At 42.9% G+C, this 144179-nt stretch overlaps 1 protein-coding gene across 2 annotated transcripts; it reads right to left on the minus strand.

The window, feature by feature from the left end:
• Positions 1-28986: 28986 nt before the first annotated feature.
• LOC141273564 (ATP-dependent translocase ABCB1-like) lies at positions 28987-80919 on the minus strand. 2 transcript variants are annotated; one of them, XM_073685580.1, is made up of 29 exons: positions 80785-80918; positions 73813-73884; positions 70244-70331; positions 60394-60448; positions 59988-60132; positions 59568-59652; positions 57283-57474; positions 56389-56560; positions 54703-54827; positions 53372-53549; positions 52577-52690; positions 51567-51677; positions 50896-51021; positions 50594-50797; positions 49933-50103; positions 49680-49841; positions 49195-49440; positions 48964-49113; positions 48768-48872; positions 48394-48471; positions 47002-47085; positions 45701-45904; positions 41314-41414; positions 40664-40804; positions 38157-38313; positions 36345-36542; positions 33620-33826; positions 31966-32112; positions 28987-30647 (listed from the first exon to the last, which is right to left on the minus strand). In XM_073685580.1, exons 2-29 carry the CDS (start codon positions 73856-73858, stop codon positions 30450-30452), a joined length of 3990 nt encoding a protein of 1329 aa, XP_073541681.1. In that variant the 5' UTR covers positions 73859-73884; positions 80785-80918; the 3' UTR covers positions 28987-30449. The 2 variants fall into 2 exon arrangements, with proteins under 2 accessions (XP_073541681.1, XP_073541680.1); XM_073685579.1 differs by having other exon boundaries at positions 48964-49440; positions 80785-80919.
• Positions 80920-144179: the final 63260 nt, after the last annotated feature.

Raw genomic sequence — 144179 nt, forward strand, 5'->3', positions numbered from 1 at the left:
GCTTGTGTTTTGTGGGTCGAGTTGATGGTTTATTGGTACAATTTTGGGATACATTTTTGTATTCTGAATTTTAGGAGGCAGAATCAACAAAAAACAGAAATGTAGAAATTGTTTTTTGGAGGTTTTTTATTCTTCGGGTCAGCACGATTACAGAGATACCACATTTATATATTTTTTTATGTTTTGACGCTTTTACACAATAAAAACTATTTTATAGAAAACAGAATTGTTTTATGTATTTGTATATTTTTTGTATATTTTTCTACTTTCTGAGATCTATATCTTTTTTTATTTTTCCGCTAATGGAACTGCATGGTAGCTTGTTTTCTAAGGGACAAGATGACGTTTTCAGCTACACCATTTTTATTTACATTCGACTTTTTGGGGCGTATGATGAAAAAGCATAGATTTTTGCCACTTTTTTTTTTTACGGTGATCATTAAAAGGGTCAAATAGTGTAACAGTTTTTTAGATTGGGTTGTTCCGAATAAAGCAATAAAAAATATGTGTACTTTTATATATATATATATATAAATATTTATTGGTATAATATTTTTTTAAACTTTTTTTAAAACTTTTTTACTTAGTCCCTCTATGGGACTTTGACTTTTATTACTTTGAACACTAGCCACAAGTTGTGTAGTTGAAAATTAGTATGGGAAATCCAAGAATACAATGTTTCTTCCTGCGCAAAATCAATCACTGAATATCATTTTAGATTATTGTAATCTACAAAAATATTTAGGTAATTTTGTAAGCACAATACATAAATTAATCTGATTTACATGTTTTATAGAGCTGCATTCATAACGCTGCTGGTTGTCATTGCGAGCTATTAGCACGTTTGTCAACAGGCACATACAATAATGAAGTGGAATCCTATTTTCCTATATCAAATCACTATACAGCTGGGGTGGGGTTCAGCCGGTTTGTGGACCCTGGGGAGAAAGCGTGCCCTGATGAGGTCTTTGTATTAGGTGGGAGGAGACTGCATAGTATCTATCTTCTTCCTGAATAAGAGTAATGACCCCCTAAGCAAACTACAGAGCTATCAGAGTGACAATGCAGTCAGATGTCATTTCCCCAAAAAATCACAGAAAAAAGGCAGCCATATTTACCAATACCAGGTCACAATATTAATGCACTACAGAATGCACTTGGACCCTTGATAATTGCATAGGTACAAAATGTTGATGAAATAGCTATTCACACACCTACTATTCATGGAGGAGGTGGCTGCTTAGTATTATAAATGCACATAGATTTATAAATGCACACAGAAATAGATTGCCTAGGGCGCCAGTCACACAGATACACATAGTGCATAGTGCCTGGCTTTCTAAACTTAAAAGCAACTCACAAAAAGGTGAGTCATATGACATTGTTTCCCATAGCATGACACCTACTTACAGTGGCACATCACTGCATAATCATCATACTCTGCTTCTCCCCGGCACTTTGCTGGTCCACAGTGTAGTTGCTCTTGTGAAGAATAATGTCACGGAAAAGGAGTGGAGCCTCCCTCTTACAATGCAAAGCTCATAATAAGAAGCTGCAGTGCTAATGTGCACTATGCTGGTAACATAATGTAAATGTAAGGTGCGCAGGGCAGTAGTTGTGGGTGAGAGGCTGCTGTGTACCCACACGCTGTCATCCCACAAGTAAATACTGTCCCATTTCCCTTGTGCTGTGTGTGTACTGTATAACACTCACATTTTGGCCAGAGGCCTCCACTTTATCTACTTGACCCTAGACTTTCCCGATCTGTTACACATAAAATACATTATACATTCATCACATTACATTATATTAACTATGCACATTAGTGCCCATAAGATTCTATGCACAATAAAACACATTTAAGGGTGTGACCATCCCAGTCACACCCTTATGTAAATATAGCTTACCCCCGCACTGAGAGGTTATGTACTGCAGAGTGGGTCTGTATATAGAGGAAACAGAAGAGTGATTTACTGCAGTAGTAGATTGTACTGAATGAGTAGACTATATAATGAGGAGGCTGAGAGGAGTGATATACTGCAGGAGTGGACCGTATAAGAGGGACTGAGAGGAGTGATATACTACAGAATGGGGCTTTATATAAAGTGGACTGAGAGGAGTGATGTCCTGTAAGAGTAGACTGTATACAGAGGCGACTGAGGGGACTGATGTACTGCAGGAGTTTACTGTATATAGAGCGGTGGATTAGGAATGGTGTACTGTAAAATGGGCCTGTATATACAGGAGACTGAAAGGAGTGATGTACTATAAGATTGGTCTGTATATAAAGGAGGCAAAGAGAAGTTATGCATTGTATGACTGGGATATATTTAAAGGATGCTGAAACAATCAATGTTCTGTAGGATTGGACTGTTTGTAAAGGGAGTGATGTACAATACAAAGTTAAATTGTGGTACCGTGTTAGCCAGAAAAATCGATGTAAGTACTTTTATTCCCAAAAATGACAAAAGTTTTTTCGGAGTAATACCTTTATTGGCTAACCAGAAAAAAAAATATATATATATGCAAGCTTTTAGAGCACAGAGGCTCCTTCTTCAGGCGATATTACAAATGAATTGATAAGCCAAAAGGCACAGCATTTAAGAGATGCTACAGAAAGGACATTTGTTCATGAGGTGTAAGGGGTGATGCCTCCTAATGATAAGTCAAAGAGATCAAATTTAGGGTTTTTAGCTGCAAATGGAAAGTCTGTTGGAATGTTTAATCATCTGGAGACCATCTGGTGGAGGTGTGAATTGAATCCATGTAGTGAGTCATAAATCCAGGTGTTCGATTGAGTCCTCTTGTCAAGGAATAGAACATTCTTATAAATTTGAATTCCCAAATTTTTCTCTCTCTGTCATCCTTGAAATGACCTTTTAATATTAAAATTTTTAGATCTAACTCCTCGTACATACACTGACAGATTTAACTCATTTTGGGAGGAGGGACGGAACTGGGAGAAGATGAGGTGGAAAGCAAAAAATGAAAATAACAAAACAGGGGAGGGCTTAATGGAAATCTTATATACATGGTCGGGCAGAAGTGAAGCCCAGGGGAAAGGTTTTCCTAGCAAGCTGGGACGAAATGCCTCAGCTCATGCTAGGACGAATATGTTCTATTGTTTTGTATGTTTGCTGTTCAATTTTGTTACATAATGTTGAGAATTATTTCCATTTTTATATTGCAGTTGAATGCCATCATTGCCACCATTATCTTATAAGTACCTTATCAGCTCTAGTTAACCATAATATTTCTGAATGTGTATATTGTGTCCTGGAACGTTAAAGGTTTGAGATCTCCTCAAAAATGCATGAAAATCCTCAGACATCTAAAACATTTAAAACCTGACATAGCCCTGCTTCAGGAAACACATCTTCCAGAGACAGATTTCCCTCGGATGAAGAAATTATGGGTGGGTGCCGTTTATGGGTCCTCTTCGGTAGGTAGAAAGGTTGGGGTCCTAATCCTTATTAATAAACACCTCTCACGCCAGATTATCAGCCAGTAAACGGATAGTGAAGGTAGATTGGCTCACCTAACAATATCTACGCCCTGCAGGGTTTTATCCATTTATAATGTCTATGCTCCTAGTGTAGGGAATAAATCCTATTTTAAACAGTTGGAAACTAGACTTTTGCTCAACCCCAATTCCAATAAAATTGTAATGGGTGACTTCAATTCAGTAGTGTCGGTACATGAAGACAGAAAAAATATTACAGGCATCATTCAACAACTAGACCAATCAACAACTACACATGACAAGATGCTGGCACCTCTCATGTCCACCTGTCAGTCGACTCATGGAGTCTCAAATCGATTATATGTTTGTCTCCCCCTCCCTGTTTGCAAAATTGATCTCTGTACACATCGACAATATTGCTATTTCGGACCATGCTCCAGTAATTTTGGAATTATCAAAGACTTTCCCCCAAGGCTCAGACTTTCGGTGAAGATTCCCCAACTACTTTTGTAAAGATGACTCTTTCATCTTCTCCCTCAAATTATGGTACCAAGAATTTATGTCTGACAACTCCGCACACCAAAACGACCCTATGTTGCTATGGGAGTAAGCCAAGTCGGTGCTTAGGGGGAAAATTTTGACGTATACATTTTCCCACAAAAAAAAGTTCTAAAAAGGTATGGGGAACTCTCTACTGACTTAAAACAAGCCTACACCAAATTTTAACTTGACCCAACCGCCATAAATAAAAACCACTGGTCGCAAAAACAAGCAGAGTTCAACCAATATGCAGACTTGAGGGAAAAATTTCACCTATCTAAATCGGAAGCTTATTTTTATAGATTCGGTAACAAATCGGGGAGGATGTTGGCTAATGTGGCTAAAGGGATGAGAAAACCACAGGGAATTTTTCAATTAAAATGTACCAACGGGGAAATCCACACCAACCCTAAAACAATAAATGAGATATTAGGTTCCTTTTATAAAGACATTTACAAGAATCTAAAACAAATCCCTCCCTCCTCAGTTACACTTTTAGATTTAGTCAAATTACCCACATTGTCAGAGGAACAAAAATCTATCTTAAACAAACCTATCTCTTTGGAAGAAGTCACAAATAAAATTAAGAATCTAAAACCGAACAAAGCACCTGGCCCAGATGGATACACAAATGAATTTTTCAAATCTCTAAGGGAGGAAATTTCCCCTTTATTGGAATCAATTTTTAACAAAATATTTCAAGACAATCCCTATTTTTCCTTCTGCAAACACAGCGTATATTAAATTACTATTAAAATCAGATGAAGACTCATTATCCCCCAGCTCATACAGACCAATATCTCTCATCAATACCGACATTAAGATCATATCTAAAATAATGGCCGACAGACTGGCCTCCATTTTACCCCATCTCATATCTCCCGCCCAAGCAGGCTTTGTTAAAGGTCACTCTGCCATGCTAAATATCAGAAAAGAACTGCTGGTACTGGATAAAATCCACTCCTCACCTAACTCAATAGGTTTCCCAGCAATTGTTTCATTGGACGCGGAAAAGGCCTTTGATAATATAAATTTGGAGTGGCTGTATAAGGTCTTAACAAATAGGTCACTAGCAGGCCCCTTCTTTAATTATATTCGTAATTTGTATTCGTCTCCAAGGGCTCAGGTATACACCCTGGGTTTTTTGTCAACTCCTTTCCCCCTTGGGAAGGGAACGAGACAAGGTTGTCCGTTGTCCCCCCTCCTCTTCAACTTAACTCTGGAACCCTTAGTCCGCATCTTGTCTGATCCAAGCACTTTCTCAGGTATTCAGTTTACTAGGAAATCAATTCAGGCTGCTTTTTTGTGCAGACGATGTCATATTGTTTGTCTGATCCCATTCAACATTTACCTATAGTGTTGGACCTGCTTAAAAATTTTGGATCTTATTCTGGGTTTAAAATCATTGTTAAAAAGTGTGAAATACTCCAATTAACAGAGAAGGGAATAAAACTCTGCCCAAATGGGTCTTTAAATGGTTTATCCTTAGCACTCTCACATATCACCTACCTGGGAATTAAAATAGGTCGCTCGTCTTCATCTATATACACCTTAAACTACCCTCCTCTTATAAAAAAATCATCAACCAATTAAAGTCATGGACAGATTTGCCTTTATCTTTTATGGGTAGGACACATTTGGTAAAAATGATTAGTACAGCCAGGATTATGTATCCACTACAAACCTTATCATTACTCCTGAAACACGCTGACGTAACTACACTCAATAGAGCCTTCAGTCATTTTATCTGGAAGGGAAAACGTCCTAGGATTAGTATGAGTAAACTTATGTCTTCCAAAGACGAAGGAGACAACTGTTGGTGCAATAGTAAAAAAATGGAAGAAATACAAAATGACTGTCAATCGACATCGATCTGAGCCACCATGCAAAATCTCACCTCGTGGGGTATCCTTGATCATGAGGAAGGTGAGAGATGAGCCTAAAACTACACGGGGGGGGGCTTGTTAATGATCTCAAGGCAGCTGGGACCACAATCACCAAGAAAACCATTGGTAACACATTACGCCTTAAAGGGGTTTTCCCACAAACAAAAGTTAATTTTAATCAATGGCTGTGTCTGACCGTGTACGGAATATGGTCTGATCATACCACAGCTCCTGGGAAGGGGAGGAAGCAAAAGACAATAAAGACATTACAGCACGGGATCACAGATTATTCCTTCTTTGAAGTAAAACATTGTTTAAAAACAGGCAGTGAAATTTTTTACCTCACAAAAAGAATCATCTGCAATCCCCAGCTGTAATATCTGTATATTCTCTTGCTTCCTCCCCTTCCCATGAGCTGTGGTATGATCAGACAATGTTCCGTACATGGTCAGACACAGCCATTGATTAAAATGAACTTTTGTTCATGGGAACACCCCTTTAAAGGTTTAAAATCCTGCAGTACCCGCAAGGTCCTCCTGCTCAAGAAGGCACATGTGCAGGCCCATCTGAAGTTTGCCAATGAACACCTGGATGATTCTGCGAGTTATTGGGAGAAGGTGCTGTGGTCAGATGAGACAAAAATTGAGCTCTTTGGCAGTAACTCAACTCGTCGTGTTTGGAGGAAGAAGAAGGGTGAGTACAACCCTAAGAACATCATCCCAATTGTGAAGCATGGTGGGGGTAACATTATACTTTGGGGGTGCTTTTCTGCAAAGGAGACAGGACTACTGCACTGTACTGAAGGGAAGATGAATGGAACGATGTATCGCGAGATTTTGGCCAACAACCTCCTTCCCTCAGTAAGAGCATTGAAGATGGGTCGTGGCTGGGTCTTCCAGCAAGACAATGACCCAAAACATACTGCCAAGGCAACAAAGGAGTGGCTCAAAAAGAAGCACAGTAAGGTCATGGAGTGGCCTAGCCAGTCTCTAGACCTTAATCCCATAGAAAACTTATGGAGGGAGTTTAAGCTCCGAGTTGCCAAGCGACAGCCTCAAAATGTTAATGATTAAGGCTGCATGCCCACAATGCGTTTTTAAGCGTTTCCGCAGCGGCAATTCCGCCATGGAAACGCTTAAAAAACGCTTGGTAGAAGGTCTGCAATGTTCCCCAATGATAAACCGCATGTGCTGTGCACATGCTGCGGAAATTTCGGCTGCGGATTATCATTGCGGAAAAATCCACAGCACTACCATGAATTTTGCGTAATCGCGGCGTTTTCGCCGCCATTGACTTGCATTGAATCGCATAATATCCACATGACTACATGTGCACATGCGGATATTATGCGATTCAATGTGCGGATGGTACCCGGGTCTGGAGAAGAGGAGACTCTCCTTCAGACCCGGGTACCATAGTACCTGTAAAAAAAAAGAATTTAAAATAAAAAATAAACATTATACTTACCTTCTGATGGCCCGTGGTCTTCTCTCCGGTGCGTCCTGGCTCCCCGGCGGCTCGCGATGGTGTAAAAGGACCTTCCATGACGTCATTTAGTCATGTGACAGGTCACACGACCGCTGACGTCGGCATTTTTATTTTATTCTTTTTTTAACTATTAACTTGGTCACACTATATAAATCCATGCCAGTTGCTTGGATTTATATAGTGTGACCAAGTTGTCAAGCACTTTTCCAAGTGATGCTAAAATTGCTTGGAAAAGCGCTTGGCAAACCGCGCATGTGAAATCGCATGTGCAAAACGCGTGACATACGGTTGTCCTTGGCAGAAACACGCATGTAAAATATGCATGCGTTTTTTCTGCCAGGGAGATGCAGAAACACTCAGGAAAAATCCGGAGCATTTCTGCATCGTGGGCACATAGCCTTTGAGATGATCTGCAAAGAGGAGTGGACCAAAATTCCTCCTGACATGTGCTCAAACCTCATCATCAACTACAAAAAACGTCTCACTGCTGTGCTTGCCAACAAGGGTTTTGCCACCAAGTATTAAGTGTTGTTTGTCAGAGGGATCAAATACTTATTTCTCACTGCAAAATGTAAATAAATTTATCTAATTTATACAATGTAATTTTCTTGGTCTTTTTTGGATATTCTATCTCTCAATGTTAAAATTAACCTACTCTTAAAATTATAGACTGTTCATGTCTTTGTCAGTGGGCAAACTTACAAGAACAGCAGGGGATCAAATACTTATTTCCCCCACTGTAGAAAATTGATGTTTTTTGATGACTCATTGACAATCAACCATGTAAGCCTGCTCTGGCTTGTGCAGAGGTCATAGCACAGGAAGAAGAGATGAGTCTATCATTTATTGTTAACTATTGTCAATGGTGTATTTTTGCTTATATGTCTCCAGCTTTATTATAGAGGTGTTACCTTTATTGTAATCCCAGCCTCTGAGTATAGTGACGTGACTGCTCTAGAGAACTGAAAGCACCAGTCTATTATGAGGCTCAGTAGGAAATGTTAAAACTGTAATATTTCAATTTTTTTTTATACATTTATAGAGACATAAAAAAATTGAAAATGACCTATTGTTTAAATCAAGTGCATGTTACAATTTTTTAAGCATTATATTCTGTTTTTTCCCTGAGGATCTTAGAATACATCATTTTAAATTTGCATAATAGTGAATGCTGCAGTCTGTTATAGGAGGAAGAAGAAAAAAACTAAAAAAAAAAAAACAGATGGGGTAGCTATCTGTAAAGGATCCCTACAATATATTAATTCAATGTAGTTACAAAGTGGGGCCATTATACTTTATGGTACACTATGTGGGGTCATTATACTGTATGGTGCACTATTTGTGGTCCATTGTACTGTATGGAAGCCAATGTGGGGCCCATTGTACTATGTGGAGGACTATATTGGGAATCTATGGGGTTTAATAGGACAAAAATTGCTTTGTAGGGGCTGCAAAGTTATGAGATATGCTATTCCAAGACCCCACCAAATATTTTTTTTTGTTGGGGGGGGATTTAGAACTTCTGCTATGAAGCCCCATGATTTCTATGTATTCCCCTGGTGATACCACCCAGAGCTGTGTATCTAATGCCCATTACATTACACCACTGCTCCCATAGAAGTAGACAGAGCAGGGTCAAACATTTCTAAGGTAGTAGTAGTGCAACGTATGACCCCTCTCTGTCCACTTCTATGGGAGAAATATTGTAATGCGTGCCCCTCCTATGTCCATTTCTATGTAAACAGTGGGGTAATGCGTGACCTCGCTCTGTCCACTTCTATGCGAGCAGTTATGTAAGGTGTGACCCCACTCTGTCCATTTATATGGGAGCAGTGGTGTAATGTATGACCCTGCTCGGTCCACTGCTGTGTAAGCAGTTGTGTAATGTGTATCCCTGCTTGTCCACTTCTCATGGAGCAGCGGTGTAATGTGTGACCCTGCTCGGTTCACGTCTGTGGGAGCAGTGGTGTAATGTGTGACCCCACTCTGTCTACTTCTATGAGAGTATTAATGTAGTGGACAGAGCGGGGTCACACATTAAACCACTACTCGCATAGAAGTGGACAGAGCGGAGTCACACATTACACCACTGCTCGCATAGAAGTGGACAGAGCGGGGTCACACATTACACCACTGCTGTCATAAAAGTGGACGGAGTGGGGCCACACATTACATATATTAGATAATGCATATCTAATCCCATCCTGTGTGATACACTCCGCTGAGCCCTATATCTAATCCCATCATGTGATACACTGCACTGAGCCCTGTATATTATCCCAGCGTGTGTTACTCTAAGCGTATCTAATCGCAGCAAGTGATACACTCCACGTATCTAACCCCAGCTTATGATACAGCCAGCAGCACCAACTAAGAATCGGTGCTGGTGGCCGATTTCCGTGACACTGCCAACTTGTCAGTATCACTTTGCAGTCACCAACAAAATGGCTCCGCACTGTGATCCTAAACTTCATCCTCTCTTATCCATTTGCAAACACCTAGAAGGGGATGAGAGGGGTGACATCACACACGTGAGTGAGCAGATCCAGCCCACATTTACTGCAGTCGTAATGTGAACTAGCGGTACACTAGGTTTTCATGGTAAATTTCAGCAGCTGTTCCTCCTAGTGTTTAAAAGTGGAAAATATCAAAACTTTTTAAATTATTTTTCGTATTCTACTTCATTAAAAACAAATGATAATATGTTTTAAAAAAATAAAACATTAATACTTTCCATTTTTAAAATTGTAGAATTTTTTTTCTGGCACCTTCCTTTTAACTTTTTATAAATAATTCTGTATGTAAAATGGTAATTGAAGGTTTATAATTTTTTTAACAATGGTTGTTGCAATTAGTTGTAAACATTCAAGGCTAAGAGATAGCAGAAAATAAAAACAAAGATGCCACAAATGTAGTACATATAAAATGTTATCCTTCTACTATAAAAACAGCAGAGTACTAGAATGAAAAAAAAATAAAGATAAAAACACATTTTCAATTGAGGCATGTAAATTTTCTGTTAAAAAGTCATGCGGGGTTCCATATTCCTGGCATTGGCTCTCTGAACGAGAGGCTGGGGTAGTGACTTAGATACGCTGGACAATTAGACGCCTCAATACATACATAGGCGGATTATAATGAGGGCAATCTGGGCTACCGCCCGGGGCCCGAGGCCCTAGGGGGGCCCACGGCCAGATTGCCCTCACTATAATGTTTTGTGCGCCATCATTGTTGGTGCAAGTGGTGTCGCGCCTCAGCCCCGGATCTCCTGCGCTGGTCCCCGATCAGCTGTTGAGGGGTCTGCAGTCTTAGCAGCCGCAAGCCGGCACTGTGCTCTTGCGTGCTGCTGTGCCCCGCCGGCGGCATCACTGCATAGCAGTCGCGGCTACGTCATGCACCACGCTATGCGCAGCCGTCAGCCTTCATGACACAGAGCGCGGGAGATCCAAAGAAGGGTCCTGTCTCCGGCGCTGTGGCGGGCGTCGGTGGGACCTGTCTGCGGCGCTGTGTTCAAGGCGGCGGATGGCCCTGTCTGCGGCACTGTGTCCCGGCGGTGGCGGAGGGCCCTATCTGTGGCGCTGTGGCAGGCGGCGGAGGGCCCTGTCTACGGCACTGTGTCCCGGCGGTGGCGGAGGGCCCTGTCTGTGGCGCTGTGGCGGGCGGCGGAGTGCCCTGTCTACGGCGCTGTGTCATGGGCAGCGGAGTGCCCTGTCTGCAGCGCTGTGTCTTGAGCGGCGGCGGAGGGCCCTGTCTGCAGCGCTGTGTCCTGAGCGGCAGAGGAGGGCCCTGTCTGCAGCGCTGTGTCCTGAGCGGCGGCGGAGGGCCCTGTCTGCAGCGCTGTGTCCCGGGTGGCGGAGGGCCCTGTCTGCAGCGCTGTGTCCTGAGCGGTGGCGGAGGGCCCTGTCTGCAGCGCTGTTTCCCGGGTGGCGGAGGGCCTTGTCTGCAGCGCTGTGTCCTGAGCGGCAGAGGAGGGCCCTGTCTGCAGCGCTGTGGCGGGCCTTGCATTAAACTCTACTCACCTGAGTCCTGACCAATCCCAGGGATCCACTAATGCACACCTGGAGCTCTTCATCCTCCTCCATCTCAGGGATCTGGTGAGTGAGTCCCAACATGGAAACTTTTTAAATGTGTATATACAGTTGTTGTATATTCAATATATAGATGATACTGCTTAATATATATTATGTATGTGATATTACAATGGCTGTATATAATCACAGTATCACCTGTATATTGTATGTACAGCAGTCTATATACATTATATTGGTGATACTGTGATTGCTGTATATATATTACGTAGTTGATACTATATATATGTTACATAGCTGATACTGTGATTCCTGTGAATAATTGCAATATCACGTATATAATGTATTCACAGCAGTAGCACTATCACATACATAATGTATATACAGCAGTCTGTATACAATATATAGGTGATATTGTGACTGCTGTGTATACATTATATACGTGATACTGCTGTATATATGTCACAAAGGTGATGCTGCAATTATACACAGCAAACACAGTATCACTTATATATTATATAGGTGATAGTGAGACTGCAGTATATACAGTGTATACACAGCAGTCACAGTGTCACCTATATAATGTATATACAACCGTATATACATTATATTGGTGATACTTCGACTGCTATATATACACACAATATATAAGTGATACTGCAACTGTGTATAGCTGCAGTATCACCTATATAATATATATGCAGCAGTCTCTGTGATATATATTTAGCAGTCGTGGTGTCTCCTACGTGATGTATAGTATATAGTATAATGCGGTCTTAATTATAACGTAGAGTTGTGTGTGTGTATATATATATATATATATATATATAGTGTAGAGAAGTTTATATAGTATGATGCTGTGTATATACTATAGTATATAGTGTGGAATCCCCACTATATATACTGGCACATCTCTACACTATATACGATGTAGTATACACACAGCTCCACTCTATATTCTTTGGTACAGCATATATTTATATGTATATAACTGATTGTAGTATATACTGTGGAGCTGTGTATACTTCTCCTGTCCTGTATACTTGGGGTAATTCTTAGTATCTGCTCTTATATTTGTAGATATATAAGCACTCCGATTAATTGTCAAAAAAGTGGAGGACTCCTTATTAGCCCATGTGATAATGTTTCGGATCCACACCAGAACATTTCTCTGTTATGGAACTGAAATGTCGTCACATGGGCTAACTAATAGAGTCCACTGCTGAAGATTTGGTTCTGCTCCGAGTACCACTTCTCCTGTCCTGTATATATACACTGCACAGTACCACTTCTCCTGTCCTGTATATATACACTGCACAGTACCACTTCTCCTGTCCTGTATATATACACTGCACAGTACCACTTCTCCTGTACATGTTTTGTTCAAACCAAGTCTAAGAGTGCAGGTAGCGCTCAAACATGTCTGGTGATGAGACCCCCAAGTTCCCCCCTCACATCTTAGATTGTTGGTATGCATTTCTTCATCTTTTTGTAAAATATTTCTAACTTTTTGCCAATATACTTGGATAGGAAGCCGGATCCTTCCAACCTCTCATGAATATTAATATTGAGCAGAATTAATTTCGGCCTATTGGTTCGGCCACCACAACAGTCACGGTCTCATGTGGCCCCTTGGGAAAATTAATCTATTCCCCACTCTATTATGTATAGTGCTATACACAAGGTGTACAAGATCACCTGTGTATTACTCACATGACCTACAGTGCATTGTGAAAGTATTTGGCCCCCTTGAACTTTTCTACCTTTTGCCACATTTCTGGCTTCAAACATAAAGATATAAAATTCTTATTTTTTTTTGGGAAGAATCAACAACCAGTGGGACACAATCTTGAAGTGGAACGAAATTTATTGGATATTTTAAACTTTTTAACAAATTAAAAACTGAAAAGTGGGGCGTGCAATATTATTCGGCCCCCTTGAGTTAATACTTTGTAGCGCCACCTTTTGCTGCGATTACAGCTGCAAGTCGCTTGGGGTATGTCTCTATCAGTTTTGCACATTGAGAGGCTGAAATTCTTGCCCATTCTTCCTTGCAAAACAGCTCGAGCTCATTGAGGTCGGATGGAGGGCATTTGTGAACAGCAGTTTTCAGCTCTTTCCACAGATTCTCGATTGGATTCAGGTCTGGACTTGGCCATTCTAACACCTGGATACGTTTATTTTTGAGCCATTCCATTGTAGATTTTGCTTTATGTTTGGGATCATTGTGTTGTTGGAAGATAAATCTCCGTCCCAGTCTCAGGTCTTTTGCAGACTCCAACAGGTTTTCTTCCAGAATGGTCCTGTATTTGGCTCCATCCATCTTCTTATCAATTTTAACCATCTTCCCTGTCCCTGCTGAAGAAAAGCAGGCCCAAACCATGATGCTACCACTAAGTTTGACAGTGGGGATGGTGTTTTGAGGGTGATGAGCTGTGTTGCTTTTACGCCAAACATATCGTTTTGCATTGCGGCCAAAACGTTTGATTTTGGTTTCATCTGATCAGAGCACCTTATTCCACATGTTTGGTGTGTCTCCCAGGTGGCTTGTGGCAAATTCAAACAAGACTTTTTATGGATATCTTGAGTGATCATGGGCTTTTTGGCTGCATCTCTGATCAGTCTTCTCCTTGTTCGAGATGAAAGTTTAGAGGGACGGCCGGGTCTTGGTAGATTTGCAGTCGTCTGATACTCCTTCCATTCAATATGATCGCTTCCACAGTGCTCCTTGACATGTTTAAAACTTGGGAAATCTCTTTGTATCCAAATCCGGCTTTAAACTTTGCCACAACAGTATCTCGGACCTGCCTGGTGTGTTCCTTGGTCTTCATGATGCTCTCTGCACTTGAAACAGAACCCTGAGGCTATCACAGAGCAGGTGCATTTATATGGAGACTTGATTACACACAGGTGGATCCTATTTATCATTACCAGTCATTTAGGAGAACATTGGATCATTCAGAGATCCTCCCTGAACTTCTGGAGTGAAAGTAAAGGGGCTGAATAATATTGCACGCCCCACTTTTCAGTTTTTAATCTGTTAAAAAAGTTTAAAATATCCCAAAAATTTCGTTCCACTTCACGATTGTGTCCCACTTGTTGATTCTTCCCAAACAAATTAGAATTTTATATCTTTATGTTTGAAGACAGAAATGTGGTAAAATGTAGAAAAGTAGAAAAGTTCAAGGGGGCCAAATACTTTCAAACTGCACTGTATTAAAGGGGATCGCGTGACAGGTCACATGATACATTGGGTACCTGGGGGGGGGGGGCGCGCCTTCTAAACTGCCTGGGGCCCTGGCTACTCTTAATCCACCCCTGAATACATATCATACTACATTTAGGAAGGCGACATCGGGCAACACAAATTTACATGCTAAAAGTCATCACCCAGCACATACCATAAGGGCCTTACGAGTGGGGGAACATATTCGAACGAGGCGCAATTGTAGTACAGAGTTATCTTATGGGAAAAAAATTGCTAGTGTACAAATTAGATTAAAGGAAAGAGGTTAAAAAAATTGGATGCTTAACAAAGCAGAAAGAATTGCTCGGAACAAACCCAAGTTCAAACAGTCGTATTCTAAAAGCGAAAAAAAAATGTCATTCTGAACCCGCAACTTTGGTTTTACAATACAGTAACCAATTTTCTGCAATAAAAAATATTTTAAAAAACTTTCTATTTTGAGGACAGATGAGCGTACAGCCAAAATCATAGACAGAGGATGTTGTGGGGTTTAGAGAAAATCTCCTTCTTTAGGACAAACATTATGATTTTTAAATTGGATACTAGGATACCTATTGGCCTCAACCTAAGAAGGGATATAATGTTGCACTAGTAAGTTGATGACACCAATATTTGATAGAGCAAATTTTTTACGACCTATTGAACTCCTCTATAAAGTCGCAGGAAAATCTTTAGTCCATAGTAAGTTGATGACACCAATATTTGATAGAGCAAATTTTTTACGACCTATTGAACTCCTCTATAAAGTCGCAGGAAAATCTTTAGTCCATAGATACTGTGTCTCAGCTTTATCTTTTGTAATTAATATGTGCACATATTTACTCTTGGTCTTTAATGTGCCTTTAAATTATAATATATTTAGTCATTTTTTATGTATTGTTTTACTTTTATTTCCTTCCACTTGTATAGGTAAATCCAATTTATTGTGGTCTTCAGTTTATTTTACTAACTTCAAAGCTGTAGGAAAATTCCCATTATTTGTGTATTGTGTCCTAACTATTGAGCTGTGTCATTAAGTTACCACCAATGTGTTGAATACTTATGATTTTATTTAGCGGACTAAGTGAGCAACAGCAGTGAAGATCAGATCTGAAGGGATATAACTAGTGTTGAGCATTCCGATACTGAAATATCGGGTATCGGCCGATATTCGCGGTATCGGAATTCCGATACTTAATTCCGATACTTTTACAATATCGAATACCGGAATCGGAAGTTCCCATAATGCCTGCGCTCTGCAGTGTCTCTGAAGTATGACAAGCTGGATGGCAGCGCTCAGCTGAGATCCAGCCTGTCATCAGAATGCCATCCCAGCGTGGGAGAATTCTCCTGATTGTTCAAAAGCCGGCGGGCGGTAAAAAGCCGCCGGCTTTTAAACAATCACACAGCCCCATACTGCTTCCCCGCAGCCTCCCACCCCGATCCTCCGCTCCCCTCGCCACCTCCCATCCCGATCGTAAGTTAGGACCGGGCGGGGAGCGCAGCACCAAGGAGCGAGGAGCGAAGGACCCGGGTGGGGAAGCCAGCAGTGAAAAGACTTCACCGCCGGCTTTCCCGTTCTGTGCTGTGCTTTCCTGCTGGTTATTTCAAATGAACAGCTGAGGTATCAGGTGATGCTGATCAGCTGTTCATTTGAAGTAGCCGCGGTGCCCTCAGAGGGTTCACGTGAGTTCATGCTTGACTGCATGAACTCACATCAACTTTCCCACGGCCGCACAGGTCAGCCTCACCTCCCAGACGATCAGCCCGTCATGATTGGTGTGTGTGGGTGTGTGAGGGGTGTCTGTGCGATGTCTGCGGGTGTGTGCGATGTCTGCGGGTGTGTGCGGTGTCTGTGCGATGTCTTCGGTGTCTGTGCGATGTCTGCGAGTGTGTGCGGTGTCTGTGCGATGTCTGCGAGTGTGTGCGGTGTCTGTGCGATGTCTGCGGGTGTGTGCCTGCAGGCTGACATAGGCCGATGTGACACTACTACTCCCATCGGCCTATGTCTGTCCCCCGTCCACTTGTGCCAGCAGGATCAGCTCGATGGGAGCAGTAGTTCCCATCAGCCTGATCCTGCTATTTAAATTGCCCTACTGTGTCCCCAATAAATTTTAAATACATGTCATTGGTGGCCAGTGGTTACCTACAATAAATTAGTTCATACATTACCTGTCCCCGCCGATCGCCACCTAAAATAAAGTAAAAAATAAAAAACTACACCTATACTCACCTAGACACCTAATTCCCCGAAGCCATCGATCTCCTGTAATAAAATATAAAATAATAAACCACAACCTTATCCTTACCCCTCCGTAGTAGTCCACGAGTGTCCCACGATGATCTCCAGTTTAGAGCAGCCACATAGAATGTGACCGCTCTGAACCGCTGCCGCCGCTAGAATGCCGGGGCCGTAAAGCAGCCCCGTCATTGCATAAGCGGGTTCGCTGGAGTTCAGGCAGCGCTGCTCCGGTTAGCTCCTTTACGGCCCTGCTGTATCGTGAGAAATTCACACGGTACAGCAGTGCCGTAAAGGAGGTCTCCGGAGCTGCGCTGCCTGAATGCACTCAGGTGACCTCAGTCAGTGGTTCCCGCTGCCGGGAGCGGACGTGTTCCCGGCAGTGTGAGCTTACAGCAGCCATGCACAGCTGTCACATCTCCAGATGTGACAGCTGTGCATGGGAGATCAGTGCAGGAACGTGGACAGGTAACTATTTTTTTTTAGTAAACTAAGAATTAAATAAAATTGTGTGTTTTATTTCAAATAAATATTTTTTTTCTGGATGTAGTGTGTTTTTTCTTTTTAACACTTTGTAGGTTAGTAATGGGGGTGTCTTATAGACGCCCATCATTACTAACCTGGGCTTCATGGCAGCTGGCGCTGACATGAACCCCAACCCTATTACCCCACTGCCACCGCACCAGGGCAGCGTGGAAGAGCGAGGCTAAGTGCCAGAGTTGGCGCATCCTATGGATGCGCCATTTCTGGGGCGGCTGACGGCTGGTGTTTCTAGCCTGGGAGGGGGCCAATATTCATGGCACCCTTCCTGGGCTATTAATATCAGCCCCCAGCTGTCTGCCTAGCCTTTGCTAGCTATTAAATAGGGGGTACCCCACGTCATTTTTGGGGGGGTCCCCCATTTTAATAGCTAGTAAAGGCTAGGTATTCAGCTGGGGGCTGATATTAGTAGCCTGGGAAGCACCGTGGGTATTACCCACTTCCCAGGCTTCAAACATCTGCCCCAGCCGTCTGCTTAACCTCCGCTAGAGCCTAAAATTATGGGGGATCCCACGCCAATTTTTTTTTAAATAAATCCTTTATTTTAACACTAAATGACATTTGAGGAGTTAATAAAGATGCAGTCCCTAAATTATTATTTATTTTTTAATTAATTTTTCCCAAAAATTTTGACGTGGGCTTTGCCATATTTTTGTATGCCAGCCAGGTACAGCATCCAGCTTCTATGAACGTGCCATTTTCCGGGGTGGCTGCGGACTGCAATTTGCACCGGGGGGGGGGGGGGGGGCAGAAAGCTTGGGCCTCCCTGCGCTGCAGATTCCATCCCCCAGCTGCCTAGTTGTACCTGGCTGGACACACAAATAGGTAGAAGCCCCACGTATTTTTTTTTTTAATTATTTCATGAAATTCATGAAATAATAAAGAAAAAAAGGGCTTCCCTATATTGTTGTGTCCGGCCAGGTACAAATAGGCAGCTGGTGGTTGGGCGCAGCCCGTTCCTGCCTGCTGTACCTGGCTGGACACAAATAGAGTGCGAAGCCCCACGTCAATTTTTTTTTAATTATTTCAGGAAATTCATGAAATAATTAAAAAAAAATTGATGTGGGGCTTCGCCCTATATTTGTGTCCAGCTAGGTACAGCAGGCAGGAACGGGCTGCGCCCAACCACCAGCTGCCTATTTGTACCTGGCCGGACACAACAATATAGGGAAGCCCTTTTTTAAAAAAATTATTTCATGAAATAATTAAAAAAAAATTGACGTGGGGCTTAGCACTATATTTGTGTCCAGCCAGGTACAGCAGGCAGGAACGGGCTGCCCCCAACCACCAGCTGTCTATTTGTACCTGGCCGGACACAACAATATAGGGAAGCCCTTTTTTAAAAAAATTATTTCATGAATTTCATGAAATAATTAAAAAAAAAATACGTGAGGCTTCGCCCTATTTTTGTGTCCAGCCAGGTACAACTAGGCAGCTGGGGGCTGGAATCCGCAGCGCAGGGAGGCCCAAGCTTTCTGGGCCCCACCCGCTGCAAATTGCAGTCCGCAGCCACCCCGGAAAATGGCGCATTCATAGAAGCGCCATCTTCTAGCGCTGTGCCCAACTCATCCAGGGCCCTGGTGCGGTGGCTCACTGGGTAATAAAGGGGTTAAGGCCAGCTTGGCATTATCAGCTGGCTCTAAGCCCGAAATTCATGGGGTCATGCCAATATTAGACATGACCACCATGAATTTCTAGTAAAGTATTTAAAAAAAACACAACAACACCCAGAAAAAAGTCCTTTAATTGAAATAAACACACAATTCTTTATTGTTCTAAATTAAACTCTACTTACCATCACGCCCATTCCAGCTGAAGCCAACGATCTCCTGCAATAAAAGAAAAATAATAAAGCAACCTCATCCTTACCTTTCCATGGTTCCCAGGACAGCTTCAGCTCTGCTACATCGAGATGACAGGCTGGACCGCAGCAGAACGCTGCCATCCAGCCTGTCATCCCGCACACACTGAGAAGCGCAGGCTTGCTTGCGCTCCTCAGTGTCTCGCTGTGACGACATCCAGATGAGCCGAGGTCATGTCCAATGAACTCGGCTCACCTCATGCACGTCACTGACAGCGTGGGAAAATTCTCCTGCACTCAGCGCTTCAGCGTGAGAATTTTCCCACGCTGTCAGTGACGTGAATGAGGTGAGGTCATGTCCAATGAACTCAGCTCACCTCATGCACGTCACTGACCGCGTGGGAAAATTCTCACGCTGAAGCGCTGAGTGCAGGAGAATTCTCCCACGCTGTCAGTGACGTGCATGAGGTGAGCTGAGTTCATTGGACATGACCTCACCTCATTCACGTCACTGACAGCGTGGGAGAATTCTCCTGCACTCAGCGCTTCAGCGTGAGAATTTTCCCACGCTGTCAGTGACGTGAATGAGGTGAGGTCATGTCCAATGAACTCAGCTCACCTCATGCACGTCACTGACAGCGTGGGAAAATTCTCACGCTGAAGCGCTGAGTGCAGGAGAATTCTCCCACGCTGTCAGTGACGTGCATGAGGTGAGCCGAGTTCATTGGACATGAACTCGGCTCATCTGGATGCCGTCACAGAGAGACACTGAGGAGCGCAAGCATGCCTGCGCTTCTCAGTGTGTGCGGGATGACAGGCTGGATGGCAGCGTTCTGCTGCGGTCCAGCCTGTCATCTCGATGTAGCAGAGCTGAAGCTGTCCTGGGAACCATGGAAAGGTAAGGATGAGGTTGCTTTATTATTTTTCTTTAATTGCAGGAGATCGTTGGCTTCAGCTGGAATGGGCGTGATGGTAAGTATGGTTTAATTTAGAACAATAAAGAATTGTGTGTTTATTTCAATTAAAGGACTTTATTCTGGGTGTTTGTGTTTTTTTTTTTAACTTTGACTATGGGGTTAGTAATGGGGGTGTCTTATAGACGCCTCTCCATTACTAACCTGGGCTTGATGTCAGCTGGCATTATAAGCTGACATTAACCGCAACCCTATTACCCCACTGCCACCGCTACAGGGCAGTGGGAAGAGCGAGGCTAAGTGCCAGAATTGGCGCATCCTATGGATGCGCCATTTCTGGGGCGGCTGACGGCTGGTGTTTCTAGCCTGGGAGGGGGCCAATATTCATGGCACCCTTCCTGGGCTATTAATATCAGCCCCCAGCTGTCTGCCTAGCATTTGCTAGCTATTAAATTAGGGGGGACCCCACGTCGTTTTTTTGAGGGGGTCCCCCATTTTAATAGCTAGTAAAGGCTAGGTATTCAGCTGGGGGCTCATATTAGTAGCCTGGGAAGCTCCGTGGGTATTACCCCCTTCCCAGGCTTCAAAACATCTGCCCCAGCTGTCTGCTTAACCTCCGCTAGAGACTAAAATTAAGGGGAACCCCACGCCAATTTTTTTTAAATTAAATCCTTTATTTTAACACTAAATGACAAGTACAGTAATCAACACTGTCACTGTACTTCATATATATGTGACTGACATGTTTCTATCTATCTAATCTATGTGTGAAGCTCTATTCTGTCTGTTATAAATTGTCGGGTACCGCTGCTGAATTGCCGGCCGGCTTTTTTAAAGAGACAGTGCATGAAAACACAATTATTTTTTTAAATAAATCCTTTACACTAAATGACAAGTACAGTAAGCAACACTGTCACTGTACTTCATATATATGTGACTGACATGTTTCTATCTATCTAATCTATGTGTGAAGCTCTGTTGTAAATTGTCGGGTACCGGTGTATGCCGGCTTTTCGCTTAATACATTCTACATTATTCTTAGTTGTTTTACTTCATGTAGAATTAACCTACAAGGAAAGAAAGGGTTTATTTTCATTCCGATATTTGTGTCCCATTGACTTGCATTGGTTTCCGGTATCGAAATCGGCGATATCCGATACTTTTTGGGTATCGGTCCGATCCAATCCGATACGATATTTCCTGATATCGGAAGGTATCGCTCAACACTAGATATAACCTCACCTACATTTGGTGAAACGGCTTTTTTTTACAATCTATTGGACTAATCTATAACATTGCAGGAAAATCCTTAGTCCATTAGTACTGTGTATCAATTTTACTTTTGGGTCATTAATATGTGCACAGATTTCTTCTTCTTGTGCTGTAATGTGTCTTCAAATTAAACTTTTACTTAGTAATTTTTTATATACGCTGCTCAAAAAAATAAACACTTAAATACAACATCCTAGATATCACTGAATTAAATATTCCAGTTGCAAATCTTTATTCATTACATAGTGGAATTTTGAGAACAATAAAACATAAAAGTGATCAATGTAAATCAAAATTAATATCCCATGGAGGTCTGGAGTTGGAATGATACTCAAAATCATAGTGGAAAATCAAATTTCAGGCTGATCCAACTTCATTGGAAATGCCTCGAGATAAGGAAATGATGCTCAGTAGTTGTATGGCCTCCACGTGCCTGTATGACATCCCTACAATGCCTGAGCTTGCTCCTGATGAGGCGGCAGATGTTCTCCTGAAGTTTCAGCTCTCAGACCTGGATTAAAGCATCAGTCAACTCCTGGACAGTCTGTGGTGCAACATGACATTGGTGGATGGAACAAGAAATGATGTTCCAGATGTTCTCCATTGCATTCAGGTCTGGGGAATGGGAAGCCCAGTCCAAAGCATCAATGCCTTCATCATGAAGGAACTGTTGACACACTTCAGCTACATGAGTCCTAGCATTGTCATGTATCAGAAGGAACCCAGGGCCCACTGCACCTGCATATGGTCTCACAATGGGTCTGAGGATCTGATCCCGGTACCCAATGGCAGTTGAGGTACATCCTTCTAGCACAATGAGGGCTGTGCGGCCCTCCAAAGAAATGCCTACCCACAGTATTACTGACCCACTGCCAAACCAGTCATGATGGAGGATGTTACAGGCAGCAGAACATTCTCCACGGTGTCTCCAGACTCTGTCATGTCTGTCACAAGTGCTCAGTGTGGACCTGCTCTCATCCGTGAAGAGCACAGGGCGCTAATATGGAATCTGCCAATCTTGGTGTTCTCTGGCAAATGCCAATCGCCCTTGCACAGTGTTGGGCTGTAAGCACAACACCCACTTGTGGACGTCGCGCCCTCATACCACCCTCATGGAGTCTGTTTCTGACAGTTTGAGCTGACACATGAATGTTGGTGGCCCGCTGGAGGTCATTTTGCAGGGCTCTGGCATCGCTCCTCCTGTTCCTCTTTGCACAAAGGAGGATGTAGCAGTCCTGCTGCTGGGTTGTTGCCCTTCTACAGCCCCCTCCATGTCTCCTGGTATCTGCTCCATGCTCTGGACACTGTGCTGACAGACACAGCTACCCTTCTTGCCACAGCTATCATTGATGTGCCATCCTGGATGAGCTGCACTACCTGAGCAACTTCTGTGGGTTGTAGACACCGCCTCATGCTACTGTACCTCTAGGGCTGAGAGCAATGAAAAAATGCAAAAGTGAGGAAAACAGCAGACAAAAACTTTGAGAACAGAGAAATGGTCTGTAGTCACCACCTGCAGAACCACTCCTTTATAGAAGGTGTCTTGCTAATTGCCTATCATTTCTACCTGTTGTCTGTTCCATTTGCACAACAGCATGTGAAATTGATTGTCAGTCAGTGTTGCTTCATAACTGGACAGGCTGATTCCACTGAAGTGTGATTGACTTTGAGTTATATTGTGTTTTAGGCTATGTGCCCACGATGCAGAAATGAAGCAGAAAATTTCTGCAGCATTTCGGCATCTCCCTGGCAGAAAAAACGCATGCAGATTGTGCATGCGTTTTTCCTGCAGAATACATGCGGATTCACATGCGTTTCCGCATGCAGATTGACAAGCGCTTTCCATGCGATAGCATCACTTGGAAAGTGCTTGACAACTAGGTCACACTGTATAAATCCATGCAAACAGCATGGATTTATATAGTGTGAACCGTAAAAATGAAAACAAATAAAGCTATACTCACCCCCGAGGCCCCGGCGTGGCTGCAGCGCTCGTTCCTGTCTGGTTCCTGGATGCCGGCATATCGAGAGACAGAGCGGTGAAGGGCCTGCGGTCACATGACTGTGACGTCACCGCAGGTCCTCAAGCGATGCCGGCATTCAGAGAGAAGCCGCCGGACAGGTAAACTTTATTTGTTATTTTATTCTTTTTTTACAGGTACAATGGTACCCAGGTCTGGATGAGAGTCTCCTCTCCTCCAGAACTGGGTACCATCCGCACATAGAGACGCATAGAAGCCGCTTGTAAAAATGTACAGTCGCGGTTTCTATGCGTCTCACTGCAAGTCAATGGCGGGAGTTCCGCTGCGCTTCCGCAAAATTAAATGACATGCTGCGGATTTTTGCACGCAGCATAAACGCTGCGGAAAAATCCGCAGCATGTGCATAGGACATGCGGAATCCCCTTGGGGACCATGGGGTGCGGATTACCTAGCGTTTAACAAGCGTTTATGCTGCGGAAATTCCGCAGCATAAACGCTTGAAAACGCTACGTGGGCACTCAGCCTAAGTGTTCCCTTTATTTTTTTGAGCAGTGTATATTGATATACAGTACAGACCAAAAGTTTGGACACACCTTCTCATTTAAAGATTTTTCTGTATTTTCATGACTATGAAAATTGTACATTCACACTGAAGGCATCAAAACTATGAATTAACACATGTGGAAATATACTTAACAAAAAAGTGTGAAACAACTGAAAATATGTCTTATATTCTAGGTTCTTCAAAGTAGCCACCTTTTGCTTTGATGACTGTTTTGCACACTCTTGGCATTCTCTTGATGAGCTTCAAGAGGTAGTCACCGGAAATGGTCTTCCAACCATCTTGAAGGAGTTCCCAGAAATGCTTAGCACTTGTTGGCCCTTTTGCCTTCACTCTGCGGTCCAGCTCACCCCAAACCATCTCGATCAGGTCTGGTGACTGTGGAGGCCAAGTCATCTGGCGTAGCACCTCATCACTCTCCTTTTTGGTCAAATAGCCCTTACACAGCCTGGAGATGTGTTTGGGGTCATTGTCCTGTTGAAAAAAAAATGATGGTACAACTAAATGCAAACCGGATGGAATAGCATGCCGCTGCAAGATGCTGTGGTAGTCATGCTGGTTCAACATGCCTTCAATTTTGAATAAATCCCAACAGTGTCACCAGCAAAGCACCCCCACACCATCACACCTCCTCCTCCATGCTTCACGGTGGGAGCCAGGCATGTAGAGTCCATCCGTTCACCTTTTCTGTGTCGCAGAAAGACACGGTGGTTGGAACCAAAGATCTCAAATTTGGACTCATCAGACCAAAGCATAGATTTCCACTGGTCTAATGTCCACTCCTTGTGTTCTTTAGCCGAAACAAGTCTCTTCTGCTTGTTGCCTGTCCTTAGCAGTGGTTTCCTAGCAGCTATTTTACCATGAAGGCCTGCTGCACAAAGTCTCCTCTCAACAGTTGTTGAAAAGATGTCTGCTGCTAGAACTCTGTGTGGCATTGACATGGTCTCTAATCTGAGCTGCTGTTAACCTGTGATTTCTGAGGCTGGTGACTCGGATAAACTTATCCTCCGAAGCAGAGGTGACTCTTGGTCTTCCTTTCCTGGGGCGGTGCTCATGTGAGCCAGTTTCTTTGTAGCGCTTGATGGTTTTTGCAACTGCACTTGGGGACACTTTAAAAGTTTTCCCAATTTTTCGCACTGACTGACCTTCATTTCTTAAAGTAATGATGACCACTTGTTTTTCTTTACTTAGCTGCTTTTTTCTTGCCATAATACAAATTCTAATAGTCTATTCAGTAGGACAATCAGCTGTTTATCCACCAGACTTCTGCACAACACAACTGATGGTCCCAACCCCATTTATAAGGCGAGAAATCCCACTTATTAAACCTGACAGGGCACACCTGTGAAGTGAAAACCATTTCCGGTGACTACATCTTGAAGCTCATCAAGAGAATGCCAAGAGTGTGCAAAGTAGTCATCAAAGCAAAAGGTGGCTACTTTGAAGAACCTAGAATATAAGACATATTTTCAGTTGTTTCACACTTTTTTGCTAAGTATATAATTCCACATGTGTTAATTCATAGTTTTGATGACTTCAGTGTGAATGTACAATTTTCATAGTCATGAAAATGCAGACAAATCTTTAAATGAGAAGGTGTGTCCAAACTTTTGGTCTGTACTGTATGTTTACTTTCTTCCATTTGCATAGGCATATTCCATTTATTGTGGTCTTGAATTTATTTATCTAACTTCCAAGCATTAGCAAAATTCCCATTCTGTGTGTATTGTATCCTAACTGATTAGCTTGCCCATTAAGTTACCACTAATGTGTTAACCATTGGTGTGTCTGTTTAGCAGATTAAGTAAGCAGCAACTGTGAAGACCAAATTAGAACACTATTTCTAAGCCGTAGGAGAATTCCCACCCTGTGTGCACTGTGTTTTGACTTCTGACCTTTGTTATTAGATTACCACCAACGTGTTAACCATTTGCTTCTTTGTTTCGTGATTTAAACTACTTGGACAACCCCTTTTTATCTAAATGTTAAAATGTTTACACTCACCTCCCATGATGGAACCGTTCCAACAGTGTCAGCACTCGCTTTCTCAGGGCTCCCGTGCTGTTGCTGTGACACCGGTGCCCAATCAGTGCTGGTGTCACTGTCCCCACGTTCAGACAAATCGAACATGAAGAGAAAGTCTGGGCTGTAGCTACTTTCTCACTTCCTCTTCATGTTCAATTCGACAAGAGGCGGAGACCGTAACGCCAGCGCTGATTGGGCGTCGGGGTCACGTGTCACAACAACAGCACGGGAGCCCCGGCGAGAGCTAGTGGCATCACTGCAGGAACGGTGCCAGTACGGGAGGAGAGTATAAGCTCTTATTTTATTGGCCAAGCATGGGGGGTGACAATAAGTTGTTCTCTTAGTGGACAACTTCTTTAATTAAGCAGCAACTGTGAAGACCGGATGTGAATGCTACTTAAACACGCGAGCTACGATCATTCATTGTCATGACTAAGAGTGTCTAACACTCGAAACGCAAAGATCTATTATGTCTGTGTATTGATTGTTTCTTCTATGGATTTTATCTACACATGGATGTTTGTATTTTAGCTTTTTTCACTTGAATGGCATTATGAAAGGACATTTGAGTTTGTGAAGTTGGATCATCATTTTCATTTAGTTTACCACGTCCTGGCTAAGACGTTTCACTGTTCCGAACCTGATGGAAAGATGAAAATTGAATAAGGGTGAGCTACACTTATCCTTTCTTATTATTGTTCCATTTTCCAAGCTAGTAAAACAGGTAAACTGATGTGTCTGCACGTGATGGACAGTAGGATACAGATTCTTATGGCGACATTCCAGAATTCAGTCTGAAATATATTCAGAAATATTACCTTTAACTCTACAAATACTCTTTTTCAAATCAATCTTCTGGTATTATGTAGTAAGCTGTATAATATATGCTATCAGTACCTTCCCGTACTAAACATCCCTATTCTTATAGCACATTGTCTTCTAATTAAAGAGGAATGAAGTGGGCTCTTTCTGTTCATAAAAGAATGTGCAATGGAGAACTGCTGCATAGAATATAAATGCTTTTCCATCATAAAAAAATAAGAAAAGATTCCCGCAGTGCTTTATCTAAGCAAGAAACTCTTCAGGCACTGTGTTTACACACTGGCTCATTCCCTAATCTCTCTGATGTGGCTGTGATTTTCTATTGTATGGCTCTGGTTACTATTAAATGATTGAGATCCTCTCAATAACTGCTGTAACCATATATGCTTATTTCATTTTGTATTCATAGTCCGATTTATTAATTTGTTGTGCTGTGTAGATTGAAATCACAATAAAGAGCGACAACCCAAAAAAAACAAACATTTACAGTTTCAGGCCAGGAAATAGTCATAGACACACATGGATTATCAATACAATCCTTTAGTCATCACAGTAGTATTTTTACTGACTAAAATGATTAGACAGTCCCAATGACAAAGGGACTATCAGCACAGAATGACTGTTCAAACCAAGTGTAGGCTTCAAGGCGGAGCCAATCATTTAAATACACCTTCCCACCTGCTTGCTTTCCCTTAATCGCCAATCCTCTCATCTTTGATTGACAGCTCTGGCTTTATAGAGCCAGAGAAGGGCAGAGATAGATGAAGAACAAGCAGGTGGGAAGGTGCAGTTCAATTTTTTGGCCACAACATGGAGCACCTTAAAAAGGACTGCCAGCACAGAATGACTGTTCAGACCAAGTACAGGCGCTCAATGCTTCACTTCTGGACCAAACATTTAAATACACCCTTCGACCTGCTTGGTTTCCATCTATCCCTGCCCTTCTCTGACCTTATGAAGCCAAAGCTGTCAATCAAAGACGAGGGGGTTGGAGACTGAGGGAAAACAAGCAGTTGGGTATATAAAGGATTGGCCGCCGTGAAGCACCAAGCAGCAGGACTTTGTTTGAACAGTCATTCTGTGCTGATAGAGTCCGTTCAAGTTCAAAGTGACCCTTGACAGACTATGGGCTAGTTTACATCACCCAACTTGCAGTGTTAAACAACTACCGGTCAGCTACTTGTTTTCTGATTGTCAGTCCTTTAAAAGACTGTTAAGACAAGCAGACTACATTTGGTATGCAAACAGAATGATCATTAATAGATTGTTGTTAGTCCTGATTACACAGGAAGATGTGCAGCTAAGAATGATTTTCACCTGATGAACTGACGGCTTGTTCACAATGATCAGTAAGTGTAAATTCAGCTTTAGAGAACTGAATACAAACCGTGACCAATGCTGTATTTCCATGAAGTTTTGGAAAAGGAATTAGCTTATGTAGCAAAATTGGAAATCAAGTTCATCATCTTCTAGGTTAAATTTTCCTTTGGTAGAAGGTAGAGATGAACGGATCGATTTTCGGGACTCCATTTCAGCATCCAGATCGGAAGTACCTGATCACTAGACAGATAGCCTGAAAATCTCTTTACCTTCCAGCACGGCTTTTGATTAGCTGGTGCCATATTTAACAGCAAAGCATTGGACTGTTCTGAAGTGGCTTCCATGAGTCCTGATCTAAATCCTATTGAACATCTGTGCAAGGAGCTGAGACCTGCAGTCTGGAGAAGACGTCTTCACACCTGAGACCGCTGGAGCAGTTTGCTTATGATCAGCGCCCAAAATACTGTGCCTGTGCAGAAGACTCATTGAGAGATACAGAATTCATTAGTTTGCAGTGATTCCCTCAAAAGGGTGAGCAACAAAATATTACGTCAAAGTACCCTTTATTTTTGTCCAGGCCATTTTAGTTTTTGTTTTGTTTTTTAAAATGTTTATGTTGAACGAAAATTTTAATGCAAGGTCTGATTTTTATTATTTGTCAGATTTGAACGTTATTTCAGTGACCATTGTGTGTTTTACTTATTTTACCAGAAGGATACTAACAATTTTCTACACGTTTTTATGTATAATATATTTTACCCTTATGGCTACTGGGTATATGTGAGGTGGTGATGGTGGTGGTGTCATTTGACATCCATTTAATTTTTTTAGAAGTTAAGAAATGATTTTCAGAATCAAACCTATTTGAACAAAAAGGCACCACTGTGAGAAAACCTTTATTTAATAAAAATAAGTTTACTTTTTAAAGGCATTTACAAAAAGTAATATTTCATCAACATTTACAATCCTCAAACTCAGTTGTAACATTAAAAACAAAACAAACAAGATATGACAAACAATTATATTGCAGTGTATATTACAATGACAGCAAGGTTTAGATTATTGTCCAAGATGATAAAAGGTATTATATGCTTTGGCATGTCAGACGGCTGAATGCTTAGGTCCATGTCCAATGGTAGTTTATCTCCATCTTCTATCCTACATGGCTACTATTTTCATGTTTATGTGAAGACCTCATAAAAAGCACTGAAAATTGGAAGATGTTTGTGTGCCTCGTTCTCCATTAAGAACAGAAAAGTGTTGGTAACAAATAAGGCAAATAACTATTTTGCTACACTGAACAATTTATGGCCCTTCTATGTCTACAGGGCCATAAAATAGAATTGTAAGGACTTGCCATACTGGCCACTCTGTCCTCGTCATGAGGGAGTCTTCTTAATATAGCATGCCACCATTTTTACTCAAATTCTATAGGACTTTATGGAAAAAAAAAACCTAGTGAGCCTCTGTATGAAATTGGAGGTATGCAAGGTAAAATATTGGCCCATAGACCAAGGACAGCTTATAGACCCATACAACAAATATTCATACCTTCAGATATATAATACATGTGAGTGTATATGAGGCCTCAGTTTAAACGAATACCCGACTGTGTATAGCTATCTGGGGTATTGCTTTGATTCTTAAAACAGTTCTGTAGTCACTCTATGACATAAGAAAAACATGTGAAACTCATTGTAAGTCTCTTAGATTTGGTTTTGAAATGATTGATTATGTAACTGGAAACCAAATGATATATTTAACATTTTATACAAAAAAAGTAAAGTGCACATTTCCACTCATTTTCTGTATAAAGCTATCCCTTTGCTATAAATACATTAAATATAATAGAAATACCATATTACAAACGGCTATGTCTTATGCTTTGGCAACTACAAAAATAAAAAATTGATTGTGTTAATGTGTATTGTAGGGGTATATTACCAAAAAGTAAAAAATATTCCCCATTTGTGGGCTGATACCCATCAATATGACATACACTGTATGATCATATAAAATAAACAGATATATATATATATTATATATATATATATATATATATATATATATATATATATATATATATATATATATATATATATATATATATATATATATATATATATATATATATATATATATATACACACACAATAAAGGCAGTTTCTGGACCAAACTAGTCTTCATGTGATGGAAAACGTCTGGTCCTGCCACAATGCCAAGAGTAGCTAATCTTTAGGCAGTAAGACGTTCCTTGCTCTGCAGCCACAGAGACCAGCCTTGAGCAGGGTTTCTTCATTTTAGAACCAAATGTAGACTTTTCTTTATAAATAACTCCAACTCAGTGAGTGACTTGAGAATTTACTAGAGCATAGTAAGCGCCTTGTTTGGCCAACAGCTGTGGATGAGTTCCTTGCTCAATCACCCGTCCGTTCTGAATTACCGCTATGATGTCAGCATTTTGTACTGTGGTGAGCCTGTGAGCAATCACTACACATGTCCTTCCTCGTCTAGCATCATCCAAAGCTTTCTGGACAACCTAGAAAAATTAAAAGAGGATTAGATTTTTTCTAACTGCTTTTTTGACACCAGAGCCTAAAAATGAGCAGAGGAGAGCCAACTAGACAACTGATCACACGTCCTAAACATTTAGGTCCTTAACTATACTGATGACGTGTCATGGCTGTAGAGATCATAAGTCAAACCTGATGATCTGAAATGTCCTACTGGTGGTCTGGGTGGATTCTTATTAAACTGAACAAAAATGTCAAATTTTACCAGACATCCTGAGAGCTGGAATCCACATTGAATCATCCACCAATCATCTGATTAGGTCATTGAGCATGCAGAAAACTGATAAAGGCCACTTTCACAAGTCAGTGTAACTTACATCAGTATTACTAATCCAAAACCAAGAGTGTGGGCAAAACACCAAAAGGTACGGGAATCTTTTTATTATTATTTTTTCTTGGGGTTCCATTCATGATTTTGTTCAGTATTTTGGATTAACATTTAAAAATATCAATGAGTGAAGTGTGCAAGTAACCCAAAGGGTAGTTTATAGGGTTTAGCAAAAAGATTTACAGGACCCTGGTTGAAAGGCCAGGTTGGTAGTCCTTTGCCATCAGACCAAAGCACTAAGAACTTCCTACTAACTGCAGCATTTCCAGCACCACTTCTGATTAGTAGGCCCAGCATTGTGTTGCAGCATGACACACACATGATGTTGCAAGGGTTTACTAAACAGAAGAGGCACCAGGAATGCCAAAGGTGGTATTCACTGACCATCAGACCAGATCACTGCGAACCTCCTACTAATGTTGCCACTGGACCAGGATTCTGCAACGTTTTTAACAACTCGAATGGGTTCAGGTAATAAAGAAATTGAATTCTCACTAGAATTTTTTTTTAAAATGGGAAATATTGACCTTTGAATAGTACGATGTACAGAACTATTATGGTCATAAAAAGATACAGAAGCTTAGATTCAGTCATAAGTCCATGATGCCACAAGTGGCCTTTGGTTTCATTGTATGCTAGATCATGAATTACATAATGGCCTCTGTTATATATGGATGGCATAGTGCTTGAACGAAGAGAATAGCCATGCAGCTTACCTGAAATATCAAGTGAGCTTTATTTGTTTCATCATAAATTAATCTCAGTCTTTGGAAATTTCATTTGAATGCATTAGGAGTACACCAATGAACAAGTGTCATCAGCAAGTGACGAGGCACAAAATATTGATGCTGGATATAAAGTGCTGCTATCAATCCATATTATATAACCAAATTAGAACAATTTATGTTTATGTCAGTCAGGTAATTGTGACAAGAAAGCAGAGAGCAGAAATTTACCTTTTCGCTTTCTGTGTCAAGCGCAGATGTTGCTTCATCCAGTAGTAAAACTTTAGGTTTTCTAATTAATGCCCGAGCGATGGCAATTCTCTGCTTCTGTCCTCCGGAAAGCTGAGCTCCTTTATCCCCAACCCGTGTCATATATTTCTAAAAGAAGGTGATATTAATGACACAATTATTACGTTTACAGTTTAGATTACGATCTTGGATTTATATAATTTTGCACTGTAGGCACCATGCTGTGGCGCTACAGGAGTCTTGTATAAAAGTAAGAACAGGCAATTTTTTCTCATTTCTGGCTTCTATTCTGGGAATAACCCTTCAATAATAATCACATTTTGCAATGTACTTAACTAAAAATCTTATCGTTTATGGCACGTTGTCCATATTACAGGTCACTACTGCTGTCTAGCGGAGGTGGCTGAACATGCACAGTGCTTACAAGTTCTTTCCAATACAGTTTGCAAGCAATGGAGCGTATGCTTAGTGCCTGAGCCTAGCCAGCGTCAGTGTCATTCTTTTTCGCTCCGCAGCTTACAATTCAGTCTGGCTATGCAACAATGCCGCTGGCCCAATCTGTCATTAAAGTAGGAGAGCACTGTGCCCCAGCGTCCAGGAAGCCGGGAGGCTGGGGAGTGGTGCATGCCTTTAAAAAGTCATGGGACAAATGTTTAAAAGGGGAGTATTTACAGCAATTTATAGCCATATACCCACATATATATGTACATGGCCAAACACAAAGGCACTAGCAAACAAATCAGTGTGTGCAAGTGCCATATTAACAGATGTATTAAACAGCATTTTAACAGCAGTGAGCAAAGGCAGATTGCATCAGGCCCAATGGCTTCTTCTTGTGGTGCAGAAGTGAAAGAAGTATGCAAATTTTTTTTCTTTAACAAAAAGGGTATTGCCAGGGGTCTAAAGATTGAGGTTGCAGACAGTGGGGCCACCAACACCAAAGTCACCTAGGTGTGCATTCTCGGGTTCCATATTAAGGCGAAATGTATTGCAGTGGAGAGATCCACCGGGTCCCTGCTCTGCAATACACGCTACCAGTCAGAGGCTGGCAGCAAGTGTCTGCTTGCCAGTGAGGTGCGGATCATGGCAGTGAAGTCATGCGCTGCCCGTACTAGCACACCACAGTTAGCTTCCGGCTCCTGCACCGGCTATAGAAGAGGACTCCACGCGGAGTGGGAGCAGGGGAAGACGAGTAGATTGTTTGTTTCTGTTTAATATGAGCTGGAGAAGAGCAGAAGGGCCCAAATGGTGGTATTATACCAGAATGGGGAACATTATACCAGGAAGCAGGATGGGGGTTATAGCATGGGGCCCAGGATGGGGGAGATTACTACAAGAAGGAGCCATGACAGGGGACATTATCAAACCGGGGGGCGAACACATGTCTTTATAGGATCTGGAATGCTACAAAGGCCCATACATCTGGCCAACTTGCAGGTGTGGGCCCAAGTCCAAATTTTAAACTGGGACCCATTGGACTCTAGTTACGCAACTGGGTATTGTTGATTCTCTTCTCTGACATTGCAAGGTCTACCATCAGATGTATGACATTTCATACATTTCATGTTACTTCAACAAATATTTACAGCTTTTGGTTTGAACATTCCATTGGTTGACCATTAGTTTTTGTACTTACATCAGGCAGGTTGTCTATGAACGTGTGAATATTTGCAGCTTTTGCAGCTTCGACAATTTCTTCATGAGTCACTTGTCTGTCAAGAACTCCATACTGAATATTTTCTTCTATGCTGCAGTCAAACAACATAGGCTCCTGAGATACAATTCCCATTTGGGACCTCAACCATTTCAGATTCAGCTTCATTGTGTCTTTTCCATCTGCAAACTATAATTGGAGGACCAGAATGAATATTAGAAAAATAAACTAGTCCTTATACATGGCGCAAATTTAAAGTTTAGTTTTACATAATGTACATAATCTCTAAGTCTCTGATGTTCTCATGCAGAGTAATTTCACAAATGTTTTTTTCACTGCTATCTAGTACTGATCATGCAGAATGAAAATTAATATGCCTGCTCAGAGAAGAATAGAACTGGAACTGCATTTTGGCTACTACAGATTAGGCAAAATTCGAATTCACCTGTTTACGAATCGCATTTCCTGAGGAAATTTGTAGAGTTATTCTCCTCAAATTTAATGTCCATTATTATGCTCTGGGGTCCATTAAGACCCCAGAGCATAATAAACATAAGATTTAAAGAATAAAAATTCTTATACTCACCTCTCTAGTCCCTCCGCTCCTCGCCGCACCTTCAGATCATTCTGAAATTCCCTGGCCCTCTCACGCTGGATCAAGACTTCTAGCTTTGAAGAGACCTGTGAGGGTTCTGTGCACTTGAATGGACTTCAGCACAAGCGGTGGCAATCTGAAGGTGCAGTGAGGACCGGAAGGGTGATAGTGAGGAGTCGGATAGGTGAGTGGTAAAATGAGTATATGAATTTTTTTGCATTTTTAACATTTTGATTGCCAGTTAAGGTTAAAAAAAATGGTGGCAAGTGGGCGCCATTTTGCTGAATCCACATAGAAGCAAATCTGCATTTTTGTAAAATTCTATTCCACTCAAATTGATTTGCTCATCTCTAATTGCTACATCCAGTAAGTCAATATCCACCTTTTAATGAGCCCAGCAACATGACTGACCAGAGGAGCAATGCATGGCCTACAAGTCTCCTTAGACTTACACCAACTTGGCTCTTTCCACAAACATTACCCCTTAGACATCATCAGAGGCTTCTCACCCAGCCAAATCAGACCTCCTGCTTTACACTGATGAGGGGAAGAAGTCCTGAAACACGCGTCAGCAAATCGGCTTTTTAGTTTGGCTTCTTATACAAAGTCATGTGACAAGGATTGTTAATGGGCTGATACTGACTTTTAGGATTGCTACATCCAATAGGTGGAATTAGAGTCAATATCTTCTTCCTCTCTGAATAGGCTATTTCCATATTTAAATTTGCAGAGCAGCACTGCACGGTCTATAAATCTCTTTACTATGACTTGCCACTCTCCAAAGAGGAGAAATGTTACCTCTTAAACCCCCAATTAATATTCCTTCAATTCAGCTAAATCCAAATAAAATCCTGGGGAGGTCAAAACCACAAATACCTCCAGCAGCTCTCCATATTTAATAGAGGGCACCATATGCCATAAGTCATAATAACGGAGTAGTGGCTTCCACTTTGGTAAACCCAGCTGACGTATGCATTTATAATACTACATTCCCCTGCAGCAAAGAAAAAGGAGTTATAGGATATTATTTTACTACATTGCATCATCTCTGGCAGAAATTACCTGCACAGTGCCTAATTGATGTATGCTAATATCCAGGACTAGGGCTCGTTCTTACCAACTGCATTAGGTTGATGCCAACGTAATAAAAGCATAAACCATTGTAAATACACTAAGCAGATTAACAAAGCAATAAATATAGAAAGGAGACTATATAAAATGAATGAGCCAATAAGAATTTTTATAGAGCATATTACAATTTACTGATAAATACAAATGTCTGATTAATGTGCAAATCCACACAACTAGGAAAGGGCGATTAGACTAATTTTGTAAATTTTCAGAGCCCATTTTAAAATGTGATGAGACTATTCAAGCAGTAATAAAAAAAACATGTCGAAATAGCATTTTTTCTATCACTGTAATTAGGGATTTGTACATTAACCCACCTATCAGTAAATTAGGCATCAGCATGTTAAATAGTGTCGTTTATGGGATAAGCTTATGGTGCCTTGTAATCAGAATTTAAAGGTTTGCAGATTTAGCATCTATGACAACATGGCAGCCATTTACACCTGAGCTCTCGACTCGTTTAGGTAAGCAGACATCATTATGACTAGAAGATCCACAATTTATATTTTTGGACACAAATTGAATCCTATTAGAAAGGAGCCTGCCAAATACAATACTGAATACCAACCACATATAGTAGGATTTGCATATAAAAATTAATCAGAACTGGCTTAAATAGTGGATTTAGTCCTTAATTTTTTGCAATGATGGAGGGGGATAGTGGGGGGGGGGGACTCGATATCTTGCTCAATGTAATTACAGGGTAATTATAAACTGGGTTTGATTGGCCAAAATATAGCTACATACTTATTAAAAGCATATTTCAGACTTTTTCTGACTTCAGAACATTGTGTGGGCGAGAAACACATCAGACACTGAAAATAACATGCAGTTTTCAAAAAAAAAATGCCTGCAGGGCACTCCTAAAGCAATACTAAAATGGTAACTCTTCCAGAGGAAACAATATCTGAGCACTACATATGTTGGCGTTAATAAAAAGTTACGGTAACAAGGCACTTAAGAGATTTTTGCATATCTTACCACTGTGCCTGACACTGGATCATAAAACCTCTCTAATAACTGAACAGAGGTACTTTTTCCACACCCACTGCTGCCAACAAGGGCGAGCGTTTGCCCTTTGGAAACTTTTATATTGAGGCCCTGAAGAACTTGCACTTTTGGTCTTGTTGGATACACAAACTTGATATCTTGGAATTCAAGGTTTCCTTCAAATTCATTCTGCAACAAAAAGAAAATAAATATTCACAACATAGAAACTATTTGTATAAATAAAAGAATACAAATATTTAAAAGGGAACCTATCAGATTCAGTCAGGCACATCCCCGGTCGGATTTTACCTGCCCTGATCAAGTTGACCGAAGGGTCTCTCCCTCTGTGTGCACAGAAAAAGTCTGTGAAAGGGATTGGGGCCGCCAGGACAAGCCTCGGACTAGTAAGGCGAGACTGAAAAGCCAGCCGGTGACTAAAACTGTGCTGCATTTCAATAAACAAAATGTCTGATTCCTGCAGTCAGGATGATGTCTGGGACAGATTACGATCCTCCATCCTCAGGATAGTCATCAATATCAGATCTGTGAGCATCAGGCACCCAGCACCCTCACCATTAGGGCTCATTCACACGTCCGAATTTTCTATGTCTGAGAAAAATGGACAGATTATTCTGCTCAGATTGTAGTCCAAGTGTCATCCATTTTTCTCATACATAGAGAAGGTTAAAAAAATAAAAAAAATTCTCCACCTTCTCCATTCTGATAGTTTGTGAAAATCGGACCACACTTGGACCCATTGACTTGCATTGCCAAGTTTGATCTGACCCTCAAATTAAAATCGGACATGTCTCCACATGGCCATGTGAATGACTCCATAGCACTCATACTTGTGATAGCCTGTCGTCAAAAAGACGGATGGCACTCATACTTAAAAATTTGACGTCTGAATGGGGCCTTAACTGAATACACCCCAGCTCCAGCCACTGTATATAGGCCATTCTCAGGAACTGCAACTGAAATCTCATTGAAGTGAGAAATAAATTCAATAGTGTAACATAGGCACCATTTTTCAATATCTACTGTACAATGGAAAAAAAAATCCTAGAACTAACCCTCAACTGGTAGAAAAATTAGTCATTACCCCAAATATTATAGGACTTAATGTACTCAATTGGCCACAGCAATCATAGAAAAATTGTGTCAACACAACATAGAAAATTTTCACCATTTACTGTAACTGTGGACACTGAAAATCAATAACTAGGTCCACTCATGAGATCTGCAGTTTCCAGCAGCAGACATTAAGCAGGGTGAGGGAGCAGTAGTGTTCTGCTCCGTTCATCTGCATCCAGCTTCAGCCAGCACTGCAGACTGCTGTTCGGTGGGGTGCTTGTATCTTCCTATCCAGAGGATAGGTCAAAGATATCAAAGCAGTAGAAAACCACTTTAACAAATTGATTTAAATTGCCTTGTTGCATGTAGCATTTACTAACAAGATTTTAGAACCTACAGAAGTAAAAATTAAGACTATGATATGGACACCTTTAATTTTTGTTAAGCTTAGAACAATATGTATATATTTTGTGCTAAAAATTATTTTTGTAGCTGAGTTTTAGTACAACTTTTGCACCATTTGGCTTTTACAGGCTCCGTGTTTCCCTACACATCGCCGGCTACAGAATGAGTTAACTGAGAATCAGTAAGAGAGTTTCTTCTGATGGAGAGTTTTTACCGCCTTTATCTGTTTTTTGTGCTCCTTTCAACAGATTTATATCAATATCAAAAGTTCATTTCAACTATTACATTACAACACAATTGTATCCTCTTTAATAATAATCATACCGGTTTTTCACCATCTTCACAATAACTATCAATTGCTGGTTTCCTTTCCAGGAGCTTCAGAATGCGCTGGCCTGAAACCCTAGCTTTTCCAAAGTCCGGAGCAAGAGATGTGGACTGACCAACATTCATAGCAGCAAAAATAATTGCAGAGAATACACTGAAAAATAGACAATATAAAAATAAGGTCTCTAATGCAAAAATGGTTACCAAGTAATTATCTTGTAAGAGAAAGGCAACGAGTTCTGCACAAGTACAGTAAGATAAAGCATACGAGTCTAGACTACAAACACCCTGTCAGTGGTTGTGTATTCAGACAGTAAGTGACTTCTGAGCTAATACTGCATTGTGCTCACTTCATTGGGAAGACTGCAACAAAATAAACCAATTAAGTTAAATTAGGCAGAAGTACCCTGAAGAATATGAAGATGAATAGCATTAATGGAGCGTTCTTCTATTAGATCAAATGAGATGAAATGTTCAAAGAGATGCAAACCGTGTATTATGTCCTATGTGGTCTTGCCACTATGTGTCTGTGTGTTGGTGCATGTGTACAAGTAGGTATCTAATCTGTATAAATTGCACATAAATAGTCACATCCAGGGCAACACTGTCAGCAGAATACATTGTTAGGTCTAAAAATGTGTTATAAAAAAAAAGATGACAAAACAAAACCCTTTCCCCCCAGAAAAGCGCCACTTAATTCCATGGACCGTGTTTATTAAAGCTCACCACCTTCCGAAAATTAGTATCTGCTGCAATGCCATACACAACCTATAGTCAGTGACACGGATTCTCAGGGGGGTAAAAGAAAACAGATCCTTATTCTTAACCTATATAATGCTATTTTTAAAAGGAGTTATCGGTGCCATGCGGCGGCACCCACTTCTACTTATGAAGTGAGCTGTGGTAATGAGGTTACAACCCCCACACTAGAGGAGCAGATCAGGCAAAAATGTGAATTTGCCTATTGTCTGCTAATCGAATTTCCCTGCAAAATCAGCATACCGTTATTCGCTCTGCATTTAAGGTCTTTCATTATGCTCTAGGGCAGTGCTGGTGAACCTATGGCACTCGTGCCAGAGGTGGCACGCTGAGCCCTCCCTAAGGGCACGTGCCCTATCACCGCAGAGCCCACTGAGTGCAGACACCAGCTACTTCAGCTAGATGTGTGTTCTCTAACACACTTCTAGCTAAAGTGTATTGCAGCGCACTAAATGCCAGGCCCGTGCGCCGCAATACACGCTGCTGGCCAATCAGAGGCCAGCAGCTGAGGTCAGCGTACATGCGACTGGGCGCATAACAGTGTCGTTATGCGCCCCCATCGCTAGGATGCTGAAATCAGCTGCCGACTACAGGAGAGGACGCGGCACGGGAGAGGAAGGAAGGTGAGTAAGAGGTTTTTTTTCTATATGCGATGAACAGCGGTGCCGGCAGGGGGTGGGGTGGGGGGGGGGCAGCATATATACAAGGATTCAGGGAGGGCAGCATACATACAAGGATTGGGGGCAGGCATACATACAGGGATTGGGGACAAGCATACCTACAAGGATTGGGGGCAACATACATACAAGGATTGGGGACATATACCAAGATGGGGGGGACACATAATTTATTTCTGCAGTTTCATACCTCTGCTCCTTTCTGTGGCTGGTGGCTGCTCAGTGCCCCCCACCCCCCGCTCTCTGTAGGAGTTGTTTGTTTCTAAACTAAAACCTCAGTATTCAGGTTAATTTGCCGTGTTGGCACTTGGCAATAAATAAGTGGGTTTTTGGTTGCAGTTTGGGCACTCGGATCTGTAAAAGGTTCCCAATCACTGCTCTAGGGTCTCCCCAGACCATAATAAAACTAAGGTATACAAAATACTTCTAGTCACCTCACTGCTCATCTTTCCAGCCACTCCCTGCCCGATGTCCGGTCCCCTGCACCTCCATTGTGTCTCCAGCCTGGTGCTCACTCTAGGCCAGGACTTCTCTCTAGGTCCAGGGACCTACTTGCAGATGGAACACCTTGCTCGAAATGCGGCATGATGGAGGACTGGACAGCGGGCAGGATCAGCCAGAAAGAAAAGTATGGTCCCCCCCCCCCCCCCCTTTTTCTTATTTTTAACCTATTGCTGACCCACTACTATTCAGCAAGATGGTAGCCGCAATTTTGCTGAACTGCCTGAAGCGATTTACAAAAAAATAATCATCTGTACTCTCCAAAATGCATATTTTCGTAAGATTTGAGTAGAATTTAATTCCACCTCAATAAATGCGTGCATCTATACCACACACCGGCTGAGACGCATGCACACAAATTGGGCATATATATGGTACATAGCGATCGTTCTTGCATTTCAGCAGGTGTATGAGCTTGTAGTGTCATCGTCACAAATTTTGAAGTAAGCGGCGCTACACAACTTCTTTAGCAATTTCAAGTAACATCTTTTAACATTTTTTTTCCTCTCTGCATCACGGAGAAATATTAGAAAAGAGTTCTTATAGCCACTGAAGAGCTGTACTTACATGAACACATTTTCAAATTGTGTGTAGCAGTGTGCAATCAGCCAGGCTCCGAAACGAAAGACAGCGGCATTCACAAAGTAGTTTATTGACTGGGAAACAGCATAAGTGAAGCCATAAAGTGGAGCTTTAGCCAATGAGTCCCTAATGAAAAATACCAAGGGGAAAACTTGTCAGTGGTCAGATCAGCAGTCCTGATGTTATAGGATTATATGTTGTAAACTCATATAATCAGATTTCATTCATAGGCACATTAACATTCAATAGTGCATTGACGCTGGAGGATGAAATCCAGCCATTTAAGTCATTCCTAACATAATGCACATTAGAAATAAGTGTTACTGCAAAGTACTGAAATACTGTAAAAAATACTAAATAAAAAGGAAAGGATTTAAGGATTTACATATATCACAAGGATAACTTTAGTGCACGGATTAACAAATATGATCTTGGTAACCAATGGATCTAGAAAAGATAGAGTAGAATCTTCTAGGAAGGACAAGTCCTTCCAAAGAGGAGTCTTACAAATGTAGAAGGGACAATTCCCCCTCAAAAAAGAGGGGCCTTCTAAAGTAGTCTTGGAAATTTTACCGTATTTGAAGCAATGGCAAAGTGCTATAGGTGCATCATGGCCGACCAATTCTATAACTTACTTGTAAGGACCGCTTAAACTTTCATTATAGATATCATAAAATGCCTGTTCTCTCGTCAGGGAAACAACAGTTCTTATATTTTCAACTGCCTCAGTGGAAATCTGCAAGAGAAATGCTTACATATGAATTTTTAAAAATTAAGGGGTTTTAAAAACATAAGGAAAGTATGATTTTTCTTTTATTATTTCCATGAAGTTCCACATCTGCCCAGGCAGTTATGCAACTGCTGCAACCAGTCATATGTCTGAATGGTTAGAACATGGCGTTCATAAACTGGCAGGGGTCCTGGGCAGGATTAGAAGAGGAGCAATGGGGAAGTGGTAAGGTCAGTATTATTATTATTATTATTATAATACACAGCCTATTGCATTTTGTATTTATTTATTGTGAAAAAACATATATATCTTAAAGAAAATTTTAGACGGAATCTTTTTTTTATACAGCCTGGATACTTTACAATGACACCCTACATCTCTTCACAAATGATAACTTTTAGCCAATTAAGTTGTGGAGAGTCAATGCTTGATGCAAGTACTTATTAGCCACCATATTCTGTTCAGGAGTGATGTTGCTGTGTGAGGGTTGGTTCAGTAGGCCATGTTTAAAAATCCAATTTGAGCCATATATCTGAATGCATACTAGAGTATTAAAGCACCACTCCAGTGGTTTTTTTTTATTTTACTGCTGGAGTGGTGTCAGTGTAAGCTCCCTGCCCCTAGCAATGTATTCACCAGCCGCTGTCTTCATCTGTTCTCATAGCCGCTCTAGCTGTTTAATGCAGGCTGTGACCTGCCGGATTGCTCCAGTGTTTGCTGAGCAAGTCGAAAATCACTTCTCAATGTAAGTCTATGAGAGCCAGAATGAGAATCTCATAGACTGACATTGGGAGCTTGTGACCGTTACCTCTGACTGCTGGTCGGTTACAAGATGGTGGATTGGGAGCGGTGAGGTGCTGGGAGGAGCTCAAGACTGCAGTTGGTAAGTAGATTTATTACTAGGAGCAGGAAACTTAAAAAAAATAATAAGATAATATTGCTGGAGGGGTGCTTTAAAGAGGAATACTCGTCTCATTCATTCATGGCTAAAATGAGAATACCTGAGCCTAAAATTTCAGAAACAGCTGGCTCACGCTGTGACAACTCCTATAGAAGTGAATAAGTTCAGTAATTAGCTCAACCCAGGCCACCTCAACCAGACAGGTATTCCTACTCCAGCCATGGATGAATAAGATGTGATGTTAATTGGTATCCCCATCACATTCACATATGTGATTATTTAAATTGGGCCTATTTCTGGCATCAGGAGGAATAGTGTGAACCAACTACATTTAATTATCTGGGTGTAGAGGTCTATTTCTGATCTGAAACCAATACACTAAATGATGTGTGATAGTTGGTACCCTTTTACAGATTTTGCTTTTGAGTATTGCCAAGGGGATTTCAGTAACTCCTATCAATTTGTATTTCTATGCACAATAACAATGTAGCGCGAATACAGTACAGTATTTAAGAAGTTTATGCAGAACCATGCCTCCATTATATCCAGACGTAGAAAGCACTTTTTACAGCAGTGGCTTTTACCTAATTGCTATTGACACGGCTCAGTTATAATGCATTTTAGAAGAAATCGTATAAGTTTGTGCAGACAGATCTTCTATTGTACAAAGAAAACATTTATTTCTGAAGAAAAGTCTGTAAGAATGAAACAGAATGTTTTACCCAGAGGACATAGTGAGTGACCACACTGTTTAATGAATGCTTGTACTTTTTGGAGAATGGCAATTACTTATTGTTATGATTATGGATTATCCAATCCATCATTTCTGACAACACAGTTGCTCCAAATTGGATCAGCAGGTTTAGATCTTATGGGAGTGAAAATATCTCGTGTGCGGAGAATATTTAGTAAGTATCAGACGTAATTGGACTGTTGTATAAAAGGTACACTAAACACGATCTTAAAGGAAATCTGTCAACAGGATTTCACACCCCAAACTATTTATATGCGACTGTAGCTATTTTAAAGACAAGTCTAGCAATACCTTTACATGGCCAGTCCATTCCTTTGTAACTGAGAAATTAGCATTTGAATTGATATGCAAATAGCTATGGTAGATCTGAAGCTTTGGTCACTCCAGCACTATTGCCCTCCCAGTGCAGCCTCCTCCTGCTTGACTGACAGCCTATATGTTGTGTCTTCAGGGAAAGGGTTGTCAGTCAAGCAGGAGGCAGCAGAGCTGGACCTGGAATAGAGCTGGTGTGACAGAGACTTCAGATCTACACATAGCTCTTCAGCCTCATTTGCATATCAATTCAAATGCCAATTTCTCAGTAGTGGAGGAACAGACTGGCTAGTTAAAGATATTGCTGGACTTGTCTTTGAAAGAACTACATGTGCATATAAATAGTTTGAGGTTGAAATGCTGTTTAAAAAAACAAAACGTGCAGGCCGGTTTTGCCTTTTTGGTTATCTTCAGTTCAAAGAGCCATTCCCCTAACATACTTTTTCTCCACAATTCTTTTGAACTAATAGTCAGAGCGACAGTGTGAAATTACAATTTTTTGAAGCTACCCTTCTGGTACAAGACCCAGATCACAGGTACTATACATGCTTGCTGCATTCTGAGGGACTGCAGCAATGTGATGATAGCCTCAACAGAAACCCTTAGCCTCCATTCACAAAATTCCATCAGCATGAGAATAAGGGTGTGTTAACAGCAAAATATTATCATGAACAAGTGTTGATAATGCTCTTTGAATAATAATGTTTCAGTACAAACAGGCTGCCGATTACATGATAAACGAGCAAAATGCTTGTTCATTGGATGAAATGATCTTTTGTGCTGCACAAAAGATCATTATTCTTGGCAGCACATCATCCTGTGTAAACATGACCTGTGTTTCATGAGAACAAGGAATGCAAGTACACATCACTTAGCATGCATTGTTTACCGCAGTTAGACTGTATACAGTCTATTAAACGACTGCCAATCAGGGGTTGGTTAGGTCCTCATTTGGTCCATGTAAACCGACCTTAAGGAACATGTGTAGATACCTAGCTTCTAACAATACCTTCCAATATATTGAAAAATTATGGGAAAAATTACCGTAAAACTAAAAGTTCAGATTGACAAAAGGTAACAAAACAAGCATTACATCACTGTTAAAGCCCCTGCTGCTCAGGGTTTAGGGTTTTTTGGTTACATAATAAGATATATACACACACACACACACACACACACACACATACGTAGGTATAGATATATAGATATACATATCTATATATCTAAAAAAAAACTGAGAGCAACAGGGACTTTTTTTTTTTTAACACAGTAGCGAGGTCGACTCTACAATTCATCAATTTGTGGCCTCAGCGTTCTACATTGCCATGAACACTGAAGCTAGCATTTTTCTTTAGTGGTCATGTGCTAGAGATGGGACATCACCGCTGCAGCCCTTCAAATAGATTGTATAGGGTCATATAACCAGATCAGCCTATCAGTCTCCACCAACAGTAACTCTTCGCAGCTGCTTTTCTATTGGAGGGGGCTGAAAAACAGGCCTGGTCACTGCTCCTCCACCAGCAGCCATTGTGTGGACAGAAGTGCTGGTTTGTGAGGAAGCTGCACTAACAAGAGAACATGGCCGACCCCTTTAAGCCTTAAAGAGCTTACAGATTTTAGAGGAAATGTCTAAAAATATTTTTTCAGAAGATGTATATTACACAGCACTCTCCCCATTTAGAAAATTTCTCATAAGTCAATTCTTTAATATATTGACCACTCTGCGCAGGTGGAATCCAAATTCAATTATAACTTTTGTTTTATATGTGAGCTGACATTTTTACTAGCCATTTACTGGTATTGTACAGTATTTAGATGCAAAACTTCTCTTCCACATCAACCAATCAGCAGTAAAATTTTATATTGCCGTAAAAATACGAGCACATGTGCAATTACGATATTGATTTCTTCGGTTTAGCTCATGTTGATAGCAGACTTCACCCTATCATTGCCAAACATCCTGTTGTTACTTTAAATAATAAATTAGGCTGTCTATTGGAGATGCATATTGAGATACTGATCTATTTAATTTCAACCCTTTCCTTTATATTTAACAGATATAATAAAGAGGAAATATGTTCCAAAAGTAAGAAATTTCCCGTGCATCACATACTGCCAGTTTACAAATTCATCTAATGTTTCCCAATTTCCCTAATGAAATGTAGCCTTTTGTCCAGAAAGGATATTTTATGACCCTCATAAATTGCCATCTTAAACTCTCCAGGTGTTTGATTATTTAATTAATCTCCAAATCTTTTGCACACAAGATAGAAATTGACTTGAAGTGGCCAAATCTTTCACATTTTGACAATTAAACAGACTTACTCTTCCAGCTTCTTCTAAAGCCTTTTGATCCTTTGATGCATGGCCAGCCATTGATTTCATTCTAATAAAATTTGCACCAATCAAAAAGGGAATACAAGCCAAAATAAGCAGAGTTAGCTGCCAGCCGTGAACAAATGCAATTATGATCGCTGCCAGTAAAGTGCACACCGTCATGGTGATCAGTCCAATTCGACTACCAGTGGCCTAGGTAAAGAAAGAGAATAGAGTAAAATCTTTATGTTTAAGAAACTAATGCGAAAAAATAAAAGTAATTTTCATTACTACAACTGGAGAGACTGGAATTTCATGACGTTTTTTGAAAATGCAAAAACTCAAATGATATTCTTTAATGTATTAAATTATGTTTTCAGCTTTTTTTTATTTTGCTGCATGACCTTTTGCTAATTAAACAAAGTCACAAAATAAATTAAGAAATTTAGAAATTAAGAAAACAGCCTGAGGTTCATGACACCATTTCCAACAGATAATAGGAAAGGGGTGGTGTCCAAGTACTTAACACCCTGTCAAGAGGTAATGGTGTTGTTTGCATGAACCAGCTCAAGAGCAGGGCTTCATTTTGATTTAGAGCATCTTCTTTCTATGCATAACTTATCCTCCAACTGTTGTGGAAACCAAGGGCCCAATTCATCAAAGCTTTCACTCCAGAATGCTGGCGTGAAAGCTTTGAAAAAGTCACAAAATTTAAGCACAACTTGGAGTTGCACCTAAATATTGAGATCTTTGGCATTTTCATGCCAGTTAATCCCAGCTCCTCTTAAATGGACGGAACTGGAGTTCCCTGTTGGCATGACACCACAGCTAATCTAATTCATGACGAGCTGTGGGGTTCCGTATGCTAGATATCCCACTCAAGTACCTGACTGGAGTGTGATTTGTGGCGTAACACACTGAGGTGCATGGCACTCGTCAGACACTCCAGATTCATGAGGAGGCATGCACCTCTTCAAGAATCAGTCCCCTCATCAAGACCGATGTGAACGCCAATCTTGTTGAATCGGGCCCCAAGACTTCGTGAGCAATGCTTAAAAGACAGACAATATGTCTATGCTCATGGTACAATATGACTGAAGTCTGTATGTGAGGAACACTTCTTGTTTCCTCAACTAACAGTTGTATCAAAGGGAAAGTAAAATAAAGGCAAGTTGGCCCATCACATCCAGATGTAAGGAAAACGCTAAGAAAGTCTGCCTTGCAGCAATAAGATGAAGGCATTTTATCTAAACTGCTGACTGATCTTACTACATAAGTATTATAAAATGAAGTGTATAATTTATACATACGCCTTTCACTTGAGATGCGTCTGTTGCAAGTCTGGTAAGCAAAACTCCAACGGCATTTGCATGATCATCAAAGAATCCAATTTCCTATTGAGAAATACAAGTAATAAAAACAAGATGAACATTAGAAAGATTTTTGCATCTTTTTTATGTCTAATTAAATTGTTTTCTTGCCTTAGATTTTTACTATAACTTGCCTCAAAAATTCTTAACTGGACAGATAGGTCTTATCGGAGTTAAATCTACTCTACATGCCTGCAAATTTTAATACGTGGCCAACAGAGATGATCGAATCTAATAAGAAATAGAATTTTGTAATCACCTCACCGCTCACCTTGTCTCACTGTCCCCGCAGGCCACCACCTGGTCCTTCATAAATCTTCTTTTCCCTTCTCGTGTCGCATGCATCCTCTTCACTCCAGGAATCTGACATCACTGCACCTGGAGTGAAGAGGCTGAAGAGGATGTGGCACAATGAGGAAAGGAGAAAAGAAGAGGAGTGGAGGACTGGACGGTGGGCGACGGGAACGGCGATATGGATCGGCAGAGAAGCATTTAAACATTTGCCTGGTTTTCTATGGTTCCGCACTTGGGATTTTGACAAACTCAAGCAAAACCAGTTGCAAAAAAAATGTAATTCTTATTATGGAGAATATGATTTTTTTCAAAATTCTATCATCTATAACAAACGAACTACGGGGATTTAGGGAATAAATGAGTAACAATAAATAGTAAAGGTTAGAAGAAAATTGCAAAACTAAGCTAAATACATAAAATGTGAGTAAACTGAACAATCATGAGTGGGAAATATTCTTATCAGATGCTCATAGGTAAATATAGGCTTTTCGGTGACCAGATCAAGTCATTTTTTTATGATTTGAGGGAGTTTACTTGAAATGAGGTTGAAGTGGCTAATTAATATGGTGGCCACAAGATGTACAATATACATACATTTCATAGAATATCGGGTATGTGCATGTTGGTTGTAAAACTATTACGGTGATTTTGTATATTTATTAAAAAATAAAGTATTGTTTATGAACTATCCAATCATATGGAAGACTGACTCGGCAACCTGCCTATCAGTTGGGGTGAAGGAAACAGCCTCTTAATCATTTCCTGTTTAAAAAATATATAATTTTAGGTGGTTATTTTGGTTAATGTTGCTGTAAATATTTTTTTTCATCTATGACATAACACTCCCAAATATTTAATATAGTTTTGTTTTATGCAGTGTGCTGCTTTACCATTTTCCATCTATGACTCCTGCAGAACATAGTGAAAAATAAATGGTTCATGTAATATGAGTCCATATGAGCACCATAGCACCCGGAAGATCAAACAACTGAAATTAAGTGACATTTATCTCCCTTTGTTAATTCGCATTACACCTACCTGTCGGAGCAATGCCTTAAAGGATAATGATCTTAATCTCATTGTTAAATTTTCTCCAGATATTCCAAAAGCAAAACCCTGGAATAAGAAGAAAAAAAAAGTGAATTAGAAATTAGATCTTATTATCTCATTCTCAAGGTTTTACATAAATTACATTTAAAATAGCAAGAAAGTACACAGAGAAGTAGCTGTATATACGGCACCTGGGAAGACCAAATAAAAAAGAAATCCTTATTCAAATTGATTAAAAGGTTACTCCAGTTCCTTGTGCCATCATGTTTTACTAATGAATGTTATGTATATACACACACTCACACTGATCAGAGCAGATACAGTTAGTAAGTAGCTTAGTGAATGGAAATTAATATACATACCATGATAATGTATACAATCAGACTGATCACTCCAAGTGTAAGAAACATTAGTGAAAGTAGAATTGTCCGCTGGCTTTTTTCTTCCTGATTAGTGATACTGAATGCCTAGAGAAATAGTATATATGTGTTGGCTTATGATATAATTGCAATATACCGGTCTATTAGGATCTATATGCAAAGCGATAGTCTTTCTTACCCCGATAACTTTTCCAAAAATTACAGCAAATGTTGGGTAAATGCCTCCACAAATGGCTGCAGCAATGACACCAATAACTATGTAGCACCACTCTGGTTTGTTGAGTGCCAGAATTTTGTTAAGTGAGAAATCGGGAAGAGCTTCTTGAACCTGTAAGGAAAAGATTGCAAATGTATTCGATCTGATCACATTTGTATATAAAAATAGTGTTCCATGATGACATGTCTTTACCTCCTTTGTTTGTTTGTCAGCAGATTTCTTTGATTTTCTTCTTGTAGATCTTCTACTCTGTCTCCTGCTGGATTGCCTATGCAGCTCATTTCGGTTTATCGTGTCCGAGGCAACAGGATTTTGCAAGTCTACATCAATCGCTACATGCTCATGTTTATCATCATAATCAAACATTTCTCCTTCATCCTCCTCTTCATCTACTCCTTCAGAATCACTATCTTCGCTCTCTTCGGTTTTATCATAATTCTATTTTTTTATTTTTTTTTTTTAAAAAAAAAGGCAATTTTTATGTTTCACAGAAGACACAAACCTACTTTTATCATACATGTTGATAATTTTTGATGAATCACTTCGAGTGGGTATGTTATAATTGCATATTAACTATGGCAGACTAGTAAAACCAATTACAGGATGTTTTGGTTTTTTTTTTTTAAGATATATATCATTATGTCATATTCGGTGTTCAATTTAGTTAGATGTAGTACCTGCAACATTACAAGAGTATAGTACACTCCCTTCTTATTCATGAGATCATCATGTGAGCCCTGTTCCACCACAACACCATTGTGAAATCCAGCGATGACATCTGCTGTACGGATAGTGGACAGCCGGTGAGCAATCACAATTGTGGTTCGGCCAGCTCTTGCCTTGTGGAATAAAACAAATCGGACTTTATAATAAATCCCTTCCAGATGAGGTATACAGCATTATTTATACTGTGATTAGATGATAAATTACCTTATCCAAAGCGTTCTGCACAATACGTTCACTTTGCGTGTCCAAAGCTGACGTTGCTTCATCAAGCAGCAGAATTTTAGGGTTACGGACTAGGGCCCGTGCAATTGCTATTCTCTGCTTTTGTCCTCCACTAAGCTGAGCTCCTCTTTCACCTACCATCGTGTCTAAACCCTGAAACCCAAAAAAATATGAAAAACATAAGAAAATATATAGAAAAAATCCCAAAGCTCAAAGGCCAGTCTAACACGGCTGTCATAAATAATATTCAGTTATATGTTAACTCAGTGATCTTTTATACCCAACCTATGACACTGCTGTTGATATGGAGGCTTGCATATTACGTATGCTAACACATGATTTAGCTATAATATAGAGGACCAAATAGATTGACTGACGATAATGCAATGTTCCATTGAGTAAATGGAGAAGGCACAGATTTTGGCACTGTCTATTTAATGATAAACAATGCCACACAGCAAGTGTAAAAATACCAAACCCCTCAAGTTGTTTTAGAAAATGAACATTTTCCACATTTGTTGGGGTTGGATAACATCTTTACAGAGAAAGCACCTTATATTTAAGGTTGAATGTCCCTTCAGAGCAGAAATTGCACATGGCCTCAGGTTTTTTCATGGAGTGTAGATAATCAATAATTTCTTACATCTGGGAGCTTAGATATGAAATCAAAGGCGTTGGCTTCTTTGGTTGCTTGAATGATCTCGTCTTCAGTAACATTCTCTCTTCCATAGCGAATATTTTCCCTGATTGTTGTTCCAAATAAAACTGGCTCTTGGCTGACAACTCCAATATTCTCTCTTAGCCACTTGACATTGAGCGTCCGCACATCATGTCCATCAACTGTAACCTACGACAACAGCCAAACACAAAGAATCGTGTATTGCACTCAAATTAACTCCGAAACAAACAGTCAAGATATTAGAATCGTTTTTTCCTCATACGTACCTCCCCTTCGAGAGGATCATAGAATCTTTGCAGCAGTTGAATTGTTGTACTTTTTCCACAACCACTGGACCCCACAAGGGCAATAGTCTTTCCAGCTTCAATTTTAAGAGTGAGACCCCTTAAAATCTGAAAAAAAAAAAAAAAGAATTACATTATTTTATTTTTAGGACTAGGATTTGATTATGTTCAGAACGTCTCATTCTCATATGTAGTATTCATATGTTCTCATATGTAGTACCAATAATTTATCCAATTATTGATACTACATATACCGTAATTATCCAATTTTCATCTAATATATGCTGTTCATTTTTTTTTTATAGAAATGTATTTCTTCTAGAAAGACTTAGTGCAAATCCATAGAATTTAGTCTACAATCTTTAAGGTGGACTAAAGTCTCATGATGGTTCACAAAAGGAACCAGTGAAATTCACTTCCTTCAGGGAAAAGTCCTTGTAACAGTCAGAATTTAGGAGGGTCTCAAGGTACATCATACATTGCATATAGTGATGTATTTATAATAGGGATAATTAAGCACTCACATATTCTTAGCCTATACTTTGAACATGTTACAATAGAATTGTCTGTATATATAACCAGCAGGAATAAATACATCTCCTATGCATTTGTAGACTTTTTTTTAATCAGGAACAGTTTGGATGTACACTTACTTGTATATCAGGTCTACTAGGATAACAGAAATGGATATTCCTGAACTCAATATGTCCTGTAAGTTTATCTGGTTTGTGTCCTTCATGGGAGCTACTGTCAATTGGCCGTTCCTGAAAACCAAAAATAAAAAGCAGTTAATTTCATTTTAACTCAATATACACATTATCTTAAGGTTAGGAAATGTAAAACTACAAATCCAGCTTTGAAAACCCAAGCTGGCAATTAGTATCTGATTGGCATAGTGAAAAGTTACCATCTCTACGTAAAATTTTTATATATATATATATATATATATATATATATATATATATATATATATATATATATATATATATATATATACACACACACACACACATTATATATAATGCCTGTACTGTAATTTTAGAAGCTAAAATATCATTGTGTAATCTACTGAAGCCAAGCTGCCTGAAAAGCCTAATGGTTTATTTAAGGACATAAACTAATTTGTAACCAGAAGGGAAGTGAACATATGTTTGTATATTTTAGCATCCACTTATCTTGCCTTTCAAGATATGATGCTTAGATATCTATTAATGCTACTTGAGATGAGTTTCTAGCCTTATAACCCCTTTGGGTTTTCTGACATTTCACTTCCTTCAGGGAAGAGTCCTTGTAACAGTCAGAATTTAGAGGGTCGACTCTGCATTTAAAACATTTCTTATAGAACAATGAGCAGAGTCACTCAAATATCAATTTTGTATTTGTTCATTTGTGATCCTTAATAGACATAAAATTGGTATTTTTGATGTTGGGCAATTATACACTGAGTAAATTACTATGTTTACATCATATAAATTTACAGTTCTAATATAAATCTGACAAAGCCATTTTATATATGCAGTTGTGTTAAAGTCCATTTGCAAGCCTTTGTTTTTGTAGGATTTTTCACATTAATTACTATTCATGGAAGACCGTTTTATCCAGAATTTTATACAACCATCTTTTTATGTGATTTGTTTACTGTGAAGATGGTCTCTGACATTACCTTATTGATGACCTTGTATACTTCATAGGCAGCTCCACGAGCATTCGAAATGCTCTCCAGGTTAGGAGCTGCTTGGCCAAGGGAAAAGGTTCCGATGAGTACCGAGAAAAACACCTGTTGGAAGGAAGAAACTAACATTAATTCACAGGGGATATTCCAGCTTATGCTACCATGTGGCAATGTTGGATCAGTAAATTAAAATGCATACGTAGCACATGGCTGATCCTTAACCCGTATTATTGCTGAAATTAAAAGAAGCAGACACCTAACAAGACTTGTCTTCAGAAGCACACCGCTCCTCTGACTCAACTTCCTGCTTGCCAGGGGCTAGTGTGCTCCTGAAATACACCATTCTCCAAATGCTGACACCAGAGCATTTGCCTCTGCAGCATTGAAGAAGCCTTGAGGCACTAAAGCTAGGTCAATCCAGTGATCTGGCTAGGTACAGAGAAACTTTTACAAGCTCTATAGAAAGCTTCTAAGCATGCGCTCTTCACCTAGGAAACCTGCCACCTCTGACAGACTAGATTACTGACCGCCTCTACAATGAGCAATAAACAGCATTAAAAATTCCCCCATTCTTGAAAAATGCAGATTGATGCGGCAGATAAAATCTTTTTGAGAATTTCTACACAGTGAAAGATGGACAGTAATGTGCAAAGACTAGAATGTGGCACAACATCTTTATTTTATGGTACTTCTAAAAATATGATTGCTAATTTCAGATGAGATTTCTTCATCAATTCTGAGCACTTTTCATTAAAATGATGCAAAAGAGAAAAAGATTTTACTTACAATTAAAACTTTGCCAATGGAATATGTATCCGGTTCATCAACTGTGAGTTTGGTTCCATACCAGAAAGCTAAAGCATAGGCTCCGAAGATGAGAAACTGAGAGATTCCCATGGACACATTAGTTGTAATTGTCTTTTTTATGCCAACTTTTTTAGCGTCTAATAGGTTGAGGTTATACCTGCCAAAGAAAAGGGAAGCATTATCTTCCAATATATATTAATAGAATATGTAATAATGACCATATCCTTCTAATATCAAGTCAAGGACTTGTATTGTCGATATCATCATTGACAATACAAGTCCTTGAGTTGTACTCATCCATCAAGTTGCTGTTGTCCCATAGCAGCTGGCATTATTAAAGGGGCTGCCTAGCTAGAAAAGAAGATCATTCATATAAGAGAGGGTGGAGAAGACCGAAGGGAGGGTGGAGAAGACCGAAGGGAGGGTGGAGAAAAAAGAAAGGCGAAAGAAGAAGGGAGATGCAAAGAAGGATGCTCACTAAAATATGTTAGTTAAGCTGCCCCTATCAAAAATTTATCAAGAGTCATGGCTTTGAGAAAGCCTTCTCCTTATGTCAATACTGTGTGGTATGAATGGATCTAAGTTGGCTGGTTAATTTTAGCAGCCAAGCCTATCCAAATCTACTTCATCCGTGACATAGAAGGGGCAGTTTTAGCTACTGAAATGAGCCACATGGCCAACCCTCTTCAATCAAGTCTTAGACACAGGAAACAGGAGGGCGTTCCCTCCTGTGTCAGAAGCTAGGAGTGGAGGTCCTGGGATTGGTTCAGATATCAGGGCAAGTGTTTTTTTTCTTAAAAGTATATTTGTAAAATTTAAATTTTTGTACTTTACATACATGAAAACAACATGCTTCATAGGTAGACAACCCATTGAAATACAACTTCATAAAAAAGGGCTAAAATACTGTAAAATGTAATAAATATTCTTGGCCTTGCAAATGGCATAATGGCTGAAATGGAGATTTTTAACTTTTGTTAATGTATACAAATGCAGCAGGTACATCAAATTAGCACTGCACATTACCAAATATCATGTAGTTTAAAAAGACCGGCAATCAACCAACAAATGATGAAAATACTTGTTCATTGGATACAACAATTTTTAAGCAATCATAGTTATGCACAGAATGGTCATCAGCCTATTTAACAGGTCATTAAATAGCCTACAATCGGCTTGCATGTAGCCCATCGTTTAAAGCGATCTGCAGTGTTAAATGCATATAAGGCCAAATTTTGTCCCCTTCCCACCAGCTAAGCTTTTTGCACTAGTGCCAATGAGTTTATAGCTACTTCTATAACATCACTTACTGGTTAAGGGCCTTTTCTTGCCCATTAAATGCAACAACTGTCCGTATTGCTGTAAGGATCTCCTCTGCGACTGCTCCAGCTTTCGAGTAAGCAGATAGTTCTTTTGTTGTGAAAGAAGCAAGTAGCTGGAAAGAGAACACAGAAAATGTAACTATTTGCAGTCATTATAATTATAATAAGCATGGAAAAATTAGCAGACTGGACATAGCAGGTCAACATAAGTGAGAATTATAATCTTGCTAGAAATTTAGAAAGCTTCCCCCATTCTCACCTGAAGGTGACAACAAAATTCATTTTAGCTTTAAAAATATATATTTATATAAAAAAATATAATAATTGATTATATAGTATATATTTTTTATATACACATTGTCAATAATTTCATATAAATTATATGGAGCAACCTTTGTCACGTTTATATTTATGCCTGAAGTTGCTGTAAAGTGCCAAGCGAAGTTGTATTTCATCTGTTTTATACAGATATCCGCGGCTAATGTAAACCAATAAGACTATTCACATGGAAAATGTGTGTGTCAGTCTTTCAAAAATGGCGTATCTACTTATTTAAAAAAGCTTTACAAGTAGACTTGAGTATATTTTATAGGGAGCGTTTTAAGTATGGATACATCAGTATTGCACCAGTTGTTTAATCCATATTTGTGTTAATTGCCGTTGGGCAAAGAAAAGGTTTGTGCACAATTAAAAAAAATAGTAATGAATGAAAACCTATAGGCAACAACTGATCAAATACTGATGCACCTTATTTCATTATACATCGTATTTAAGATAAGCCAGATATACAGTGAGAAATGAAGGAGATTTAATAGAGGAAATGCTCAAGAATTGTGCCTCAATTTGTACCCAAGAAACTCTTGGATATGTATGATGCTCTAGGGTTTTTTTGTGCCAGACTAAACAGAGCTTGGCTTAAAACACCAACTGTTTGTCACAAAATGTTGGTTTTAAAAGCCTGAAAAGTGCATAAGGAAATGAAAAGGCAACCATGTCTAGCAAGATGCATCAAACCTATCACCGCACTTTACCTTTATTACCATTCAGAAAAGGGGTCTCCCACTGCAAATATATTCCTTTAGTTTGCAGACAGTTGTATTACTTTGGTCAGCTTTCACAATAATGAACAAGGCAAACATGGTCTCCACTGCTGTCCATTATGGAACCCTTATACTAACTGTAGCATTTATTGCAAATACCAGTAGGCGTGTCTGTGCCCCAAGAGAGTTTTGAGACACCGTTTGTATAGCATGAAATACCCTAAAATAGCCTTAGTCTCCCCAAAAAGAAAAAAAAAAAATGTTCAATTAAAAATGTGAAAATCACCTTTTTATTTATCTCCATGTATAAATTAGATATATATGTGCCATTAGATCAGGTTATTTATAATGACTAAGCATGGTGGCTCAGTGGTCAGCACTGCAGCCTTGTAGTGCTGGGGTCCTTGGTTGAATTCCCACCAAGGACAACATCTGCAAGGAGTTTGCATGTTCTCCCCGTGTTTGTGTGGGTTTCCTCCGGGTTCTCCGGTTTCCTCCCACACGCCAAAGACATACTGATAGGGAATGTAGATTGTGAGCCCCAATGGGGACAGCGATGATAATTGTATGTAAAGCATTGCGGATAATAATAGCTCTATATAAGAAAAGATAATAAATAATTTACTCAACTTACTTTAGACCAGACTGCAGCGGATACACCAAGAAGTGGACTCACAGACATGATAACTAAGGTTAGTTTCCAGCCATTCACAAATCCGATGATTATGCCAGCTATAAAGGTAGAAAAGTACTGGGCAAAGATAGCGATTTTGTCTCCATATCCTTCATGAATAGTATTAATATCCCTAGAGAAAATAAACACAAGGTGTATTGAAAGTGTTATTTGATCATAAATGTGTAATTATTAGTAAAGACCTTTATATTTGTACAAAAAGGCTGCAAGATATTGTGTGCCTTGTAGCCTCCTTGATTGTAGATGCATCAGAGTATTTTCATTAAAGGGAATCTGTCACCAGGTTTTGCTACCCAATCTGAGAGCGGCATAATTTAAGGGCAAAGACCCTAATTCCAACGATGTGTCACTTACGGGGCTACTTGGTGTAGTTTTTATAAAATCATTGCCAGGTAGACCAACCACTCAACCACCACTGATTGGCAGCTTTCTGCCTATGCACAGTGTGCACAGAAAACTGTCAATCAGGGGTATGGGCAGGTTATACAGAGCTCAGCATTCAGAGAATTGGTAGATCTGCAGTAGATGAAGCAGTTTTTAATCAAAATTGCAGCAAGGAGCTCTGTAAGTGATACATCGGTGGAATCAGGGTCTCTGTCCCTGTTCTCAGATGGAAACCTGCTGACAGATTCCCTTTAAAACTGATGTATTCCACATAATGCTGGTGTTGTGAATACTGAGATACTGGTGAATGTTAAAAAAAATATATTCCTCTAAACATTTAATGGAAAAGCCAAACAAGTTGCCAGCGTCCTAGTCACTATACCGCACAATTCTGTGACGCCATCTATGTAACATGATGCCTCTGCTTCGGCCACCAATAGATTTTCTTACTCTGTTAGTCTGGTGTTCAATGTCCCAATTTGGTTCGAGTCAAACCAAGCCATATCCTGATGGAGCACAGCTTTGAAAAACCTTTGCCGAATCCTATGAGTCTGTCTCGCAGCAGATAATAAAAAGGTCCAGATTTGAAAGAGGGATAATACAAAGATAGCACAACCAATCGCGACATAATAGTAAGAATATCTGAGGAAGAAGCAAAAATAACGTTACGTTATAATTCATCCATGGTTCTCTCTTTACATCATATTATCCTTGAAGATATAATTAAAGATCTTTGTGATCTATGGTAAACATTTTTTTCCCCAAATACGTAAAGAAGCAACAGGACTATTGGATATTAGAGATAATATAAAACAGATTCAATGATCCGAAAGTACATCTGAAAAGAAAGAGGTTGTCATCCAGAGAAAAATATTAGCTTTATGTCACAACATTATGTGTAATAACATACTCATGTTATATTAAAATTATGCATAAATGATAAATGGATGAATAATTTGATACACAGAATCAAATTTAAGATAATTGACACTAAAGAAGTTGCAGTGAATTTTTGGCAGCTTTAAAAGGGGTTTCCCAGTACGACACAGATGTTGCAGTTAAACAGATTTTTGGCACAACCAAGTGCATTTATGCACCCAGCACAAGTGACGATTCCTAGGCCAAACAGTTCCAATTTAAGTCATTAGTTACGAGGTGCTATTTCTTCATGGATTGCTTAGCAATAACAGAGTTCAATAAAAAGGGCTATATACATGCAGAATTCTATATTGATTCTTTAAATATTAACAGTTCTGCAAAAGAAGGACACTGATTAGTCATCTCCTGGCCCCTTCCTCACTGCTCCATTGCCAAGGGAAACCTGTTCCCTTCCAACTCGTGTTCTCTTTTGGAGGTCGGGCCGTAGTCTGCCGCAGCCAGGACAAGTCACCAGCTCTTGCATGCACCAGTCTGCTGCCCTGAAGATGTAAGCTACAAGGGAAAACTATTGATACCACACCGACATAACACAAGGGGGAAAATAGAAAAAAAAGACAGGTGGAAGGTGAAGACAGGACTACACAGCAGATGAAAAAGGTAATTAAAAAAAAAATTAGAAGTGAAGGGTTTTTCCTGTCCCAAGATGAAGTTCGGTCGGGGTGCGAAACTTTACATCTGGCTGCTGCTAGCAGTCTATATGTGGTAGTGCAAACAGTGTGAGTGGACAGAACACCATCATTATGTTTAATGGCCGCACACTCTGCTTTGAAGTGTGACTGGAGAAGTGTTGTTTCGCTTTCTCACATGGTTTGCATCCGGCTGCTGCCAGAGTTACTAGCACTGCTGGTGCCTGATGTTGGCCACCTGCAGATCTTATAATGATGACCTATCCTAAGGGACAGAGGAAAACACCACTAAGGATTCATACCCATCGTTCACCGATTCAACCCAAAATTATGAGGGTTCTCTGTGTTTAAGAAATTTTTCACCTATTTTATGATTTCTAACAATTTTTTACTATGGAATGCTGTCACATGGTGAAGGAAAATGAACTCCTTAATCCTTCTGGTCTATGCCTTCACTCCCTACCATTCTGGAGTGCGTACGCGACACCTTGGGTGATGCAGCTTATAGAGGGCAGCATTACCTTCTGTCCACACAAGAAATAAAAAGGGGGATAGCGCTAACTGGCGTTTGTCTTTTTGTGGGCGGCTTGAAGAATTGGTCTTTCAGGAAAGATATTTCATTTACTCACAGTACCTTGTGGTAAGAAATACAAATAGCACACTACCTATAATACATTATGTTTGCCATATAGTAGTTTAAGAGGATCTGTCACAAGATTTAACAATTCAAACCTCATACATTATTATTAGAAATCCTGGAACCAATGAGACTAGTATACTTACTGTGAAAATTCAAATGAATGTGGCCGGAACAGTCTTTTTGAAAGTGTAAACTCAGTCTCCACCCACCTAGCCTGAGTGACAGCTCCTCAGTGTACCTCCTGCTCCTGAGATCTCACACTGCTCAGTACAAGCTGAAGTGGTCAGTCAGGTAGAGATTGAATACTTTGGCTCGTGAGCCTTCAATCTTTAGCTAGGCTAATTTATATCCGAGGATTACATAGCTATTTTGGCAGGGATTTTCAATGAAATTACGTCACCCTCATTAAATCTAGGATGTATTTGCTTAACATACGCAGTTTGTATTGTGAAATCTAGTGAAAGATCTGCATTAATTATTATATAACTATGAGAGATTCCATTAAAAGACGAGTCGCTTCGCCTCCTTACCTTGTCATTTCAGCTTCTATGTCAATCGTTCCAACAAACTTCTGATTACAGACTCCTGGCGCAGGAGTAGTGTTCGACGGCGTACCTTTAAAGGAACAAGAGAAACTGTTTGCATAGCCGTGAACATTAAAATCATAAAACTAATAACATTCAGTAATGTCAGTATGTAGTACCGTATATACATATATATGAGCCCATATAATTTATTCCTCAATTATTGTTGTGTACATTTCTCTAAGTTAACTATAAAAAAAGGCCTTCCCTCGAGTACAAATCCAAGCAAACACATAAGGCCAAGGACAGGACTATCAGTTTGGGAAGACAAGAGAAAGTCTACATAATTAAGGGACGACTAAAGCTGTATTTTATCTAAAGGTACGAAAGTAAAAGTGCACAATACAATATAACCAAAATGCTTACCATTTGTAGGAATACCGCTCTGGACAAATGCATCCGTCATCTCTCCAAAGACGATGATCATGATCGGAAGTCCAGTGCCAGAAGCAAGAGCACATGCCAGGCCAATAATCATCAATAACTTATCCCAAATATCTGCATAGCGGAACTGGAAGAAAAAAAAAAGTGGGACATTATAAGAATGATATTTGTGAGCTATCAGTTGTTTTTTTTTCCATTGACTGGTTAATTTAAAAAAAAAACAAAAAAAAACACACACCTTACACCAGTTTTCTTGCATACCATAGAACCATAGAGTGAAATGACCCACAGATCGTTAAAATAGACACACTGACCAGAAAAACATTTTGTCCACACACACAACAATAAAGTGTAATTGCTGTACAGTATATCTACGGTTTATTCTTACCAGCTCAAAAAAGCCCACCATCGTTATAGGCTCCTTATTCTTCCCCTTTTTCTTTCTAGTAAGGAAACATGACAGTGTTAATAAAATGGCTTTGAACTATAGACATCAGTGTGTGATTCTTAAACTAGATAAAATAAACTCGAAAATAGGGTAGAAATGGAAAAAGTCTAATATCAATGCAAAAAGGATGTGGGGAAGGTTAAGGGCAGACAGAGCTTGGATAGAACAGGTGCACACACAAAAAAAAAAAAAAATATATATATATATATATATATATATATATATATATATATATATATATATATATTTATATTAATTAGAATTTTTGCCATTTTAATGATTAAAGATTCTGCACCCTTTTTTTGCAGAATTTGCAGTTTGTGTTTCTTTGTCTTTTGCTGGCTTCAGAAGGAGTTAACCGAGTTTCTATCAGTGGGCTCATTCAGACAGGAAAGATTATAACTGATTTGTCTTTTTCTGAGCCCCTCTCAGGTGACTCAAGATGAATGTGCATAGAAAGAGGATGTAAAAGCCAATACGGCGAAACATAAAATTGCAAAAAATGACCTCAAAAGGTGGAAAGCCCTTTAAATCTTTGTGTTTCTTTTAGATTCATGCACACAGACTGTGCGGCCACATAGCTCGCTCAGCTCATACTGCCACACAGTTAGCGAGTGTGTATGTGTGTGTATGTATGTATGTATATATACACACACACACTTATATATGGTATATATCCATCATGTTTTGGGCTCAAGCCCTAATATATTGAATATGAAATCCAATACAAATATGGTGTCCCTGATTTTTCAGGATCTCGCTCCATTATTAGGGTTGCTTCTTTTACTTCAGTTTATTTCCTACATGATTGTGCCCCTTCAGACTCACACTCAACAGTCTCTCAAACTGACCCCCTTGTCAAGGGCATCGCGTTGTTCTTTCTATTTACTACAGTCAAGTTTATATCCGCTTTCGACTACCCCCATCCTTCACTTCTTCTAAAGATCTCAGAAAAAAAAACAATTACACTCAATTTTTCTCCTCCATCGCCGGCATAATGGTTGGAGTAAGAGGGTAATTATAGGGGTATTACACAGTGATAGGTTTTGCTCATAGAAAACAAGTTCATGGCTGTGATTGTAATATATGTAATATACACAATTGCCATTCCGGATTTGATTGCGTTCCTGATTTATATAGGATTTACTAATGGGCATATTCTAGATAAACATATAAGAAAAGCATTGCGTGGTCCTTTGTAGATGTATGAGGCTGCGTATCATTTACAGTATATATTACATCGAGAATAGAACTGCACTTTGCAAGTTAAATTTCTGCCTAGAAAAGTCAGCGGTTTTCTGAGCACAAACATAATTTTACACTGGATTATAAAGCTTAGCCCAAAGAACAGAATGGAAATGTTGTTAAAAACGTAATTGCACATTACCCTCATATACTTTATTGCCGGTGTATAATGCCTTTATATCTGCTTTTCTACCAAGTAGAGCATTAAACGTGGCTGAACCCCAGCCAGTAGGTACAATTACATTTGCTGCTTTAGCAATTAACTTTGAAAAAAGAAAAAAGAAGAAAAAAAAGGCAGCAGTAGCTAAAGACTAATGTGCAGAAACTCAGCATCACACAATACGGTTTGCAAAGATGATCTTACTATATGTGCAGAGGTGGCCCTATTAAGAGGCAGCAGGATAAAAAAAAACTTGGCAGGAGGAATCTTCACAATTAATTGTGTATATTGTGGAGCATTTGTTTTAAATTGGTGATTTCTATTATGGCTGTAGATCTAAAGTTATCCTTAGACGAGACGGTCTCAAAATGTATAATATACTGCCACACAAAGGGAACAAATAGCTGTCATAGCACAGTCCGTTGTAATTCTTCATTGTAGCTTGTTTTAATTATAAATTGATTCTTATTGAAAACTAAGACTTAAATTTTAAACTCTTATTTTCAGCAAAAATAAGGAAGACGCATGATATCTGATACAGGCGTAAATCGCTTGTTTACCATTTGGGTTTGCAGATTCCCAAAAGACCAACTGATATTCGGAGATCCAACTGTTCGAAGCATTACTCTTAGGTCACTGCCCCACTATCAGTATTCGGTCAGTATTTTTTCTCAGGAGTGGGAGACAAAACCAGGTGAAGAACAATCAGAGAAAAGGTATAATAGAAACAAGTCACCAATTCTGCATTTATCACCCACTCCTGGTTTTGGCTCCCACTCCAGAGAAAAAATACTGACCAACTACTGATAGTGGGGCAGTGGCCTTAAAGGGGTTCTTTCAAGTTGTCTCTTGAGCAGTTCAGAGCAATGCATTCTCCTTATTTTCCTTACTACCTAGTTTCTAGCAGGGCAGGCTCTCTTTGAGTGACAGCTCTGGTGAATAAATTTAGCCATCAGTGGTCTGCACTGTTTTTGCTGTATTTACACACAAATATCAAGGCATTTGAACAAACACACAGTTCCTGACAATGAGAGCAGAGAGCCATGATTAACAGACCTGCTGTTAAAGCTGCCGGACTCGTGACTTATTACTGCTTCTCTTCAGAAGATGAGAGGGAGAGGAGAGAGAGAAAGGAGGGAAGTGAGCAACAAACTGCTGTATAGAAATCAATGCGCTAGAGAGAGCTGACTGGAATGTTAAGAGTTAGGCCATGGCCCCACTATCAGTATTTGGTCAGTATTTTTTCTCAGGAGTGGGAGCCAAAACCAGGAGTGGGTGATTAATGCAGAATTGGTGACTTGTTTCTGTAGCACCCTGAGGGTTCGGTTGCTACAGGGGTATTGCACCTCAACCAGAGGTGTGATATTCCATTCCCAGGTAAGGATGGAGTGTGGACCAGGGCTCAGTTAGCTGCATACATACACTTACACACTTCCCATTTCCAGGGGACAGCTCGACAGTGCTCCCATATAATTGCAAGCACAACTGACCATGTCCCTGGCTGGAGTGGGGAGGGGGGAGAGAACCCAGTGATGTAGGAGCAGAAGGGGATGGTTTCTGGAGCATAGCAATGAGCTCATTGGGTGCAGGTCACCTGAGCTCAGACACAGAGAAGCAGATAAAAGGTGGGAGCCATCTTAGTTCAGTGTTCAGTACAGTGGAGAAGTGACAGGGAGCAGGGGCTCTGTAGGAGCTCTGCTCAGAAGGCAGGCCTAGAGAAAAGGCCGGGGCCAGAGAGGAGAAGAGGAGAAGGAGAAGGAAGGAAAGAAAGAGGAGAGACAGAGGAGTAGAAAGGCTCCAGAAACAAGAAGGCAGAAGGGACCCTAAGAGAGAGCAGAACGGACAGCAACAGTTGCAAGCCCGTGTTATATCGGGTGAAGGGTCAGGCCGCAGAAGGGTACCGGATTCCCAAGTTGGTGGAGGTAGATCATCCCTCAGCCAAAGACCGGAGGTCGTGATCATTTATTGGTGCGACCCCTTGCTACACCCGCTAGGAAGGCACCACATAGGGTCAGGGAAACTGGCGCCAAGTTTCACCAGAGAAGGCCCGAGGCAGCTGGACAGAAGAGTGGTCACTGGTGGGGCACGAGAGGCCAGAGAAAGGATAGAAGGGGGGTCCTGTGCCATACTCCTGAACTGCCTGGGGGTTGACCGAGCCCCTCACCTGGTGGACGCAGCACGGCTTGAGCAGTCATTGCTGACAGAAGTGACTTGGATTTCAACTGTGAGTAAAAGGCCTGAACTGCACCATTGGACTCTGTGTGATCTATGCTGCGCCTGCACCATCACCCCCAGCATCCTCTTACACTGCCCTGAGGCTATACTCTTCCCGTGGGGAGTTATCCTATCCCTGTGCTGCACACTAACACCAGCCTCAGCGGTCTGCCTTGCAGCGGCGGTCATTCCTGACCGCAATCCACGGGTGGCGTAGTCGGACATTCATAACTCTACAAATAGACTGCCACAATTTGGTCTGACCACCCTGAGCCACGGGATCGGGTTGCCACTACTACCCCCATCATCGCACTGAAGCCCGGTTCCGGGTACCCCACAGCCCAGGGGGTGAGTAATTTCTATTATACCTTTTCTCTGATTGTTTCTCACTTGGTTTTGTCTCTCACTCCTGAGAAAAAATACTGACCGAATACTGATAGTGGGGCCGTGGCCTTAATCTCTCTCCTGGAAAGTAACTACTGCGCACTCTTGGCCAGGCACTATAGGCTGAGCTCCGTGGAAATCAGTTGTACACGTTAAAACATAAAATCTCTCATTGCAGAAGGACGACAGTATATAGAAAAAGCAAGTCAATTGCAAACTTGCTTATTTTCATGGTGTCTAAAAGCAATTTAAGATTACCACTTTAAGTTAGGTTTCCTATGTAGAACTTCCAAGAGTTGACCAGAATAGCACAATATCTGAGACAACACGTCTCTTACAGCTTTTGGGCATACTACTTAAGGTGTGTGGATTCTTCCTCCAGTTGGACAACCTCTTTAAGTTGTATACATTTCCAGCTTTTAAAACACATTAACAAATATACTGTCATTATGAAAGCAATTCCGCTTCCACATCGGGTTCAACACATGCCTGTGTCAGCACATGAATTGCATAAAGGGGGCTGTCTGACTACTTATTTTAGTAGCTTCAACCCACTTGACAATCAATTTTAGCCATTTCTAACCTAAATGCACAAGTGGAGCTGCCAGGTCAAGGCTGACAGTGGGACATCAGAGGAGCTGTGATGATTATATTAGTAAGGTCTCATTCTAATGTCCATGTTTCACGCACATGTCCCATCAGCCTTTTTCACAAATGGAGCACATACCCATTATAAACCATGGCCATGCACATTTCCCCCCTACATTCAATTTTTGTCTTTTATATCAGCACATACAAAAACAAGTGGCTGACAGTCACTTTTCAAGCTAGGCGGCTTTCACTCCGATTACTCGGATTACTCAGCTCAGACTCTTGGCTATGAGTAAAAGCTGACTAGCTTGAAATGAGACCATGTTTGTTTTTATGCATGATCGTTTGATTGAATAAAAGTCAAGAATTTAATGCAGTGGATCTCTGCATGCTGGATTATTTTTTGGTTTTAGTCATTTTTTTAAGATTTAATTACCACTTTAGTTTTGCTGCATAGCAGGTTAATATCGAGGGCTTAACAAAAATAGGTGCAGCAGGGACTGTAGTTGCATCAGGGCCTTTGCGCATAGGAGGGGCCCAAAACAACCTTTTGGCCCATATGAGAATACTAATACTATTAAAGGCCAGAGGTAGTGGGCGCCCTGTTAGAAGTTTTGAAATGAGGACCATCAACTTCAAGCTACAACAATGGTTACTACAGTTACAGTCAGTAATAGCACTTAGTTAATGAGCACCAATCTGCCGCTATTCAATATACTGTATCTATTGCAACATACAGGCGATCTCTGACATTACCTGCCTTCAAGTCAAACGGCTTATTTAAATATTTCTTGCAGCTTAGAAAGCAAAAAAAAAAAAAATATTTTTTTGCATAAGATTTAATGGAAGCATAATCTAAAGCTTGACAAATATTCTCAATGATTACAAACATTATCTGCTATAATGGGTAAAAAAAAAAAAGAAAAAAAAAGTTGTATAGCAGGGAATAAAGAACAGTAAAGGCATGCTGAGCATTACTCCAATGAAAATTGTACTCTGCATTGGTTTAAGAAACACTAGTGACATATGACTGGAGCGGTCATTTACACCGGCATGTTGTGCAGAACAACAACAAAAAAAAAACAGGTCTCTGCACTACACTCAGAAGTAAAATAACTAAGGGGGAAAAAATAAGTGGAAAAGAGATGAAGAATACAAGATATTGTGATAAGCTGTATATGGCTACTGAAAGGCTTATAGCGAGCTTGGCTTCTCGCTATATAATAAGTAGTCTCTGTACAATTTACACCCTTTATACATATCTGTGTGAAATTGTTAGCCCATGAACCCACTTTTCAGGTGACTCATGAATGAAACTGACGCTGTATAGGCATCATTATTGCCCTACTATATAGTAACAATAGCTGGCTAACTAATACGTCACAATAAAGCCTATCCTGCATACGTGAGCAGCACTTCCTATGTCCACCGATAAAAAACGAAAATTGCTATTCTATGGGAACACAGGGCTAACATTAATCCTTGAATAGTACTGATTGCTCAGTTGGTCTGAGGCGAGGGTTTTTTTTAAGTGTTTTTTTTCTACATGTGATTATTCTTTATCTATACTAAAAACATTTGTAGGGAAATATATCATTTCTTTTGCACCTGGTTGTTTGAGCATTTTGTGCCAGACATATTTATAAAAGTTGTGCACCATTTTTAATGCATTTTGCATCACATTTATTTTGGGCTCGTCAACAGCAGCAGGTCCCTTGCATTTTCCCCTCTTTTAGTCTTCCCATCTCCAAGATCCTATCCCAATATGTAGTAGGTGTAATAATAATATTGCCAAATACCTCTAATTAGAAATGTAGTATAGTATATATCTCTCTTTCCTCTTGTGCAAGCATTGCAGGACCTTAGGTACATGGCAACTAGCTAAACAACTGTCACTGTATTAGTGGCGTAACCATGGATACCTAAGGTCCTGCAATGCCCTGCACATGAGGGAAGTGACATAGCGAATCAGAAAAACTATACTACATTTCTAATTGGAGGCATTTGCTAATATTTTTATACCTACTACATATTGGGATAGGATCTTGGAGATGGGAATACTCCTTTAAGACTTGCAATTTTTTTTTTTTTTTTTTTTTTTAATTCCACACAAAAAAAAAAAAGTCAGAAACCCACTCTAGGGTGAGAGTGGCGTGGCGTAAAAAGTGAAGTAAGATTTCTAGTTCGAAGTGTAATATCAAACTATGTGACACTTTGAGCCAGATACATGAAGAGGTTATTGCAACAATATAGGTGTAAAAACACCTTAAAAAATCATGCAAAAAAGTGACAATTTAGTTTTTTTTCACACCAGTTCTGTCCCGCTTTGGCAAAATAGATAAATCAAAAAGTTGTGGCGTTACTTATGACAAATGTTACTCCAGTCCCTGACTGGAGCAGGACTTTAGGCCAGACGCACACCAGTGATAGGATGTGCACCTCTTACTCCTGCATGCCTCTCAGTAAGTTTGGTGTACAAAATGCCAGTCTTAATGAATCGGACCCTTTGAGAGTTGCCAAGTTTATCACACATGCTACACCAACTTAAAAATTTTTGCTCAGGATAAATTCCCCTATAGTGCTTTTAAGATTCATTGAGTAGAGTTTTCTGAATTTAGTGGGCATTTGTAGAGTACCTTTGGATTCACAATAAACGTGTCTTATAATTCAGAATACACAGGGTGGGCCACGAAAGGCAGACCCTGTTCCCTGTCTGGTTTGCTTTTTGGGCCTCATTCATAAAAATGGTCTTTGTTGCCCATAGCAACCAATCAGAGAAGCTTAAGAAATAAAGGAGGCCCATGGTATTCGTCCTTGCCGGTCGAGTGGTGGTATCTTTGTGGACAGATGTAGTGTTGTATCTGTTCAACATGCTGGATTTTATTAAATTAAGAATAGTTAGGCCACGTTCACATGTTCGGTATTTTGCGTCAGTATTTGTAAGCCAAAACCAGGACTGCAACAATCAGAGGAAAAGTATAATAGAAACACGTCACCACTTCTGTATTTATCACCCACTCCTGGTTTTGGCTTACACATACGGATGTAAAATACTGAACAAATACTGAATGTGTGAACATGGTCTTGTGGCGCCCCTGAGGGTTCGACCGCCACAGGGATGCTGCACTTCTCTAATGGAGTGTGGTGTTCCTCCTCTGAGATAAGAACAGTGCGATGGTCAGGACCCTACCTCCACATCCAACACCACACTTCTCCCACCAGAGGGGGCTAGTAGGCACTAGGTGCTGCCCCTACTGGAAGTTGGGAGACTGGGGAACCAAGAGATAGGGGAACCAACTAGTGGGTGAGGGTGGAGGATTCACATTTTAGTGACACTTTAAATGTCATATTTAATACACAGCCATCTTGGTTTTTGGTCTTTTGATGGTTCTTTGATCGTGACCTCCCTCCCTGAGCGTGGATCCTGTGTGGACCTGCAGAGGATGGAGGCACGGCCCTCGTACCTTGGCCTTGGGGTCCGGGCCACGGCGGCACCCCATCGACAACACAGGACCCGGCTCAGAGTCCCCCATCTCCCAGGGTAGGGCTTCCAGCGTCGCACAGTCTAATAGTGGAGGCCAATACACACACGGGCTCCTGCACAGAAACCCATGACTATTTTGATGGCCGGTCTTTAGTCCTTCCCAGTTCAAGCTAAAAATATGTTTATATGATTTAATGCGGAAGTGATGTAACATAGGATCTGCAGCTTTTGCCAAAAAAAAACAAAACAAACCCATTCCAACCATACGTTCGGATAGTTTTGCATAGCCGCTAGTGGAAAAAAAATCTTCTATAGTCCTGTACAAAGCACACAAGGAAAGAAGGGGTCTGTTTTTTTAAGGCCCTTCGTGATTACATATATGGCTTCTTCCAGGAAAATACTGCAAAGGAGCCAGAGCACTTAATTAGCACAGTGATCCTCAAGATGAAAAAGGGACCTTGTGGTCCCAGCAGCCAGAATATACAATGATGAGAAAGCTGATTAACAATGAAGAAATGTGCTCTTAAATAATGATCATGAAAGAATCTCCATCATGGGAACCAAAGGGGATTTCCTGTAATAGGCATATAATCATAACTTTACTGATGATCCTAGTGACTTTAGAAAGCTGTGATTTTAGTTTTTTGTTTGTTTTTTAACTTTTCCTGGAAAAAGACTAATCTGTGAGAAAATGTAAAAATGAAATTAGCAATATAAAAGTATATCAACTGCCTAAAGGGCACTAAATGCTCGTTGATTTTGGAATCCTGATCAGCCACGTGAATGTAGAGAGGACCTGTCCACTCTTATATGGCGGTTTTACAAAATAATTTCACATTCAGTAATATTACTTCTGTCTGTCCCTCTGTTATTCTTCCTGGATGTTTATCAATAAAGTGACAAGTGGGTGTTACCATTCATTATCAAGGAGGTGTGTCTCTGATAAGAGTGTGTCAGTTTGTAACCACCAATTGTTAGTTAAATCAGACATTTCTTGTAGTCATAAAGAAATGGCACAATGCTCAAGAACTGTTATTTAATGAAAAATATGAATATCTGCAGGAGAAAAAAATGGCAGGGAGGAGGGGAGACATTTTCAAAATGGACACTAGTACACCCAAACCATAGGGTAGAATTAATTTTTGAGGTTCAGGTGCCCTGTTCTACAGGGCTTCAATCCAATGAAGAATCTGTTCTGCAATATATTCTATAATCTGCATTATATTCTAAAATCCTGACCATAATGTTGTAATAATCCCAGACTATTAATGCAAAGCAATGTGGCCACCATCCAATGTCCATTTGGTGATGCAGACGAGCAGCAATATTGTAAGCATCACAAACCACAGGGATACGGCTGCAGACTTCCACCTGCTGAGGCTTCAAGCAACTTTAACTTGACGTTTTTGCACATGAAGGATGTATGACAGATTTTTCCACCTTGTAAATGACTCCCACTGACACTAAGTAGACATTTGAAGTACGGTGTAATAAAATATAGACCTTTTTGTTTTAATACCAGCAGCACAAAGATTTATTGAGCAGGTCTCCGGAAATAGTGGTATCACAATGCACAGACTTCCAAACATTACAATATAAATGCTCTTTTGTGAACAGTTGTCAACATGGACTAATCCCACCTAAATCAATGCTGGCGATGTAAAAGAAAAACAACAAAAAAAAAAAACAGATACAGAAGAGATGTGACTTACCTGTCTCTCTTCTTTATTATCCCATTACTTTCTGGCTTTTCATCTTGTTGAAAGGCAGGGTTGTCATAACTGCTATCAGGAAAGCCATCTGATCGGATACAAAGCCACAAATGTAACAATCAGAGAGTAATATAATCTCATTTTAATTTGTATCATAAATACTCTGTTAGGGGTTTATACATTAACATCTAAATATTGCCATTATATTATAAAAGTTTTAGTGCTTGATGCATAAATGATGTATTGCCACACTTTGTAGAACACGTAGGCTCTAGTCACATAGGAATTGCATTGCTATTCTTGCATCAAAATGATAGAAGCGTTGATGAAATCCAGACAGATCCCATTATAAGTCAATGAGGTCTATTAGTCTCCATTAGGATCTGTCACACAACAGGTCCAACATATTATGATGGCTTCTGTTATAATCGGAAATCATGACTTCAGTGGAACATAGCAAGAACATATGTCCAGGCTCTGGATCAGGAAAATAAAGTTTTTGACATATAGTACATGGTTTATTAAATTTATAGTGATCAGTGATAAATAACAAAGGATATTTTTTAGAACTCAGCTGAAGTCACAGTTTTAGGCCGGGGGGGTCACACGAGTGTTGATTTTCTTATTCTTGAGAATTGGATCGATTATGTAAATGACACTCAGATTAAAGTCTTATCAGAGTGTCAATTTAGTGTGATCTGATCCTCTAGGATGAGAGAATCATAGCACAGGTGTGCAGAAGATGGAGAACAAGATTTCTCCATTGTGTGATTCCACAGAAATCTGACTGCACTCAGATGACATCTGAGTGCAGTATGATGTTTTCCACACACCCATTGACTTGAATGGGGAGTGCAATCCGATTTGTGGGGCTACTCACATCATGCAGTGATTTCTTTCTCATGCGGAATCGGCGTGAGAAAAAAAAATGCTAATCAGCCCTGCCCCTTAGAATAACACTGGTCCTTGTGTTAACAGATAAAACACCAGAAAGTGTTTGTCCGATGTTTACACACTTGTGAGCACATCCTTAAAGTAAACGTTTTACAGATACCATACATTCCTCTTTATTGGCATGATATGGCAATGGGGACCAATGAGCAGAGATAGACAACTGAAGATAACTTGACATCCTACATTTTCAGCGCTTGAGTATATCAGTGACTTTTTCTATAAAGGAAGGATCACATCCTACCACCAGCATGCCAATAAAGGTGATGGGGGATCAGTGATTGGTTTTATGAATTTAAGGTATGAATTTAGTGCGTGTACATATAGACAAGTAGAAAAAGACAGAAGAGGTGAAAAGTATGTTTGGTTAGTAGAAAAACTGGAGGAAATATTTCTGGGTTATATATTAAATCACAATTTTGATTTGTATTCCGGAACAAGTTATTAATAAGTGACATGAAAAAAACTGTAGTAACATCGGATTAGTAAGAAAATCAGCCTGGCAGCCACATTTATAATCAATTGAAGCAGAACCAGTTTGGCAAGTAGAAGACCAATTAGTAGGTTGTTGAACGCCTACAAACATGAAAAGATGCAAGCCAGAAAAATGGCCCATAGGCTGACTACTGCACCATCTAAACAGGCAATCACTCAACAAATGAGCAAAGAGGGTAAAGGTTTTTTTTTTGCATGCATACAATAGTTATGAGCAGTACATCTGCCTTGTTAATAGGAGATATGCTGCAGATAGCAAATATTGTATATACTGACCTGTTTAGAGGAGGTCAACAATCAATTTTTTTTTATTCTTAAAGGGGTTATCCAGGACTATTTTACTAAGGGACTAAGAGTTAACAGGCACCTAGTTGCTAACTACCTGCCTGTTCTGCCCGCTTTTGATCTCTGCCATCTAAGAGTGGTCATAGATCGTTCCTGCGACTTCCGCGGACATCACATCGACAGAGCAGCTCCTTCTCTTCCATTCTGCTCTGTTGACGGGGCTTGGTTGACAAAGTCATGCTGATTGACAGCCGGCTCCCCGCTGCATAACTGCAGAAAGCCAACTATCAATAAGAATGACTCCAGCATTCACACTCCATCGACACAGCAGCCAGGAAGAGGAAGAGCTGCTCTTTTGATGAGAAGCAGCATAATTGTAGGCAGGAGCCGTCCGTGACCACACTGAGCCAGCGCCGGGTAGAACAGGCAGGTAGTCAGCGACTGATTCCACTGTTGTGTCACTTACTGGGCTGCTTGCTGTAGTTTTTATCAGCAGGAAATTATCTCTAGAGGACTAGTAAACCATCCTGTCACATAGTCCTTCATATTGATGAGTTCTGTGTAACCCCCCACCACCGATGATTGGCGATTTTATGTGTACACTGTGCAGAACTGGTAGATCTGCAGCAGAGAAAACAGTGATTTTATCAAGACTCCAGCAAACAGACCATTAAGTGACATCTTAAAGGGGTTTTCCCATGAGCAAAATTCATTTTAATCAATAGATCTTGGAATAATAATAAATTCCACAATTTGATGTGTTTAAATAAAATGTTCCTGTGCTGAGATAATCTTAGAAATGTGCCCCTGCTGTGTACTGTGTAATGGCTGTGTCTGACCGTGCAGGGACATGGTCTGATCATACCACATCTCCTGGGCAGAGGAGGATGCGAAAGAGTATACAGACATTACAGCACGGGATCACAAATAAATCTTACTTTGAGGTAAAAGGTTTTTTTTAAAAAAAACGGCAGGGAAATGTTTTACCTCACGAAAAGAATCAGCTGTGATCCCCATACTGTAATGTCTATATACTCTTGCTTCCTCCCCTGCCCAGGAGATGTGGTATGATCAGACCATGTTCCTGCAGGGTCAGACACGTCCATTACACAGTACACAGCAGGGGCACATTTATAAGATTATCTCAGCACAGGAACATTTTATTTAAACACATCCAATTGTGGAAGTTATTATTATTCCAAGATCTATGGATTAAAATTAACTTTGTTTGCGGGAAAACCCTATTTAATTGTTAATTTTATTAACGGGAAGATTAATACTGATACTGAAAGACTTTTCTAGGATTTCGAGCAGACGCTGAATGACTGCTATTAGTTACTTAAAGGATTTTTATCACTTTGATTCCACTAAACCTCAATTCTTGACCATCAATTCCTATTAATAGGACATTTCTCATATTCCCAAGCCTTTCCTCTTTCTTTTGGAACTATGTAACCATTTTCTTTTCATGCAGAAGAAGTTATGTTTTAGAACCATGAGCAGCACAGTCTTCCTGCCCTGATTGCCATTTCTAACAGTACTACCCAGTGATTAATCGCTTAATCTTTTATTTTGACTATATAAAATATCTCTATTGTTTTCCCTCCAATATAGGGAACAGCATGGCTCCAAATATTCCTTATAATGAATCAACATAACGTATAGCGAATTTGACAACAGTTTATGGATCGCCTCTTAAGGTGGCTATGTCTAACAATTCTGTTATGTCCTGTAGCCATTTGTTGTAACAGAAAACCTTCCCCTTCTTTCATACACTTTAAAAGCCAAGCAGCAGAAAAAAAAATAAAATTCCAGGTTGTCGCTTTTGTTTAACTTACCCATGATGTATTTGTCTTTTTTGGGTATATCCATGTCTTCTTTCATTGTGACTCAAATGAAGGACTTCAGACCTGTAGGACAAAAAATATTATTTATAAATAAAGGTTAGAACAAAAAGTAAGTATAGACATGAAGTCATCCTATGCATGTAAAGAAGCTGTAACCCAGGTCAGGTTGCCATAAGCAAACAGACACTGTCAACAGCACAGCCCATCCTTAATATGCATTATTTAATCTTATGTAGCACAGACACATCGTCCCATCTTCTAATTAGGAACTTGAAGACTATAACATTGTCCTTATATAACTTGTGGAGGCTCAGGGTTTATATAAAGCATCAGATCTGACTTGACATACATGTTCATAGTACTTGGGTGACATATCCCAAGTCTGGGCATATCAGTAAATTTGGCCGACATTCTAATGTGAATGGGGCTCTACTGACGCTCCACAACAGATGATGATGATTGGGAGAAAGAAGGGTTGGTCATGTTGACTTTAAATGAATGATATTTTTTCATACCCAGTTTTAGTAAGTGGCTGCCAAGTGTTTGTCCTCTACCTATTCATAATCCATGCACACTTTGTAGAAAGGCGTGTGTATGTGGATGGAAGCAGGGGAAGAGCAGACACAATTTGTCATACAACCATATGATGTACCTCAATTTTTCGGTACCATATGAGAGCACAGCCGTACACATTAGTATGATTTTAGAGCCATAGGGACTGAGTCTGTCTCCAGGCATGATGCCTTACATGGATCTAGTTGTCAGAATAAGCTGGATAGCCATTTAAAATTAATTTGGTCATGTATAATTCGTCAAGGGTTGTAAAGGCGACTATACCGATTGGCATCCAATGGTCTAAAAAGCCCTAAAAAAAAAAAAAAAAAAAAAAAAAAAAAGACTTACAAATAATAGAGAGTATAAGGTACAAATCTAGAAATAATTAGTCAGATTTGCTCCAAAACATTTCACTTCCACGGTTTTGTGATTACAGCTACATCTGAGAAGCAGAGTGTAATGAAATTCATTAAAAAAAAAAAAAGATGAAAATGAAATTAGCTGTAGTGTCAATTAACTAGAGGAAATATGTTTAACACAAACAAGACAAAAAATCAGCGCTACCTATAAAAGAACCTGGACGAATTGGTTAGGCTCACAGCATCATAACTGTTTCAGAAATTTTCCACTACGCTAATTAAACAAATTATATGTGGACTGAATGGTTAACCGTTTGCATAAATTTTCATGGGGATCGTAAGCAATGAGTGCCAAAAACAATAAGATAGCCAAGGCCAAAGCACCCGTCTTTAATTTTTCTCCTTCAGGGGAATTGTGCAATGTTGTAAATAGTAAAATGCTGTTGGCATAACATCACAGTAGAGCAAATGACCCTAAAGATCAAGAGTGACCTTCTTGCTAAAGTCAGAGGACTTAACTCAACTCTGCTTTTTGTGTTATAGGTCAATGAAACACTTAATCAATTTGCTGATTTGCGCTGCAAACTTTTCATGTCTCCATCTACCTGTGTAGATTACAGAACAAAAAGGAGCTACATTTCAATTAAACATTTATAAAAATTGTTATATTGGCTAATCCAATCAGTACATTAAAGTCATTGATTATTTTGCAGTGATGACATGGGTTTCTGCTTTGAGCTCGGTTGTATCATTGGTGCAACCTGTTTGGCCGTGAGAGGGCCCGAGAGGTGGTGGGGTCCATTTCCATCTCCAAAGCAGGTAGATTTGTGCATTATGATGAGCTATTGGACTGCAAAGGGCCCACATAGTGTTCTTGCACAGGGGCCTCTTCTGTCTGTGTCCGCCAGTGGCACTAAGCCAATAGTTTCTAGCAAGAACCTTTCCCAGCGTATACTTAAAGTTACAATAGGCCCCAATTTACCAGACTCAGGACAAAAGGTTGTTCCTTCGGCCTCCATTTGGTCATTAAGCATCTGCATATGATTTATTCAGTTGTGTAGCAAAGTGCAGGAGACTGTGCTTTTAGATATTTTTCAACAATGGTTTCTGATGGCGGATGGATGACTAGTATTCATCTAGGCTGTGGCTGCCAAATTCAGACAGCCATGTTTTAAGGATCAAGTAAAGACTGGCTGAGGGTCTCCTGACCAAAAGTTGACAGCCACATAGGTATACATGAGCCAAGTTCAGGTCAGGAGACCTGGGCCAGCCTATATAGCATGGTCCATACATAGGTGTCAAAAATGAGGTCTTAATCTTATTTATAAGGCTATTTTCACATGTCAGCACATTTCATCAGTGTTTGTATGCCAGGACCAGGAATGCAACAAACAGGGGGAAAAAAAAATGGTGTACCTCTTCTGTATTTTAGACCATCTCCAGCTTTTGGCTTGCAAATAATGATGCAAATTGCTGATGTATGAAATCACTTAAATCAACTCCTCACAGCAGCAAGCATGAGTCACCATGAGAAACGGGAATTACATATCGTGAGGAGTTTTGGGATCTATGATTATCTATTATATGAGTGACTCAATGTTCTGTCCTTGACTCCGATGTGACAACAATGAATGTAAATGAGACTGCCCTAAATTCTCAACACCCAGTTATGAGCTGAACATGTTACAACATTAAATGGATTCTTGTCTCAGCCGGTCATATAGACGTAAAACTCAGGACCGGCCAGTATTGTCAGGGTGGCATATACTCCCCGTAACAGCAGATGCAATCTGTTAGCTTCCATAATGAACACACATGGGCTGTTCTCCTTCACCCTCAATCATTACATTGTCGATTAGCCATTGGTCTAAACCCAATTAATGAGAATGAAAATCTAATGCAAATATTGCCCATTTGTCTCTTAGGACCTCTTGACATCATTATTTTAAATTTTTTTTTAATTTCTAAAAAATGTAGAGCAATGCATTCCTAATACAGAATACCATAGTAGCCAATAGAACTTAACATAAGCCAGCCACGCGTCCATACAAACACTATGCAACTGCATCAATACAGGAGATACTTTATTAACATTTGTGATCAGAGGTGACCTCATTGGTTTGGATAAGCCTTGACTATATTAACTCACCTTTCTTTGTGCCTAACTAGATCTTAAATGACCTAGAAACCAGACAGGATCCATCTTAGCCTTCTCTGCATTGTGCATTAGAGGGTGTGGTGCCCCCTGGGTCACGCACCTTTATCCACCCATCTTTCCCAGACAGGATCCAGCTTAGCTCCAATTAAAACTTCTCTCGGAAGGATAGGAAAAAGGTGTAGGTCCAAGGGGCAGCCACAACCCCCATAATGCACAAAAAGCTAAGGTGGACCCCATCTCTTCCCCAGTTCACTAGAGACCTGGTCAGGTGAGTCAGTAGACTTAGGGGCCATTGAGATCACCTTGTCACTGGTTTATATGCTTTTGATAAAAATGTTAGCCTCACGTAGAAATTATGAGGGGACTAGCTAAGTGGATGCAACTGTATTTTCGGACCAAGTGCAATCTGTGAAAAAACTGACATTACATGGACAACATCAATGTTGGGCTGATCAGATGAGCGTTTTTTTCTTGTTTGTATTTCTTCTTTTTCCATACTGCATGCAATGCTTATGGATACATTGCCATTATTAACCTAGGAAACTAATTGATCACATACATTTTAAAATGTTGATGTATAAAAATGGATAACACACGGATGTAAAAGACACACGGGTGGCATGTTGATTGCAAATGGATGAAAATCGTCCAAATTTTCTGGATAAGACAGTTTTTTTTTATATGCTTGTGTGAACTTCGCCTTACAATAGAGGAATTCCTGCACTCATTAACCACAGAGTGCTGTAGTATAGTGTCTGTATATATTAGCCATGGCGTATCTGCATTTACCCATTAATTTAATACTATAGGAGTGTTGGTCTTGTCCTATGGTTTAGCATGAACCAGCATGATGCCTTTTCCTTTTTTTGGGGTTATGGATAGAATGTTTTTATGCCCATGTTTACATTTTGTTTTTATAACCGTCAATGACATGTAGCTAGCATTTCTGTGCACTTTATATGTAAAGTTTCCTTTTTGGTACTTTTTGCAAAAAAAAAAAAAATAAAAAATATATATATATATATATATATATATATATATATATATATATATATATATATATATATATATATATATATATATATATATATATATATATATATATATATATATATATATATATATATATATATATATATATATATATATATATATATAATTTTCATACATGTGCCCCCCCTCACAGACACGTTACCATAAACCAAAGCATGCGAGTGGTATACAAGAGGGCATGACGTGCTGCACAACTCCAGACTCCTTAGCCCCGTCACACATAACGAGATCGCTAGCGAGATCGCTGATGAGTCACGTTCTGGTGACGCAATAGCGATCTCGCTAGCGATCTCGTTATGTCTGACAGGTAGCAACGATCAGGCCCCTGCTGTGAGATCGCTGATCGTTACAAAGCTTCCTGGACCATTCCTGGGTCGTTGCGCTCCCGCTGGGCAGTGTGCATCGCTGTATTTGACACCTTGTCAACGACCTCGCTAGCGATTCAGAACTGAGACACGTAGAGGTGCATAAATTGGACTTTTCTGCGTTCATCGTCCCCGATTGGTGGTCGCTGCTGCGTCCTTGTTTTTTCAGATCCCACCAGCGTTCTCCGGCTGTGATTCCACTTTGAACAAATCAGACATCTTTAGTGAAGTAGGTATTGTTTGGGGTCTCAAATGAGTTTCCATTTTTAATTCATTTATAGGACATCTACCAATTATTTGCTATCATTGCTCTTCAGGGAGGGAGGGCTTGGCTTCAATAGCGATCTCGTTATGTGTGACGGGGCACCAGGACCGTTAAAATACTGGCAGCAGTTGTCGCAGCAGGTCTTCGCATCATGGGTGTTTCTGCCATGTCCCACTGGTTGAAGGCCTGCAATTGCAGGATAGTTTGCACGCTATTCACCGAGCTCCACTTCCCCATTGGCTCGGTCCACAGAGTCCACAAAGCCAGGTGGACAGTACGTAATTGCATCACGTCGACGAAGAAAGTTTTGAAGCGTGCAACAGGCCAAAAGAACAGAGTCTATTGATTTAAGCTTCATGTTAATTGGCGTATGAAAAACTCTGAAGCGGTTGGCCACGACAGCGTGTCAGAAAACGTGCTGTGTGGGTGTGTGTGCACGAGACCCCTAAAATATCTGCCCATGCAAAAGCATATATATACAGATAGAAGCCAAGCCCTCCCTCCCTGAAGAGCAATGATAGCAGATAATTGGTAGATGTCCTATAAATGAATTAAAAATGGAAACTCATTTGAGACCCCAAACAATACCTACTTCGCTAAAAATGTCTGATTTGTTCAAAGTGGAGTCACAGCCGGAGAACGCTGGTGGGATCTGAAAAAACAAGGACGCAGTAGCGACCACCAATCGGGGGCGATGAACGCAGAAAAGTCCAATTTATGCACCTCTACGTGTCTCAGTTCTGAATCGCTAGTGAGGTCGTTGACAAGGTGTCAAATACAGCGATGCACACTGCCCAGCGGGAGCGCAACGACCCAGGAATGGTCCAGGAAGCTTTGTAACGATCAGCGATCTCACAGCAGGGGCCTGATCGTTGCTACCTGTCAGACATAACGAGATCGCTAGCGAGATCGCTATTGCGTCACCAAAACGTGACTCATCAGCAATCTCGCTAGCGATCTCGTTATGTGTGACGGGGCCTTAAGGGCTCGCTCACACCAGTGTATACATCGGATGAGTGTTATCTGATTTTATCAGATAGCGCTCAGACCAATGTCATTCAATGGGGTAGTGCCAATGCATGTTCTCTTCACTGACTAAAAGAAAAATAAAATTTCAGCACGCTACGATTTCACTTTGAAATCAGATGCCACTCGCCCATTCAAGTCTATGGGAGCGTGGAAAGCATCAGACTGCACTTGGATAAAATCCGAGTGCAGTCCAATTTGCGCTGACTCAAAAAAAATGGAGACATTTTGTTCTCAATCTTCTCCTGATAGTGTGCTCCGATTCTTTCGAGAGAATCGGAGCCCTCTATGCTGACACTCGGATCACAGTATGTTTCCATAATTGGCTAGATTTTCTTGGATTAGAGACTCTATGGCTGTCTGGCTGAAGCCTAAGAAGTATATCACAATGACACATTGCCACACAGTATGTACTGATTATCAGTGTGATCTCATAGCGACCCGCAACATGGTGGATGTAAAAAAAAATAAATAAAAAAAATTGGAATGTTGGTTGCAAGTCAGAAGTGACTTTGCACATGGCACTGTGCTGCCCCTGACAGACTGCATTCTCTTATCTATTAACTTTACAAACTATACTAAACACTAGGAAAGACAGTCGGGGAACAATTCATTTCTATAAACTACATTGTGCACTACCCAGCATTTAATAACAGATTAGAATACATTGGCATATTACAATCCATTCAATTAGTTTTACCTCCTAATCTGCTCTGATTAGCAAATGCTTACAATTACTGATTAGTAAGAAGATCCTAGGCTATATAATTCGGTTCACAATGCACTTTTTTTTTTTCTTTTTTTTTTTGCAATTTAGAGCAGCTTTTCACAGAGCGTTTCAACTATTTAAAAAACAAAGTAATGTTAAAAAACATTATATAGTAAATGAAGGGGAGCTGTATGGAAGAGATTCTTTTATCACATACAGTATACACATTCATACTGATAAATAATTCTGAGTTACAACAATGCTGTCAATTACCTATAGAAAACTTTAGATATTACAATGATTTATGACCAATGGCAATCACTGCTCTATATCTGATCCTACACTTATAAGAAAATACATAAAAAAACAAATGTGAATGCAGAACACTACTTGTATGCATTAGTAGATACTACAACTATTGTAAGACGAATGCATTCATATGTAATGGCTACTGTATATCAGATGGCTCTTACCAGATGAGAAGTAGCAGCCTGTTATCTGGATGTTGGAAACTGTCTCCAATTAATGCAATCCCTCCTTATATATAGCAGAGTATACCTGTCTGACCTGTTTGCTGAGAAACAATCTGAAGCAGGTGAAAAGCCATCACCTTGCATCCCAAGCCTCACCTCTTCCTTACCAGACTGGTTTGAAGTCACCATTAACAGCGGGGGATCATTGCAGTTTACATTCTTCTGAATTGCTATGTCACTGCTGTGAGAAGGGCATACGGGAGACAATTTATATTACTAAAGTTACCCGAGTTCATTTATAATAAGTGATGATGCCTTATTACAGATTATATAATTGGACCAAACGAATATACATATTAAAATTTTTGGTTAATGTCCAAGGAGCACCTATTTTCCTACAAATGTTGACTCCAAATATTAGTGATGACAGTAGGGGCTGATCTTAGGCCCCGATTCATCAAGCCTAGGTTTCTATGAATTTCCTTCATATCGTGGACTTGTCACACATTTCATCTTTTACATTACAAAAGGTGAAATTTGTGGTGCAATCTGATCTGACATATTGTGGATTTCAAGTCAACGGTCAATTTACACTGTTAATATCCTCTGGAGAATGTGGTGAGATTTCATAAAATATCTTGCACAATGCTGCATCTGTAGCAGGCAGTGAATTTTCCCATATTCTGTATATGCCCTGAGCGTAAAGAACCTTTGGGTAAATTCACATGTTGCAGTAATTATGCGTAGCAAAATCAAAAGAATCCTCAGGGAAGTCCGCTGCACACTAATTTGGTCTGATATAGCTACCAATTTTCCCTGGGGTCTTCAAAAAATAAATAAATAGATCCGCACCCCTGCTAGCAATTTCTCCATTCCTAGCAGTGTTTCTTTGCCTATATTAGTGTATCCCAGCCCTTTGATCAGTTGCAGTTTTCACATGGGATGTAACATCCCCAGCACCATGGAGACATTGCTAGAAACTGAGAAATTTCCAGAAAAGGTGTGTGTGTGTGTGTGAGGCGCCCCTGCTGCGCATTGGTGCCACAGAAACCAGAAGGGTGCATGGATGGACTTCTCCACAAGAGGCCCTCACGACATTCATACACCTCCACCTACCACCTCAGACCAGCAGAGGGAGCCCGTTAGGGACATATATAGGGAAGGTGGAGCTAGGCAGCTCAGTTAGTGTTTAGTCTGCAGTGAGTGCAGATAGTTTAGTGAGTGTTCAGAGAAAGGAACACAGCTCAGAGGGAGCAGAGAGCGTGTTGACGCTCAGAGAGCGGTGAAGACGCAGCACGCCAGCTGCCAAGTAGTGAGGGCCCCGAGTGTGGTCGACGGCGAGGAGAAAAGGAGAGTGGAACTCAGGGGGTAGAGGAGCATAGTAAGCTCACCCCGATATATAAATACCGGACACCGGGTCTGTGCCTACAAGGATTCCTTATACCCAGTAGGAACCACCGGAACCCCTGGCGAACTACAGGTCCCAGGTCCACCTAATGCTGATTGCAGTACCAGGGCCCAGCATCCAGAGAGAGTTATCTCCAAAGAGAAGGCCCTACCACCAGGTCAGCAGGTGCAGATGACTCGCCCCCTGGGCCTGTGCTGGGAATCCGGAGCCGGGCCTGTTGTAGGATGCTGGGGGTTGTAGTCTCCGCGTGGCGGTGACCTGGTCCGTGGCTCAGGGTGGTCAAACCAGTGGCAGTCTATTTGTATTGTAATTGTCCGACTACGCCACCCGTGGATTGCGGTCAGTGGGGACCGCCGCTGCGCTGCAGACTGCTGAGGCTGATGTTATATGCACAGCCAAGAATGGGATGACTCCCCACGGGAGAAGTATTGCCTCAGGGCAGCTAGAGTGAATGATGGTAGTGATGGTGGGAGCGTCCCAGTACTAATGGTGCTGGTGCGGCGATGAAACACAGAGACGTGTGGTTGCAGTTCAGGGTCTTTACTGATGTTATAAGGCAGACCCTCCCGGGAGTACTGGCTAGTATAAGGGGCCTGGTCAGTCTGTGAGCAAGCAGGAGCTCCCACTGGCCAGGCGGAGTTGTAGGCCTCCCCGTCTATCTGCACTATTCCTGCCTACCTTGCTGTAAGCAGTTACAAGTAGCCCACGTCCCTGAGTATACCGTGTGGTGCTCACCCGTATGGCTGGTGACTTGGGGCCTTCTGTTAGCCTCCGCTCCTGGATGGCGGCGCTGGTCCCTTCTTTGTGACTGAGCCTCCGGGCTTCTATGGCCAGAGGACCTGGAATCCCCTGCCGGCTGGTTTCTGCTGCTGGGTGTATATCAGTCCCCACAGCCTCGGACTCCGGTGTCCGGTTACTAAGTTGCTCTGCCAGGGCGAGCTATATCTCTGCTTCCAGCCCCTGGTCTTCTGCTCCTGCTCCTACAGAGCTCCTAGTTCTTGCTTTCCCTGTGTCTGCTGTCCTCCAGACCAGACTGCGTCTCTGTGTGGGACTTCACTCCCTAATCCCGCCCCAGACCCAGTTTATAAGGGCAGATTCCTCCCCTCCCAGGTCTGGGCGGGCCGTGTTGCATGCTTAGGGCTCCTGACCAGAGAAACCTCCCACTTGCTCTCAGACATAATATTTCTATTACTGTGGCAACCAGACCCCTGGGGTGCCACACAGAGAGAGACAGTAACCAAGCTAGGCCCAGCTCCAGGCAGGCCAGAAGCTTAGAGAATAGAGCAACGGATCAGGAGGCCCTATACCCGCTCACTGGGGAGAGTCCAGAAGTGCGCCCTTCACCTGGAGTACCCTGGACCTTGCCTGCAGCATCATCAGTAAAGGTACTGAAGCTTACTCCTGTGTTAGTGTCCATCCTTCCTCTGGGACCGTCCTGCCGTTTCTCCCCTGCACCACCATCCAGTATTATCCCCCCACGCTGCCCTGAGGCCCGCTACACCTGTGGGGAGCCATTCCATCACAAGCTGCCCTACCATCTGCCTCAGAGGACTGCTCCGCAGTGGCGGCATCCCATAGCCGCATTCCACAGATGGCGTCACGAAAATCCCCAAATTCCCCCATATATTCATATTCTCATTTTGAGTGACCGCCCTGGGCCACGGACCGGGCCAGCCACCGTGATAACCCACGGCAACCAGAGGCCCGGCTGCCGAGTACCCCATATATATATTATATACACACACCACACAGTCAAAATTGTTGGTACCGCTCGTTTAATGAAAGAAAAATCCACAATGGTCGCAGATGAAAGTCAGACATTGCTTTTCAGCCCTGCTTCCACAGAATTTAAAAAAAAAATGAAACTCATGGAATAGTCCTGGACAGAAATGATGGTACTCTTAACTTAATATTTTGTTGAACAACCTTTTGAGGCAATCACTGCAATCAAACGAATCCTGTAACTGTCAATGAGACTTCTGCACCTCTCGACTGATATTTTGGCCCACTCCTCATGAGAAAACTGCTCCAGTTGCCTCATGTTTGAAGATAGCCTTTTCCAGACGGCATGTTTCAGCTCTTTCCAAAGATGCTCAATAGGATTTAGGTCAGGGCTCATAGAAGGCCACTTCAGAATAGTCCAATGTTTTCTCTTAGCCATTCTTGAATGTTTTTAGCTGTGTGTTTTGGGTCATTATCCTGTTGCAAGACCCATGACCTGCGACTGAGACCAAGCTTTCTGACACTGGCCAGCACATTTCTCTCTAGAATCCCTTGATAGTCTTGAGATTTCATTGTAACCTGCATAGATTCAAGACACCCTGTGCCAGATGCAGAAAAGCATCCCCAGAACATAACAGAGGCTCCTCCATGCTTCACAGTAGGGACAGTGTTCTTTCCTTCATATGCTTCATTTTTCCATCTGTGAACATAGAGCTGAGGTGCCTTGCCAAAAACTTCTATCTTGATCTCATATGTCCATAGGACATTCTCCCAGAAGCTTTGTGGCTTGTCAACATGTAGTTTGGCAAATTCCAGACAACAAATTCAAACAACGACGGATGGTGTGATCTGACACTGATGTTCCTTGAGCTTGAAGTTCACCTTTAATCTCTTTAGAAGTTATCCTGGTTTCTTAAGTTACCATTCGTATTATCCATCTCTTTGATTTGTCATCAATTTTGCTCCTGCGGCTACAGTCCCATGCAGATTAAATATCTGAATAATATGTGCAACTGTAGTCACAGGAACATCAAGCTGCTTGAAGATGGTCTTATAACCTTTACCTTTTAATATGCTTGTCTATAATTTTCTTTGTAATCTCCTGAGTCAACTCTTTCCTTTGCTTCCTCTGGTCCATGTTGAGTGTGTGTAGCGTCGGCGTCCCTGCCTCTTGCTAGGCAGGGACGCTGTTCCCCTCACCTCTCCGCTCCGTGCCCGGCGTCTTCCTCCCGCTCTGCTGGCAGCGTGCGCTGCTTCCCGGCCACGGTGCTTAGAGCGCGCGCTCCCCCTCTCTTATAGGGGCCGTGCGCGCCGTCCTAAGGAGTCCCCGGCCAATGGCCAGAGGACTTCACCATATATAAGGCACCTCCTCCAAAATGGAGGTGCCCGAGCAATGTTGTTGCAAAGCCTTCACTCTGCTTCAGCCCTCAGGCCCCGTTACCAGTTACCTGCCAGTCACCTGCCAGATTCCTGCCTGTTACCTGCCAGTCACCTGCCAGATTCCTGCCTGTTACCTGCCAGTCACCTGCCAGATTCCTGCCTGTTACCTGCCAGTCACCTGCCAGATTCCTGCCTGTTACCTGCCAGTCACCTGCCAGATTCCTGCCTGTTACCTGCCAGTCACCTGCCAGATTCCTGCCTGTTACCTGCCAGTCACCTGCCAGATTCCTGCCTGTTACCTGCCAGTCACCTGCCAGATTCCTGCCTGTTACCTGCCAGTCACCTGCCAGATTCCTGCCTGTTACCTGCCAGTCACCTGCCAGATTCCTGCCTGTTACCTGCCAGATTCCTGCCTGTTACCTGCCAGTCACCTGCCAGATTCCTGCCTGTTACCTGCCAGTCACCTGCCAGATTCCTGCCTGTTACCTGCCAGTCACCTGCCAGATTCCTGCCTGTTACCTGCCAGTCACCTGGCAGATTCCTGCCTGTTACCTGCCTGATATCCGCTTACCTGCTTGCAAGCCTGCGGTCCGACGGTCTGCCTTCCGACACCTGTCAGTCTGTCTATGGACCAGCCTGCCCGCTCACCTGGGAGCGCTCACCTGCTACCTACCTGCTAGCCTACCTGGAGGCTCTGCCGTCACTTGCCGTGACCACTTGCCTGTCCAGAGACTCTTTCCCGCTCACCTGGGAGCGCTCCCCTGCTACCTGTCTGCTAGTCTACCTGGAGGTTCTGCCGTCACTTGCCGTGACCAATGCCTGTCCAGAGACTCTCGCCCGCTCACCTGGGAGCGCTCACCAGCCACCTGCCTGCTGTCCTTCTACCCAGAGACTGTCCCTGTCACTTGCCGTGACTACCTGCCCTTCTACCCAGAGACTGTCCATGTCACTTGCCGTGACTACCTGCCCGTCTTCCGTGGGAGCCACCCGCTTCCTTACAAGGACCGCCCCCTGTATAGTTGCTCAGAGGTTCCACCTCCCGGACCCGTTACAGTGTGGTACACACCATGTCACCAAACAGTACAGTGAGTGTCTGTAGCTCTATATACAGGCTCACTGACTGATTACAAGATTGCAGACACCTGTGATGCTAATTAGGGGACACAACTTGATTTAACATGTCCCTTTTGGCACATTATTTTCAGGGGTACCATCATTTCTGTCCAGGCCTATTTCATGAGTTTCATTTTTTTAAAAATTCTGTGGAAGCAGGGTTGAAAAGCAATGTCTGACTTTCATTTGTTCATTTTCATAGATTTTTAATTTATTACTTTTGTCAGATTCAACTTATTTCTGTGACCATTGTGGGTTATTCTTTCATTAAACGAGGGGTACCAACAATTTTGACTGTGTGTCTGTGTGTATGTATGTGTGGCACCCCAGGGATCTGGTTTCCACAGTAACAGCAATGTTATGTCTGAGAGCAGGTGGGAGGTCTCTTGGTCAGGAATCCTATGCATGCCACACCTCCTGCCCAGTCCTGGGAGGGGAAGAACTTCCCCTATATAAACCTAGGGCTGAGGCAGGGTGAGTGAGTAGAGAAGAAGTAGAGACAGAGAAAAGAAGCAAATATAGGAACAGAACATCAGGAGCTCTGTGGGAGCAGTGTTACAAGGAGTCAGGGGCTGGCAGCTGCAGAGCTCGCCCTGACTGAGAAGATTTCTTACCGGACCCGGAGTCCGAGGCTGTGGGGACTAACTCCTACCCAGCAGCAGAATCCGTCAGGCAGGGGATTCCAGGTCCTCTGGCCAAGAAACCCGAAGGCACGGTCACACGCATGGGACCAGCACCGCCGTCGTGGAGCGGAAGCTACTAGAAGGCCCCGAGTCACCGGCCATACGGGTGAGCACCACACGGTACACTCAGGGACGTGGGCTACTTATACCCGCCTCTAGCAAGGTAGCCAGAAGAGTACAGTTAGTTTGGGAGGCCTACAACTCCGCCTGGCCAGGGGAGATCCCATCTGCTCAAGGACTGACCAGGCCCCAATCGCTAGCCAGTACTCCGGGAGGGTCTATCTTTGTCACCAGTAAAGACCCTGAACTACACCGTACCGTCTCCGAGTGGTTCCTGCTACCCCCATCATCCACGTCGGCTGCCCTGAGGCCATACCCCTCCCGTTGGGGGTTATACTATCACGCTGCACAATCCTACCACCGGCCTCAGCGGTCTGCCCTGCAGCAGCAGCTCCTTAGCTGTACTCAACGGGTGGCGTAGTCGTCCAACATCTACCGCTGATACATCGCCGCTCAGTTTGACTCCCTGGGCACGGACCGGGTCACCGCCACGAGACTACAACCCTCAACAGATCCGGCTCCGGGTAAGCTCCCGCGTGCGCAACGCAGCGCGACACAGGCCCAGGGGCGCGTCATATGTGTGTATGTGTATATATATTATACACTGCTCAAAAAAATAAAGGGAACACTCAAATAACACATCCTAGATCTGAATGAATGAAATATTCTCATTGAAAACTTTGTTCTGTACAAAGTTGAATGTGCTGACAACAAAATCACACAAAAATCATCAATGGAAATCAAATTTATTAACCAATGGAGGCCTGAATTTGGAGTCACCCCCAAAATTAAAGTGGAAAAACACACTACAGGCTGATCCAACTTTGATGTAATGTCCTTAAAACAAGTCAAAATGAGGCTCAGTATTATGTGTAGCCTCCACGTGCCTGTATGACCTCCCTACAAAGCCTGGGCATGCTTTTGATGAGGTTGCGGATGGTCTCCTGTGGGATTTCCTCCCAGACCGGGACTAAAGCATCCGCCAACTCCTGGACAGTGTGTGGTGCAACGTGACGTTGGTGGATGCAGCGAGACATGATGTCCCAGATGTGCTCAATCGGATTCAGGTCTGGGGAACGGGCGGGCCAGTCCATAGCTTCAATGCCTTCATCTTGCAGGAACTGCTGACACACTCCAGCCACATGAGGTCTGGCATTGTCCTGCGTTAGGAGGAACCCAGGGCCAACCGCACCAGCATATGGTCTCACAAGGGGTCTGAGGATCTCATCTTGGTACCTAATGGCAGTCAGGCTACCTCTGGCGAGCACATGGAGGGCTGTGCGGCCCTCCAAAGAAATGCCACCCCACACCATTACTGACCCACTACCAAACCAGTCATGCTGAAGGATGTTGCAGGCAGCAGATCGCTCTCCACGGCATCTCCACACTCTGTCACATCTGTCACATGTGCTCAGTGTGAACCTGCTTTGATCTGTGAAGAGCACAGGGCGCCTGTGGCAACTTTGCCAATCCTGGTGTTCTGTGGCAAATGCCAAGCATCCTGCACGGTGGTGGGCTGTGAGCACAACCCCCATCTGTGAATGTCGGGCCCTCATGCCACCCTCATGGAGTCGGTTTCTAATCGTTTGTGCAGACACATGCTCATTTGTGGCCAGCTGGAGGTCATTTTGCAGGGCTCTGGCAGTGCTCCTAATGGTCCTCCTTGCACAAAGGTGGAGGTAGCTTCTGGGTTGTTTCCCTCCTACAGCCCCCTCCACGTCTCCTGGTGTACTGGCCTGTCTCCTGGTAGCACCTCCAGCCTCTGGACACTACACTGACAGACACAGCAAACCTTCTTGCCACAGCTCACATTGATGTGCCATCGTGGATGAGCTGCACTACCTGAGCAACTTCTGTGGGTTGTAGAGTCCGTCTCATGCTACCATGAGTGTGAAAGCACAACCAACATTCAAAAGTGACCAAAACATCAGCCAGAAAACATTGGTACTGAGATGTGGTCTGTGGTCCCCACCTTCAGAACCACTACTTTATTGAGTGTGTCTTGATAATTCCCGAATAATTTCCATCTATTGTCTATTCCATTTGCACAACAGCATGTGAAATTGATTGTCAATCAGTGTTGCTTCCTAAGTGGACAGTTTGATTTACTTGGAGTTATATTCTGTTGTTTAAGTGTTCCCTTTAATTTTTTTTGAGCAGTGGATATTACCCTTGAACTTGTGGGGGTAATTTTGATCCATGACTCCGATCAAAAAGTGATGTCAGATTTTTCTTATTTTGAGGATTGTGCCAGCCACCGGCCTATCAGAGGCCAGTAGCTGACATCTGCGTCCCAGCACAGCGGCGTATGACGTCACTGTCATGCACAGATGTCAGCTACTGACCTCTGATAGACCGACTGCTGGCATTGGTATTGCTGCGTGCAGAGAGACGGTCTCTGCGTGGCAATACACTGAGCTAAAGTGCTGATGTCCGCGGCTCCTGGACCGGGCCAAGATCTTCAAGGGGACTATGGTGCCTGTGGGCCGCATGAAGCAGCTTGAGGGTCCATTGAGGCATTATTACTTTAGCAGCTTAAGGCATTATTACTTTTAAGGGACACAGTGGTGAGTATTATTATGTCGGAAACTAAGAGGAACTCTGTTTTCCAGGACGTCCCCCTGACAGCACCATGGAGGACGTCCTTCTTATCCTTACAGGAACAGGAAACACAGAGGTTAAAAGCCCTCCCTCTCCCTCCACCCCTCAGAAGAGCGTACCTTCATGCAGGCTCAGGGGATCGGGCGGCTCAGAACTTCTCCTTCCTCATGGGAAGCAGCCTGCAGCTGACACCCCCTGGACAGTGGTTCCTCAACCTGGTCAGTGCAGCGCTGCTCCTGACCCAGGAGCCGCTTCCCTCTGGCGAGGGCTCTCGGCTCCGGCGCCTGCCTCCGCACCTGGTTCCGGCCACGTGTGCGCGCACTTCCGGTGACGTCACGGGAGTGCGCGCGGGGCAGAGAGCAAAATTTGAAAGTGGCAGTCGGCGTGCATTCCAGAATGGAACGCAAAAGGCAGGGAAGACTTAAGACAGGTAAGTATAAAAGCGTTTGCCTGTGTCTGGCTTCCCTGCTGTGCTGGAGACTGCATAATGGAGGATTTAGGAAAGACAGAGATCCCATCTGAACCACCAATGGTGCATGTGAGTGGGGCTAGGACTATCTGGGGAGGAGAGGGTAACCCACCAGTATTAGTCAAAAGGTCGCCTCCTAAATTCCACAGTGCTGTTCCCCTATCTTAGGATAAAGGCTCTGCTAGCCCACCAACGACAGTAAAGAAGGATAAAAAGTTGGGGGGGAAGATGAAGAGATGCCCCATATGTAATTGCAGGTTGCCTGAAGCATGGCTTAAACAGTTATACGAAGGCTGCAAGGCTAAAATCGTGAAGGATGAACAACCAACCATCCTTTCGGATATGAGGTCAATCATCAGATAAGAGGTTCGGGCCTCAATTTCGGGTCTAGTTTCCCCCCAGATGTCTCAGCCGGGTCCCCGGGCAAAAAGACTGAGGTGGGAGATGGAGCTATCCTCAGAGGAAGAGTTACAGCCCTTTGCTTCTGAGGAGGAAGATATAGCTTCAGATCCACCGGAGGAGTGAAAAAGATATCTTTTCTCAGCGATGGACACAGAAGAACTGCTAAAAGCGGTCAGAGACACTATGCAGGTGGAAGACACCCAGCCATCGCATACAGTGCAGGATGAAATGTTCGGGGGGTTAAGATCCCAGAGACACAGGGTTTTCCCCGTAAATAACCACATCCGTTTCATGATCTTGAAAGAATGGGAGGACGCAGAGAAAATACTTTCTAATTCCACGAGACTTTAGATAACTCCTTCCCTTTGAGCCAGAGGACATTAAGCTCTGGGAAGAGATTCCCAGGATTGACGTTCCCATTGCAAAGGTGGTCAAGAAAATCTCAATCCCCTTTGAGGACTCGTCCAGCCTGAAGGATCCTATGGACAGAAAGGCTGATGGCCTTCTGAAAAGGACCTGGGAGACGTCGGCGGCTATCATAAAAACTAATATTGCTGTCACCTCTGTAGCCAGATCAATGTGTTTGTGGGTAGAAGATCTGGAGGAGCAGTTAACATCAAAAGCTCCTAGAGAATCTATTCTCAGATCCTTTCCCCTCCTTAAGATGTCTACAAGTTTCATGGCCGACGCTTCGGCAGAGTCCGTTAGATTTGCAGCCAGAAATAGCGCCTTATCTAATGCAACTAGATGGGCTATCTGGTTGAAAACCTGGTCTGGGGATAACCAGTCAAAGAATAAGTTCTGCTCCATTCCTTTTTCGGGAGATAGGGTATTTGGGCCAGTATTAGACGACATCTTAGAATAAGTGTCTGATTAAAAACAAAGGGTTTCCCGAGGATAAGTGTGGCACCCCAGGGGTCTGGTTGCCACAGTAATAGAAATATTATGTCTGAGAGCAAGTGGGAGGTTTCTCTGGTCAGGAGCCCTAAGCATGCAACACGGCCCACCCAGACCTGGGAGGGGAGGAATTTGCCCTATATAAACTGGGTCTGGGGCGGGATTAGGGAGTGAAGTCCCAGACAGAGTCTGAGAGACAGAGCCTGCAGAACAAGCGGAGCAGTCAGAGCCTGGAGAGGGAAAGTAAGAACCAGGAGCTCTGTAGGAACAGTAGCTGAATACCAGGGGCTGGAGCTGAGCAGAGTTCGCCCTGGTTGAAGACACTAATACCGGACACGGAGTCCGAGGCTGTGGGGACATCCAGGTCCAGCAGCAGAATCCAACCGGCAGGGGATTCCATGTCCTCTGGCCATAGAAGCCCAGAGGCACGGTCACAAGCAAGGGACCAGCAACGCCATTGTGAAGCGGAGGCTAACAGAAGGTCCCAAGTCACCGGCCATACGGGTGAGCACCACACGGTATACTCAGGGATGTGGGCTACTTCTACCCGCATAGAGCAAGGTAGCCAGGAAAGAGTACAGATAGACGGGGAGGCCTACAACTCCACCTGGCCAGGGGGAGTTCCTGCTTGCTCACAGACTGACCAGGCCCCTACTGCTAACCAGTACTCCCGGGAGGGTCTGCTTTATACCATCAGTAAAGACCCTGAACTGCACCACACGTCTGTGTTTCATCGCCGCACCATTAGTACTGGGACGCTCACACCATCACTCCCATCATCTCTCACATTAGCTGCCCTGAGGCAATACTTCTCCCATGGGGAGTTATCCCATACTCGGCTGCGCAAACAACATCAGCCTCAGCGGTCTGCAGCGCAGCGGCGGTCCCCACTGACCGCAATCCACGGGTGGCATAGTCGGACACTGGTTTGACCGCCCTGGGCACGGACCGGGTCACCGCCACACTGAGACTACAACCCCCAGCGATCTGGCTCCGGGTATCCCCTGCACAACACAGGCCCAGGGGGCGCGTCAACTTTGGCGTAGTCGGCAGGATTTCGTGCCCTCAACCACCGGGTACTGCGTGCCTGAAAAAGACTTTTGTACTTACCTCTGGTGAAGTTCCCGCCGTCCGGAGTCGTTTCCCGCCATCGGACGCCATCTTCAGGACGCCGCACGGGAAGAAGAGGGGCGTGGACGCCGAAAGCACGCGAGATCCGAAACTCCGCCCCACGCACCGATGCTGCGCAAGGTCCTGGAAGGGAGGAAGAGCAACGCTGACGTCATCGGAGCGCGACGCCAGGTCCTCGACCCCGACGATTGACTGCGGAGCCGCGGCCTACGGAAGAAGAGCATCGCAAGGTAGGCCACGGTCCACTAGGGGGGAGGAGGATGTCGAGGGGAGCTCCACCGCCACAGCCACCGCCAGCGCAACCGCTGCTGCGATCATGCCATTCACCATGCCCTATATCCCGGGGGCAACCTGGCTACCCCAGTACTCAGGGGAGTCACATACTCTAAGTGACTTTAGGGAAAGCCTGGATAGCCTCTTCCAGGTATACCCCCTCACAGAAGAGCAAAAAGTGAGCATTCTGGTGGCCCAGTTAATCGGGGCAGCCCAAAGGGAGGTAAAGTCCTGGTCACCTGGGAAGAAGAGGACTGTCAGAGAAATACTAGCCCTGCTGAAAGACACATTTGATACCCGCACCTCAGCCAAAATAAATCTCAGATTTTACGGGTGCAAACAACGGGCACATGAAAGTATAAGAGACTATGCTCTAAACCTACAAGAGGCCCTGAGAGCCATTAAGCAGGCAGACCCTGACAGCGTGGGGAATGAAGACAAGCTGTTGACCGAACAATTTGAGGGTCTACTGTGCAATGCCCACTGAACCCAGTTGCGGGCAATGGCCTTACAGGACCCTGACCTGGACTTTGCACAGTTCAAGGACAGAGCCATCCGGGTGCTCCGAGAACCGGCACCAGGTGGCGCTGTGACCCACAGGCGCCCTGCTATCACTTATCACCAGGACGCGGCGCCCTTGTCTGCAAGGCCTGTGGGAGCTGATGCGCAGGCTTTGAACCATAACCCGGCTACAGACCTGCACCATCAGGTCCAAGAGCTGACTAAGAGTGTTGCCGCGCTAACCAGAACTGTGCAGTCTTTACAGGTCTCTTCTCCAGGAAAGATCCAGCTGGCATCCGGACCGGAGGACATCCCGTGGCGCCGACTGAGGAGGACCCCACCGGCCAGAGGAAGACCCAGCGACCGGAACAACGAGGACGGACAACCCATCTGCCGCCGCTGCAATCAACCCGGACATATGGCAAGGTACAGTCATTTAAACGGGCACAACCTGGGGTAGGGGGCCAACCCCCAGGCATAAGATCATCAGGCCCATCGAACTGGCGTGATAAATACGTAGGGGGACGTCCGGTCTTGCCTGTGGTACTGGATGGCATTCCTATGAGTGCCCTACTAGACACCGGGTCACAGGTGACTACCATCCCCTACGTGCTCTTCAAGCGGTACTGGAATGACTCGGACATAACCCGCTACCCAGATGACGACCTGAGTATTATCGCCAGCAATGGTCAGCCCGTCCCACAGATAGGATTTAAGGAAGTGACCATCAAGGTCGGTAAAATTGAACTGCCGGCACAAGGACTGATCATTGTGGACATTGACCGTCGCGAGAGTCACCCAAAGATAACCCTAGGTACTAACGTAATTGAAAACTGTCTTGCAGAGGTGATTCTTTTTTTGCAACAGGTTGCCAAGAACGCCAGTTCCAGCCAGCAGCGTGTCCTCCAAAAAGAGATCCGGGCACTGATGAAACGGCAACAGGTGGTACTATCTGGTGGTGAGATAGGTAGCGTGAGAATGTGTGACCCGTTCCCTATTGCCATGCCCCCGAAAAGTGAGATGATGATTTGGTGCCGGGCAGCTATTGGTTTAAGAGTAGTGTTGAGCCACCCCCGTAGTGTTCGGGTTCGGTTCGGTTCGTCGAACACCGGGATGTTCGAGGAACTGTTCGTCGAACTGTTCGTCGAACTGTTCGTCGAACACCTTAGAACACCGTTAAAACCAATGGCAGGCAAACAAAAACACATAGAAACACATAGAAAACACCTTCAAAGGTGTCCAAAAGCTGACAAACTGCTCAGAAGACGCTCTCTTTAAAAAAGCCGGCAGGCAATTCTGCAGCGGCATACACCGGTACCCGACAATTTAGACAAGAAGGAATAGAGCATCACACATAGATTAGATAGATAGAAACATGTCAGTCACACATATAAGAAGCACAGTGACAGTGTTGCTTACTGTACTTGTCATTTAGTGTAAAGAATTTATTTAAAAAAATAATAGTGTTTTCGTGCACCGTCTCTTTAAAAAAGCCGGCCGGCAATTCAGCAGCGGTACCCGACAATTTATAACAGAAAGAATAGAGCTTCACACATAGATAGATATAAACATGCCAATCACATATATAATAAGTACAGTGATAGTGTTGGTTACTGTACTTGTCATTTAGTGTAAAGGATTTATTTAAAAAAATAATAGTGTTTTCATGCACCGTCTCTTTAAAAAAGCCGGCCGGCAATTCAGTACCCGACAATTTAGAATAGAAAGAATAAAGAATCACACATAGATTAGATTAGATAGAAACATGTCAGTCACATATATATGAAGTACAGTGACAGTGTTGCTTACTGTACTTGTCATTTAGCGTAAAGGATTTATTAAAAAAAATAATAGTGTTTTCATGCACCGTCTCTTTAAAAAAGCCGGCCGGCAATTCATCAGCGGCATACACCGGTACCCGACAATTTACAAAGAGAAAGATAGAGCATCACACATAGATTAGATAGATAGAAACATGTCAGTCACATATATAAGAAGTACAGTGACAGTGTTGATTACTGTACTTGTCATTTAGTGTTAAAATAAAGGATTTATTAAAAAAAAAAATTGGCGTGGGGGTCCCCGTAATTTTAGGCTCTAGCGGAGGTTAAGCAGACGGCTGGGGCAGATGTTTGAAGCCTGGGAAGGGGGTAATACCCACGGAGCTTCCCAGGCTACTAATATCAGCCCCCAGCTGAATACCTAGCCTTTACTAGCTATTAAAATGGGGGACCCCCCCAAAAAAATGACGTGAGGTCCCCACTTTTTTAATAGCTAGCAAAGGCTAGGCAGACAGCTGGGGGCTGATATTAATAGCCCAGGAAGGGTGCCATGAATATTGGCCCCCTCCCAGGCTAGAAACACCAGCCGTCAGCCGCCCCAGAAATGGCGCATCCATAGGATGCGCCAATTCTGGCACTTAGCCTCGCTCTTCCCACTGCCCTGTAGCGGTGGCAGTGGGGTAATAGGGCTGGGGTTGATGTCAGCTTATAATGCCAGCTGACATCAAGCCCAGGTTAGTAATGGAGAGGCGTCTATAAGACACCCCCATTACTAACCCCATAGTCAAAGTTACAAAAAAACACAAACACCCAGAATTAAGTCCTTTAATTGAAATAAAGACACAATTCTTTATTGTTCTAAATTAAACCATACTTACCACCACGCCCATTCCAGCTGAAGCCAACGATCTCCTGCAATAAAAGAAAAATAATAAACCAACATCATCCTTACCTTTCCATGGTTCCCACGACAGCTTCAGCTCTGCTTCATCGAGATGACAGGCTGGACCGCAGCAGAACGCTGCCATCCAGCCTGTCATCCCGCAGACACTGAGAAGCGCAGGCATGCTTGCGCTCCTCAGTGTCTCGCTGTGACGGCATAAAGATGAGCCGAGGTCATGTCCAATTAACTCAGCTCACCTCATGCACGTCACTGACAGCGTGGGAGAATTCTCCTGCACTCAGCGCTTCAGCGTGAGAATTTTCCCACGCTGTCACTGACGTGCATGAGGTGAGGTCATGTCCAATGAACTCAGCTCACCTCATGTACGTCACTGACAGCGTGGGAGAATTCTCACGCTGAAGCGCTGAGTGCAGGAGAATTTTCCCACGCTGTCAGTGACGTGCATGAGGCTGATATTTAACTTTGGCGGCAAGATCAGTGATTGGTCGCGCGCCAAGACCGCGACCAATCACCGATTTGGGCGCCACATTTAAATATCGGCCGCGACCAATCATTACAGCGTTGTTTAAATGTGGATCCAAGATCGGTGATTGGTCGCGGCCGATATTTAAATTTGGCGCACAAATCTGTGATTGGTCGCGGGCAGCGTCCGCGACCAATCAGCACAGTAGTGTTTAACTTTGGCGGCAAGATCAGTGATTGGTCTCGGTCAAGACGGCGACCAATCACCGATTTGTGCGGCACATTTAAATAGCGGGCGCGACCAATTGGATGTCAGCGCCGCTCCCCGGTCCTCCCTTCACACCCTTGCCGCATGGATGTCAGCACCGCTGCCTGTGCGGATAGTTCCGCTGCGAGAACCCGGGACATGAGCGGGCGCTCGCAGCAGAAGTATCCCGACCCGCAGCGCCGCTCCCCGGTCCTCCCTTCACACCCTAGCCGCTGATGTCCCCACAGTATCCGCATGGTGTTACAAAGGTCCGGACATTTGTGTTAAAAATCGCTGAATGGTCGCTGGCGCTGCCCGCGACCAATCACCGATTTGGGCGCCAAATTTAAATATCAGCCGCGACCAATCACCGATTTGGGCGCCAAATTTAAATATCCTCCGCGACCAATCACCCATCTTGGCTCCACATTTAAACACCGCTGTACTGATTGGTCGCGGACGCTATTTAAATGTGGCGCCAAAATCGGTGATTGGTCTCGCCCAGCGTCGGCGACCAATCAGCACAGCGGTGTTTAAATGTGGAGCCAAGATTGGTGATTGGTTGCGGCCGATATTTAAATTTGGCGCCCAAATCGGTGATTGGTCGCGGGCAGCGCCAGCGACCAATCAGCGATTTTTAACACAAATGTCCGGATCTTTGTAACACCATGCGGATACTGTGGGGACATCAGCGGCTAGGGTGTCAAGGGAGGACCGGGGAGCGGCGCTGCGGGTCGGGATACTTCTGCTGCGATCAGTCGCTCATCTCCCGGCTTCTCGCAACGGAAGTATCCGACCAGGCAGCGGCGCTCCCCGGTCCTCACCAATACGATTAGCTGATTGGTCGCGCTCTCCGCACGCGACCAATCAGTGATCTTGGCGCTAAAGTTAAACACCGCTCTGCTGATTGGTCGCGGACGCTGCCTGCGACCAATCACCGATTTGGGCGCCACATTTAAATAGCAGCCGCGACCAATCAGCGAGATTCGCGCCAAATTTAAACCCCGCTCTGCTGATTGGTCGCGACCGCCGGCCGCGACTAATCAACATTGTTGCCGCCAAATTTAAACACCGCTCTGCTGAATGGTCGAGGTCGTGACCAATCACCATTATTGGCGCCAAATTTAAACACCGCTTTTCTGATTGGTCGCGACCACAACCTATCAGCATTATTGGCGCAAAATTTAAACCCCGCTCTGCTGATTAGTCGCGACCGCCGGCCGTGACCAATCAGTGATATAGTCGCCAAATTTCAACACCGCTTTGCTGATTGGTCGCGGTTGCTGGCCGCGACCAGTCAGCGATTTTGGCGCCAAATTTAAACACCGCTCTGCTGATTGCGCCGGGTCTGCCGCATACATATTCTAGAATACCCGATGCGTTAGAATCGGGCCACCATCTAGTTTAATGAAATAATTTAAAAAAAAATTGACGTGGGGCTTCGCACTATATTTGTGTCCAGCCAGGTACAGCAGGCAGGAACGGGCTGCCCCCAACCACCAGCTGCCTATTTGTACCTGGCCGGACACAACAATATAGGGAAGCCCTTTTTTCCATAATTATTTCATGAATTTCATGAAATAATTAAAAAAAAAAATACGTGGAGCTTCGCCCTATTTTTGTGTCCAGCCAGGTACAACTAGGCAGCTGGGGGCTGGAATCCGCAGCGCAGGGAGGACCAAGCTTTCTGGGCCCCACCCGCTGCAAATTGCAGTCCGCAGCCGCCCCGGAAAATGGCGCGTTCATAGAAGCGCCATCTTCTGGCGCTGTACCCAACTCATCCAGGGCCTTGGTGCGGTGGCTCACTGGGTAATAAAGGGGTTAGGGCCAGCTTGGCATTATCAGCTGGCCCTAAGCCCGAAATTCATGGGGTCACGCCAATATTAGACATGACCACTATGAATTTCTAGTAAAGTATTTAAAAAAAACACAACACCCAGAATAAAGTCCTTTAATTGAAATAAACACACAATTCTTTATTGTTCTAAATTAAACCACACTTACCATCACGCCCATTCCAGCTGAAGCCAACGATCTCCTGCAATAAAAGTAGAACAATAAAGCAACCTCATCCTTACCTTTCCATGGTTCCCAGACAGCTTCAGCTCTGCTACATCGAGATGACAGGCTGGACCGCAGCAGAACGCTGCCATCCAGCCTGTCATCCCGCAGACACTGAGAAGCGCAGGCTTGCTTGCGCTCCTCAGTGTCTGGCTGTGACGGCATCCAGATGAGCCGAGGTCATGTCCAATGAACTCAGCTCACCTCATGTACGTCACTGACAGCGTGTGAAAATTCTCCTGCACTCAGCGCTTCAGCGTGAGAATTCTCCCACGCTGTCGGTGACGTGCATGAGGTGAGCCGAGTTCATTGTCGGCTCATCTGGATGCCGTCACAGCGAGACACTGAGGAGCGCAAGCATGCCTGCGCTTCTCAGTGTCTGCGGGATGACAAGCTGGATGGCAGCGTTCTGCTGCGGTCCAGCCTGTCATCTCGATGTAGCAGAGCTGAAGCTGTCGTGGGAACCATGGAAAGGTAAGGATGATGTTGGTTTATTATTTTTCTTTTATTGCAGGAGATCGTTGGCTTCAGCTGGAATGGGCGTGGTGGTAAGTATGGTTTAATTTAGAACAATAAAGGATTGTGTCTTTATTTCAATTAAAGGACTTTATTCTGGGTGTTTGTGTTTTTTTGTAACTTTGACTATGGGGTTAGTAATGGGGGTGTCTTATAGACGCCTCTCCATTACTAACCTGGGCTTGATGTCAGCTGGCATTATAAGCTGACATCAACCCCAGCCCTATTACCCCACTGCCACCGCTACAGGGCAGTGGGAAGAGCGAGGCTAAGTGCCAGAATTGGCGCATCCTATGGATGCGCCATTTCTGGGGCGGCTGACGGCTGGTGTTTCTAGCCTGGGAGGGGGCCAATATTCATGGCACCCTTCCTGGGCTATTAATATCAGCCCCCAGCTGTCTGCCTAGCCTTTGCTAGCTATTAAAATAGGGGGGACCCCACGTCATTTTTTTGGGGGGGGTCCCCCATTTTAATAGCTAGTAAAGGCTAGGTATTCAGCTGGGGGCTGATATTAGTAGCCTGGGAAGCTCCATGAGTATTACCCCCTTCCCAGGCTTCAAACATCTGCCCCAGCCGTCTGCTTAACCTCCGCTAGAGCCTAAAATTACGGGGACCCCCACGCCAATTTTTTTTTAAGTAAATCCTTTATTTTAACACTAAATGACAAGTACAGTAATCAACACTATCACTGTACTTCTTATATATGTGACTGACATGTTTCTATCTATCTATCTAATCTATGTGTGATGCTCTATTCCTTCTATTCTAAATTGTCGGGTACCACTGCTGAAATGCCGGCCGGCTTTTTTAAAGAGACAGTGCATGAAAACACTATTATTTTTTTTAATAAATCCTTTACACTAAATGACAAGTACAGTAAGCAACACTGTCACTGTACTTCATATATATGTGGCTGACATGTTTCTATCTATCTAATCTATGTGTGAAGCTCTATTCTTTCGGTTCTAAATTGTCGGGTACTGGTGTATGCCGCTGCTGAATTGCCGGCTTTTCATGTTTCACTGTTGGCACTGTTCCCATCGATTTGGGCAATCACTGTAATGCCACAACCATGGCTGTGGCATTACAGTGAGTGGCAGACAATCCCTGCATGATTGGTGCTCTAAATAGCGCCAGACATGCAGGACAAGCTTTTGGTGCACGAACAGTTATAGAACATAACCTCGAACAGCCGAATTTTTTGCAAATCGTTCGGGTTCGTCGAACAACTCGAACACCGCCCAAAACAGCTCGAATTTGAGATTGGCGAACAGTTCTAGTCGAACACCGCTCATCTCTATTTAAGAGGTAGAGACTACCAAGCAATGGTAGAACCCGTCTACTCAGACAGTAGGCCCACCATTTTGACAGCACGGGGGGTGGTCGATGTACGCCACGGGAGGGTGCCCGTTCGCATCATAAATATCGGGGAGAGAGAAGTACACCTGCCCCGGTATGCCACGCTAGCCAAATTGTTCACCATCAACCAGAACTCTGTACAGGCCGTGGAACCCTTGCCTCCATCTCAACCAGAGGAAGGTAACGGCTCTAAGAAACCAATGGAGGACTGGTGTCAGCAACTGCATTTGGGTACTGACTCCACTCCCTCACACCAGAAACAGGGAGTCTATCGGGTGGTTCGAGAGTACGAGAGAGTGTTTAGTAAACACCCGCTAGACTTCGGGCGAGTAAAGGGGGTAGAACATCACATCCCCACGGGAGACCACCCTCCTATAAAGGAGAGATACCGACCCGTACCCCCTGCACACTATCAACACGCCAAGGGGATGCTAAAAGACATGAAGGAGGCTGGGGTAATTAGGGACAGCTGTAGCCCCTGGGCAGCTCCACTAGTCTTAGTGAAAAAGAAAGACAACACCATGAGAATGTGTGTAGACTACAGGAAGGTCAACCGTATCACACACAAAGATGCGTACCCGTTACCAAGGATAGAAGAGTCCTTAGCTGCATTAAAATCTGCTAACTTCTTCTCTACTTTGGATCTCACTAGCGGGTACTGGCAGGTTCCTGTAGCAGAGGCGGACCGGGAGAAGACCGCATTCACCACCCCGATGGGACTCTGCGAATTTAACTGTATGCCATTCGGGCTCTGCAACGCACCAGGAACCTTCCAACGGTTGATGGAATGCTGTCTGGGACACCAGAACTTCGAGACGGTCCTATTATACCTGGACGATGTCATCGTCTATTCCAAGACGTATGAGGACCATCTGGAACACCTGGCAGAAGTGTTTGAAGCCCTGGCAAACTATGGCCTAAAGGTAAAACTCTCAAAGTGTCATCTACTGAAGCCAAAGGTACAGTACCTGGGACACGTGGTGAGTGCTGACAGAGTAGCCCCCGACCCTGACAAGATCACCGTGATTAAGGACTGGCCAAGACCCTCCAGCATAAAGGAAGTGCGGCAGTTCCTCGGGTTGGTAGGCTACTACCGAAGATTCATTCCCGGTTTTACCAAGAAGGCAGCTCCTATGCAGGACCTCCTGATAGGCCAGTCCAGGAAGGCCAAAAACCAGAAGCCACCCTTCAAATGGGAAAAGCTGGAAGAGGAGTCCTTCCGCCAACTGAAGATGGCCCTCACGGGGGATGAAATCCTGGCGTACCCTGATTACAGCCAGCCCTTTATCCTCCACACGGACACAAGCAACATCGGGCTAGGAGCCGTACTGTCCCAGATCCAGCAGGGGAGAGAACGGGTAATTGCTTATGCCAGCCGAAAACTGCGACCCACGGAAAGAAACCCTGAGAATTACAGCTCGTTCAAGCTAGAGTTCCTGGCAGTGGTGTGGGCAGTAACCGAACATTTCAAGCATTACCTTGCCTCTTCCAGGTTCACCGTGTACACGGACAACAACCCGTTGACACACCTGGACACTGCAAGACTGGGTGCCCTGGAGCAGAGATGGATGGCCCACCTGTCCAATTTTGAGTTCACGATCAAGTACCGGGCAGGACGCTCCAATACCAACGCGGACGCCCTGTCCAGGATGCCGAACCTACCGGATGGAGGGGAAGATCCAGAAGAACTGGAAGAGGTCGAACTCCCTGCGTTCCACCGTCATGGGATTACCCAGTATTCCCACCGTGTGAGAGGCCAGCGATCCGCTACTTTCAACCCCTTACCCCACTACAACTGGGCGGAGATGCAAGACAGTGACCCTGCAGTCCGTCTGGTGAAGGAGATGCTGACCCAGGCTGACGCCCGCCTGGACCCAGATGCTCCTGAAGAGACCAAGCAACTGTGGACGGAGAAAAGCAGACGGTTTCTCTACAAGGAGAAGTTGTGCCACAGAATGGTCAATTCCCGGACACATGAACTGATCTGGCAGGTGGTGGTACCGAGACGGGACGCAGCTATGGTGCTGGAGGCCTACCACAATGGGGCAGGGCACTTCGGATGGAAGAAGCTGGAGTTCCTGCTGCGTGAACGGTTCTACTGGATAGGCATGAGAGGAGCCATTGAGAGGTGGTGTAGAGACTGTGGCCCGTGCAATCTAAGAAGACGGGACCGTGCCAGCCAAAGGACTCCCCTGCAGCCCATCATCACCAGGCAGCCGCTGGAACTGGTCGCTCTGGACCATGTTAAACTGGCTCCAAGCAGAAGCGGGTATGTCTACGCCCTAACCATCGTGGATCACTACTCCCGGTTCCTGGTGGTGGTCCCTGTCAAAGACTTGACGGCTCAGACAGCAGCCAGAGCCTTCCAGCTGCACTTCTGCCACCCACACGGGTACCCGGACCAAGTGCTGACTGACCAAGGACCAGCCTTCGAAGCGGAGGTCTTCCAGGAGTTCTGCAACCTGTATGGCTGCAAGAAGATAAGAACAACGCCCTATCACCCCCAAACCAATGGACTCTGCGAGAAGATGAACCAGGTGGTGATAGATCTGCTAAAAACATTGCCCCTGGAAGAACGCAGTCTGTGGCCTGAGAAACTGCCCGATCTGGTGGACCTGTATAACCACATCCCAGTAGGTTCCACCAACTGTACCCCGGCTTACCTAATGCGAGCAAGACCTGGTAAGCTGCCTGTTGACCTGGATATGGGAGTCCTGATACCCGAGGACACCTCGCCAGAGACAGACTGGGATACAGAACGGCAGCAGCACTACCGGAAAGTACAGGAGAGCGTCGAGCGAAGTCTCTGTCAATCAAGAGAAAGGCAGGAGAGGACTTATAACCAACATGCTCCCGCTGTTCCCCTGGTACCTGGAGAGCAGGTCTTGAAAAGAAAAAGGCGGCTCCATAAGTTGGACGACCACTGTCTCCAGAGACCACCTGAAGAAGTGCCCCGAGAAGTTGCAAAGCACGGATGAAGATCAGGAAGACCCTCAACCCGTAGAGGAAAAGGAGGAAATAATCAGCACCGTACTCGGAGACTTTCCCCGGTCCTGGACACAAGTAAACAATGCTATCGTGGTGCCCGTTCTCACCTTTCTCCAGCCAGCCCCTCAAGTGCCTACAGAAGATCAGGTAGAGCTGGAAGAGCAGCTGGCCCAGGAGGCAGAAGAATCCATACCAGCAGCCCAGGAGGATCAACCCTCTGCTAGTAGTGAGCCTGCCGTGCCCCTAGTGAGCCAAAAAGTGCGCAGACAGCTGCCCAGCTTGCCCATAACACCTCCTACACCCTGTAGTGCAGGACCAGTTAGTGAGCTCCGTAGGTTCACTAGAGTCGCTAGAGGTCAGATGCCCGCTCGCTGGAAAATCTAAACTAATGCACTGTGAATGTATCTGTTTAACTGTTTATGGTTTGTTTGTTGCCTGTTATTAATTATGTTTCTCAGTTACCCTGCAGATTTCTATGGACTAACAGGATAACTGGAACAATTCTTGTAGATAGTTGCACATTGTGCCTCTTACGAAGATGGCCGCGGAAGAGAAAACCTGTCTGGCGTGGCCTCCTTGCGGCCCAAAGTAGCTAGCTCCAGCCTTGCAGCCACGCCCAAGGCCAACGCAAGGGGTTTGCTTTGGACAGGTCCCCTACTTCGCTTAAAGCTTCACCTTGGGTGACATGGACACCCTCTAGTTTCATAAACTTCACCTTGGGTGATATGGACACCCGGTTGCGGACACGCCATGACCTTTAAAGAACTAAAGCTTCTTGTAAATATGTTATTGTATTATTGTTTACACCCTGTATTTATGTTTCCTTGAAAATGTGTTTAGTCCCGGAGTACTAAAATTTACTAGGGGGGGAAAGTGGCACCCCAGGGGTCTGGTTGCCACAGTAATAGAAATATTATGTCTGAGAGCAAGTGGGAGGTTTCTTTGGTCAGGAGCCCTAAGCATGCAACACGGCCCACCCAGACCTGGGAGGGGAGGAATTTGCCCTATATAAACTGGGTCTGGGGCGGGATTAGGGAGTGAAGTCCCAGACAGAGTCTGAGAGACAGAGCCTGCAGAACAAGCGGAGCAGTCAGAGCCTGGAGAGGGAAAGTAAGAACCAGGAGCTCTGTAGGAACAGTAGCTGAATACCAGGGGCTGGAGCTGAGCAGAGTTCGCCCTGGTTGAAGACACTAATACCGGACACGGAGTCCGAGGCTGTGGGGACATCCAGGTCAAGCACCAGAATCCAACCGGCAGGGGATTCCATGTCCTCTGGCCATAGAAGCCCGGAGGCACGGTCACAAGCAAGGGACCAGCAACGCCATTGTGAAGCGGAGGCTAACAGAAGGTCCCAAGTCACCGGCCATACGGGTGAGCACCACACGGTATACTCAGGAACGTGGGCTACTTCTACCCGCATAGAGCAAGGTAGCCAGGAAAGAGTACAGATAGACGGGAGGCCTACAACTCCACCTGGCCAGGGGGAGATCCTGCTTGCTCACAGACTGACCAGGCCCCTACTTCTAACCAGTACTCCCAGGAGGGTCTGCTTTATACCATCAGTAAAGACCCTGAACTGCACCACACGTCTCTGTGTTTCATCGCCGCACCAGCACCATTAGTACTGGGACGCTCACACCATCATTCCCATCATCTCTCACATTAGCTGCCCTGAGGCAATACTTCTCCCGTGGGGAGTTATCCCATACTCTGCTGCGCAAACAACATCAGCCTCAGCGGTCTGCAGCGCAGCGGCGGTCCCCACTGACCGCAATCCACGGGTGGCGTAGTCGGACACTGGTTTGACCGCCCTGGGCACGGACCGGGTCACCGCCACACTGAGACTATAACCCCCAGCGATCCGGCTCTGGGTATTCCATGCACAACACAGGCCCAGGGGGCGCGTCATAAGCCTCATAGGTACCAGCCCTTTCGGAGAGCCCGCCCCTCGCATAAGCCAGATTATAAGGGTAAAGGACAGTCCGGCAGATGGAGTTACCCCAAGGGGAACAGGGGCAGAGGGCCCCCTTTAGTTCAGCATCTGGCTCGAGGAAGCAATGATGCCATACGCGTTGGGGGTCGCCTGATGTCGTTCCTCAGAGGCTGGCAAAAAATATCACAGAATCCTTGGATTCTAAAGACCGTATCCTCAGGATACAAAATCGAATTTGCCCAGTTACTCCCGGAGAGGTTTATTCTCACCAATCCCCAGCCACTGTCCGGTACTTCACCCGTGTGGTTAGAAGTACAGAAACTCTTAAAAATAGGGGCCATAAGTCTGGTTCCCCGGGTAGAGAGGTCCCAGGGACACTACTCAAGACTCTTTTCCATCAGAAAACCCTCAGGGGAAACGCATATAATAATAAACCTGAAACCGTTAAACCACTGGGTGAGATACAAACGATTCAAGATGGAATCAGTTTGGTCTACTATTCCCCTGATAGACAGAGGGGCCGTGATGTGTTCCTTTAGACCTCCAGAAAGCATACTACCATCTCCCCATCCATCCCATCGATCAGAAATTTTTGAGATTTGATATAAAAGTGGGAAATCAGATCCACCATTTTCAATTCAGATGCCCCCCTTTGGTCTGGCCTCAGCCCCTATGGTGTTTACAAAGCTGATAACAGAAGTAGTAGCCCATTTAAGACGTTTGGGAATCATCATAGTCCCTTACCTCGATGATTTCCTTTTGGTGGGGGGGTCTCGTCAGGAGCTTCTAGACCATGTAAGGATATCCATTTCCACCCTCCAAGAGTTGGGTTGGCTGTTAAATTGGGACAAATCAGACCTAGATCCTGGGGAAAGAAAAAACTTTCTGGGAGTTACTCTGGATTTTTGCCTAAGAACCTCATTTCTACCTGTAGAAAAGCAGAGGTCACTGAGAAGAGAGATTATTCAGTTTCCAAGGAATCATTGCTCTATCAGAAGTGCAATGAGGATCCTGGGACTGATGACGGTCTGCATTCCATGTGTCAGATGGAGCCAGTTTCATGCCCGACATCTACAAAGAGCCGTTCTGTCGGCCTGGGACAGGTGTCGGATATCCTTGGACAAAGTAATGCCCCTTTCCAGAGTGGTAAGAAGGTCCCTAGTATGGTGGATGCTTCCAAAAAACCTTCAGGTGGTAGTAGCTTGGATCCCCTCTCAGCCATAGAAATTACCACCGACGCCAGTCAGTCAGGGTGGGGCGCCCACGTAGAGGGGAAGCTCTTTCAGGGAACCTGGTCCCCAGAAATTCGTGCAAGGTCCTCAAATTATCAGGAATTACGAGCCGTGTGGGATGTTCTCCGCTAGAACAGACCATTATTTCTGGGAAGACATATAAAGGTCTTGTCAGACAACACAACAGTGGTGGCTTTTCTGCGGCATCAGGGAGGCCCAAGACATCCTTTACTGCAGAGCCTTTCTACAAAGATGTTTCTTTGAATAGAAAGAATAGCCCTATCTATAACAGCTGTAAACTTAGAAGGGGCTCAGAATCAGATGGCAGACCTCCTGAGCAGACGAAGGATATGTCCCACAGAGTGGGAACTGAATATGCAAGTCTTCCTCGACCTTACGCATCATTGGGGTTCTCCAGAAATAGACGTCTTTGCAAGCAGAGAAAATACCAAGGTCAGGAAATTCTATTCCCTAAATCCGCTAGACAATCCGGAAGGAATAGACGCCCTATCCCAGCAATGGAACAGAGGCCTGTTGTATGTATTCCCTCTGTTAGCTCTGATACCAAGGGTACTAAGGAAAGTGCAGGAAGACCAGGCAAGGATAATACTGGTAGTACCCTTTTGGCCGAGGAGAAGCTGGTTTCCTCTATTGGCCAAGATGGCACTAGAAGACCCTGTCCAGCTTCCCTTGAGGAAGGACCTTCTCCATCAGGATCCTGTGTTCTACCAGGAAGTAGACAGATTCCATCTTACGGCATGGATGCTGAAAGGCAGATCTTGAAGTCCAAGGGACTTTCTGATCAGGTGATAACAACCCTACAGGCCAGTCGAAAACCGGTGACCTCGGCCATATATAGTAAAATTTGGAGAAAATTATGCTCCGAATGTGGAGATTCAGCTATCGATGTTTCTAACCCAAATATCCCTAAGATTTTAGATTTTTTGCAGGCCAGGTTTAACAGGGGTTTAAAACCAAGTACTCTGAGAGTCCAGGTCTCTGCCCTGAGCAATTGGCAGCGAATCCTTGGATAGCTAGATTTTCCAAGGCGGTTCAGAGATTGAGACCTTGGGTTAAGAGATCTGTTGCCCCCTGGGACCTCAATCTCGTAGTTTAATGCTCTTTGTAAACATCCATACGAGCCGTCCAAGGACTTGACTATAGGCAGACTCACCTTTAAAACATCTTTCCTGGTAGCGGTAGCAACTACAACTGCTAAAAGGGTGGGGGAGATACAGGCCTTATCCACAAAGGGCCAGTACTTACAGATTTATGAGGATAAAATAGTTCTTAGATTCGAGCCATCCTTTTTACCCAAGGTTGCTTCTACCCATAATATAAATCAGGAAGTGGTACTTCCGTCCTTCTGCCAAAATCCTAAAAATCAAAAGGAAGTCTTCTTCCATTCCCCGGATGTTAGACAAGCAGTCATCACTTATTTAGAGGCCACCCAAGTTTGGAGAAAGGATCACAACTTGTTTGTCCAATTTGGGGGTAGAAAGAGAGGTAAAAAAGCGTTAAAGACAGTTGCCAGGTGGATTAAGTCTACTATAGGTCTAGCCTATGTGGCAGAAGGAAAGTCTCCTCCTGTCGAATTGAGGGTTCATTTGACTCGATCAATGGCCACTTCTTGGGCAGAGAGAGGGGGGGGCCTCGGTGGAGCAGATTTGTATGGCCGCAACTTGGTCTAACCTAAGTACATTTTCTAGACATTACAAGCTAGATGTGGTAGCCAGTCAGAGAATGGCGTTTGGTAGGAAAGCTCTCCATGCAGTGGTCCCACCATAAAATCAATACTTTGGTATTCTCCATGATGCTGTCAGGGGGACATCCTCGAAAACGGTAATTAGTCTTACCGGTAATTGTATTTCCAGGAGTCCATTCTGATAGCACAGTTAGTTCCCTCCCTTTCATGTTATATACAGTGTGAAGTAACATTGTTATATTGAATTGTAATAAAAAAATTTTTGTTTGTTGCAACCATCCTGGTGTGGTACTTAGAAATATATCACTGAGGGGTGGAGGGAGGAGAGGGCTTTTAACCTCTGTGTTTCCTGTCCCTGTAAGGATAAGAATGACTTCCTCCATGGTGCTGTCAGGATGGACTCCTGGAAATACAATTACCGGTAAGACTAATTACCGTTTTTGCACCACACAGCAGGTGCAGTAATAGGGACACATATGACAGTAGAGGCTCAGTATTGGGGTATCAGCAGGATAAGAATGGGGACAGGGCTGGAAATATGAGACGTCAAATGTGTTTTTGTTGTAATCTCTGCAGACGAGTCCTGTATGGAGAAGTTGTCATGCTGGTCTGGGCCAGATGGAAAAGACTGAAAAATAAACTAAATGAAAAAGAAAAGGGAAATCCACCGCACATCCAGCAGGAAATAATTAAAAATTGTTCTTTATTGGAAAAAAAAACCCCTAAAACATGCTAAAATGAAACCTCAGAAACCTGACGCGTTTCTGGTGTATACAACACACTTATTCATAGGACGACTAAGGCAACATGTAACAGACCAGACTTTATACCAAACTTGCAATAAATGAGCAAAAACAATAGGTGGAGCTCAAATCAGTGCTGCAGAGGCAGTTGCAAACCATACAGGTGGCGAGCATAAGATAATAAATGTAGTGCTATGAATAATAAATAATTCATAAAGCATATCCAACATGACAATAATATTCTGAATGGACAAATATAAATGCAATAATCAGTTTCATACCATTAAGGGCATTATTCAGAAATATTTACCAGTGGTAAATCAAGACAACCGCCTTCGTACAATTCTAGATGGTGGTTGTCAGGTGGTAGCTAAAAGAGGCAGATCACTTGGTGATATGCTATTGCCCAGGCTGACACGTAAACTTATAAAAAGGATAGCTGAGCATATTGGTAACATCAGCAGTGGTAACTCCAATTATTCTGGGGCAGCTAAACATTTTAGCCCATTGCATAGAAGAGACCTTTCCTGTTTGCCTTTTTATGGGATTGAAAAAGTTGATCATTCCATTCAGGGGGGGGGGGGGGGCAGCTGACAGAAACAATTAGCTATAAGAGAAGCCTACTGGATATTGACCTTGGATACTAAATATCCCCGGGGCATGAATTTCAAAAATGACCTATTTTTTATTTATTAGTGATTGTGACTAAATATTTTATTTATTTATTTTTGTTACTGCTTGTTTAACAGTGATTGATTGCTAGGTAGTGTAATGCCGTTTGTCGATTTTTGTACCTGATTCCATTTTTTGCGTTACTGGCTGTCTGGCTGCGTATTTGATTTCATCCTGTGTGACACTGACTGCCGAATTGCGGCTTCCATTAGTTGCTATTATGTGAATTATTATTGCAATTATATTTGTCCATTCAGAATATTATTGCCATGTTGGGTATGCTTTATGAATTATTTATTATTTATTGCACTACATTCATTATCTTATGCTCGCCACCTGTATTGTTTGCAACTTCCTCTGCAGCACTGATTTGAGCTCCACCTATTGTTTTTGCTCATTTATTGCAAGGTTGGTATAAAGTCTGGTCTGTTACATGTTGCCTCAGTCGTCCTATGAATAAGGGTATTGTATACACCAGAAACGCGTCAGGTTTCTGAGGTTTCATTTTAGTATGTTTTAGTTTTTTTTTTCCAATAAAGAACAATTTTTAATTATTTCCTGTTGGATGTGCCAGTGGATTTCCCTTTTCTTTTTCATTTGCTTGTGATCACCTATGGGTGCGGCACCCTCAGGATGGATTCCGGCTGGCATATGGTTTTGAAATCGACAAAGTGATAAGCTTTCTACATTTTCCCTCCCCTCCCTTCTATGAAAAATAAACTACTCCACCAGAAAGAACGTCAGCTGCAAGTTAGTATATATACCTGGACTGTAATTACTTGTATGGTCTGCAGGTCTCGTATCTACTACTGTTTGGTCTTTGTGTGGAGATTTATTTTCAGTAACAGCACGGTCATCTGCTGAGGTTCCTCTCTACCGATGATCAGGGTTTATCATCGTGGTTGTACACATGGTTACCTGGTTAGGGGCCCACTCAGATGTTTCACCTCCCCCCACCACCCCTCCCTTAGCTCAACCCCTAGCTACGCCTCTGGGAGGGGTTCTATCCATGAAAACCATGGATAGAAAATTAATACAAAAAACAAGTGTCTGGATGACGCCTAAGCCAACTTAAATTGATATGGTGCGTATAAAACCTAAGTAAATAGATTTATTCACACATCAGTAAAATGCACAATATAAATGATCTGGAGGTTTGCAATGAACCCATGACAAAATGAATTTACACATGATATGGCTGCATAGATGGATGAATCTCTGTATTCTATCTAGAGAATAGCTGTAATTTTAATTAGGATTTTTCTCTACAGCTGAAAAATTACCAGTTGCTACTATGAAACCGGGGAATCACATTTTCATGTTTCAATTTAATGTGATCCCAGAGTAATTAAAAAGTACCAGAAAAGTTGTTTGCAGAACAAAAACTTGTGCAGTTCTTTCTGTGTTCACATGATGCATACATGTTCATTACGGTCACTGGCATAACACAAAACCGTTCAAGAAAGGTAAAGGTCATTGCTCTGTCCATTGTGTATTTGACATGTTAATTTATGCTGTGGATTTTACTGTCGATTTACTATTTTGCATCGTGATGGGCGTAAATCTGTGAGAAGTCCACAGCACTTCCACTATGAAATCTGTCACTGGCTTATGAGCATATAGGCTCCCATTAATCAGTGTTTACTCCTGAATTTTGGCACTTAGAAATGTTGCAATTTTGCTACTGTAGGCGTTTTCTCGCCACTTTCGGGTAGCTCCGCCAAAATGGGCAGAGCTAAGGAGGAGCCAGGGAGGGATGGGGTGTTGCAATGCCCACCTGACAAATTCATCAAAAGTGGCAGCGTCCCTGACTGGGGGTAACATTTCTGGCAAGCACCTCTTAATGAATTTGATGCATCATATTTCTGCAACCCCGCATTAAAACTGGTGTACGAAAAGCTACTCTTATTGAATCACGCTATAGTCTAAGGTCTCAATCAAATATCTGTTTTTTCACATATTGAAGAATAAATGGTCCTAGTGTCATCAGTCCTTTTAGATTTGACTTTCATTACTGTTTGGTTAGTGTCAGTTTTTCCATCAGTCAACCCCTTCTCAATCCCTATTATCCCCACCTTAAGAAATAATAGCAGCTAATACTCCTTGTTGCCGGCGCCATTCCAGCAGTGTCAGTGCTGGCTCTCCCAGGGCTCGCATTACATTATGTCACACAATCCCTGCAGCCAATCAGCGCTGACTCTCCGCTGGAATGGCGCCAGCACAGAGGTGAGGATAGCTGTTATTATTTCACAGGGGGAACATGGTGATTGAGAAGGGGTTGTCCAAACAGTGGAGATCCACTTTTTAAAAAGAGTCTTTTAAGCATTTTTTAAGCAAATTTTTATTATTTTTATTTTCCAGGTGTTTTTGTGATGCAGATCTGCTCCGAAAACTCCCCCAAATCCCCAGTGTGCACATACCTTTGGACTGCTCCATAAAACTGGTGCAGGTGAATACACCTCTATTCAATTGTGTGACAGGTTAAGCTGCACAGTCTAAGCCTAAAGAATGAACCAGGTGACTTCAGTTCATTTCCTTCCTTTTATAACACTTAAGTAGTCGGCCCATGCCTGCACTACCAGCTAATGAGATGAAGAGACTTGATGACCTTTTGCTTATTGCCCCAGTCTCACTGAGTTATTTAAGGACTGGGCTTTCAAATGTACCAATGTATACAAAAGAAATTATCATCTCTATGCTGATGGCATTTAAATTCAGAATATTTCAGATTCTGTTTCCAAACTCAAAGCAGAAACTCATTTGAAAGGCCATGTCTAAATGCAAATTAAATAAAATCTCTATTCCCTTAAGGAACCGTCTATTTTAAACTATAAAAAAAAAAAAAAAAAAATGTTTCATCCTTACATTTTACGAGTCATAACATTTTTCAGTCGATGTATCTTATTTTGTTTTATTAATTTATGTGGGTAGGGAATGCACTGTATAGCTTGCGATAAAAATGTTTTACTTTTATCTGCAGTCACTGCAGGTGAAGTGAATATATTCTATATATTGATTGTTCTATATTTCTATCCACTTATGTATGTCTATGTAGCAATCGCTCAACTTTTCTAATTTGTCTACCTACCATTAAGTCGGTGTTGCACATGCATAGTACAGCCATATTTTTGTACCCATATATTAGCTGCAAATAGTAGCTTGGCCACAGGTCTAGTGGCCTAAGCTAATCAGGTAATCATTTTATCTGATGAAGACAGACTGCTAATCCGGAAATAAGAGTTATTAGGGCTCATGCAGACGATCGTAGTGTTGGTCCTAACGCGATCCGTCAAAACATTGAATTACACTCAGTCTATTGTTATTCAATGAGGCAAGTGGTCCAAGGAAAAAAATCGCAGCATACGCTATTTGCTTCTGACAATTGGATGGCACTTTACCATTCGTGTGTGGGTCTGTGGAAAACATTGGACTGCGCTCTGATGACAAACTAAATGGAAGAGATGGAGGCCCTTTTTTTTTTTTTTTTTTTAAATTCTTCACATCCGAGAAAAGCTGATATCAGTCTGATGTTCTCCATCCGAAAAAAACAGTCTGATCAGAATCATCGGACCATTTTTTTTTTTGGGATGGAGAACATAGTCATCTGTACTCGCCTTTAGGAAAATTCGTTCATGAATATCAGCCAGCATAAGGGCTCATGCGGACGTGCAAGAAAATCTGTACCCCTAATGCACGAACCGGTCCATGCATTGTGGTCCGAGATCAGACTGAGATTGATGATCGTCTGCATGAGTCCTAAGGGTATGTGGAACGAAATGTACAAAATACTGAACATATCCAAAAAGCAACTTGCTGTTCATATGCTTGGTCTTTTGAGACATATTTTAAATACTTCAGGTTTCCAAAAATGGCAAGTGGTTAAAAGAAATAACCTGACCATTCTTAAGGCATTTTCAGCTCTGAAGACGCTATACACTTTATAATTGAAAACCAAGCAATGTGAACTGAGGTCTAAGATGGTACACATGCAAGAAATAGGAGCATGTTCACACTAGCAAAAAGAAGCAAAACCTACAAAAGACAAAAAATATATCTCATACCCTACCATCATTATATATAAATGTAAAGCAAAGTTGCATATTAAATATAGGGTACTTAGTGAACTATTTTTGATCAAAAAAGTATACAAGCCGTCCCACTATAATTGAAGTCAATACGAAGACTCAAAAGATACAAAGATGTATTTTTGACCGTTTTGCCAGCATTTTTGCTTGAAAAACCACAAGCAGTTTCATCATTGTTGAATGGAGTTGAAAAAAAGCCTGGAAAATGCTAGTAAATTAGAGACCCCAAATAAGCTGTAAAAAACATTAAAAAAAACAAAACACTGGTGGCCATAAATGTTGAGAAAATGACAAAAGATTGCTAAAAAAACGCTTTAGGAAAACACATGCCTGCGTTTCATGAAGCGTCTTTCTTTTGAAAAACACGTGGAGTTTGCCTGCCGTGAAAAGACGTTGTGTGCACATAGCTTTAGCCTAAAGAATGAATCGGGTGACTTCAGTTCATCGCCTCCCTTATATGACACTTCTGTAAGTATGTCTGCATTAACAGGTAATGAGGTGGAGAGACACATGAAGACCTTTTCCTTACTGCCCCAGTCTCTGAGCCATGTAAGGGCTGGGCTTACAAATGTATGAATGTATACAAAAGAAATCAGCACATCTATACAGTAGCTGATGGCTCACATTTTTAAGTTTTGTTTCCAATCCCCAAGCAGAAACTCATTCAAAAGCCTTAAAGGTTTAAATGCAAATGAAAGGAAATCTCTTAAGGCATTGTTTCCTAATCTCTATTCCTCAAGACCCCCAACAGATCATGTTTTCAGGATTTCCTTAGTATTGCACAAGTGATGGAAGTATCATCAAGGAATCAGGAATTCTCTCACCTGTGCAACACTATGGAAATCCTGAAAATATGACCTGTGGGGGACCTCAAGGACTGGAGTTTAGGAAACACTGCCTTTAAAGGTAATCTGCCAGCAATATGAAACTGAAGAAGAGTAAGAGGGACGCTTGCCATGTCTGGCTGGGTGGCGCATGCATAGAACGCTTATGTCAACGCAGGTCATCTTGGTGCTCATTCGCTAGATTTCCTGGCTGGCACCTGATGTCACAGACACATTAAGGTATCACTCAGATACAGGGAGGTACTAAGAATGGAAATAACCTCAGAAGTTAAATGTGAACTAAGAGTTAAAAATCCATGATTTTCACAATGTGCAAATAAGGAGCTTTCTGGATTCGGGCAACGGATAGCGGATATAAAAGTACCAATGCGTTTACATTTCATTGACGTACATGCCATAGAAATGGTTTAGGAGGTTGATCTTGCTCTTAGATTCCCTTATAAAGGTATTTTCTCCTTTTGTTTCTTCGGGAAGGCACTACTCTTCTGCTTCCCAGCTTCTTAGTTGCTAGATGCAGAAGCTTGACAGTTTGGACTCACATCACGGTCGCGCCATTGATTTGAACTGTGCGATCTCTCATGTTGCTAGCATTAGCATTTAAGGACATAATATCCTGGAATTTACACACCCTACAGCAGGGATGTCAAACTCAAACACACAGAGGGCCAAAATTAAATACTTAGTCAAAGTCGCGGGCCAACCAGTATACAGTATAATGGGCCCCAAATAGTCCTTCATGCAAAATAATGGGCCCTACGAAGTACTCCATGCAGAATAATGGGCCCACATAGGTGCGATGGTCTGGTGTCGCAGGCCAGATTTGGCCCATGGGTCAGAGTTTGACATGTATGCCCTACAAATGCAGACATTTCCAAAGCTATCCCATTGAAATGAATGAGGTTTCCAAAAATCCATGCGCATGATGTAAGAACAACATATATGGTATGGATTTTCAGGCACCGAAATATCTAGGACTAATATATATATATATATATTTCCTAAAAGTGCCCATAAATCATGGATAATGGTCAGCTGAACACTTAGGGCTCACTCAGACGTCCAATTTTTACAAACACGGGGAAAATGGACTGATTTATTTTGATCAAAGTGTGGTACCAGTGTCATCCAATTTTCTTGTATGTGAAGGAATTTAAAAAAACAAACAATTTCTCAACATTCTCCATTCTGACAGTCTATGAAAATTGGACCACATTCAGATACAATTCAATTATTTTCACATACTAATTGACTTGCATTGCCAATTTTTGATCCAACCCACTGATCAAAATCGGACATGTCTCTGCAATTTTTCACTGACCTCTCGGTCCAAGGCAAAAATCAGGCATGTGAGTGGCCCAACAGGCTAGCACAGGTACAAGTGCTATCCATGAAAATCATGGATGGCACTCATATGCAAAAATTGGGTGTCAGAATGAGCCTTTATTCAGCCAAAAACAAATCCCTCATGCTCCACCTACTCGCATGCTTGTTTCAGTCAGGTCATGTATTTTCAATGGGTAGAGGGAAATAAACCGCTGCCGGACACTTCTTCTATAGGAACAAAATAATTTCGCACTGAAATTAAACAAGTCCCCCTCTTCTCTGATCAGTGGTGAACTTGAAGCCCCAGGACCCCAATGCAAAAGCTCTAATGGGGCCCCAATTATTGGAAGTTTTTAATAGTATTCGTCTTTTCTAGTGATGAGCGAGCACTAAAATGCTCGGGTAATTGTTGCTTGGGTCGAGCAAATCATAATGCTCGGGTGCTCAACCCAAGCAACGAGCTCAATGTAAGTCAATGGGAAGCCCGAGCATTTTTCGGGCGGACTCTCCCCCAAGAGGTCTGCAGGGGGCCAAAAAATTGCCAAAATCGATGGGGACCGTGCTGAAATGATATGGGAATAGCATGGGGAAGACCCCCCCCCCCACCCCGAAACATTTCTGACTCCCAGGTCACTGCTGTGAACAATGTTGTCAGAGTATTACGCCGCTTTTACGGACTGACAATAAAATATACAAAAGTAAAGCCAAAATGGATTTTCCTGGATAAAACGTTAAGGAACATTCTTTCCAGGGTAATGACTTGTATATAAGGCAAAAAAATGGTCCTCCACACCTTGGACTATGTTTACGCATAGCATTTTTGCACTTTTGCATTGCTTTCAAAGGTGAAAAATACATTCACCAGTAAATGTCATTTTAACATTTTACTACCTTATCAAGCCATATGGTGTGTGAGACATGATCAGACACATCTGTGGCACCCCAGAGGTCTGGTTGCCACAGTAATAGAAATATTACGTCTGAGAGCAAGTGGGAGGTTTCCTGGTCAGGAGCCCTTAAACATGCAACACCTCCTGTCCCAGGCCAGATAGGGGAGGAACCTGCCCTATATAAACTGGATCTGGGGTGGGGTTAGTCAGTCTAGGAGTCAAGACAGAAAGAGAAAGACAGGGAAAGCAACAGCTAGGAGCTCTGTAGGAGCAGGAGCTGAAGACCAGGGGCTGGAGCTAAGCAGAGCTCGCCCTGGCAGAAGAATCTAAGAACTGGACACCGGAGTCCGAGGCTGCAAGGATCTTTAAGTCCAGCAGCAGAAACCAGCCGGCAGGGGATTCCAGGTCCTCTGGCCATAGAAGCCCGGAGGGTCAGTCACGAGCAAGGGACCAGCACCGCCATCGAGGAGCGGAGGCTAACAGAAGGCCCCAAGTCACCAGCCATACGGGTGAGCAACACACGGTACACTCAGGGACGTGGGCTACTTCCACTCGCTTACAGCAAGGTAGCCAGGAAGAGTGCAGACAGATGGGGAGGCCTACAACTCCACCTGGCCAGGGGAGCTCCTGCTTGCTCACAGACTGACCAGGCCCCTTATGCTAGCCAGTACTCCCAGGAGGGTCTGCCTTAATATCATCAGTAAAGACCTTGAACTGCACTGCAAAGACTCTGAGTCGTTCCTGCTTTCTCACCGCATACAGCACTACTAGTACTGGGATGCCCATGCACCATCACTCCCATCATCCACATTCTCTGCCCTGAGGCTATACTCCTCCCATGGGGAGTTATCCCATCCTTTGCTGTGCACACCACACCAGCCTCAGCGTCTGCCTCGCAGCGGCGGTACACCCTGACCGCAATCCACGGGTGGCGTAGTCGGACAATTAACCTAAAACCTATAAAAGACTGCCCCTGGTTTGACCACCCTGAGCCACGGGACCGGGTCGCCGCCACGGAGACTACAACCCCCAGAGACCCGGCTCCGGGTATCCCACACACGTGCACACACGGCCCAGGGGGCGCGTCACATCCTGTGTCATTTATGAAGGAGGGACTCTGAAAGTCACAAAGCCTATTTTTACAGGGCCATCAGGCGGCCCTTACTATTGTTAAAAGGCCAGCAGTTGGCCCTCACTATTGTTAGAGGGCTATCAGCTGGCTATGCTCCCATTATTAAAGCATGGGTCTCCTATACTGTTATTGTGTATGCAGTGACTGCAAGGGCTGCCAAAAATTTGGATGTACTCCAATACCCCTTTGAAGAGACATAGAGGAGGGCCTCTGTAAAGAAAATGTTCTGATTATAAATGATTGGGTCTCTTATACTGTTATTGCGTATGCAGTGACTGCAAGGGCTGCCAAAAATTGGACGCACTCTAATACCATTTTGAAGAGACATAGAGGAAGTCCTCTTATAAAAAATTTATAGCATTGTTAAGGAGTGTGTCTCCTAAACTGTTAATGAAACATTACCCCTGTAAAGAAACATTTACTCTGGGGGGGTATACATGAACATACTGTATAACATACAGAATGTTAGAGGTAGGCCTAAAAAAAAAAAAAAAAAAAAAATTCCTACTGGCATCATAAACGCCCTTAAAAAAAAAATTATGCGGATGTTGCATCACAGTCACCCTGGTAGTGGAGGATGAGGAGAAGGACAACAGAAAATAGACAAAATCAGGAAGCGTATACCCATGTGTGGGTGTGAAGAGGTGAATGGGAATAGACCTCTCATTTTTATAAGAGTCAGCATTTTCAGTTGTTCATTTTCAGCCTAGCAGTTATAATTTTCCCAGCGGCACTAAAAACCCGCTCTGAGAAAGTGCTAGCGGCAGGGCAGGCCAGGACCTCCAAGGCGTAGAAAGACAGTTCATGCCACGTGTCCAGCTTGGATACCCAATAGTTAAAAGGCACAGAGGAATCATGGAAGATGTTGGTATGGTCGACAAGGTACTCCTTCAGCATCTTCCAAAACTTTTCCCTCATTGTGAGAGTACCACGCGCGTCAGGGTCTTGGCGCTGGGAGGAGCCGAGAAAACTGTCCCAGAACTTTTACAGTGTTCCCCAGCTGCATCGGATTTGTGTCTCTCTTGCCTGTACTCCTTGGTTGTTCAACGAACTGCGACCTCTGCTGCCAGCGTTTTAATAATTCAACAACAAGGGCCTTCTGGTGCTGTAACATTTTATTAGCCCTCTCCGCCACAGGAAGGAGAGACAGAAAGTTCTCCTTGTAGCGTGGGTCTAGAAGTGTGACCAACCAGTAATTTCTGTCACCCAAAATGTATACAACGTGAGGGCCAGGGAAAAGGCAGCGGAACATAAACTCAGCCATGTGTGCCAGACTGCCAACAGGCAAGACTTCCCTGACCTGACCAAGAGGATGACTGTCCATGCTTTCCTCCTCTTCATTCTCCCTCTCCTCAGGCCATCCACGCTGAACAGACGGTGTGAATGTTGTGTGGGTAGTACAGTCTGTAGCGCAGGAAACCAGCTCTTGATCTTCTTTCTCCTCTTCCTCCTCCTCAATATCAACCAATTCTTATGGAAAGATTCTGTCTCAATGAGCCTAAAAGGCAGCATTTCAAGGGCAAGCAGTCTGGAAATGTGTCAGTTTAGCACTGTGGGTGGTTGGCTGCGTATTTGCGCTTGCGTTCAAAGGACTGGGGTAGGGACAACTGAACACAGCACTGGTACAAGGATGTGGACGTGGTTGTTGATGGTGGTGGTTGCAAGTGTGCAACAACAGGTGCCAGGCAGAAGGCATCTTCACCTGCATAATGGCCAGGGGATTAGCGTGCACGCACAACAGCGGAACAGGCAGTTGTGAACCCAGGCGTTCAGCCCACCTAGAGGGGTGCTTTGCTGTCATGAGCCTGAGCATGCTGGTGGTGGTCAAGCTGGTAGTTTTGCTGCCCCTGCTGATGCTGACATGGCAGATGTTGCAAATGGCCTTTTTGGGGTTATCTGGACAGTCTTTAATAAAAAAACAGACTCTGGAAGACCTAACAGTTGGACTGGCAACTTCCCTTGTGTTGATATTCCGGGGAACAGTTGCCCGCCTTGTGTCTGTGGCCACCCCACTTCTTCTTCCTGCCAGTTGAGGTGCCCTCTGTGCTGCTGTTCTTGCCATGCTTGTCACCTTGCTAGGTTGGGTCAGTGACTTCATCGTCCACCACCTCGTCTTCCACGTAGGTACCCGGGGCCTCCACCTGACTTGCTGGCAATTGTGTCTCGTCATCGTCATCATCCACCTCTTGCGACAGTAATTGCACTTTCCCACCGTCGCCTTCATGTGACCGTGGCTGCTCAAATATTTGGGCATTGCTACATGCGTTCTCCTCTTGCCCTGCTTGAAGCGGGCTGAGCGAGAGGCCTGAATCTGTAAATGGGAAAGTGAGCAGCACTTCGGAGTGTCAAAGTGTGGTATCGCTTGTCCCCAGGCATTCGGCATGGTGGGAGAAAGGGGGATCAGGGTGAGGAATATGTGGTCCAGACTCATGGCTACGGAGACTGGACCAAGTGGAAGACAGGGTGGTGGTGGTAGAAAACTGACTGAAAGCATTATCTCTCTGCTATCCAACCAACAACCTTTTCACACTGCTCTGGCTTCAATAGTTGTGTTCTGCGGCCCCCTAGAAATTGGGACAAGAAGGTAGTTCGACATGATTTGGGTGCTTGTTGTGCTCCCTCAGCAGGCACAGTTTCATCTTGCCCATGGCCTCTGCCACTGCATGCACCATCAGAATCATGTCCACTTCCCCGTCCCTTGCCATGCCCCTTGTCCATTTTAAATGGAGTGTAAAATTGGCACGCTCCAAAAAATGGCACGATTATTATGGCAGTAATATCGGATCACTTCTGATGATGGACAAGTTTCTCTGCTTCCACAATACAGCAATGCGAATAAAATAAAAAAAAATCTGGCTGTATTTTGCTAACAAATAAATGGAGCAGTAAAATGGTGTACAGTATTGCTTTTTAAGCAAATAATCAGGATTAAGAGCAAAAAAAAATAAAAAATTAGCCCTGATATCTAGGGCTATGGATATCAGTAGCAGCAGCAGACAGAACGTGCAATGGACCCTATTCTGCTGTATACAGTGTCCACAAACTCTGCCTGCTTAACTCCTGCTATCACCAGTAATAAATACAGTACAGACCAAAAGTTTGGACACACCTTCTCATTTAAAGATTTTTCTGTAATTTCATGACTATGAAAATTGTACATTCACACTGAAGGCATCAAAACTATGAATTAACACATGTGGAATTATATACTCTATAAAGTGTGAAGCAACTGAAAATATGTCTTATATTCTAGGGTCTTCAAAGTAGCCACCTTTTGCTTTGATGACTGCTTTGCACACTCTTGGCATTCTCTTGATGAGCTTCAAGAGGTAGTCACCGGAAATGGTTTTCATTTCACAGATGTGCCCTGTCAGGTTTAATAAGTGGGATTCCTTGCCTTATAAATGGGGTTGGGACCATCAGTTGTGTTGTGCAGAAGTCTGGTGGATACACAGCTGATAGTCCTACTGAATAGACTGTTAGCTGCTTTTTTCTTGCCATAATACAAATTCTAAGTAAAGAAAAACAAGTGCCCATCATTACTTTAAGAAATGAAGGTCAGTCAGTCTGAAAAATTGGGAAAACTTTGAAAGTGTCCCCAAATGCAGTTGCAAAAACCATCAAGCGCTACAAAGAAACTGGCTCACATGAGGACCGCCCCAGGAAAGGAAGACCAAGAGTCACCTCTGCTTCTGAGGATAAGAGGAGACTTTGTGCAGCAGGCCTTCATGGTAAAATAGCTGCTAGGAAACCACTGCTAAGGACAGGCAACAAGCAGAAGAGACTTGTTTGGGCTAAAGAACACAAGGAATGGACATTAGACGAGTGGAAATCTGTGCTTTGGTCTGATGAGTCCAAATTTGAGATCTTTGGTTCCAACCACCGTGTCTTTGTGCGATGCAGAAAAGGTGAACGGATGGACTCTACATGCCTGGTTCCCACCGTGAAGCATGGAGGAGGAGGTGTGATGGTGTGGGGGTGCTTTGCTGATGACACTGTTGGGGATCTATTCAAAATTGAAGGCATACTGAACCAGCATGGCTACCACAGAATCTTTCAGCGGCATGCTATTCCATCCGGTTTGCGTTTAGTTGGACCATCATTTATTTTTCAACAGGACAATGACCCCAAACTCGCCTTCAGGCTGTGTAAGGGCTATTTGACCAATGAGGAGAGTGATGGGGTGCTACTCCAGATGACCTGGCCTCCACAGTCACCAGACCTGAACCCAATCGAGAAGGTTTGGGGTGAGCTGGACCGCAGAGAGAAGGGAAAAGGGCCAACAAGTGCTAAGCATCTCTGGGAACTCCTTCAAGATTGTTGGAAGACCATTTCCGGTGACTACCTCTTGAAGCTCATCAAAAGAATGCCAAGAGTGTGCAAAGAGTGTGCAAAGCAGTCATCAAAGCAAAAGGCTACTTTGAAGAACCTAGAATATAAGACATATTTTCAGTTGTTTCACACTTTTTTGTTAAGTATATAATTCCACATGTGTTAATTCATAGTTTTGATGCCTTCAGTGTGAATGTACAATTTTCATAGTCATGAAAATACAGAAAAATCTTTAAATGAGAAGGTGTATCCAAACTTTTGGTCTGTACTGTATATGCATCTGAATTAGTCCTTAGAAGAACTGTTAGTTTAAATGTATATTGCTGTGGAATACCTGACTAAATCAACCGACAGTTCTCTCACTCAGCTGCAGCTCTCCCTTCTCTGCCTGTCTGAAGGGTAGACTGTGACGAGCATAGGGTCACTGGGTCTGATATAGACCCGATGGCTGGCCGCATAACGTCAATCACTGTAATGCCCCAACCAACATGACTGCGGCATTACAGTGAGTGGCAGGCAATCTCCACATGTTTATTCACTGTTAAAACCGTGCCAAACATGCGGAGCGGGGACTCAAGCTTCCACCCGAACATCCCAGAAGCATGCGCCGAGCATCTCAAGCAGTGAGATGCTCGGGTGAATACTGAGCAGTTGCGAGCACGCTCGCTCATCACTAGTCTTTTCATATGGGTCAAAGGGACTTTTTAGGCCCCTTAAGCTCCAGGGCCAAGGTGCGATTGCAAGTCCTGCACCTATTGTACTTGCGCCGCTATCTCTGATATCATTTGCTGGGGGAGATGATGGTTGGTGGGTCCAGTGTTCAGGTGTCTTCAATCTCTTTTTCTGTTATTCTTTATAGAAACAAGACAGTCAAGGATATTTTAAAGTGTTCTTTCCAACCACCACATCCTTACTTTATTTTCACACTGCAGCATTAGTGATGGTGACAGCTTCTAATTACTAATGTCTTAATGACTGCAGAAATCAGAATATATTTAATAAGCAGTAACCCAAGGCTTCCTGTGAACTGCACTTGACCTCCAGTTTTACAATTTCATTTTATTCCTAGCAATGGTTATTTTGTTTCAGAACAAAAGTACTCACAGTCCTATGTTACTGCATTCCACGAGACTGAATTAACAGTTCACTAGAGTTTTTGCAACTCGCAACTGAAAACTCATATGAACTAAAATTGATAACAATCTCCGAATAACTGCAGCTATAAATTTTGCAAGAAAACTTTTGATGGTTCTGTCATCACACCCCAATACCTTAGCAATTTGTAAGGCCACGTGCACACATTGAGTATTTGGTGAGTTTTTTTTTTTTTACCTCAGTATTTGTAAGCCAAAACCAGGAGTGGGTGATAAATACAGAAGTGGTGACGTGTTTCTATTATACTTTTCCTCTGATTGTTCCGATCTTGGTTTTGTCTTACAAATACTGAGGTAAAAAACAGACCAAATACTCAATGTGTGCACGTGGCCTCAGAGTCAATTAAATGTCTTTTTTCTTGTCCCATTTTGCCTGAAGAAAACAAACTGGCTAATAATTCTGCACACCTTGATTTAAAAAGTTTTGCATCCTTAGGCTACACAAATACACATCACCTGATCTGCTTCATCCAATAATCATTCAAGTATACAGTGCAGAGCTGGAAAATCTACATTAAAATGATATGGTCAAAATACCCACTGACCTAACGTGCACACAGTGTACAAGTTATCTGTGGATTTAAGAAGCAATGCTAATCACTTGCTATTGCAGTTAATGTGTATTTTAATGAACTTGATATGCTGTCCCCATTAGGTTATATGAATTCATTAAATAAAAGAACTTTAAAAAGAAAAATCACTTGTAAAGTTGGCTCAGTAAAAATGTTCTCTATTTCCCTTCTGGGTTTATGACCTTCTGAATGATTTATTTTGTAGAACACTATGCGCAACCTATAGTGGCTGAAACCTGAAGAATGAAAGCTGACGGGTGACTTTAGTTCATTGCCTTCCTTATATGGGAGTCCTTGTAGACACCACTATAACATAATCCTGGGTAGACCAGATTCCTTTTTTCTTAGAAATTAAGATAGCAATCAGAAAATGGTTACCAGACAATGTGTTAGAACCTGATACTTTGGTCCGGAGTTGGCCCCACTATCAGTATTTGGTCACTATTTTTTCTCAGGAGTGGGAGCCAAAACCAGGAGTGGGTGATAAATGCAGAATTGGTGACTTGTTTCTATTATACCTTTTCTCTGATTGTTCCTCACCTGGTTTTGGCTCCCGCTCCTGTGAAAAATTACTGATAGTGGGGCCGTGGCCTAAGATTCAATATCCATACAGATGGTTTTGCTGCAACTCGAATCACCTCTGTTAATTTGTCTTTATTGTAAGAGGATTTGTCTTGGCAGCATAAAGCATATACAAACCTATTGTTAGGATCATTCAGCCATGGAGGGTCCTTGTTGGAGTCGGGGTATCCCCGTAACAAGAAATACACAGACACGTAGTGTATAATCAAGTTCTGGGAAGCCCCTGAGCGCGCCTGCCTCTATAAGTGCTGTCCCTTTATTTATACTAATAATCATAGTTTTTTGTCACACATGCGCAGTAAAATGCCTTTGTTTCACAAGCAGTGAAGTGATGATTCATAACAGTGGAATGTTGATAAGAAAGTTTCATAAGCAGAAAAGTGATAATTCATAGCAGTAGAAGGTTGCTGAGACAGCTAAAAACAAGTTACAATCTAATTTCTGGGCGTCAGTCCAAATGTCCAGATAAGGGAAGAATAACTTCATCTGTGTCTTACATCGTAGTCTTGGGTGAAGTATAACTCCTATCATCCTCTCAGTCCCCCCTTTGATTCTTCCTTATGGACTTTTGGTAGAAGACCTGGTCCGGGAGTTCTTTTCTTTCATATTCTTGAGTCCGTGTTACAAAGCTTATTTATGCATATTAAAATAATTTTTAATCCTATTTTAAACACTACATATATGACTACTATAATTAGCACAATCTGTAATATACCTTGCAGAATTCCAGCCACCCAACCTCCAATACCCTTAAACCAGTTCTTTGGGTTGAGAAAGGAGAAGGTGTCTGACCACCAGCTATCTTTATTTTGGTCATTGTGTCTGTCATATTCATCCCGTAATCGTTGTATATCTGCCAGCTTGAACCTCATACTCATTGTACTGTTTGGATCTATGTAATGACAACAGGTTGGACCAATAATTTGACACATTCCTCCCTGGGCCGCAGTTAGGTAGTCTAACACTACAGTATGTTGATTAGTAACAATTATAAGTTGATTTTGGACAGCTATACTAGTATTAAGTATATCCATAATATCCCATATCTGATCATCTAGATAGTCGGTGGCCTGAACTAATTTATCCCACATCTGCATCAACATTGGATACACAAAAAAAGTGCTGAATATTTTATTAGGAATTCCCATTTGGACCACATGTGGCCTACCTGAAGGTCTAGGCGAGTTGTCGGCTGCTCTTTTGTATAGTGTGTGTTTAGGTACTGCTTGCATATCTACCTGCTGATTCTGAACTATAAATGTGGCCGGTGTTAAGCGTCCTAGAGTACATGCACCTTTTATTCCTACTGGGAGCCATTTGTATGCTCCATTTCCACAAATCCAGAAGGTTCCTTCAGGCAGATCCCATATTGCAGAGTGTTGGAGCACCAACCTATGTACCAAATCTAAAAATTTAGATACATTCTGAAGTATACACCAAGGGGGTTTTTGACCTAATGGACTACAGTATCCTGCATCTGGATTTTCACAAGTCGGTGTACCTGGGTCATATGCACTTGACTCATTACATAATATATTACCTGGTATCTTTGAACATGTATCATTGTTTCCATCGGGGAATAATTGTGAATATTTCCAACCATTATTGTGTATGTATTTTTCTACTATATCAGGTTTAAAAGGTTGAGAAGAAGATACTGTGCTACTAAAACTGAGTTGTATATTTTCTGTAGGAATTAACCCTAAGTCTGTTAGTCCCGTCTTATTTCTAGGAACCCATACACCTCCTTTAAACGCTAAATATTGTAAGTTGTTTATTTTTCCGGTCATATTACCTTGCCACCAGGGAGATCCCACCCACCCCACAACTGGGATGGCAACAGTGGTGTTCCATAATCTAGAATTAACGGTTTGGTTATTTGCTAATTTGTCTGAGCAATTAGTCCATGTAAACACTTCCTCAGGGGTCATGGGTACGGCCAGGAAGGGTATGCTCGTGGCTGATATTGGAGAATGCGTACAAATCCAACAGTCTGCTATTTTCTGTCCGCCATCGAGCAGCCCGTTTACCAATGTCTCATGATGTTTTATAAATTTATTATCTGTAGGTTTTGGGGAACTTAGTTTATCCCACAGGTCTCCCTGATCTATCGTTATAGCTAACACAAGTACAATCACCACTATTTCTTTTTGCAATGGCTTGCATGTACCCATGCTGATTTTCCTTCCAATTTTACTGCAGTTGGAGTTGTCAATAACACCTGATATGGACCCTCAAATCTGGGTTCTAGCGTTCTTCTGTTATGTCTTTTTACGTAAACTTCGTCTCCTGGTTGCAGCTTGTGCGTTCCCTCAATGGAATCTGGATCTGGAATGGAAGAGAACACTAAAGAGTGTATTTTAGACACATGCTTACATAAATTTTGTACATAAGCAGTTAAGCTTTCAGTTTCTAACATTAAAGTCTGTGGGAAATACAATCCTGTATTGGCAACTCTACCAAACAATATTTCATGGGGGGTGAGTTTGCTCTTTCCCTGGGGGGTGTTTCTGACTGAATACAATGCTATTGGGAGACACTCAGTCCATGGTTTCTGTGTTTCTGCCATGGCTTTCTGTATTTTTAACTTAAGTGTTCCATTCATTCTCTCAACCTTACCAGAACTCTGTGGGTGGTAAGGGGTGTGTAGTTCACTTTTTATACACAACATTTTCATTACATTCTGAAAGATCTCTCCAGTAAAATGTGTACCTCTATCTGACTCGATCACTTCTGGGATACCATAACGGGGTACCAGTTCATGTGCTATTTTTACTGCAGTGACTTTAGCCGTGGCTGTATGAACTGGATAAGCCTCTGGCCACCCCGAAAACATGTCCACACATACCAGTACATACTCATAGTGTCCATGCTTAGGCATCTGGATGTAATCGATCTGAAGTCTCTGGAACGGATATAGTGGTCTTACATGGTGCTTCTGGGGGGTCTTAACAGTCTGTCCTGGATTGTGGGCTAAACAGATTTCACAAGAACCACATTTTGCTCGAGCTACCTGGCCGAACCCTGGGGCTAACCACTTCTGTCTGACCCTCTGTATCATACCGTTTGCAGACACATGTGTAGGTCCGTGGGCTTCACTGACCACAACAGGGTACCACGCTCGGGGGAGACAAAGCTCATCTCCTTTTCTCCATAGTCCTTCTTTTTCTTCTGCCCCCTGTTTCTGCCACTCTTCTTTTTCTTCTCTACTCACCTGCTGGTGGGCTTCTTTGAGCCGTGTAATTAAGTCAAATTCTGATACTGCACTAATAGTGTGGTCAGTTGTCAGAGGTTTTACTGCAGCTCGCTTAGCAGCCTTGTCGGCTCGGTCATTACCCCTAGCTATCTCGGTGTCGAGTCTTACATGTGCAGGTACTTTTATTACTGCTACTTGTTTGGTTGAGGCAGCTGATTCTAGGATTTGTCTAATCATTGAAATGTGTTTTGGCAATACCTGATTCAGTATGCCATGTACATCATGTGTAGTTTGTACTATTAAGGCATGGTCTAGTACTATTTCTGAGGCTTTTTCTACCAAAAGAGAGACAGCTGCTACTACTCTGACACATGATGGTGCAGCTTTGGTAACATTATCTAATTGAGCAGAATAGTATGCGACAGGTCTTTGTTTATTTTCATGTTTCTGTGTTAGTACTCCTGTAGCATGATTAGACATTTCCGCAGCCATTAATTGGAATGGTTTGGCGTAGTCTGGGATTCCCAAGGCCGGGGCTGACATGAGACCTTTCTTGAGGTCTTGAAAGGCTATGAGCGCTGATTCAGTTAACTGAAAAGGCTCGATTTTTAAACAATCATATAGAGGTTGCATAAGCTGACTAGCATGTATAACCCATTGTCTGCAGTGTGATACTATTCCCAAAAATGCTCTTAATGTTTTGTAGTTCTTGGGAGGAACAAGATCTCTAATGATTTTTAGTCTGTCGGCGGTGAGGTGCCGAATACCTTGTGAAATGCAGTGTCCTAGAAATACTACCGTAGTCATACAAAGTTGTACTTTTTTCTTGTTAACTTTACAGCCCATGTCTGCTAGAAATATTAACAATCTTATTGTGTTGCTGTTTGCGGACTCTTGAGCAGGGGCACATAATAATAGGTCATCAACATATTGAAGAATTACAACCTCATCCGTAGGTTTGAAATTTTGAAGAACTGATCTCATAGCTTCTGAGTACAAGGTAGGTGAATGTATCATACCCTGTGGTAATCTTGTCCATGCTAATTGTCTATTCTTAAATGTAAATGCAAACAGTTTGTAACAGTCTGGGTGTAATGGTACTGAAAAAAATGCATTTGATAAGTCTATGACAGAAAATACTCGTGCTGTTGCTGGGATCTGTGATAGCAACGTGTGTGGATTTGGCACAACAGGAGTAATAGGTTCCAAAATTTTATTTATCTCTCTTAAATCATGTACCATCCGGTATCTAGCAGCTGACCCCTCAGTAGATTTCTTTTTTACGGGGTACAACGGTGTATTGGCTGGTGACTTTACTTCTATCAGTACTCCAGTTTTTAGATAATCTTTTATCTGTTCTCCTATGGCGTGTTCTTGTTGGGCACTAATAGGATACTGTCTCAATTGGGGTAGTGTCACACCTGGAACAGGAGTGACTTTTACTGGAGCTATTGGCATTAGTCCTACATCGGTGTCATGTTGTGCCCATAATTTTTCTGGTACCTCAGAAAGATCTAAAATAATTTGGGTAGGGGCAGGATCTTTCTCATCCTCTAAGGCTTGGACTTTTACAATGTTTTCTAGAGACTCTTGGTCATCAGGCACCAAAATTTGGACTCTACCATCCTCCAAAAATTGGATATTCATTTCTGTCTGCTTTAATAGGTCTGTACCTAGAAGACAAGTAGGTGCCCCTTTGACAAAAAGAAATTTAGATAAAAATATTTTAGATCCTATCTTTGTTTCAAGGGGAATACTATATGGGAGTGGCCTGATTCCTCCATCATACCCTTCGGTATAGGTTACATCATCTGATAAACAATCAGCATTTGGTAAGGCGTCTTCATTGAGGACGGAGGAAGTTGCTCCGGTATCTATTAGAAAAGGGCATTGTTTTCCTGCTACTTTTACCTGAATTATTGGGCGCCTTCCAGTCAAAGTGGTTTGCATCACGTCTAGTCACTCGCTTGCTGCAGGAGCAGAAGCCTGTACTGTCTTTTCTTGTGATTCTCTTGGGACATAGGTACCATCTTCTATATCCCTGGCTTTTTTCCTGCATTCTCTAATCCAATGTCCTCCCATAGTTTCCTGTTAAACCTGTCATGCCTTGCTACCTGAAAAGTTTTGCAAACTTTCCCTAAATTCTTAGTTGCTTCTACACCACACCTTTCTTTCACGATTGTATAGACATCTTGTTCATCATTTGTGGTCTTAGTCTGTTTGTTGCCCATTTTTCCTGACTATTCCTACCTTAGGAGGCTTTTTGGGTTAGATAAAATATATTCTATATTTTACCTTTCCTCGTTACCTATTCTGTCCTAAGGAGCCAGTATCTGAAACGGTTTCTCTGGACCGTTTTGTCTGAAGTGTAGAGTAATTCTAACACATATATATATGGCAACAAGGGCAAGACCAACAATACATAAAATGAACCATACAGTCTCCATTATATATCGTGTCCCTGGAGTATTATCATTACTTCCATGGGCTCATTCTGTCAATCTCTTATCCGTCAAAAAGGAGGACAAAGGTTCGGGAGTTAAGCGTGAGCGAAGGTTTCCCCGAAAGGACACAACCTTATGACTCAGTTAGGCAATCTCCGTAATACTTATGTCATCTACCTTAGTGCGGCTTATGAGGCTATTCCCGACATCCACTTCTCTTTCATACCATCCGTTTCATAACCTTCTCTGACCTCTCCTTCGGCAGATCCTACAGTATATACATGAATGACCCGAGCTATAGGTATCCTTCTCTACTAGTTCCTCAATCCCAACACAAGATATGCATGAAATTTACGGACTATCGCAGAGCAGATGTAAGAGAACTAACAGTGTCTCTTACCTGGCCAGGTTTGTCATCTGCTGTTCCGATGTCCCAATCTCAGCGGTTACTCGTGCCGGTCGATGAACTTGAAGGAATACGCAGACCTCGGGTCCCCGTTCGGGCGCCAGGAATTGTTAGGATCATTCAGCCATGGAGGGTCCTTGTTGGAGTCGGGGTATCCCCGTAACAAGAAATACACAGACACGTAGTGTATAATCAAGTTCTGGGAAGCCCCTGAGCGCGCCTGCCTCTATAAGTGCTGTCCCTTTATTTATACTAATAATCATAGTTTTTTGTCACACATGCGCAGTAAAATGCCTTTGTTTCACAAGCAGTGAAGTGATGATTCATAACAGTGGAATGTTGATAAGAAAGTTTCATAAGCAGAAAAGTGATAATTCATAGCAGTAGAAGGTTGCTGAGACAGCTAAAAACAAGTTACAATCTAATTTCTGGGCGTCAGTCCAAATGTCCAGATAAGGGAAGAATAACTTCATCTGTGTCTTACATCGTAGTCTTGGGTGAAGTATAACTCCTATCATCCTCTCACTATTAAATAGATAAAGGCAGATAAACACTTTTACTTAGCATGGCATGAGTCAAGAATGACGTTGATAACAAATATAAAAATGTATTGGCTTGTTCGATGGCTCTTCCCAAGTTGCAGTTTTGTTTTTGTTTTTTACAAACCTCATGAGTGACCTTCTCAGGCTGGACTGGTACTTCTGTCACCAGCTGAATGTGTTTGTGGGCCCAAAGTATATCTTCCTCTTATGTTTCCATACTACAGGTGTTTCTACTCCTTTTCCTTGTTGCACGATTTCCCAAAAGATCCCATTTCAGTTGGTATGGACAATTATTACCATAGCACATACATTATAAGGCAATGTAATTACAGTGTCGGACTGGGTTGCCAAGGGCCTCCCAGTAACATCAACTCCAGGGCCCCACTTTTCAGCTGCATGCAAATAGGACTTTACCCTAATTCACAAATTTCAATAGCAATAAACTGGGTTGATTGTTAAATTAATAAGATGCTGCCTTTGTCTGTATATGGTGAATCAAGTGTAGTGTGTCAAGTACTGCTCATATAAGAGGGTGGTGGCCTACCGGAGGACTCTCCTGTTCTCCCGTGGGCCAGTCCGAGCCTGAATGTAAATCATTAGAGGGCATGATATGTATCGTAATTAGTATTTTGGGGAGAGTAGACTAATTTAGGTGGCAGTGTCAGTATATGAATGTATATAGTATAATGTGACAGTATAAGAATTTTGTCTTCGTATATAGGATAACTGAAAAGCTAAAGATGTCTGGATGGCAAACTCTGCAGAGGCAAGGCATAACCGGAAGAAGTGACGAGGATCTGGACCACAGAGTAAGGACAATTACTCCAACCAGAGATGCCATCGCCAGTAATTCACTGAATGTGTCTTCGCACTCTTGCTCTGACACTGCATTACTGTAGTCACTTGAGGTCTGCTGCATTTTACCTGGTGAGACAACAGCCCTTACCATTGTTTGTCACACTTTGAGCTATAGTCTCACCTGGTCTGTAGCAAACTTGACAATTGTGATATTTGTTTATTAGAGTAGAAATAATGTTCTGAGGCGCCCTACATTGCAGCCATCATTAATGCCATACTGTTACAAGTAGCCTTAGTTTATATACACAATATATGACAATGGTGTTACATGCTATAACATTGTTGGGACCCCTTCCCCTCCGCCCCACTCATTCCTTGTTGCGTGAATGTACAGTGACAAGTGTGGTCCATATCAATCATTATCTTGCTGGTCATTCCACATACAGAATCCTGCACAGTCTTCAGCCTACTTTTCTGGGATGGGGATTCCAAAATCTTCTTTGTCTCACTGGTCTGACCGAAAATCTCTGCAACTATCCTTTATTTTCACAAGAAGGAACATCCCAGCTTTCTAATAATTTTACTGTATTTGAAAATAGTTTAGTTATATTTTCATGTGTAAGCTGTTTTGGAAATGGTGAATATATTCCCAAAATAAAAATTTCTTCTATCCAAAATCTATGAAAATGTAGCAAAGCTGCATATTAAAGAGGGACATACAGTTATATGAAAAAGTTTGGGCACCCCTATTAATCTTAAGCTTAATGTTTTATAAAAATTGGTGTTTTTGCAACAGCTATTTCAGTTTGATATATGTAATAACTGTTGGACACAGTAAAGTTTCTGCCTTGAAATGAGGTTTATTGTACTAACAGAAAATGTGCAATCTGCATTCAAACAAAATTTGACAGGTGCATAAGTATGGGCACCTCACCAGAAAAGTGACATTAATATTTAGTAGATCCTCCTTTTGCAAAAATAACAGCTTCTAGTCGCTTCCTGTAGCTTTTAATGATTTCCTGGATGAAGGTATTTTTGACCATTCCTCTTTACAAAACAATTCCAGTTCAGTTAAGTTTGATGGTCGCCGAGCATGGACAGCCCTCTTCAAATGATCCCACAGATGTTCAATGATATTCAGGTCTGGGGACTGGGATGGCCATTCCAGAACATTGTAATTGTTCCCCTGCATGAATGCCTGAGCAGATTTGGAGCGGTGTTTTGGATCATTGTCTTGGTGAAAGATCCATCCCCTGCGTAACTTCAACTTTGTCACTGATTCTTGAACATTATTGTCAAGAATCTGCTGATACTGAGTGGAATCCATGCATCCCTCAACTTTAACAAGATTCCCAGTGCCGGCATTGGCCACACAGCCCCAAAGCATGATTGAACCTCCACCAAATTTTACTGTGGGTAGCAAGTGTTTTTCTTGGAATGCTGTGTTTTTTTGCCACCATGCATAACGCCTTTTTGTATGACCAAACAACTCAATCTTGGTTTCATCAGTCCACAGGACCTTCTTCCAAAAAGAAATTGGCTTCTCCAAATGTGCTTTTGCATACCTCAGCCGACTCTGTTTGAGGCGTGCTTGCAGAAACGGCTTCTTTCGCATCACTCTCCCATACAGCTTCTCCTTGTGCAAAGTGCGTTGTATAGTTGACCAATGTACAGTGACACCATCTGCAGCAAGTTGATGCTGCAGCTCTCTGGAGGTGGTCTGAAGATTGTCCTTGACTGATCTCACCATTCTTCTTCTCTGCCTTTCTGATGTTTTTCTTGGCCTGCCACTTCTGGCCTTAACAAGAACTGTCCCTGTGTTCTTCCATTTCCTTACTATGTTCCTCACAGTGGAAACTGACAGGTTAAATGTCTGAGACAGCTTTTTGTATCCTTCCCCTGAACAACTATGTTGAATAATCTTTGTTTTCAGATCATTTGTCAGTTGTTTTGAGGAGCCCATGATGCCACTCTTCAGAGGAGATTCAAACAGGAGAACAACTTGCAAGTGGCCACTTTAAGTAGCTTTTCTCATGATTGCATACACCTGGCTATGAAGTTCAAAGCTCAATGAGGTTACAAAACCAAAAAAAGTGCTTTAGTAAGTCAGTAAAAAGTAGGTAGGAGTATTTAAAACAAGAAAATGATAAGGGTGCCCATACTTATGCACCTGTCAAATTTTGTTTGAATGCAGATTGCACATTTTCTGTTAGTACAATAAACCTCATTTCAAGGCAGAAACATTACTGTGTCCAACAGTTATTACATATATCAAACTGAAATAGCTGTTGCAAAAACACCAATTTTTATAAAACATTAAGCTTAAGATTAATAGGGGTGCCCAAACTTTTTCATATAACTGTATTTGGAAGGTGGAGTCTAATGCATTGAAAGCAAAAACACAGAGGCCTAGATATGCTTTCCTTTGCCAGTGGAAAATATGAATTATTTAGTATTCAATATTCATCAAAAATTCAGTTGTGTTTTTTGTTTTTTTTAAACATTAAATCAATGGAATGATTTTTTTACATCCTGGGAATGTAGGCATTAATATGAACTATCATAATAGTCACATGGTGCGGGCAATATGCAAATGGGTGTGATTAAACTGGCAATTAGGCTTCCATGAATGTCAATCCTATTAAGACCTGCCAAAAGTATTGTCTAGTAATGCTTCAGTGTGAAAACTGATAGGAATAAAGAACTGCAATGTAGGAGTATGAAAGTGTGTTATACTTTATATTCAAGTCCTGCAGTGAAAGAAAGCAAAAAAAAAAAAAAAAAAAAATTTTTTAGACGCGTGTGTTTATTTTTTTACCAAAAAAACATAAATCAATCTTTTCTCATACTAACAACATTTTTTAATATAGCAAAAAAACGTAATTTATACAGCGCCATTCATTTCCACAGCACCTTTAGACATAGTCATCACTGTCTTCATTGGGGCTCACAATCTACATTCCCAATCAGTAGGTCTTTGGAGTGTGGGAGGAAACCAACGCAAAAATGGAGAGCACATACAAACCTCTTGAAGATGTTGTCTAACCGCTGAGCCGCCGTGCCGTCCTATATATACCTACTTGGTAGTAACATAAGTAAAATAAATAAAAATATATATTAAAAAATGGCTGTTTTTTTGTCACCTTGCTCAAAAAAAATTAAATAAAAAGTGACATGAAACTCTAAATTCTACTAATTAAAACTACGGTTCCTACAGCAAGAAATGAACTTTCACAAAGCCCTGTCGCTAAATGATTTAAAGTTATTCCTCTTAGAATATAGACACAATTTTTTTTAAAAAAAATATGTATTTTTAAAAAGTAATAAAATATAAATTTTACATATTTGTCAATCCCCAGTAAACACCGTAAAATAAAAATAACTGCACCAAAATTGCTGAGGTTATTTTTTATGTCCAATCTGATTTTATTAAAGCATTTTACAAACAAACATCGCTTCTTGTTTTGATATTAAGATCTTACTAGTGATGAGCGAGCATGCTCGCCATTATTCGTTACTCGCCCAAGCATCACAGTGCTCGAGATGCTCGTTACTCGGCAAGTATTTTTTTGAATGTTCGGGCAGAAGCTCGAGTCCCTGCCTCACATGTTGGGTGCATTTTAGGCAGCCAATTAACATGTAGGGATTGTCTGATAGTCACTGTAATGCCGTAGCCATGTTGATAGTGACATTACAGTGATTGGCTGGCCGCATACCGTCATCGTGCCTATATAAGACCCAGGACCCTATGTTCGTCACAGTTTACCGGTCAAGCAGGCAGAGTAGGGAGAGCTGCAGCTGAGCGAGGGAGAGAATTGGTTGTTTTAAACAGAGATTCCACACCACTATTATAAATATACTCCTAACAGTCTTTGTAAGGGCTCATTCTGAAGAAAATATTAATCCTGCTGATAGCATTAGTTAGGCAGAGTTTGTGGAGAGCTAGTATAGTACAAAATAGGGTCCATTGCATGTTCTTTCTGCTGCTGGAACTCCTATCAATATCCCTAGATATCAGGGCTGATAATATTCTTTTTGCTCTTAAGCCTGCTAATTTAGGTGAAAAGCAATATAATACACCATTTTTACTGCTCCATTTACTTTTAGGCAGCATACTGCAAGATTTGGTTGATTTGAATAGCATTGCTGTATTGTGGAAGCAGAGAAACTTGTCCATCATCTCAGGTAGTCAAATATTACTGCAGTATTAATGCCACTAGGTTCAGATAGGGCGAGACGGGTTTCATGACTTCTTTGGAATACTGGGGAAACCATTACTCAGGGTTATCATAGGCTGCTGCTTCTCTCAGGCACACGATAGATTCAATTGCTGACCAGACACATCTGACAAGAGTCTTTTTTCAACAGTTTAACAGTGGAATTTAATCTGAAGCATGGCCAGTGCAATTCAGGAATATTACAGCAACAATCTTCATTACAGTCCAGTCTGAGTTTCTTGAGCAACCGGCTCCAGTAACAATACAGTAGTTTCTTCACAAGGCACAGTATTAGTCTCTTCAGTAGCATAATTCCGCATAGATTAGATCTCTTAGCAGCACATTTCTATGCATACACAACCACAGGCCTTTCCTTCACAAGGACACAATAGTACACAGCATTATTTATCCTGCATTGAGATGGAGGGGGGGGAGGGTTTGATGAGAGAGATAATCCCTATGACTTGATTCCCTCCAGTCCTTATCTTTCTGCCTGATAATACTCTGCACTGTTAGTTCAGGGAGTTTATCTGACCCGTGTTTAGTTTCTCTCCTGAACTAAATCCTGTTCAGTTGCCTTCTGTCAGATCCAGATAACACACCACCTTTCTCTTCGGCTTCAGCCAGACTAAAATAACAAGTTCCCCACAATCCCCCTGGGGCTCTGCTAAAACACTCCCTGTCTCCTGTGACTGAGTTAACCCCTCTAGTTGCTGGATGATTCTGAAGCACAACATTTCCTGTCTACTGTGCTTGTGTTATTTGTAACAGTTGCTGGATGCTGTGGAAGCAACAGCACTACTTCTGCATGTCACACTCTTCCCTCCTTTTTCAATGTCGAGGACCAATCTGACCAATTCTGAGACAGTGGTAAAAGCTTAGAAACTATATATATATATATATAAATTTGTCATTGTCAAATTGGTATAACATTTATAAACCTTGATAGCAACTAGTGTTGAGCGAGCATGCTCGACACTGTTCGGTACTCGCCCGAACATCTCACTACTCGGGATTTCGAGCATTTCCGGGTTACTCGTGTGGGAGCTCGGGTCTCCGCTTTGCATGCTTGGCGCTCTTTACAGAGCCAATGAACATGCAGGGATTGCCAGCCAGTCACTGTAATGCCGCAGCCATGTTGTTTGTGGGCATTACAGTGATTGACTGGCCGCACAGCGTCACCTCGAGTATTTAAAACGGGGCGCCGCCATCTTGGACACAGTCGCTCCGGATCAGACAGTGTAGGGAGAGTGCTGCTGAGCTAGGGAGAGATTTATACTGCGAAATAGGTAGTGTAGGGTCTCTAAAGCCTGCAAAATCAAACAAACAGTCCTCCTCAGGACTAATACCCATCCCAGATATCAGGCAGGCAGGCTGTATAGGAGACGCAGTGGTTATACCAACAAACGCTATATTACAGTCCTGTGTGCTACTGCTGGTCAAATTGCTAGACTTATCTCAAGGTCTCAGGGGCCAGGAAAACTCTTTTTTTTTTTCATCTAAATCCTGTTTTTCTTTCCTCAGTCAGACTGTACAAATACACGTCTTATTAACCTTTTGGTATCCCCCCCCCCCCCCAAAAAAAAAAGAAAAAAAAATTGAGTGTGTCTGTGACTGTTCAGACACCAATATATCTGTTTAAAAGATTCTGGTGTAGGCCAGAGAAATAGAACTGTGTTTTCCTCTTCCACGGTTCAAATCTGGGTGTTATCAACTTGCTTGCCTTTTTTCCATTAAAAAAAACAGTTTGAGTGTGTCGCTGACTGTTCAGACACAAATATATCTATTTTAAGAAGTCTGGTATACACCAGGAAATTATAACTGTGGTTTTGCAGTTCCACGGTTCAAATCTCTGTATTATCCACTTTTTTGTCTTTTTTTCCATAAAAAAAAAACATTTTCAGTGTCTCGCTGACTGTTCAGATCCCAATATATCTGTTTAAAAGATTCTGGTGTAGGCCAGAGAACTACAACTGTGGTTTTCCTCTTCCACGATTCTAATCTCCTTTAGATTACCCTTTTGCCATTGATAGTGCGAGTGTAAGCTATTTTACTTCATTTGCAATGGGCAAGGGGCGTGGAACTGGACGTTCTGGTGATGGTGCGTGCAGAGGACGGGGCCGTGGCCAAGGTGAAAATGTGCTGGAACTGGACGTTCTGGTGATGGTGCGTGTAGAAGACGGGGCCGTGGCCAAGGTGAAAATGTGCCACAACAAACAGCCACATCTTCTCTCTCCCAGTTCTTGACCGAATTACTAGGGAAGCACACAACAAGACCACTATTGCGAACTGATCAGTGTGAACAGTTTATTAAATGGATATCAGATAATACTTCCAGTCACATGGGCACCACCACCTCCAGTCAGTCTTCCACATGGTCAAGTGTTAGTAGCCGTGAGTCTCGACTGCATACTCCTCCTCACCCTGATGCTCCTTCCTCCCACTATGCCGAGTGTCGTCAGACAGCAACTGATCCCACAGTTGGACACGCTGAAGAGCTGTTCACTGGTCCATTTCCATATTTGGGCCCCTCGCCTGCTCTGCTTGAAGTGGTGGAAGAGGAGATCCCATGTAGTGATATTTGAACAGCCACGGCCACAGGAAGTCGACGCTGGCAATTTGTCATAACAGGTGGACGATGACGAGACACAATTGCCACAAAGTGAGGAGGAGGACCGTGGTGCGGAAGTGGAAGAGGAGGAGGTGGTGGATGATCTAGTAACTGACCCAAGGTGGCAGGAGGACACGCTGAGTGAGGCCAGCAGCACACAGGGGGAGGCAGAGTACCCCAACAGGCAGGAAGAAGCAGTGTGGTGGCTGCAGACAGAAGGCGGGCAACCGTTCCCCATAACACCAACACGAGGGACGTTGCCAGTACAACCGGTGGGTCTTCCAGAGTCTGGAATTTTTTTAAAGACTCTGCTGATAACCCCAAAAAGGCCATTTGTACCACCTGCCAGGCCAGCATCAGCAGGGGTGACAAAACTACCAGCATGATCAGGCACATGTCAGAAAAGCACCCTTCTTTGTGGGACGAACCCTAGGGTCCACGACCTGTGTCAGCGGGTGTCACCACTGCTTCTTCCACTGTTGTGCGTATAAGAGAACCCCCTGTTGTGCGTGCAAAGAAATCCCCTGTCCATACTGCATGCAAAGATGCCCCCTCCTCTCAGTCTTCACTTATGGCAGTTTCTCAAGAAACAGCATCAACGTCCACGTCCCACCGCTGCGTTCAATTGTCCATATCCCAGACCTTTGAACGAAAGCGCAAATTCGCAGCCAACGCCCCACAGGCCACAGTCCTAATTTCGCACATTTCATGACTGCTTGCGTAGGAAATGCTGCCTTTTAGGCTGGTGGAGACGGAATCCTTCCACAACCTTATGGTGGTGGCCATCCCTCGGTACTCGGTCCCCAGCTGATACTATTTTGCCCGGTGTGCCATCCCCGCACTACACAAGCACGTGTCCCAAAACATCTGCCGTGCCCTCAACAACGCAGTTACTGGGAGAGTCCACCTGACAACGGACACGTGGACAAGTGCTTGTGGCCAGGGACAGTACATCTCCCTGATGGCACACTGGGTAAACGTAGTGGAAGCCGGGACCCAGTCGGACCTTGGGACGGAACACATCCTCCCCACACTGAGGATTGCGGGCCCTATGTCAGTCAGAGTTGCCCCCACAGTGTACAGCTCCTGTGCATCATCCTCCTCCTCCTCCTCATGTTCAGCCTCCATCTCCTATATCACCACATCAGTTACAAGCTGGAAGCATTGCAGTACTGCCTCAGCCAAGCGGCAACAGGCTGTGCTGAAACTCATAAGCTTAGGTTATAAACCTCACACTGCTTGTGAGTTGTAGACAACTGTGAAAGAGCAGGCAGATCTGTGGCTGAGACCGCTGAACCTACATCCAGGCATTGTCGTGTGTGACAATGGCTGTAACCTGGTGGTGGCTCTGAGGCAAGATCACACACGTACCATGCCTGGCGCATGTGCTTAACCTCGTGGTTCAGCTGTTTCTTAAATCGTACCCCGAGTTGCCAGATCTGCTCGTCAAAGTACGCCGCATGTCAGATCAATTTCGGAAGTCGGCTACATCTTTCGCTGCCCTTGCTGTGTTGCAGCAGCGTTTGCAGCTTCCTGCACACTGACTGGTGTGTGATGTCCCCACACGTTGGAACTCTACCCTCCACATGTTGCAAAGGATTTGTGAGCAGAATAGAGCAGCTGTGGAGTACCAGCTGCAACAAGGCCGTCGATATTCAGGTCAGACTCCACACATAAGACCTCAGGAGTGGACTTGGATGTCTGACATATGTACCATCCTGACAAACTTTGAGGAGTCCACCAAGATTGTGAGTGGCGATGACACCATCATTAGCGTCAGCATCCCACTTGTCTGTCTTTTGCAACGCTCTCTGCAGAGAATTAAAGAGGAGGCATTGCAGCCAGAGTATGATGAGATGGATCAAGAAGCCATAGCGGGTGATTACACACAGCCCAGCCTCATCTCATCTCAACGTGCATTGGGGGACAATGAGGGAGAGGAGGAGGAGGATGAGGAAGAACAGGAGCTGGTATCATGCACTGTAGACGGTAGTACCTGTACAACTGTCATACCGTCGGTTCAGCGTGGGTGGCCTGAGGACAGGGGGTAAGGAGGAGGAGAGCATGGTCAGTCGTCATCTTGATGAGGACACGGAAGTCTTGCCCGTTACCAGTCTGGCACGCATGGCTGACTTTGTTACGCTGCCTTAACCGTGACCCTCGCATTGTCAAAATGTTGGGTGACAGTCATTACTTGTTGGTGACACTTTTAGACCCCCGCTACAAGGAGAACTTTCACTCTCTTACTCCTGAGGTGGAGAGGTCTACAAAAATGGGACAGTACCAGAAAGCCCTTGCTGCAGAACTGTTAAAAAAAATTCCCATCTGAGCACGCTAGCGGCAGAGGTCACAGTTCGTTGACCAACCAAGGCGTACAGGCGAGAGAGACGCAACTCCAATCCAGCAGAGGCAGGGGAACACTTTCAACGCTCTGGGACAGTTTTCTGAGACCCGCCCAGCTTACAGGCCCTGAGGCGCGGGGTACTCTCACAAGGAGTGGAAAGTTTCAAAAGATGGTGAGGGGACTACCTTGCCGACTGTACCAGCGGCCTCCGTGATTCCTCTGTGCCTTTTTAATTATTGGGTAACCAAGCTGGACACTTGGTATGAACTCGCTCTGTACGCCTTGGAGGTCCTGGCCTGCCCTGCCGCTAGCGTGTTATCGGAGCTTGTTTTTAGTGCCGCTGGGGGAATTATAACTGATAAGCGCACATGCCTGTCAACTGACAATGCTGACAAGCTGACCCTTATCAAAATGAACAAGGGCTGGATTGGGCCAGACTTCTCATCACCACCAAATGACAGCAGAGTAACATAAAGTCAAATCCACTGTGTTGTTTCGGGAGGTGTATTCCCATGCACCACTTCACACCCACACATGGGTATACGCTTCCTCATTTCGGCTGTTTTTTGCTTTTCTCCTTATCGTCAGCCTCCACCACCACTATGCCACCAGGGTGTCCGTGGTCCGTGTTGCCAGCATTGCAAGTTCCTCCGTCCTAATTTTTGGCAGCTTTTGCTTGGAAGACATAGGCAAAGACTATGGGAGACCCACTCCCCATAATGGGAATAATGTTTTCAATATGCTGTACTGCAACGCTCTTGTAAGGGGCATTAAAATCGTCTTGTTAAGCTACTGTGACCTCCACGTGGCATTGATATTGTCTTTATATTCCACTGCGACCTCCACCACTCTTCCACGGGGCATTGATATTGTCTTTATATTCCTCTGCGACCTCCACCAGTCTTCCAAGCGGCGACCTCCACCACTCTTCGACAGTCCTTGGTACTTATCTAGGTTCTCCAAGTGTCTCGTACGTCAGCATCACGGGCCTCCTCACCGCACTCATTTCGCGTACTTCCTCAGATGATCTTGGAACTGCCGCTGTAAGTTCTTGTACTTCTCTTGAATCATCAGTTTCCACCTGGCCTGGTAATTTTGCTACTCCTAAATGTCGATCGGTCTCTTCAGTAACCGGTGTTCAATCATCAGATCTGAATTGGACTTCATCTGTACTCCTTGGTACAAACTCTGGAACCTTGGGACTTAGTTCACTCTCCTGAGAATAGTACATCCTTTCCTTGCCGGTTCGAGAAATACAACAGTCTGCTCTTTCTCATCGGAACTTTCAAGGTCACTATCCACCTCCGGAGCTTCAGTCTGTGGTGGTTCCTTAGTCGATCTTTGTCGATGTCGGTCTACTTCTGGGAAGTCTTATTGTGGTGTGAGATAATGACAGGGTAGTAATAAATTCCGATGGACTATTCTGAGTTTTCTTGTTCCCTCTTTCCAATCGGATTTCATACACTGGACTGTCATCGGCTTTCCTCTTTACGACCACATACACCTTGTCTTCCCAGTATGAACAAAGTTTTCCTTGGCCACCTTTCTCACATACGTTCTTGACTAGTACACTGCTTCCCAGTGCCAATTCTGCTCCATAACAGTTTCAATCATAGTACTCCTTATTCTTGCTTTGTTCTTGCTAACCACTTTGGACGCTATGTTGTATGCCTCTGACATCCGTTCCTTTCCGAACGTACTCCGCATACGTTCTGTAAGTCTCTGACACTGGAGCATCGAACATGATTTCGATTGGCAGTCTTGGCAATCGTCCATACAATAGGAAGAAGGGTGAGTAACCCATTGCATCGCTCTTTGTACAGTTATAGGCATGTATCACTTTTGACTGAGAACTCTTCCAGTCTTTCTTCTCATCAGCTGTGTGCGCAACATCGACAATAATGTTCGGTTGAAACGTTCCACTTGTCCATTACCCTCTGGGTGATCGGGCGTGGTATGGGATCTCTGAATTCTAAAGTACTTTCCTAGCTTGGCAAAGAGCTCGTTCTCAAATTCTCTTCCTTGGTCATGGTGTAACCTCGTAGGAAACCCAAACCTCAAAGCAAAATCATTAAAGATCTTCGCTGCTGCTGTTTGACCACCTTTACTGGTGGGGGGCATATGCTTGGGCAAATCGAGTAAAATGGTCCATCACCACCAATATGTATTCGTAACCACCCTTGCATGTCTCGAGATGTAGAAGGTCTACTGAAACCATCTCAAACGGATACGTAGTTTGGATGTTGCCCATAAGTTCCCGGGTTGATGTGTTGGGACGTTTATCTTTCAGACACCCACACTCCCTGGTCACGTACCTCTCAATATCTCTCTGCATGTACGGTCAGAAGAAACGTTCACGGACCAAGTTGGTTGTCCTTTCCACTCCCAGGTGTCCCATGTTTTAATTCCGTAGGTTGGTCTTCAAAGAACTCCATGAAAACATGGGACACCTGGGAGTGGAAAGGACAACCAACTTGGTCCGTGAACGTTTCTTCTGACCGTATTCTGGGTAGTACCCACTGCCGGTTTTGTCCTCCTTTACGATACAGGTGACCGTCTTCACTGAGGTAGAACTTCGTCCATTCTTTAACTAAAACAGATACTGCTGGTGACTCATTATCTCTCTCCCGTTTACTTGGAAACCGATTTTGGTCCACATAAAGTAGTAGTCTACCAATT

The sequence above is a fragment of the Phyllobates terribilis genome, unplaced genomic scaffold, assembly GCF_046119375.1.
Source record: "Phyllobates terribilis strain yellow unplaced genomic scaffold, ASM4611937v1 Scaffold_5__5_contigs__length_657084704, whole genome shotgun sequence".
NCBI lineage: Eukaryota > Metazoa > Chordata > Amphibia > Anura > Dendrobatidae > Phyllobates > Phyllobates terribilis.

Coding starts and splice junctions, on each gene's coding strand:
- LOC141273564 (XM_073685579.1), bottom strand. CDS start 73,858: ATGAAAGAAGACATGGATATACCCAAAAAAGACAAATACATCATGG. Junction 53,550..54,702: donor CAAGAAAAGGCCCTTAACCA/GTAAGTGATGTT, acceptor TTTCTTTGGCAG/GTATAACCTCAACCTATTAG. Junction 33,827..36,344: donor ATCCAGTGTCAGGCACAGTG/GTAAGATATGCA, acceptor CTCCAATTATAG/TTTGCAGATGGAAAAGACAC.